Source organism: Haliotis rubra, unplaced genomic scaffold (genome assembly GCF_003918875.1).
Source record: "Haliotis rubra isolate DU_JTF1 unplaced genomic scaffold, ASM391887v1 Scf48, whole genome shotgun sequence".
Taxonomy (NCBI): domain Eukaryota; kingdom Metazoa; phylum Mollusca; class Gastropoda; order Lepetellida; family Haliotidae; genus Haliotis; species Haliotis rubra.
Window position 1 is genome coordinate 3,073,610 of NW_025767168.1, and position 114,146 is coordinate 3,187,755.

Consider the following 114,146-nt stretch of genomic DNA (forward strand, 5'->3'; position numbering starts at 1 on the left):
AAACAGTTTCGATAATTATTGAAAGCTTACTACCTGACAGCATTTATGTTGCTCATGCGTTTTCTTTTTTGCTTTTGCTTTTTGCTGTCTAATTTGTTATACATTATATTATTGTGTTAATCATTTTGGTATCTTAATATCATGGAATATAATGTGTACTTATTAATCTATCAAAGTACCGATACTTATTATCTGTATGCTTTACTGTTATTGGGTGAAACTGTTAAATGTTCCTTCGTACAGAATTTCCAGGAAATAGAAACTGAAAATTACTAGATAAATGGAAAACTGAATTGGATAAAGATTGCAAACAATCATTATTTATGTTCCTCTTTTAAATTATCAGTGTGCATCAAATTATTAAGTACTAACATAAAAACTGAAGGATATATGGTGACAAAACTGGGTTCAATCTTGAATGTATAATAAATGTAACAATGTATATTCTTTAACAGTATCAAGGAATGATGGGGTACGCTCGTGGTTAAAGCGTTCGCCTGTCAGGTCAAAAACCGGTGTTTGATTCCCGACATAGGCACATTACGACTGAAAAAATATATTTTGATAAACGGCAAAGATCTTAATTTCAATTGAAAAATAGAGACGAAGTAATTTGGAAGATTCACAGACTAACAACATCTATATTGGGGCTACAGGTGCAGGATGCATCTTCAATTATAAAATCACATTCCACAAACATCAGATAAAGGTTTAAATGACAAGCATATTTATTGGTATCTTGCCAAGATCTGTCCTCTCTCAATGCAGTATAACCAGAGTGCCGTGGTCACTACCTCAGGTGGCCAAATTCAGCCATCCCATTACTCTACAGTATTTTCTTACAGACATATATATGGAAAATTCACTTTTACGGGTATGGAAAGAGTGGGGGGGGAAACACGTGCAAAGTATTAGTCAGCTGAGATTATCCTTCAAAAACATCATATGTACAACAATCACTTATCATTATGTGCAACCAAAGCATTACAAATAGGCCATATTTCCAGACATCATAACATCACCTTTGGCCGGAGTTCCAAATAATTTGACACCGAAAGCCTGTCAGTTAACGCAAAGGAAATAACCCTTGTGTTTAAAATGATGCCTTAATCATAGTCACAATGAAGTGTAGGTTGCCATGCATTTTCTAGTCTGTCTCACAGTCCCTGAACCACATTATTTTCCTTACTGCTTAGTCTGTCTCACAGTCACTGAACCACATTATTTTCCTTACTGCTTAGTCTGTCTCACAGTCCCTGAACCACATTATTTTCCCTACTGCTAAGCCCTCTCTGCAATGCTAAAGCCTTAAATGAAGTCTAGATCTCCTCAGGTCCAGGGTCTGTTAACATCTGTAAAACCCTAACTCACTTTGGGGGTCGGGTTACAAAGTAAACAACTGCCATGGCGTGCCGGACTGAATCTCGTGTCTCTCTGGGGCTCTTTTTCATTTTAAATGGGTTTGTTTGTTACTGTCAAAATTATATATATTCAGACACTGAGCGTTAGTCTATGTATTTTCCAATATGACGGAAATACTAATATTCAGCCTAAATACTAAAACAGCCTTTCTTCAAGCAGTGACTTAACGCCATACATAGCTAGACTTACTTAGATGATAGACTTCATATAAGGCATCAGAGATATTTCACAAACATGGTATAGGACCCTTAGCCTCATTAGCTTATTGCCTCACCACTTGCGATTTAAGCGTTGGCAGATGTAAATTTTACTGGAGATGTTGGTCCCGCAAGCTGTGATTGTTTGGTATGGCACTCTTTAACCCAAAACCCTGCAGTGAGTTTTGCCAGAGACAGAAGGGGGAAAAATATCGTTCTGTGACTTTGATACAGACTGAGACAAGATATGGAAAACCAAAAATTTGGACAACAAACCATTGTTTAGGTCTTTTAATTGTAAATATGATTCAAATAGCTTAACCTAGATTTCGATATCCTCCATATGTACATTTGGTGGAAAATATACATTTATCCCGAGACAAGGACGAATGTTTATATATAATTTAAAAAATATAACAGCACTAGTATCCATTTTGTCTTTTGTCTTCTACCCGTCAGAACTAGATTAACATATTACTCTGATATGAACATATTTTACAGAAAAAATGTTCATAGTAAAAAAATATATATAATATAATGAAAAGGAGCCCTGAGACTTTCTCCTGAAGCTGTGGAAATCTAGACTTGCCACATTTTGTAGACTTGCGTGGGCTTGGATATATTTGCTTCAGGGTCTGTATGACAGACGACGTCCCAACATACGCTCAGTCACATGTGTCTCCAGGTCACGGAGAATCAGTGGTTAGAGGCCCGTATTGCAATTCTCGTGCGTTTCCCAGCTAGGCGAGTAGCAAGCCAATTTCTTCCTGTAAGCCCAATGGGATGCAAAGCCTTATATTTAGGTGGTATTGAGGGCTTGCCCAACTTTCATTTTTTTATGAGACCTGAAGAGTTATCGTTTGACGTTTGATGATTTCAATAGCTTCAAAATATTGTGGAAAGACTTTCGCCTGTATCCCCCCTTAAATTTCATTCTAGTCAAATCATATCACCTGAATATATATTCCTCATCAGATAAGAATGAGTTTTAACGTGTTTTGTTAATTGTATCTGAACATACCGAAAGACAGATTCTACTTCTAAAAATGCCACTCAAAGAAAGTTTTCCTCATCGTTAAAATTTAGGGGGGATACGGACGGAAGTCTTACCACCATGGAAATTGAAATGTGATTTCCTCATATACAAATATGTTTGGACATAGTTTACACATGTCTGCTGCATTGATGCAATACTATACATCGAGAATTTGGTGTTCTTTTCTAAAATAAATGATAAACAAATGAAAAATAAACAACTGCATTTCAGTGATGATTCACATATAATCATGACTGTAACAAAACATCCTCATACATGTCGATGGAAAAACAATCATCACTGAAAGTTATGATATGAAGAATAACCTGTTTACTGTACATGGTAATGCTTTAATCAAAGAATACTGTAGTCCATATGATTCATAGAGGGATTTCCACTTTTAAAATGGAACGTGTTTGTAGGTATTTTTGGCAAGAATTAGAAGAAAAATTATTTTCTAGCAAAGATCATGTGTAATCTCGAGCTGTTTTTTATAATGGTAGCTACGCCCCTGTTTGCATGTGTTGTTGACGCGGCATGGACGCCTTGTAACATCACTATTTGATTATGATTCACAAACACTTGCCCATGATATGGTCGGAATCGTGCCACGGATTAGCAGATATTTATTATGAGAACAGATTTTGATGTAGGTGGCTTGAAACTTGCTTTTACAAAGGCCTATAGGTTGGATCACAATACATTTCATTTTACAGCTTCTCTTTTCTTAAAATGCTCACGTCAAAACTGATTTAAATTCTAATCGCAGATTAAAGAATAACACAATAAATAGTATGCCAAGTTATCGTTACCATGACAACCCTGTGATATTTCACCTTATGTAAGAGAGTAATGCAGATGATACTGTCGGCCGTAAATTTTGATAAGTTGCTTCATCGCTATCAATAAACACTGGGTATCTATACTATTATATGTGTGATCAAAGGCCATATGATAGATTATATGGTCTCTGGTGTGATGGAGGAGAACTTGCCTCGCTAGTTTTCTCGATAATCTGAACACATGTATGTAGCGTGAAACCGGCAGATAAACTCTGTCAAAAAAGAAACGCAACCCCTGTATTTTAGAGATTTTAATCTTAAGTTTTAAGACGACACAGCATTTTTATTATTTAAGACAGAAGTCTGAAATTTGGCAGAATAATAACCAAGATGGTCATGTTTAATATTGTCATTTCAAAAGTCATCTCACAGACACCAGTTTGTCACCAGGGGGCGTCTTTCTCAGTATCTCGTATGAGCACCACGAGCTGCAATCACTGCACGGCATCTCCTTGGACAAGAACGGATAAGACGCCGGATTCTCTCCTGGGGAATGGCTCTCCACTCCTCCTGCAGTGCACCGGCGAGCTGTTGCAGCGTCTGTGGCGGCGGCTGACGTTGACGTACGCGTCGATCCAGAGTATCCCACAGGTGTTCAATAGGGTTGAGGTCTGGTGATTTAGAGGGCCATGGCAAGACATTGACGTTGGAATTCTGCAGAAAGTTCATTGTTGCACGTGCAGTATGAGGCCGGGCGTTGTCCTGTTGAAACATCTGTGTCTGTTGGTCAATAATCGGGAGAAGGTGAGGCTGTAACACGTGGTTGATGTAACGTTGGGCTGTCAGGTTCCCTGGAACCATCACCAAGTCTGATTTCTGGTTGTATGAGATGGCTCCCCAAACCATAACGCTTCCTCCGCAAAATCTGTCCACCTGTCGGACGCAGATGGGCGCAAAACGTTCATGACGTCTCCTATACACACGCTGTCTTCCGTCGTGACGTTGCAAGAGAAAACGTGATTCATCAGAAAACCAGATGCGCCTCCAGTTTTGTAAAGTCCATATCCTTACGTTGTTGCACCACCTGAGTCGTCGGCGTCGATGTAGGGGGCGTAGTACAGGTCCAACAACTGGTCTATAGGCACGTAAACCCGCTTCTTTCAGACGGTTCCTAATCGTTTGAGCTGACACTCTCCTCAAACCTGGTATTTGTGTGGCAGTCACGGTTGGTAGGGCATGCCGATTACGCAGGTGATGGACCCGGATGTACCGATCTTGAAGGGGTCGTGATTCTTGGCCTTCCACTTCTCGGGCGATCGTTGGTCGAATTGGAGTTGTTCTAGCGGCTCCAAAGTCGGGATATCGTTGTTTTGTGAACATTTAGGTGCCGTGCAACAGTTCCAAAACTTTCTCCCGCTTGAACACGACCAATGGCGATATTTCGGTCGGCAGCACTCAATCGTGGCATTTTTAACACTGCTTTTCGGCGACAAATGAATCAATAAAATACGAAAGCACATTGGCTTTTATACACCCCTACATTAACTGACATTTTCATGATTTGCACGTGCATTTGTTTTTTTGTGCGAAGTCACCAGTGTCATTTCATGCGTTGTGACGGAATAAGCAATAAAATACACTTATGCGTGAAAATGCAGTTGTTTTGATGGTAATCTCATTAAATACGTGTATAATTTCAATACATTTGAATAAAATTTCGTTTGGAAGCAATAACTTTATTCAAACGAAATTTTAATATCTGAGGACAGGGGTTGCGTTTCTTTTTTGACAGAGTTTACTTTTAGAAGAAAGTGTTTGCCCTACCTGTAGCAACGATGTCCCGTGTCTATAAAAGGGATATAATGTGGGGATGAATGACATGTACTTTTATCTTGGCCAGTTTAGGATGATACATACTGCGATCTTTCACAATAATCCCTCTGGCTACCAGATTGAGGGTACGTTTTAAACATAACCGGTATTTCTATTATTGTATTTATAAAGTTCTTCGAACGTTCTCCATTTACGTCCGTCAGATACATCGCGCACTACCCTTTTCTCTTTGGATCTTCTCAAACGACTGTTACAAGTTCGAAGAATCCTGGTCAAAGTAGAAAAGTCTTAAGACTATTCCCTACAATTCTGTAACTTACACATTGTACCCTAAATGGGTAGAGCTTCCGTTCGGGGGAATATCAGAAGGACAACGATACAGTTATTTCCAATGTTGTAGAAAGCATTCCACTTACTTAGGAAAACACTGAGATATTGTATTCATGTCGGAATGATATTTTCAGCCCCTGTCAGAGCTAAACTTGAACATGCGAGGTCTGCGTCTGTGTCAGACTAAAGGCCTACAAGATGTTTAGCAACACTGGGGCGTAATAGCCATAGACCTTCTCCAAACAAGGGAATATATATCTTGTGAGAATGACTTCTCCGACATCACAATTACGTACGTGATATTTACTCGCAATCTGAGTTATGGATCGTCAATTTAAACAGGACAATATAGACGAATTTAAAAAAGCCATGGAGATCCAACATGCATATGATATACTCAGAGAACGCACCCGCCTGTGCTATCCGGTCATAATCGCTACACGATAAAAACAATTTTTCATTTCATGTCTCACAAAATATATAATTTGATATGGCATGGTTTGTTATCGTATACTTTTGCGTTAGTGAAACAAATGTGTACAACTTTAAAGTTTATGTATGGCGTTATTACAGCAAAGGCTGAGCGAATGCAGAAATAACATTTTTCAGGCACTGTGAGACTATTAAGGAAGGTCACATGCAGTGCAATAATATTCCAATTATGTACTGTCAAAAGAACGTTACAGTAGTGATGCGCGAGCTGAACAGACTTAAGAAATTACGAGTTGGTACGTGTGGTGTATTTGGCTGTGATCCAAGAGAGACAAATTGCTATTCTATTGGGACAGCTAGGGACACTTGCGAGGACAAAGGGGCATCGCCCTTTGTTCACCACTGAACCTTTTAATCCCTCGCACCTCACAAGATTTGCAAACACCACAGACAAGGCGTAACTTATACTGGTAGCAAGAGCAAGTGCAACTTAATAAGGCGTGTTAGCTTGCGTAATACTGCTTTCTTTGTCAGGCCCTTTTGGTGATAAGAATATTGAGGTCATGTGAGCGTTGATTTCAAACGTACTAAAATGTGGGAAAATGAAATAACATGAACCAAGTAATTCACATGATGGAAACATATGATCATCTTGCTTGAGCATAGGTAACATGAAGGTGTATGAACCGTTCATATACATACCCATGAAATCCGGTATGATACATAAATATCTAAGGTGTGTAAATATTTGCAAATTTGAAAGTGTTTGTTTCCCCACCTAAGTAAATTCACATGTTTCCAACCCGAGTAAACTTCGGCACCCATTGAAATTCAAAGGAATGCATTGGAAATACTGTATGATCATGTTTTTACCGGGGTATCTGTTTTGCAATTCATGTTTGGAAATCCCTGACAATCCGGTCAGGGCATACATGAACGACGTGCTTGTGCATACGAAAATGTACGCTGAGCATATTTTTCAAAGGTATAGATTCATATGAAATATATGCCCGAAGTTAGGAAATATCTGAAAACATACGTAAATCCGGTCATGGCATGTATTTTCTACTGTATTTACGTTTATGTCAATGGTTTACTATCCGACTTTTGGTCCTGTTGAGGTAGATGTATGTTAAAATAATGCGTATAGTGAATGTAATCACCCGGATGTTGAGGTCGATGCATGTTAAAATACTGTCTGTAGTGAATGTAATCAGTCGGATGTTGAGGTAGATGCATGTTAAAATAATGGGTATAGGGAATATTATCACTCGGATGTTGAGGTCGATGCATGTTAAAATAATGCGTATAGTGATTGTGATCACCCGGATGTTGAGGTCGATGTATGTTAAAATAATGCGCATTGGGAATATAATCACTCGGATGTTGAGGTCGATGCATGTTAAAATAATGCGTATAGGGAATATAATCCGTCGGATGTTGAGGTTGATGCATGTTAAAAAAATGCGTATAGTGAATGTAATCACCCGGATATTGAGGTAGATGGATGTTAAAATAATGTGTGTAGTGAATATAATCAGTCGGATATTGAGTTAGATGGATGTTAAAATAATTCGTATAGTGAATGTAATCATCCGGATGTTGGGGTCGATGTATGTTAAAATAATGCATTTAGAGATTGTAATCACCCGGATCTTGAGTTAGATGTATGTTAAAATAATGTGTATAGTCAATGCAATCACCCGGATGTTGAGGTAGATGTATGTTAAAATAATGAGTATAGTTAATGTAATCACCTGTATGTTGAGATCGGTGTATTTTAAAATAAAGCGTTTAATGAATGTAATCAGTCGAATGTTGAGGTCGATGCATGTTAAAATAATGTGTATGGTGAATGTAATCCCCCGGATGTTGAGGTAGATCTATGTTAAAATAATGCATATAGTGAATGCAATCACCCGGGTGTTGAGGTCGATGCATGTTACAATAATGCCTATCGGGAATATAATCACTAGGATGTTGAGGTCGATGCATGTTAAAGTAAAGTCTGTAGTGAATATAATCACTCGGACGTTGAGGTAGATGCATGTTAAAGTAATGTCTGTAGTGAATGTAATCACTCGGACGTTGAGGTAGATGCATGTTAAAGTAATGTCTGTAGTGAATATAATCACTCGGACGTTGAGGTCGATGCATGTTAAAATAATGCGTATAGGGAATATAATCACTTGGACGTTGAGGTAGATGCATGTTAAAGTAATGTCTGTAGTGAATATAATCACTCGGACGTTGAGGTAGATGCATGTTAAAGTAATGTCTGTAGTGAATATAATCACTCGGACGTTGAGGTAGATGCATGTTGAAGTAATGTCTGTAGTGAATATAATCACTCGGACGTTGAGGTCGATGCATGTTAAAATAATGCGTATAGGGAATATAATCACTTGGATGTTGAGGTCGATGCATGTTGAAATAATGCGTGTTGAGAATGTAATCACCCGGATGTTGAGGTAGATGTATGTTAAAATAATGTCTGTAGTGAATATAATCACTCGGGTTTTTAGGTCGACGCATGTTAAATTAATGCGTGTAGTGAATATAACCAGTCGGATGTTGAGGCCGATGAATGTTAAAATATTGTCTGTAGTGAATATAATCACTCGGACGTTGAGGTCATTGCTTTTTAAAATACTGTGTGTAGTGAAATACGCTGGGAAAAAGTGAAATGTCATGATTTCATAACAAAGTACAACACGCAGGTGAAATGTTGTCCTTCGAATTGTGTAAAACGATCTCCTGAAATATTGTCGTATCTCGGTGATTTGTTAGTCTTCAAATCTCCTATTGTGCTGGTTATTTCAGCGTTAAATGAGACGGAATAGTACAATATATTTCCCATTTCAACAGTCCGGTATGTCACCTGTTTCTGACTATGTAAATAACATGCCTTACCATCAGGTGAACTTTGTATGTGTTTATGAAAGGTATTTATTTATTTACTTATTTTTAGGTACAAAATCATGACATCAAATGACAACCAAATATATACCATGCGTTTGCATGCAGAGTTTGGCGGTATCTCACACTGACAAGCATATTATAACAAATGACATTGTAGGAAAATGGGCAAGTTAATAGCAATCAAACAATTGATGGCAATCAGACCAGAATCCAACAAATTTAGTACAATTACAAGAAGAGATTGCATGTGTTTTCTCGATATTGTAAACTTTACTTATTTCCTTTCTGAACATATCGAAACCTGGTGTACGGAGTCAAAGGCTTTTTCGAAATCGATCAGTAGTAACATTGCAGGAATTTCCATAGTTTCTGTATAATCCATTATGTGGTATATCAGTCTTGTGCATTCTCCAATATATCTATTAGCAAGGAATCATTTTTGATCTTCGTTAATAACTGAAGCCAATACCCTTTTAATTCTATTTGCTACTGTTGCCGAACTGATCTTTGATGACACATTCAGTGAGTGAATAAGTGAGTGAGTTAATATTGAACGTCACATCGGCAATATCTCAGCCATATCGTGACGAAAACAATTTATACAATAAAAGTGAAATGAGAACATTTGACATTGAAATGGAATATATGTACGTTATAAAAACCTGTCAACGAAGGACAGTAAAAACAACTAGAATATCACAATTACAACTAAAACTAGTGTGGAGAGTTAAAACTGATAGCACTATTTGGACAATACAATATAAAAACAGGCTATAGATCGCCAACACCAGAAGGTAGATCACCATACCAGGGACCATGGGGACTCACAGTACCTTTGCTACCTGCATGGACCCTAGTTGGATTTACACCATCCCTTCAGCTGCTGGCGATTGTAAGAAATGTTAGCCAAAATTAAAACGACAAGAATGCTACGTTTAAAAATCCTGGCACAGTTTAAATTGACTTTGAAAATTTTGGGACTTACGTACCCTCTCAGGTTACAATACTTTAACACCCCCTTGAGGATACAGCCACTAACAATCTAAGGTATTAATTTAAACTTCCAATAATAAAATATTTATCTATTTACAAATTAGTTAACAAATCTAATTCTTTTAAAAATGCAATAATTAAATGAGAACTGACATGAGTAAAAAGATCCTTCATAGTTCGTGCTTTGAAATAGTTATCCCTTGTGATGGAATGTTCAATGCAGTCAAGCAGGACATGCTTGACCGTGATTCTTTCATCACAAGGGATACAAAACGGAGGATCCTCACCTTTAAGCAAGTATTCATGTGTATATCTTGTGTGGCCAATACGACATTGTTGTATGATGACCTCTTCAAATCTGGACTGACAACCCAAGTAGGTGTAACCAATGTAAGGTTTTATTTCATGTAATTTATTAATACCCACTTGGGTGTCCCACTTCTTCTGCATCAGATCACGGACATAAGTTCTAATGCTAGCTTTGTAATCAGAGTATGGAATAAGAAGCGGTGTCACAGATTTGTTGAGTGCCGCCCTGGCAGCAAGATCGGCCATTGTATTCCCAGAAATGCCAACGCGGCAGGGCAAGACACATTCAGTAACGATATCAGTCTCCAAATAATATTTATATGTTTTCTGTTGGGCAATTCTATTAAGCAGACGCAGGTAACAGCATGTAGTTAATCTGTGCACTGGACCATAACATGTGTTGTTTTAAGCTGTAGTTCTTATGGGATGTAGTTCTTATGTGAGGACACCTTATGACTGGTGGCGTCAATGGAATGAAATATTACTAAATGGTTTTATCATGTTTACCATAATGCTAATAGAAATTGTTTTACTGCGTTCATTTATTTACATGTAATCAAGTGGAAATCTTTTCATGTTATCAACTGAGATCAGTGACTAAACGTATCATCTTTGCGAGTATGGGCCCAGGGGGGTAGCCTAGTGGTTAAAGCGTTCGCTCGTCACGCCGAAGGCTCGGGTTCGATTCTCCATATGGGCACAATATGTGAAGCCCATTCTTGGTGTCCCCCGCCGTGATATTGCTGGAATATTGTTAAATCCAACACACTCATTTATTCTATGTAATCAGTAATCAACTGTAAACTAACAAATATACTCATACCAATAATCGTTGTCACCCCAACCCCACACACGACTCACACCCACACCCCACACCAATTAAAAAATTTAAGGGGTGACAACCATTATTGGCATGAGTATATAATGCTCTATACATGTTTTGTTTGTATGTTGAATAACGCCGTACTCGGTAAGGGCTTCCTGTCCAATCATGTCTGGTATTCAGAGAACAATTTATAATTACTAGTATATCATAGATCAATATGGCGAGTAGGTGTCGAAATGGCAGCCATGTTAAATTCAAGCACTGCTGCTGTTATGGCTTCTATCGCACTGCTGGTGGGGATGTTGATGTTTAATACATCTCTGATACTGGTGTTTATCGCTGTGTTACTAATACTATGGCTGTCAACACGGCGTCCTGCAGGATTACCACCCGGACCCCCACTTCTACCACTGGTGGGCAACATTTTTCAAATGGACACAGACCCCCGAGTCGCTTTCAACAATCTGCGACGTCAGTACGGCGACATCTTCAGCGTGTACATCTTCCACAGGCCGGTCATCGTCCTCAACGGCTACCATGTTATCAAGGAGGCCCTGGTCAAGAACGCCGACGTTTTTTCATACAGGCCTCATTCCTTTTTCACGGATATTTTGAGTGAGGGCAAAGGTAGGTAACTGTTTATTTTGCATTAAGAAGTTCTAGGGGACAGTTGTTACATACCACCTTTACCACTGTTTTAGACATCACACGTTTTTGGATGCTGGCGTTTACCCGCGCTTAAACGAGGGGAGTTGCGTCAACCAGACCTTACAAATAGTTGGATGACTGCTTTTGTTTCATATAAGGTTGTCTTTTGAAATTTTGTGAAACGATTTACAGTTCTATATCAGCGGGGTGAGGTGAGGTGAAATTGGGTTTAACGTCGTGCTTGAGAGTATTTCGCTCATGTGACGACGTGCATGCGTTTGTATGTGTATGTGCTGCTGCTTGTACTAGCTCAGACTGAAGCTGGTTTTATAGTGCTAGCCCACTGAGATACCATGCCGCAGTGAAGCATGAATACCCCACTCAGACACATTATACTGACTCCGAGCCGACCAGTCCTTGTTGTACCCATTAATGCCGAGCGCCAGACAGGGACCAACAAGTACCATATTTTAACGTCTTTTGGTATGACGCGGTCGGGGATCGACCCGGCGACCTTCCGCTCTCCGGGCGGACGCTCTAACCACTACACCACGGAGTCGGTTCTATATCAGCGAGAAAACTGCAAATACTTTATTAGTCGTCCGAATACCCGAAATGCGATGACATGTTTTACGCCAAACGGCACTTCGACAAAAGAAAGGTCAAGGGAGAGAAAACAGCGATTATGAGCTGAAAGCCTTGACTAATAGTGAAGCTGAAGTTGACTCAAGTATCTGAAAATGTTTGAAAGGTCAAGTGATACACAAAGTATGTCTCCACTATTGCCCAGAACAATGCATATGACACCTGTTAACAGAATGGTGATTAGTGAGACTTAAATATCTATTCATTTTCGGAGCATATTTGGTATGCAACCAAACTGATTGATATGCTAAAATATGTATGACATCATTGGTAACAGAAACTGCGTTCGAACTTTGAAACACATTCATTGATTTCAGCAATATTAATCAGCTATGTAAACTGTGATAAGTGGACATATATCAACCAAGCCAGTGAACCTGACCACATGATCCCTTCAGTTTTCTCTTACGACAAAAGGATAGATTGCTGACGATTCACTCTTACCCGCATCTTGATGGGTGTTGGGATATCAATCACCTTGACCCCACTAGTCGGTAAATGTTCTGTATGTAATTTCTGTTTTTCCCATTTATATAACATATCTCCAACACAAAAGAAACATACAAGTTCTTAATTTCACGACGATATCAAGAAATAACATATATAAATTTCTTTATGTTTTAGGAATAGTTAGCACAAACGGCGAAACATGGAAAGACCAAAGAAAGTTCGCTGTCGCCGCTCTCAGAGAATTAGGGATGGCAAGTTCAATCGCTGAAGAGAAAATACACCAAGAGTTGAATGTCCTTTTGAAAGTTTTCGAGGATGAAGGTTCAAAAGAGATTGATTGTAAACAACTGATCTTCACTGCTATGTCCAACATAATTTGTGGACTTTGTTTCGGAAAGCGTCATTATGAATACAACGACCCACGATTCATAAAGCTGACAGACGCAGTAGAAATGATTGCAAGTGACATGGGAAATTCAAACATGGTCGATCTGTTTCCAGCCGTGAGATTTATACCGTGAGATTTCTTTAATTATAACCGTCTTGTGAGAAACGTAGCGGTTTTGAAGAAAGAGGTAGCTCGTCACGCTGAGGACCGCGTCAACAACTTTGACGCAGACAACGTTGAAGATTTCGCCACAGCTTTCCTCAAAGAGGTACGACGCAGTAAGCAGGAGGACAAGGCGTTTGATGGTAAAGTGAATTATATGTAATGAGCGGGTGTCTGTATGAATTAACTGATGTATACTCGGTGTCATCAACCTGTTTGTAACACTATTTCTTAAAAGTTGTAAAATCTTCGTTTTTGTTTGAGATATATACAACTGAATGTCTTACAAACTTTCTTAACAGTATGGAAAACACACCAGGCCTTTGAAATGTCATTATTACGTTCGTTAAAGCTTAGATGCAACCAACAAAATAAACATAATTAAAACACAATTATCCTTTATTCATGAGATATAATATACATTGCTCATTATGACAACAAACTAACAAATAAACAAAATTATAAGCGTACAATTGCAAATCAATTTTTTTTGTTTTGGTGGGCGTGCACGAGTGTAACGAGTACTTTCATTGCCGATAAGCTCAGGGCTCTCTCTCGCTGTGTGTGTGTGTGTGTGTGTGTGTGTGTGTGTGTGTGTGTGTGTGTGTGTGTGTGTGTGTGTGTGTGTGTGTGTGTGTGTGTGTGTGTGTGTGTGTGTGTGTGTGTGTGTGTGTGTGTGTGTGTGTGTGTGTGTAGAGAGAGAGAGAGATGTTGGGTTTTGTAAATACATGCTCATTTATTGTGCATAACATTTTGCAATCAACATCATAACATGTCATGTGTACAAGTATCACACCTGCCTGTCTGTGTAATTGCATAATGTGACAGAGACAGAACTCAGGTGCACGAGCCATAAATCAATGTGTTTTGTTTATGGTGTATAGCCTGATAGGTGTTAGTTCAAATTGCGCGTGGTCAATGATTGAAGTTGTGTATTGCATATTGTCATTAGCAGGCAGGCAGGCAGGCAGACACAGAGGTGTCAATAAAACAGACATTTAGTTTTGTCTGTGACAGAGGCATATCTATCTATACCACAGTTAGGAATTCTGACAATGCTAGATAATGACGTTGTTGTTAAGTATCGAACTGAGAAAGTGACTCGGTAAGAAGAACGTGTGGCGAAATAGTCAAATGAAATTATATAACAGTTAAATCGCGCCTGTGAAATATCAACAAAACATTAGAAAAATAGCTCACATCAAAGCCTTCTCCGAGTACTCACCGCCAACGAAGGTTTTCCGTCTTGAAATGTCGAACACTTTGCTGAGTAGATCTAGAACCTTAACAAGGTTTTTTTTATGTAACGAGTAGATCATTTACTATTTGTTGTTTGTGTACACAACCAAGATTAGACTACTCCTGCTCACGACCTTATAATCCGGGCATCCCGGTTCGAGCCGCGCGAACCTATTCACTGCGCATGCGCTTTCTGCGCAGCGCAGCAAAGCTCTGAAACCACTTTTCACCCCTGCTGGGCTTTTTTTAGTGAATCGTTTGTATTTTTTTATAGCGTAATTTTATATTTTTTTAAAACTTTTTAAGTTGAATTTGCATTTTTGATACCTTAAGTCCAAAGCGTAAGGTATCAGAATCTGCAAAGTTGTGTTTTACGTTCGATATATTCTGTTATGAATGGCACATTCTTTTTCAAATTTTCAGTATGGAAATGGTCAATATGCCACTTTAATGGCAATGATTTGCACGTGCAAGTCGCTCTATCCATGGAAAGTGGAGGATAATACACATGCATTGATATTTGTTCACTGTCGTTCACTGTCCAGGTACCTGTTTGAAATCGCAGCTTAAAATGATACGTTTTTTGACACTTGCTGAAAGGGGTCAGGCTATAGGCCTTTTGGAATCTGGTCAAACTCAGCGGCAGGTTGCTGTCCGCCTTAATGTGAGTCAGAGTGCTATTGGTAGACTGTGGCAGAGAATTCAAGCCAATGGGTCCGTGGAATATGCTCGTCAACCAGGTCGCCCTAGAGTCACAATTGTCCGAGCTAATAGGCACATGATTAACACTGCCTTGCGTAACAGATTCTTTAACGTAGCAGATCTTCAGACAGAACACTTCAATGTTAACAATGTAAGGATATCCAGGAGCACCGTTTGTCGGCGTTTAAGGGCAGGCGGACTCCGATGTAGGCGACCTGAAGTTCGTCCACCACTAACACCACGTCACAGCCAGGTGCGTTTGAGATGGAGTAGACATCATGGCCGCTGGAATCAACGTCCAATAAACCACAAAACAATCAACTGGAACTCTCAGAAATACATGAACGTTGTAAAGGGAACAAGAACAAGAATAGCTAAACCATCTATGAAATTGTGTGAAACAGCCAGGAACAGATCTGCTGGCATGAGTTACTGTATGCATCTCTACTTGAAGAGAATTGCCATTTTGCGGGTTTTCCCTTCTGCAAAATCATCCACCACCTTATCAAAGTTGACATCAAAATCCCTGTGAATATGAAGTAGTGCAAGTGCATAAAGCCATTCCGTTACCATTGTTGACCTGAGATACGTTTTAACACGTCTCATTGCGCTGAAGGAACGCTCAGCAGTTGCCGAAGACACTGGCATTGTCACAAGTGTGTTGAGGGCAACATGGATATTTGGATAAAGATCTTCTTTTGCGCAGTCCACTGTTGCCAACAAAAACGATGGTTTCTCCTCTGCTGGAATATCTTGCCAACGTACTTGCCATCGCCTGATTTCTACCGTTTGTTGGTTATGTGAGTTCTCTTTCAGCTCAGTGAACTGTGCGAATATTCGTCTATCCATTTCCTCGGACATATCATGAACAGAAGTAGGTACAAAATTCTGAGCTTCGAATCGGCCATTGGGACTAGATAATCCTGTCCTCTAATTGCTGAGCCATATGATCTAGCAAAGGGTAAAAAAGATTCCTCTTCCAGTAGACTCCAGGTGTGGATGCAGGGGCATTGTCGCGCATCGTTTGACGGCTCAGACATCTTGGCTTGGTGGGAATAATGTCGTATTTGCTTGCAATATCAGATGCCTCACTGAAAAGTTCCTCCCATACAGACTCGTCATCAGGAATCTGTCTCTAACTCCTGATGACAACAGAGGCCTCGTGGTTTGATGCACGAATGAGGTCAATGGTCGGAGACTGCAACATGAGAGATAACTAAACTGTGTACTGGACTATGTGTTGAGTAACAACAAGGCCAATGTTGAAGTCAAAAAATTGAATGGAATATCTAAGGGACCTTGCTCTAGAGTCGCCATCTTGCTCAAGGGCACTCAAACTTTCAACTATAACATCGAATGATGCTTTGAAAGTGGATGACGAACGTTAACCCGCACGACTTGCCCAACGTGTTTACACAGAGTCAAGTAATCTTTCGCTTTCGTCCCACTGCTTCCTGAGCATTCTCATTGGATTCCAGTTCCTTAGTGTATGCCAAGAGACGTTTTGCCGAATACGAAAAGGCAATGCTTTGTACTGTTAAAATATTATTCTTGACTGATGTTATGGAACGGCTATGGACCAAGGCCAGATTCAAACAATGAGACTTACAGTGAACAAAGAATGCTTCAGGATATTAATGTCTTATGATGGCTTGTACACCATTCAAATACCCACTCATGCTTGAGGCACCATCATAACCTTGATCCCTTATATAGCGTTTCGTAACCCCATACTTGTCTAGTTCTGACAAAAACGACTCGGCTAAGACAGCTGCCTTTGTACTGTCAGCCTCAGTGACACCTAAAAATGATTCTTTGAGTATAGTTTGACCCTGGTCGTCCAATGACATGTGTCGAACAGAGATAGAAATTTGTTTTCTGGTTGAGGAATCTGTTGCCTCGTCAGCAATGGGAGAAAAACATTTCTTTGAATTGCAGTCATTAACCAACTGGTTTCTAAATTGTGATGAGTAAAATCAAGAAGCTCATTTTGAATGGCTGGTGATAAATATTTGTTTCGTATTGTGCTGTTTTGCGGATGTTCAATAACTCATCGTGCTTTGCACGATAATGCAAGAGGGCTACAAAATGTTTTTCTCAGCATAATGGCCACTAATAGCTATTATGTCTCCCGCACAAAACGAGTGTCTCAACTAGCGTTTTGAGACAAATAGTTTTTCTTGTAAAAGCGGTACTCGTCAAGGCTGTGTTTTGAGCCCTCAGATTTTTATTATTTGCATAAATAAATTATGCAGTCTTATGGAGTTGGAAGGAGGTCAAGGTATTACAGTTTCTTCTTCTATTAGCAATATCTGCTCTCTTATGTTTGCTGATGATGTGTCAGCAATACCTGACACCTGTGCACAGTTGCAAAAAAAGATTAATGTACTTGATAAATTTTGTGAGCAAACTGGTATGAGCGTGAATTAAAAGAAAACCAAGATTATTGTGTTTAGAAATGGTGGTCCCTTGCGCTCATATGAAAATTGGGTTTATAATGGTAATGTCATTGACACTGTATCATTTTACAAGTACCTTGGAATTATTTTCACTCCTAAATTATCCTGGAGTAAAGCTACATCTTGTCTTGCATCACAAGCTAATAAGGCAATATTCTCTGTTAAAACATTCCAAAGGAAACTTGGCAGCATTAATTGTACAGATTTATTTAAGATTTTTGATTGTATGATATCACCCATTCTATGTTGTGGGTCTGAAATCTGCGGCACATCCTACTATTGAATCTGTCCATATTAAAGTTTGTAAATATGTTTTGAAACTTGGAAAATCCACCTGTAACAATATGGCCTTGGGTGAATGTGGAAAAGTGCCTTTACAGTTTACTTATACAACCAATGCAGTGAAATACTGGTGCAGACTTCTAAACATGCCTGACTATAGATTACCAAAACAATGTTATTTTATGCTATTATCTCTAGACAGGGTAGGACGAAATTCATAGGCAACTAGAATTAAAAATATACTTTTTCAATTTGGTATTGGATTTGTTTGGATAAGCCAGGAAATTGGTGATCACAAAATATTTATTGAACCATTTAAACAGAGACTACATGATAATTTATTCCAATCTTGGCAGTCATCTTTGGACAGTAGCTGTAAATGTTTGTACTATAAGCAATTCAAATCTTTGTTAAATGTAGAGAGCTACTTGATAAATAATGATATCCCTCAATATTTAAAAATTATATATGCCCGATTTCGATGTTGTAATTTTATACTAGCAGTTGAAACTGGTAGATACATTAATGTTGTACATAATGAAAGGCATTGCCTGTTTTGTAAATTAAATGGTATCTTCGTTGTTGAAGATGAATGGCATGTGTTTTATATCTGTGATGCATATTCTCATATCAGAAATAAGTACATATCAAAATATTTTAGTAAATGTCCATCAATTATTAATTATATATCTATATTACAGAGTAAATATGTTAATATCATCAAGGATGTATGTCTATTTTTATACTTTGTTGACAAGAAACACAAATCTAAATGACATACATATGTGCTCAAATTATCCATCAATTTATGCATATGTATTTTGGGCCGGAGGCCTGTTACTGAAATAAAATTCTGTTCTGTTCTGTTCTGTTTTGAGATTTGAACTATTTCTTTCAACAGTTACTTAGAAAGTTGGCAACAAATATCATCCTGTTTATAGCTTCTAATTGTTCTATAATTCAAAGATTTCCCGGCACAAAAGTGATGGGAATCAAGTTTGGTACGTCTCTTTATAAGTGTCCCGATATTTGCCCAATCATGAACGTACGATGTAACAAATGCGCCTTTTTTATTGTCATTTTCAAAAAGAGCACATGGTAAGCAAATGACACCATCTTTTGAAAGAGAATATCTCAGCCAATCATTGTTATCAATATGTGTTGGATTAAATCTCCGTTTTACACCTCTAATTTCCGTTAAAGGATATTTTAGTGTTTTGTCAGCCCTTACATCTGTTGAATGTAACTGTTTCAGAAGAGTAGAACTAATTTGTTCTGATTTTAGTTCACTTTTTGTGTACCAGCCAATATCAGTACCAAAGAAACTGTAAGATAGTTTCGGTGAATCTGATGCCAGTGAAGGCTTACAAGTCGCGCCTTCTTCCTCACACGAAGAACAGTTATTGGAATTCGTGTTGGTTGAACTAACAGATGGAACCTCTGTTTTTGACTGCAATTGTACAAAAAAAGAATCAATTGTTTGACAGTTCTCACTGTTAAACATTTGACTCATGATTTCCGAAGGAGACCAAATGACTGTTAATTAAATCTCATTTGTTATCTTTATCAAGTGTAGTTTCCTAAACGTTAATTTGTTAAAATACTTGTATTTTGATGCCAATAGATTTGAACAACTTGCCAATACAGCGTAAGTGTTTGGTCTGACACACGCAAAGAGCTCATGCCACACAACTAGATATAAACATTTTTGTTTTTAAATAAATATTGGGTATACTAGTCAACGTGTGATTGGAAAAATAGTTTTCCGCGAAGAACAGTGCGTTCTGACGACTGTCACCAATAAAATAAAGAAACATTTTACAAGAACCTCAATATATCTCTTATAAATGCTTTTATTGAATTTCAAAGTGTAAGCACATGCTTTTTGTGCTACGTGGTAGCTACGCCTCTGGTCATCATTTTAAACGACTGATAAAAGTTGTTTTTCATGAAGTTTGCATCAATTCTGTTAACACCACATAGCTTTTTTAGTAATATTGATATTAACAGTAAATTATGATATTTCGATGTCTTAAGAAAAACTGCAACATATCTTTCCCCTCAATTTTGTACTGACTCCTCAAAGTATGATAACGCAGACTGCGATAAATCAAGTAACACCCTCATCACAACAACATGTTCCGGTAACATTTTAATTGCTAATCGAGTAATTATAATGACTTTAGTATATGGTAATTTTTATTTAATCCGTCTATTGGAGGACGATTTTACGTTAAATGAATTAGTTTGTAAGATAACGCAGATTACAGTTTGGTAACGTAGATTACAAAATATCAATTTCTTAATTCTGACAGAATGGGCAAGACTCGTGCAAAGATCCAGCGGGATTACAGGCAAGGAAAAAAAGAGAAAGAAGGAATGAATGTTATTCACGTGAACAAGTGTTTTGATGCAAATCTGTATTCTACGTTACAAAGGCATTCATTGACAACCTTATCAACACTATTACCCTTTTAAAATACTGTTGTATAGTCAGTGAAGTTCATTATATTACCTCTCAGGTGTTGATTCTTTTTGTCTGCTTCTTTTGCGTAAGGAACTGCGTTTAATAGTATGACATAAAGTTATATTTTCAAGAGCTTTCACTTGATCAAGTTTATTGTTATAATGCTAACAAACTCATCTGATTGGAGAGAAAGTTACATGTAATGTTGTTCCCAACTTTGGCATTAACGACTGAATTTTGTGAGTGATATCTCCCTTCAATGTGTTATGCAGTCATCACAAAGAAAAGTCACGTAGATTACAACGATCGTGTTGGGTGCTGTCGCATGAGATATGATGGATTTGTTACAAGCTCTCTCTCCTCGAGTGCTTCGATTTCTATTTTTCGTTCAGTCTCTTCAATAAAACAGCAACAGCAAGTGACCGAAATATTGTCTATATTGTTTTAGAATTTATGTGTTTCAAATTGGGAATTCTCTAGGTTCATTTTGTTTACTGTATGTAATTATGAATAAACGAACAAGCGACAATGTTGAAGTTTATAAAAAAGTTATATTCAAACCGAGCCTTGTAATTTCACTTTATTCTTACCACAACACAAGATCAGTGGAGCGTGATATCAAATATGCGTGACTTTCTGCCCATTCGGGTCATTAACTTGCTCATATGAAACTGCAATATTGGTACCAATAATGCATATTGCACATCAAAGAAACTAGGTACGTGAGCATATTTGGTTTTACAATTATCGTGGAAATATAGTTACAGTTTGATATCCTGTCATCACAATATATTTAATCGAATTTGAATTGATAGTAAATCGTAAAAAGTTTGTGACAAACGCGCACCTGGCCACACAAATATATATCATTTTTTGTCTAAAAAATGACACAAACAAATTTAATGAACACGACAATCCCATTTAGCATGTGTGCATGTACATTTGATAACATATATAGGTTAAACGAAATCGCTGTTGATTAACTTGTTCATATGAAACTGCAATATTGCCCCAGTATTGAATATTGCACATCAAAGGAACTAAGGTCGTGTTTTACAGTCAAGGACATGATGCCTACGTTTCATCTTCAAACACTTATCTTGTATAAAGGTTTAAAATATGCTCTAATATACTAAATGTGTCAATTTCTTATGAAAATATTATTCAAACAAACAAAAATTGCATGACCTATGTCTACTTATGATAAATTGAGCAATGCCAAATGTAGATAATGAAACTAGTTTCATGAAAAATATATCTGAACGATACACAAAATATACATTATAATACTGTAAGCGTAATCAGCAGGATATGGTGATTGTGTTTACCTTTATTCAACCGACCTTCACCTCAAAGAAATTACCAAATATACATCACTACCGATGACCGGTTTCTAACAAAAAGGCTGCCTCGCTGACATGGGTAAGCAGGATTATGCGCAGGCCCTTCCCTTGATTCAGGAATCGTTTTTACAAAAATATGAAAGTAATCAGAAACATTCTGACTATCTGATTATGGTTATCTGTTTTTATTGTTTGAAGGGCAACCTCCTCGTGGTTGGTGCTTGGTAACGCTAATAGCTCTTCTTGAGAGCAAAGGAGTCAGGAACCGTGTTCCTTTTGCCCAACACACCACTTTGGCCCTTACTTCACGTAGACGGGAGGTGGAATGGGCCCGATTCCATCAATCGGCTGGGCATGTCATGCCCTGTGCTAAAAACATATTCTGTTTAGCACTTTTGCAGTGTGATATTCTATTTGGGCTTTGAAACAAAAATGTATGTCATTGTAATTGCCTAGAGTCTTATGCCAGAAGGCGTTTTGGCTCAAGGGCCAATATGGTGATGTTGACCTCTGACTAGTGTGTGTGTCCAATTTTTTTACAAGGGCCGAACCATTCTGGCATTAAATTGGTAGATAGATACAGCTATTCATGTCATATTTTCTTGAGTATAACACTCCTGTATCCCTGGTGTCGGCATATCGGAGATCCGGTGCTAATTGACACCGTCATTGTTTACATTCTGTGGTGGATGTGGAGCAGGGGTGTTGAATCATTGTTTCCACCATGGACCCAAAACAACCTGGTTCAAATCGTAATGAACAGAAAAGGCGAATAGACGACAATGATCAATCTACCAGACATCTATCCACAAATGCTGATTCAAGAGATAAACTCCCTTTAAAATTAAATCCATTCGCTATTTCTAAAGCAATTGTTGGAATTTGTGGGGAAGTGACGAGTTTAACTTGTCTTCGTAGTGGCTCGCTTTTGATCGAGTGGACACGGAAGCAGCAATCTCTGAATCTTTTGTCAATTCAATCATTTGCAAATATCGAGGTTGCTGTGTCTGTGCACAGAACTTTAAGTTCCTGTCGTGGCATCGTCTGCGACAGAGCTCGATGTCTTTCTGAAATGACTGAAGAGGAAATTGCAACAAAGTTGAAAGAACAGGCTGTTACATCAGTAAACGTTGGGTTAAAGGGAGTTAAAGTACTGTAAAGATATTGTCCTCCTAAGAGGGTACGTAAGTCCACAAACATTCAAAGTAAATTAAAGCTCTCCACTATTTTTATTCGTAGAATATGTGTCTTTTTAAATGTATGGCTAGGCTGAGGGTATGGTGTAAATCCAGCTAGGGTCCATGCAGGAAGCAAATGTACTGTAAGTCCCCATGGCCCCTAGTATGGTGATCTACCTTCAGTTGTTGGCAATCTATAACCTGTTTTTACATTGTCTCGTCATTTCTTGTTAAAATGTTTTAGATTTAATTACTAGTTTTACATGGATATCTGTGATACACCAGTACTTTTACTGTTCTTCAACAGGATTTTATTTTCTAATTTTATTGATCTATAATATAACTATTAATTGCTCTCGTCACGATATGGCTGAAATACTGCCGATGTGACGATAAATATCAACTCACTCACTCACTTATTCTGTTGCAGTTACACGCTCTGTAGCAACTTCTTCTACAGCATGTCAGACTGACTTGACATAGGTCTAATCTGAAAAACCCGTTGCTTCAGACAATCTACCTACGTCCCCGGTTACTCAGGCTACGTCCAGAGGCACCCAATATTCGTCTTGATGCCAAACAGAGTCTGCCAGATAAACCACTGTTTTCGCAACCTTCAAATGTACGACAAAAACAAGAAAAGAAAAGAAATTAAACAGAAAACAACCCCTTACCATCCCTTCAACGTCGGATTTTCCTCTAAAAAAACTCTTTTGTACCTCTCGATATATAGGTCACTCTGTCCTCACAGGACAGGCGGAGGAGCTTATACTCCTCGCATTCACGAGAGAGATCACCAATTGGCTACTTTAATGCAATGAAATTGCAGAGGACTAAAAATAACTTCGATGAGATACAATTGCTGATACAAGATTTTCAGCCGTCAGCAATATGCCCGCAAGAGACATATCTAAAACCTACAGATAACTTTACTTTAAGACAGTACAGCGATTAACATTCTTTTTACCCTCCAGGAGATAAAGCAACTGGAAGTGCTTCTATTTGGGTACGGTAGGGTATAATACATAGTCCTGTCACTCTTCATACCAATCTTCAGGCTATAGCTGTTCGTCTGACTGCACATTGCGTTGACACTGTGCAGTTTGTATATCCCTCTTCCGATATCCGACAGTCAGATCTTCAAAATCTGTATGATCAACATCCGAAGCCATGTGTCCTCATGGGCGACCTCAATGGACACAAGCCGCTTTGGGGAAGTGCCCACACAAATGATAAAAGTAAAAGCCTTGAGGAATTCATTTCCGATAATAATTTGTGTATTTTCAATGATGATTCAGCCACTTATTTGCATCCAGCTACGGGAAGATATTTTCCCTGGATCTGTCACTCGCCGACTCATCTTGTATACTGAATTTGAATGGATGGTCCGTGATGACCTATGTGGGAGTGATCACTTCCCCACCATTCTCAAAACATACAACCTGGTGATTATCCACCTTTATCAAAAAGGAACTTCGCTAGGGCTTGTTGGTCATTATATGAGACTCTGTGTGTTGAACACTTAAAACATGACCTTTTCAGGAACAGTGAAGATCCTATACAGTCGTTTTCTGATATACTCAATGACATTGGTGACTTAACTATACCCAAGTCCTCTGCAATTGCACATATTCGTAAACCATGGTTTACTAGTGAATGTAAACAGGCCATGAAGTATAGGAAGAATGCTGAGATGTAGTTTCGCCGACATCCTACAGTCCATGATTTAAATAAAGTAAACAATTTAAATGCCAAGGCTCGACGCACTTTTAAACAGAATAAGCGTCAGTCTTGGAGGAAATATGTTTCGAAAATAAATTCCCGTACACCGATTTAAAAGGTGTGGAACATGAGACAAAGAATTAAGGACAAAGGTTCCAAATCAACTGTTCGCAATCTGAAGGATATGGTTACAGGTATTTAAGTCTGACATTGCCAATAAGCTTGGTGAAACTCTCACCAAACATTGTTCTTCGTCAAATTGCGTCCCAGAATTTCTAAAATATCAGAAACAACACTACAATAAATTTTAACTCACACAAAAGCAAAGACTATAATAAAATATTTTCATTGCATGAGGCCCACACTGGCCTTGAGCAAGCTCATGGTACAGCAACAGAAGTTTATAATAATATCAGTTCTTGAAGCATTTACCTGAATCATGTTTGGAAACACATCTAAATATTTTTGATACAATATGGACATCAAGTAATTTCCCAACTTCGTGGCGCAATGCCATTGTTTTTCTTGTACCAAAGCCTGGCCGGGATTATACTGATCCATCTAATTACAAACCAATCTCTTTAACGAGTTGTTTCTGTATGACCATGAAACGAATGGTAAACAATAGATTAATTTGGTATCTTGAAACCAATAACCTTATGACAAATATTCAATGTGGATTCAGGAAAAATCGTAGGTCCATTGATCATTTGGTATGTTGACAATGTTATAGTGAATAAACAACATGCAGTATCGGTATTTCTCGAGAAAGCATACGATACCACCTGGAAGCATAGCATTTTAAAGGATTTACATGATTTTGGTTTAAGGGGTCGTTTACCTCTTTTCATATCCCAGGTTTTAACAGACTGGCAATTTCAAATCCGAATGGGTTCAACCCTGTCTGACCATTATAATCAGGATCAGGGTGTCCTACAACTCAGAATACAATTGTATTCACTTTTGTAGAAAATATAAGGCGCATGAGGACCCAGAACTATTTTTAAATGGCACTCACATCAAAGTTGTCAAAGAGGCCATGTTCTTGGGTCTATTTTTTAACTCCCATTTAACGTTTCTGCAACATATTAAATCCCTTAAAGTTGAATGCCTGAAGGCACTTAATCTGTTAAAAGTTGTTTCCAATTCTAAGTGGGGAGGAGCTTATGCTGCGCTCCTACACCTATATCAATTTTTGGTCCGTTACAAACTTGATTATGGCTCCATCGTATATAGTGGAGCTTGCAATAGCAATATAAAACTATTAGATTCAGTCCACCATCAAGGACTCAGACTTTGTCTTGGATCTTTTAGAACTTCTCCTGTTGATAGTCTCTATGTCGAGGCAGATGAGCCACTTCTTAACCAATGCCGTATAAAACTATCCTTGCAGTATATAACAAAGCTATATTATAACAAGTCAAATTCTGCATTTAACTGTGTTTTAAATCCTCTTTATTAGGATCTGTACAACAAAAAATCTTCGCTTGTTCCGCCTCTCAGACTAAGAGTCAAACCTTTCATTTATGCTGTTGGCATTGCGCTAGAAAATATATTTCCTTCCCGTTTGCTTTCTTCTCCTTCTTTGCAATTGGTGAGGCCACAAGTTGACCTAACACTGACAACATTTAAAAACTCGGAAACTAATGAATTACAATATATTAAGAATATAGTCAATTAATAGGTAAATACAATACATACAAATCCTTATTTACAGATGGATCCAAGATTGCCACTGTCATTAGATCCAGAACAATATCCTCCAGATTAAGAGATGGCAGCTCAATATTCACAGCAGAAGCAAACGCAAAACTAACAGCTCTTAAATATATTATTAGACACCTAAATATAAAGAATATATCATATTTTCAGACTCTTCTTCTTGCCTTCAGGCTATAAAAAATGTTTCTTGTAAACATACCCTTTTAATCGAAATAATTGAATTATATAATGATCTTGCTACTGGCCAATACGACATCGTCCTCTGTTGGATACCCAGCCACGTTGGCATTTCTGGGAACACAATGACTGATCTTGCTGCCAAGGCAGCACTCAACAAATCTGTACCACCACTTCTTCTTCCATACTCTGATTAAAAAGCTGTCATCAGATCTTATATCCGTGATCTGATGGAGAAGAAGTGGGACACCCAAGTAGGTATAAATAAATTGCATGAAATAAAACCCTATATTGGTTACACCTACTTGGGATGTCAGTCCAGATTTGAAGAGGTCATTATACGATGATGTCGTATTGAATACCTGTTAAAAGAGAGAGGATCTTTCCGTTTAGTATCCCTTTGTGATGAAAGAATCATTAAATATATATCATGAATACCTGTTAAAGGAGAGGATCTTCCGTTTGAATTTTTAAAGAAATATACTAGTTGATCAATTTTGATCAATTGATGATAAGAATCAATGGTAGTCAAGCCTTTGAGTGGCTGCCCTCACTGGGGGTTGCCGATGTGACTATAAATCTTAACATTCACTCTCTCACAGATTAAATGTCTAAATTTCAATCATTGAAGGGGACAGCGTTCAGGTAGCAAAAACTTATGGTCCCTAGCATGGTGGAGGTGATGAGCCCGTTTTGTATATTTATTTTACCATTTGTCTAATTTAGAAGCATGTAATTCTATAACTGTGTAGAATGACTTTCCCTGTCGACAGGTTGTATAAAATGTATTGTGTACACTTTAAATAAGTGATTGCCCCCTGCACTCTGTCAAGTAAGAAAACCAATGATTTTCTTGAGAAGCCCTGACCCCACCACCCCTTCTCATGATTTCTAGAAACCAATGCACCCTCCCCTTCTATGATTTTAAACATAATTTTAAATATTTTGTTATGTACAAAATTGCTGACACCCTCCCCATAGTACGTGTGTACAAAACTGATGACCCCCTAGCTCCCCAGAACAAATTGGGTGACCCCACCCCACCCCAAGACCTCACGCCACCCAAAAAAAACCCAACCCAACAAAACAAAAAACAACACCAACAAATAAAAACAACCACAAAAGAAACAAACCATAAAGTATATGATAGAGAAGAGCCAGAAATGCTGATAATTACCGTTGTTGTTCTGCATGTATTGCATCAGTCATGGCGTCACGTTGCACAGGGACTTTGACAATTTCGAATGAATATCTCAATTTACTGTATTGTATTTATTTCTAATTTCCTATTTCTTACTACGATACTGCTTTCATTCATATTCTTAAAGTATTGAGCCAATGCATGCAACACATTGATGAATGGATGTTTGAAAAAATGGTACGCAATGTAAGAACTGAATTTCTATTTGTTTTACATTTGAAACAAGCGCAGTCTTACAAGCACAGCGTTCGTTTTTGCACCCAATATGTTTCGTTTGATTTCAGCTGGACACTTGGTTTTGGCGTTCCTATGATTATATGTTATATAATGCTTTCTCTCTAGACAAGTTTTGAAACATTCTACTTCTGCGGCCGTGTACATGATACGCATGTGCGATTCAACAAAATCTTCAATTTTGTGGAAGCCGTGTGGAAGCATTGATATCTCACGTAATGCATTTACTCAAGACAATCTCAGGATAGTCTACTTCTGTGGCATGTACGCTAGACTCAGTGAAGTACAACACCGTGTACATAGGTTGTATGTGAGATTCAGAAATTTCATTATTTTCCACTCACAGCACTTTGGAGGATATATGTGGATATGTTTATATGTGGATATGTTTGTATGTGCGTGCGTGCGTGATTGCGTGCGTGCGTGTGTGTGCATGGGGTGCTCTGTAGGAACAGCCAGCCAAAAGTCCTTTTCAGGATAGCTTGGACTACTTTGGTTCCCACCTGACACTCAACTCCTTGAAGCTGTAGCATGAGAATGGCTACACCCCGGTAACCGCATTGGCTGGCGGGCTGAACCAGGTGGAGGGTAGCCGGTGGGGTCTCAACCCCTCCCAAAGCATGTGAAGACTGGCTCCGGCAGACTGCACGGACGAAACCACTCGACTGGTTCAACGGGCAGAATTCGGTGCCAGGACGGCGCCGTAGAGCGCAACTAGGGCACGGTGAAGACAGGAGCATGAATGCTGGCAATCCACTGCATTCCGGCCCCTCTCCAGCCGTCTCGACAACATCAGGCCACCGGACCCAGATGGACAGGGACGAGAGAGTGACGCCGACGACCATGCGCAACTCTCCCTCACTTTAATCCAAGTCAAGCGCAAGTCACGACTCCATCCCCATCACTTCACCTCTCATCCTCAGCCACTCTTCCCAAGTCCTGCAGCGATGGACGAGTGGACTTCGGCAGCCCCCTTGAGGACAGCACTGCTTACCGCCTAGCATAGGGACGGGACTAGAAAAGGTGTCCTAAACATTGCCTACCTCATTGCTCCCTGGCCAGCACGGGTCCCACCACAGCCGTAAGAAAAGAAACACCAAACCTATTTCATCTAAGATGACCTCACTCTCCTGGACCTACCGGGACTGACCAACCTGAGAGGGGGATCGCCCTCATTGCCAGCGAACTAGCTCGCTACAACATCCAGATTGCCGCCCTCAGTGAGACCCGTTTGTGGAGGAAGGACAACTGACAGAGCAGTCTGCCGGGTACATGTTCTTCTGGATCGGGCACGGGCAAGACAAGCGACGCAAGGCAGGTGTTGGTTTTGCCATCAATTCCAACCTGGTCAAGAAGCTGACAGCTCCACCCAAGGGGATCAATGATCGCCTGATGACCGCTCGCCTCCGGCTTCCCAAGAAGACATTTGCCACACAGGGCCTAGATTTTCGAAGCTCTCTTAGCGCTAAGACAGTCGTAAGTGCCATACATTAACATTAACTTACGACTATCTTAGCACAAAGAGAGCTTCGAAAATCTAGGCCCTGATCTGCTTCTACGCCCCCACCATGACTAACCCTGACGACTTGATGTACCGAGATGACAAAAGCTCATCGCTCTCGGTGACTTCAATGCCCGGGTCGGCAGAGACCAGTCATCATTGGAGGGAGTGCTAGGTAAACATGGCGTGGGCAACTGTAACAGCAACGGCCTCCTTCATCTGGAAACCTGCGCTGCACACAACCTTCTCATCACCAACACCGACTTCTGTCTTCACAACTGCAACAAGACATCGTGGATGCACCCGCGCTCTAAACATTGGCATCTACTGGACTACGTCATTGTCAGGCAAAGGGACAGACAGGAAGTGAGAGTCACAAAGACCGTGTGTGGAACAGAGTGCTGATATCCAAGATGAACCTATGCATCACACCACCCAGGAGGCCCCAAGGCTTCAAAGTCCCCGAGCGACCATGCTCAAGAGTGACCTTGTCAAATAAAAGCTGGTAGAGGAGCTTGACAGCAAGCTGCAACCTCCCAACACTGACATCGACGCCGATGTGGAGACAGTGGGCACGTCTCCGAGATGCTGTCTATGCTGCCCCCTCAGACGTTGTGGGATCCACTACCCTGAAACACCAGGACTGGTTTGACGACAACAACAGCCGTATCCCGACTCTACTGGAGGTAAAAAACCGACTCCACAGAGCACTTCTCAATGACCCCTCCTCCATCTCCAAGAAAGAAGCTTTCAACGCAGCCAAAAGAACAGCACAGACTGAGCTGCGCCACATGCAAGATGAATGGCTCAGTGAGAAGGCTGATGCCATCCAGGCATACGCTGACAGGAAGCACATGAAGAACTTCTACAGTGCCCTCAAGGCCGTCTACGGTCCCACCTCGTCCGGATCCTCTCCTCTCCTCTCGTTAGCGCCGATGGGAACACACTGATCTCGGACAAGGAAAAAATCCTTGAGTGCTGGGCGGAGCACTTCAACAGCATCCTCAACCGTCCATCGACCATCAACAATGAAGCCATCGACAGGCTGCCACAAGTCCCATTTGATGACACATTGGCAGAACCCCCCCTCTGAAGCAAAAGCCATCAAGCGCCTATCAACCGGCAATGGGCCTGGTACCGATTCCATCCCTGCTGAAATCTACACTTTCGGTGGCACAAAACTGATTGAGAATCTCACAAGCCTGTTCAATTCCAAGTGGTCCCAAGAAAAGTTGCCACAGGAACTCAAAGACGCTTCCATCATCGACCTCTACAAGCGCAAAGGGAACAGAAACACATGCAACAACCACCGTAGCATCTCTCTGCTGTCCATCGCTGGGAAGACCTTGACTCGAGTTCTGCTCAACTGCCTCAACACTCACCTGGAATTCGACCTGCTCCTTGTGAGAAAGTATGGATTTCGCCCAGGATGCAGCTCGCCAACTACAGATGTGTCGGGAGCAGAACGTCAGACTATACACCACCTTTGTGGATCTGACTGGGTGGGTAGGTGGGTAGGTAGGCATGCAATCCCAAAATTCCAAGTGTGAACTTTCTTTTCGTTCATCTTCAATAGGATGACTTGAGACATACATCGTCTACAGATGTTGGAACACAGTTACCTTACTCCGGTCCTCAGAGCATACTGGACACGTGGAGCACATTTCAAACATTTCAGCATCAGGGACACAACTAATGTAGAATATCCTCATTGAACTTATATCACATGTTCTTGTGTTTGTTCAGGCGAAGAGTTCGTTTGCCTTTGTGATGACAGTTTGTATATAATACAGTCTCAAACACTGGCATCGATCTACCCATTGGATTGGGGTTGTTGCTTTTGTTTAAAACCAAACTCAGAAATATTCCATCTCTATGACAGCAGTCTGTAAACTGTGATGTCCACCCAGTCTTACGACAACAATAGATTGCTGAAGACCAATTCTATCTGTATCTGCACAGGTCTTGACATATGAAGTAGCCTGTCCGTCTGATCCCGCTGGTCGGTACATAGTTGTTTGAAGATCGGGATCGTCACAGTATATGTATAGTCAAGTGTGCACTTTCTGTCATTTCCATATATACAATAACTTTCTAATTCAGAAGAAACATACAGGTTCTTCATTCCATGACTATGTCAACAATTACCATATATAATGTGATTTATGTTGTAGGAATATTGAACACTGGCGGCGCAGCATGGAAAGACATAAGAAAGTTCACTGTCACCACTCTCAGAGAATTGGGGATGGCAAGTTTAAACACTGAAGAGAAAATACAGCAAGAGTTGAATCTACTTTTGAAAGCTTTCGAAGACGAGGGTTCAAAGGAGTTTGATTGTAAACAACTGATTTACACTGCTACGTCCAATGTTATTTGTGGACTTTGTTTCGGAAAGCGCCATTATGAATACAATGACCCACGGTTCACTAGGCTGTCAAACACATTTGATGAAATATTTGGGGGCGCAGGAAATGTAACTATTGTCGATCTGCTTCCAGCTGTGAGATTGCTACCAGGAGATTTCTTTAACTATAAACGGCTTATGAGAAGCATAGAGGTAATGAAGAAAGAACTAGCTCGACTCGTTGAGGACCGCATCAACAACTATGACGAAGACAACATTCAAGATTTTGCCACAGCTTTCATCAAAGAGGTGCGACGCAGCAAGCAGGAAGACAAGGCGTTTGATGGTAAAGTCAATTACATATAATGGGAGGGTGTTTGATTTGTTTGATAACTGATGGATTTGTATGCAAATGGGAAACATACTTGTAAAGAAGGCGTTTAGAAACACCTTTCGTAGATGCGTATTATATAGCCATACTTCCAGCTAGGGTCCATGCAGGTAGCAAACGTACTGTAAGTCCCCATGGTCCCTAGTATGGTGATCTACCTTCAGTTGTTGGCGATCAAGAGCCTATTTTTACATTCTATTGCCCAAAACTAGTTTTCTACTTTAAAAGATATATGCTAGCTAGTTTTAACTCATTTTGTGAAAATCTAGAAGTTTTACTGTCCTTCGTTGACAGGGTTGTATATATTATATGTATGTATTATGAATTTAGAACTAGTTTTAGTCACGATATGGCTGAAATATTGCAGATGAGACTATAAATCTTAACTCACTCACTCACTCACTATAGTCATACTTGTACAACGAACTCTTAGCCTGCCGCTTTAAATTATTAATTTTAGACAGTCTCCTGTTTGTACCTTCATACTTAGAGTTAAATGAAATAATGAAAGTCACTCACGAAATCTACTGTCTTGCAATTTCCAACTGTTGCACTGTCTAAAGGAAAGGTAATATCATTTGTGTTTAGAAAGTCACCTGAAGATGACTCTGACAGATATCTTTATGGCGGGAACAACTGATGCTGGCAACAACCTCGTTTGGTCAATTCTATATCTACTCCACTACCCGGAAGTGCAGGAGAAGTGTTTCCAGCAAATCAAAGAACACATCGGGCTGGAGAGACGACCCACGATGCTGGACAAACCCAACCTTCCTTACGTTGAGGCTGTGTATTCAGAAATATTGAGACACGTGGATATGGTACCCACAGGAATGCCATATACAGTCCCCTGCGGTGTCAAGTTCATGGGCTACACGTTTCCTGAGGGTTTCACTATCATTCCCATGTTAAACTCAGTACTTCACGATCAGACGGCATGGGGGGATCCTCAAAATTTCAGACCGGAGCGTTTTCTGAATGATGAAGGAAAATTCCAAAAGAGGGAGGAATTCATGCCCTTTTCGATTGGTAAGAATGTTTGATTGATGATGTAAACTTTTGTCCTTTCTATCGTTCATGCTGCTACTACTCATAATGATAATAGGGATAAGGTCCTGTTTTGACAGGCAATTGGCAAGAATCAGGAAAAGTATGATAAATATATGTGGACCTTGCTTTTGAAATGTCTCGCTTTCATCGCAGGTTCACTGTTGCCAAGCTCTCAATTGTTCTCGGTGACCTTGGTTTTGTACCTCCTGATCTCTTGACGAAGATCAGGAGAGTGTTCGGGTTCTCTGGAGCACAGCCCTTCTGACACTCTTGGGGAGTCAACATATTCTCCAGAAAGTTCTTGGCCTGTTCGACTGGGCAGTGCTTTTTTTCGAGGACAAGGCTATTTGGGCGTATTATGATTGGACAAAGTACTGTGACTATGTGTCCCAGTCCACCCAGCGGTGGGTACCTCGTAAGGATGGGAAAGCCACATCAACTTAAAAGCATGCTGACTATGGGGACCTTGCCTTTGAAATATCTCGCCTGCATCCCAAGTACACTGTCGTCAGGCTCCTTATTGTTCTCTGCGGCCTTGGTTTGGTACCTCCTGATGTCTTGAACGTTCTTGATGTGTTGACTAAGCAGCACTTCCTGGGAGAAGGCCCATTCACTGACTGGGCTGTGTTTACAGGCAAACCAGGATAAGTTGGACTGGCGCAGAGAACGTGTTTATGAGAAGTAGGCGGTGCACGGCAATGAGCAAACCAATTTGGTTTGTGAAAGGTAGAGCAAATATAGGCTAGTGCACGTGCATTATATGACGATGAAATATATTCCGCGCGTAGCTGCACACGCCTTGTGCCTTGCTCCACCCATCGCACTACACTTGATCGCGGACAACCTGGGGCCCCTTCGCTAACAATGGCAAGTGCGCCAGTGGGCGGCACTCATACATGCTAATATGGGTCAATTGTAAGGTCGGTGCTCAACTTATCCTTGTTCGCCAGTAGGAGTGTAGAGGGAACAAGGGTACCTGTGCTAATGATGAGTGTTACAGGTTGTGCCAGGACAACCTCACTCTCTGCTGTACTTTATTTTACTGTGAAAAACATAACAATAACAAAAAGGGCCTGGTGATAAACGCTTCTCCGTGGTGGCCCTAGATAGGGACGGGTTATTCCCCTAAACCTCGCCAGGAGGTATCCCCCGATGTTAGTTCAATATTAGCTTATAGATCGTTATGTGAAGCATGAAAGGCTTTTCACAGTAAATATGCCAAGGATGCTGGACACAATCTTAATGTCAACGTTGGTTCTGTACTTGGGGACGGTAGACAAATTGGTGTCCACCAAGCAGCATCAGGGTTTCAGGGTAAGGCTGCACTTAATTTATGTGAAGTATGAAGAAAAAGATCAGTTCTGCCGAGTCATTTGATGGATGACGTCGGTTGGCCTGATAAGTAAAACAGAAGGATGGATAAAAAAGAAACACTGTGTTGTTAAAACCCATAACTATGATAAACAAAAGGTTATGTCATTTGTCTAGATCATGCAATAATAATTCTTGCATTTAATCTGTTTGACAGGACGCCGTGCTTGTGTTGGACAATCATTGTTCCGTATGGAACAATTCCTGATTCTGACCACCTTGATTCAGAGGTTCAAGTTCTTCCCTCCAAGTGGAACGCTGCCATTCCTGATTGGAATAGTGAGCATTGTCGACACTGCTCCTCCTTTCAAGTGCAAAGTCATACCAAGGAACATTTGAGAGGACCACCGTTTTAGAATCTTTATATGTCCTTGTACATTATGTTTTTGTGTGAAATGGTTTCCCATTTCTGTTATTGAGAATATTGAAATCTTGAACATTCGAAACTCCAATTTACACCAGTTGTAATCAGAAACGACTGACTGGGTCATCATACCCATGTACTCACATACCCCGTATGCTACGTCGATGTGTACGGTGTGAATATACGCATACTGCACTTTACATATTCAGGATAGCCTTCTTTATGCTTTCACCGCGGTTTTGTCAGTAGTTCAAATCAACCCACTCTTCCAACAATCAGGGCATAGTTTTCATTCTTTTCACTGTGCAAATCTTTTACTTCAAAACGTTATATCGAAAATGAAATAGGTTTGACGAGATACAGGACTATGTCAACGTTATACCCACCAGAATGTGGTCCATCAGATTACAAAGGCATAGAAGAGACAACATGTGTGTTTATCTAGCATAAACTGATGCATAAACGTATACTTGCATGCTCACCAACAGCAATGCTTCCTTAACATCGTAATCAGTTTTTGATTGTTTGATATTTGCCTTCCATGCAAAACTACATTCGGAAAATTAGAGACGTATATACTCATGCTGTTACTCACTGGATTGTCTGGTCCAGACTCGATTATTTACAGACCGCCGCCATATAGCTGGAATATTGCCGAGTGCGGCGTGAAACTAAACTCACTCCCTCACTTTGATTGTTTGATGTTTCACTTGCAAAACTACATTCGCAAAATTAGAGACTTTTACTTAAGTTCCTTTTCATTAATTACATAATCGGTGTGTGTTAAACTCCTACTCATTATATAGTGTATAGTAAGCATATAGTCTATAATTCACTCAGCTTGTATGAGTTTTTTGGAATGGGTTTTCTTACATATATTCAGGTAGAAAGTGGTATGTAAAATATCTTTTGCACTTGCATGCACTTTGACATGTGTATTGTCAGACGTGGACGTTTATGCCTGTATGAATACTTTGCCTTGTAATTATAAAGTCTTATGTTTCACTGTGTTCTTACCATCAATAACCATGAAATAGTCAATTCCTTTCCAGGCACTCGTGAAGAGCCACCTCCTCGTGGTGGGTGCTGGGTAACGCCAAGAGCTCTTCAACCCCCTTAAAAAAACAAAACGTCCACTTGACACTGATCCAGATGGTAACGACCAACGACTGTCCACATTCATTGATTACTGGCCACGTTTTCTCGTGATTGAGACTCAAGAAAACACACGATTAAAGTTGAACCCTTTTGCAATACAGAAAGGCATTGCTGGTGACGTTAAAAATATCAAACGTTTACGTTTAGGTGCATTGCTCGAAGAGTGCAGCAAAAGACAACAGGCAACTAACATGATGACTACTGAAACATTCGTCAGCATTCCAGTATCAGTATCTCCTCATAGAACACTTAACACCAGCAAAGGAATGATCAGAGATAGAGATCGACTGTTTGCCGACATGTCTGAACTTGATATTGTTTCAGAAATGAAAGATCAAGGGGTGACATACGTTAAGCGTTTTACAACACGTAAAACCAGGAAAGCGTTCAGACTAATACGTACCTGTTTTCGTTTTCCTCTCCAAATGCTCCCAGATCAGTAAAGGCGGGATATTGTCACATTAATGTTGACACCTACATACCAAATCCTTTAAGGTGTTTTAAATGCCAGAAGTTTGGTCATGGTGTTAGTACTTGCACATTGTCTGTTGTGTGTGCTCACTGTGGTGAGAAGACACATACAACAGAGGATTGTGACAGTGACTTTAAGAAATGTACCAACCGTGCAGGCAATCACTCATCAAAGATTGTCCGATCTGAAAACAGCAGATGGAGATCAATAAGATAAAGTACACCCAAAACATTAGTTTTACTGATGCCTAAAAGCTTGTCTTAAGATCTGAAATTAAGGAAACCTATGCATCCATAGCCAAAACATCGTCTGATTCAACTCCTCCAATAGCCAAATCATCTGTAAGCTGTCAGACGAATTTAACTTGGCTCAAAACCCACCCTCTTAAGATTTTGTCACCTGCTATGTCTACACAAACTGCGGAACCACTTCCTGTCACGGCCCAAATCCAAGCAGAACCATCTTATGATCGTGACACATTTTCCCAGTCAACTCGGAGGTCTCAATCTAACACAAACGTCAAAAGCAAAAGCACACCGAAGCCGGATTCTTCAAAAAACAAAGTGGCACAGCCCCAAAAGGGTCAGATGATAAAATTAAGTTATTTAACAAATACGGATCACCTGAGGACATGGACGTGTCCGAAAACGTCTATTCTAGGGCACACAGCTTGTCGCCCTCGAAAAAGGTGCGGGGTAGATCCCCAACTAATCCACCTAAAAGATAGGTCTTTCTAAAAATATCGTGCAGTGGAATTGTAGAGGACTACGGACCAATTTTAATTAAATACATCCAATCATCCAGGATTTAACACCATCAACCTTCTGTCTGCAAGAAACGTATCTCAAACTGACAGATAATTTTAGTTTACGTCAGTTTGAGGCCTATCATTATTTTTCCCCTCTGGGTAATCGGGCCACTGCAGGTTCTACTATCCTTATACGACAGGATGTTATTCACAGTGCTGTTCACACTTAACACTAATCTCAAAGCTGTTACAGTGCGACTTACTCTGGGTGTAGCATTTACATTATGCTCTCTATATATTCCGCCTTCATCGGCACTCCAGCAGACCGATCTTCAATCACTCTATGATCAACTCCCGAAGCCCTGTGTTATTATGGGTGACCTAACCGGTCGCAACCCGCTCAGAGAATAAAAGGCAAAGGTTCAAAATCTGCTGTTCACCATCTTAAAGATGGCGATAATTTAATAACTGACAAATCTAAATTGCAAATAAAATTGGCGAAACTCTTGCCAAACATCCATCATCGGCAAATTATTTTCCTGAGTTTCAGAGATATCAGAAACAACAGGAAAAGACAAAACTTAATTTCGAATCAAATAACGGTGAAGATTATAATGAAGTGTTTTCATTACATGAGCTACATATCTCTTGAGCAAGCATCATGACACTGCAGTGGGTGATGACAATATACATTACCAGCTACTGAAACACTTACCTGAACCAAGTCTGATGACACTTTTAGATATACTAGCCACATAAAGAAACTGTGCACACAGAAAATGCCTTCAGAATTGGAATACAACACAGCAAAGACGAAATGATGTAGACACTTTATAAGCTGAAGTATCGGACCACAAGAAATTGTCAAAAGAACATGAACAATATCCGTAACGATGACGTCAGAAGTTCAAAATCGAGTAGGGGGTCACATGACGAAGTCGCAAAATCAATAACGGGTATGACCACACTGTACGTGAAGCACAGCAGTGCAACGACGACGCATAGAGGCTACCAAATGAGCATTGGAGGCCTGGGAAATGGTCTGGGGCGTGGTCACTGCTGTCTGGAACCTGTATCTGAGATGAGTCACCCGAATCCACCTGTCCTGTCTTGGCGTCGTTACGTCGGGAACGCCGAGAACGTGGGTGGTCGGCGACGTCATTACTGTTTCGATAACGCCTGACCCATGCAGATGTCATGTTACGATGGCATTGGAAATGTGCTGCCACCTGTTGTTGGCTCATTCCTGCTCGAACCAGTCCAATGGCTTCATGACGTTGAGCAGATGTTAATCTTGGCACGATGTGCATGTGACTTCTCATGTGGATTTGTGAACGCTTAAATGACCAAAGATCAAGCTTTCGACAGTGACAGCAATTTCACATGTTGTGTGCATCTGTACGGGCTGCACGTGCAGTAACATATTGCAAGGCCATACGCCACCGTCAATGACGTCACGTCGCCTGGCACGTGCATGAGCGTTTGATTGTCTCCAATACTTGCTTTGTTCACAAATGTATTTATGTATAAATACTCTGTGAGCCTTTATTTATATTTTCTGTGTGCACAGTTTCTTTATGTGGCCAGTATATATTTGACCAAATATGGGCGTCTGGAGAATTTCCTCCATGGCGTAATGCCATTGTAATCCCAATACCAAAACCTGGCCGAGACCATACAGATCCATCGAATTACAGCTGTGTCTGTAAACCATGGAGAGAATGGTGAATAATAGATTAACTTGGTATCTTGAAACCAATAACCTTATATCAAATATCCAATGTGGTTTCAGGAAAAATCGTAGTACCATTGATCATTTGATACGATTAGAAACCTTTGTTGAAAATGCAATACTAACTAAACAACATGCAGTATCAATTTTCTATGATCTCGTGAAAGCTTATGATACGACCTGGAAGCATGGCATTTTGAAGGATTTACATGTCTTTGGTTTGAGGGGTCGTTTACCTCTTTTTATATCACAGTTTTTAAGAAACAGGCAATTTCAAGTCCGAGTGGGTTCGACCCTGTCTGACCATTACAATCAAGATCATGGTGTCCAACAAGACAGTATTTTGTCTGTCACTTAATTAGTATCAAGATCAAAAGTTTATCCAACGTTTTAAACGATTCAATCGATGGATCACTTTTTGTGGATGATTTCAATATTTCTTGTCGTGGTAAATATATGCATACTATTGAACAGCAATTGCAGTTGTGTTTAGATAAAAGAAATAAATGGTGTCTTGAAAACGGCTTTAAATTTTCCAAGTCCAAAACTAATTGTCTACACTTTAGTAGAAAATATAAGCCACATAAAGACCCAAAACTGTCTTGAAATGGCACTCCCATCAAAGTTGTCAAGGAGGCCAAGTTTTGGGTCTAATTTTCGACACCCATTTAACTCTTTTGCCGCATATTAAACCCCTTAAAGCCAATTGCCTGAAGGCCTTGATTTGTTGAAAGTTGTTTCCAACTCAAAGTGGGGAGGGGATCAAGCTACACTGTTCCACCTATATCGATCATTGCTCCGCTCGAAACTTGATTATGGCTCCTTCGTATATGGTGGAGCCTGCAAAAGCACCCTAAAACTACTTGATTCTGTCTCCCACCAAGGCCTCAGACTTTGTCTTGGGTCCTTTAGAACCTCTCCTATTGATAGTCTCTATGTCGAGGCCGATGAGCCATCTCTTACACAACGCCGTATAAAACTATCTTTACAATATATTACAAAACTATATATTCCAACCAGTCTTAACAGTGCACATAACTGTATCTTCAATCCCGTCTATGAGGATTTATACAACAAAAAAATCTTCTCTTGTTCCGCTTCTTGGGTTAAGAATTAAACCAGTCCTGTCTGCTGCCGGCATTGAGCTGGAAAATATGGCTCCTTCCCGTCTCCTTTCTTCTCCTCCTTGGCAACTGGTGAGGCCACAACTTGACCTAACACTGACAACCTTTAAAAAAAGCAGAAACTAATGAATTACAATATAAACAAGAACTTAATCAATTAAAAACTAAATATAATACATACAAATCCTTATTTACAGATGGGTCCAAGGGTGGTGGCGCAGTGGCTTGTGCCACTGTCATTGGATCCAGAACAACATCTTCAAGATTGCCCGGCGATAGTTCTATTTTCACAGCCGAAGCAAATGCCATATTAACAGCGCTTAAATATATTCCAAAACATCCTAAGTATAAACAATGTATAATCTTTTCTGACTCTCTTTCTTGCCTTCAGGCCATTAAAAATCTATCTTGTGAAAATTCACTTTTAATAGAAATTATTGAATTATATAATGATCTTGCTACTGGCCAATACGACATCGTCCTCTGTTGGTTACCCAGCCATGTTGGTATTTCTGGGAACACGATGGCTGATTCTGCTGCTGAGGCAGCACTCAACAAATCTGTAATGCCACTTCTTATTCCATACTCTGATTACAAAGCTAGCATTAGAACTTACATCCGCGATCTGATGCAGTAGAAGTGGGACACCCAAGAAGGTATCAATAAATTATATGCAATAAAACCCTATATTGGTTACACTTACTTGGGTTTTCAGTCCAGATTTGAGGAGGTCATCATGCGACATCACAAGGGATAAGTATTTCAATGTAAAAACTGTTAAGGATCTTTTTAGAACTGTTAATTTTCATTTATTTATTGAATTTTTAAAAGAAATAGAATTATTAGATAAATTTTGTAAATAGATAAATATTTTATTATTGACAGTTTAGATTAGTAACTGAGATTGTTCGTGGCTGTACCCTTAAAGGGGGTTGAAGTATTGTAAAATTATTGTCCTCCTGAGAGTGTACATAAGTCCCAAAACTTTCAAAGCTAATTTGAATTTGCCAGATTTTTAAAACGTAGTACTTTTGTTCTTTTAAAGTTGGCTAAATATTTCTTACAATCGCCATAGTCTGAAGAGATGGTGTAAATCCAGCTAGGGTCCATGCAAGTAGCAAAGGTACTGTAAGTCCCCATGGTCCCTAGTATGGTGACCTTCAGTTGTTGGCATCTATAGGCTATTTTTATATTGTGTTGTCCCCTATAGTTAAAATGTTTTAGATTTAAATACTAGTTTTACATGTGTATATGTGATATTATGGTTGTATTACTGTCCTTCGTTGACAGGATTGAATAATCTATATTTAATTGTTGTTAATCTATATGTTGTTTTAGTCACGATATGGCTGAAATATTACCAAAGTAACTTTACATTTTAACTCACTCACTCAATTCCTTTCCACTGATTTTCCCATCTATGTATAAAGATTCCGAGAGACAAACAACTCTCCACAAGGCTGTATGAGAAATGGGAGGATTTCAACTTTCCTTTCATGTCGGGCTATATTCCAACAGCTCCAGCCTTTTGTGTTTCCATTTTACAATTTTCGACGCCCTATAGAGCATCCCCTTTTTACCAAGATTTCTAAGAGCGTCATGCCACTCTTGCTCAAACGTTGTTTGATCACGCTAAGAACATTCTTTTCTAGAGTAAAGTTTTATGGTAGACATTTGGACATTTCAGAATCAGTGCATCAGTGACAAAATGACGTCCGATGCAATTCCCTATTTTAACTTACACCGTACGTTCCCGAATTATTTCAGGTGAACAAATGACGAGACTTTGCATATATTTCTGACGTGTCCCACCGGTACAAAAGGATACGCTCACCTTTGCGCGAACACCTAGTATCATCACTATTTCATAGTGATTCATAAACACGTGGTCTCACATCGTATACCTTGGTGCAAATCACTGGATTGTATAGTCCAGACTCGAGTGTTTACAAACAACATCATACAGCTGTAATACTGCTGTAATACTGCTGATACAGATACATGCTCATACTCAGAGTAATAGATGTGGAAAGAGTTTTGTCGCTTCTGCGCTCTTCAAAAATGAAACGCATAGGTGAATTTGAGAATATGTAGCTGCGGCAAAACGTCATATTTATGTGATTGTAAACAGCCTCAGCGCCAAAATGCGGTGATTGTAACTTTTCCCCTTGTTTTCGAAGAAACATTCGCGAAAACCAAGAAAACATGCAAAGCAAAATGCACGTACAAGTAAGCGGAAAAGCATGCGGTATCGATTACAAGAAAAACATTGTTTTGGGGGTTTTTTTGTTATTCGTTTTTTGCGTGGAAAAACTGAGTACTGCCAATTGAAACATTGGCCGCCTTGAAACTGGGGAGTCGCAGTCTGCAGTTGCCCAACATTTTAACGTTCATCAGAGCACCACATAGGTACAATGTGTGAAACCCATTTCTGGTGTCCACCCGCCGTGATATTGCTGGAATATTACTAAAGGCGGCGTAAAACCCAACCCACTCACTCACTCATGAGAGCACCATATCTTGCCGTTGGGACCGCTTCCTGCAGACCAATTCCGCCCAAGATCGCCCGAGAAGCGGCCGTCCAAGAGTTTTGCTCACTTGCGTCATCGTCTTGCCGCAGCTGTGGAGAGTGCACTACGCATCCCTGGATTAAGAAGAATTTCCGACCAAACTGTCAGGAATCGATTGCCTGGAGTGGGGAGTCGACCAAGAAGTCAAGTTGTCGCCCCTGTTTTGAGAGACTTGCATCGGCGCAATCGCTTGATCAAGTCCGGAATCTTAGAAACTGGAGGCGAGTCTGGTTCTTCACCGGCGAGATGGAAGACCGATTGTCTACCGTCGGAGAAATGAACGTTTTGCCCCTAATTGTATTCGACAGGTCGACAGATTCGGTGGAGGCAGGTGTCATGGTGTGGTCTGATTTAGTGGTGGTTCAGGGCAATTTGACAGCAAATCGTTACATCAACGAAGTCCTTGCACGTCACATGCTTCCGATTACGGACCGACAGAGGGATTTGTTCCAGCGTGACAAAGCTACGTCACATACAGCACTCGTCACGGTCCGCTACCCTCCCAAATCTAACGTCCATGTCTTGCCATGGCCTTCCCGATCATCATCTAAACCCGATAGAACATCTATGGGATGAACTCGATCAACGTCTACGTCAAAACACGCCTCGGACACTTCCACAACTAGCCATCGCATTGCAGGAAGAATGGGGAAGAATTCCTCAAGAGCAACTTCGTCGACTTATCCAGTCTGTACCGAGACGGTGCGAGCAGTAATTACTGCCAATGGTGGCCATACAAAGAACTGACTTTGACGCTATCTTGCCGACTCAAGTAAACAGAAACACAACAATAAAGGCTGTTGTTGTATTGGCAAACTCGTTGTCTATAGACGTGTGAATGTTCACTGTTTTACCACTGACTTTACACGAAATAATTGCTGTTAACCTAACGCAATAAATTCTACTAAACTGACATATGCGTTTCTTTTTTTTTTAAGAGTGTATTTTCATGAAATATCCAACAATATGGAATGACATTGTCAGTATATACTAAGTGTGTTGGGTTTTTCTTTTGAATTAAGAGGCGGTGATTTACCCAGTGACATCAGAGGCACGGGTTCTATTCCCTACATGGGTATAACTTGTAGAGCCCGTTTCTGAATTCCCCATCGTTTTATTACCCGGGAAGGATAATGGCCAAAACGGCGAAAAAACATATTCACTCACTCTACAGGTTAACAGGTACCTTGTAGTACACATACTACTCATGGGACATTCTTCTTCTCAGACGTCATGAATTCCAGTATTTACAGGGTATATTTTACTGTTATGATGAAAGAAATGTGTGGAATAAATACATTCCCAAACGTAGATTTTGTTTGTTGGTTGTTGATTTTGGTTTGTTGTTTAACGCAGCACTCAGCAATATTTCAGCTATCCGGCGGTGATCGCAAATGTGGAGGTTGATGTGTATTAAAATAGTGCGTGTAGTGAAATTCTTCAGGGAAAAAGATAAACAGTGACGATTTCATAAATAGAGATTATTACACAAGCAAGTGTGTCATACGGCTTTCACGAAACGAGTGTGAAATTGTGCACGAGTTTCGTATAAGTCATGTGGCACACTTGCGAGTGTGATAATGTCTTTATTACCACTTTATTCATATACATTTGTGCAGTAAAACACGGTAAGCAAGTGTGACACCCCTGTTCATTGACGTCACGTTCAATTGTTTAATGACGTCACAGACGATAATATACAGAAACAGTGCAGGTGGTTGCTGGGCAAAAGTGATATGTGCACATGTGTACATATGATATATATGACACTGGTTATGTTTCACCATATAGATAATGAAATAGAGTAAAATAGTTATGATAAAAATTTATTGTGTACTTTTGCACATATTTATTTATCGGATGATCCTCTGGTCATGCATGTGAAGACTCATGATGAAAGCAAGGAATTCCACTGCTATTTTAAGCGTGCCAAGGTTGTTGGACAGAATCTGAAATTTGAGTTTGACTTTGCTGATGGCGATGTACTGCTGGACGGTACAGCGATGGGAGTAAACCAGGTGAAGTCCTTCACCAAGTCTGCCCAGAGTTGGTCATTTGTGGAGAAGCTTTCTGAGAAGCCATTGCATCGTGTGTACATGCAGTGTGTGGAACAGAATAGCAACCCAACCGACTCCTTCGCCTGGATGAAGTCGGCTGGTCTTAAATGTGAAACTGAGGGCTTCCTTTTTGCTACTCAGGACCGGTCACTTCCCACTCGTCATCGCCAAAATGTGATTCTTAAAGAAAATATTAACATGAAATGTCGACTGTGTAATGAAATTACAGAGGCTGTCCAACACCTTGTCAGTGGAAGCCCTTCCTTGGCACAAACAGCATATCTTAAACGACGTGATGGCGTGGCTCGCTGCTCCTACTACCGACTCCGCCATGCCTGTGGCTTGGACTCTGAGGTCCATCCATGGTACGAACTTCTTTGGAATAGGCCTAAATACAGCCTCAGAAGAATTCCAGCCAACAAACCTGATCTTGTCCTTTTTGATAAAGCCAATGAATTTATTTATATCATTGAACTTTCTGTCCCTTTAGACAGCAACGTGATTGGCAAGATTCAGGAAAAGCATGATAAATATGCGGACCTCGCCTTTGAAATGTCTCGCTTGCATCCCAAGTACACGCGGACACCATTCGCTATTATCCTTTTCTTGATTATCAAAAGGTATGTTGTTTCAAACTTCTTCCAACAATGAACCGGGTGGGAATAGTACTTTATGATATCTACTCGATAGTTATGTGGTTCACTACAGCAAATAAAAATGTTTCTGACGTAAAATCGGCGGTGCATTCTCCGTGTTGTCGAAGTATCGAGGCGAATCATACAGTTTTATGCAATATAAAAGCAATCTCCAAACGTAAACCTGATTATTTGCGCGCAACAGACACTAACTTTAACGCCATTTTGTCACAGACTACAATGATCGGAGCACCTTTAGAATACAAGTTAGATCGTGAGGACGATCTCTGCCGTAGGTCACGTGTCATTAAGACAAGCAACCAGTTTGTGAGAACCCGTCGGACGCGAACCCGCAACCTTCGGATTGTTAGCTCGACAGCTAAGTGACTGAGCTACGTCCACACTGCTGCACAATGTGCAACTTTATCGAGTCATTCCTGTGACGTCACGGAAATGAACGGAAAGAGTCGAATAGGTCACGGACAATTACGAAGGTTACGGGTAGACTTGGTGTCTCTCGGCAAACTCGTCCCTTTCCGTAATCTACAAGATAACGTGTGGCGTGGAATGAGCCGATATGCCTCAAACTGAAAAGGGTTGTTGACGTCAGGCGTCAGACGCAGACTTCACGGTGCGTGCATGAATGACGCGCTTTTATATAAATCGGTGATTTTGTGACAGAAAAGTGATGAAGAGAACACTGTTAGGATAATGTGGACCGCACTAAAGAATGAGGGAGACATGAGCATGTGTAGTGACGGCACGAGGGTGAGTTAGCCTTCGAATCATTACTGAATAAATGTTGCGTGTGAAAGAGGCTTGAGTGCAAATTCCATGCCAATTTCCATTAGCCCAAAATTTCTACATTAACCCATTTCATAGTGTACTTGTTACGTTTTTGGTTTCCCGTTTTTGTGTGAATAAAAGTATTAAAATGCAAAAGGAAAAACAACAAATGGTACTCACGTATTACACCGTAATGTGCCTACTATATTGGATTATGTCCCTAACCCTAACCCTAAACCCTAAACCCTCAGCCCTCAGCCCTCAGCCTAACCCCCTTGAAATAATCCTACTAAATAGAATGCATTGACCGAACTGGCAGTATTAAAATGCAAAAGGAAAAACAACAAATGGTACTCACGTATTACACCGGACATGTACCTACTATATTGGATTAGGTGCCTAACCCTCACCCCTAATTAAATCCTAATAAATAGAATGCACTGACCCAACCGGCACAAACATGACTGACGTGTCAGGTGTAATGCATTATTACGGCTTCGAAAAATCAAATACTAATAAAATACTTTTCTATGTAATGGTGCAAATTACTGAATGAAAAAAATATATATGTATGTCAGTTCACATTGGTAAATCATTTAGACTTAATAGCTACTTAGAAACCGAAATATAAAATATATTTACATAATTTAAATAATTACATTGACCAACATTGCGAATAATCGAACAATATGTAATATAAACCGGTGTAACGTATTCTCGCTAAATTTAAAAAATACAATAATACACAAAGCATAACACCTCAGCACCCCGTAATACAAATAAATATGAGCGTATTAGTGAAAAAAGGAAAATATTTCAAACTGATGCTTGCAAAATATTGCCCATCCGTCGGTCTACAACTACTGGAAACTCTCAACATCGTTGGGCTTATGCAATGACATAGCTAGTAGAGATGAAACACCATTGAGCGGAGCTTATGAGCGCTATCTGAGCTAGACAACCGTGTTGCCATGCAGGCGTCATAGGGCATTGTTTCGAGAATGTGCTTTCGAACAAAATCACATTACATTACGTAAAAGGGTATTATGACGCATTTTTAAAGTTTGTGGTGCTGTATTGTAAAGGTAGGCAAATCGCTTTGTGCAAGTGGATGGCGATTGTGGACGAAGCCTAAGATCGCGATCTTAAGGATTTACAATAATTGTAGCGCTAAGATTGTTCTGTGCAAGTGGGCCCTGCAGGTCCCTTCATCAGGTGAACTGAAGTCACACCAACTGAGCGAAGTATCGTACAATGGTCAATTGTATACCGGATGTTGGTGAATCCAACATCCGGACATGCGTCTTCGTGTCAAGTGCAATCCACTCACAGGGTCCCCAAAAGTTTTACGATGACAGATTTTGAAAATAATCAAGCAAAATTCAGTGAAATCAGTGAAACATTATCAGCTATCAGGATTAACCAAGAAGTAATTGATAGTAGATTGCTGACAGTCGAAGAAAATTCTCAGGTACTTCCTGTTATACAAGAAAACTCTACCCAGGTTCCTCAGGCTGATAACCGCCAAAATGGCGGGATAGCTAGCCAGAACGGCCATGTCGACCCGGGGACACATTCTGTCGCTGCTGCCGACATCCAGAGAGAGTTCGAGTGTGTTAGAGACAGTTTAACGAAAGTACTGATTCCAAATGAACTGAGTGTGTTTGACACGGAACACGGCAGCAAACAGGAAAATCAGGCGGTGCTAGCATTACTCAGCAATAGCGCTAGATATTCTGAGACTGCAATATAACAGTTGTATGTGATTGTTGATAAAGGACTAGACAAGATTATTGATGGAGACATCCATAAACTTTTCATTGTTTTAAACACTGAAATAAATCATCTACAAGGGGCGTATTCGACCCTTATGGTGAATAGTCAGTTTGATGGTGAAACTGCAAAACCTTTCAGATGCTTAGAAAAAAACACTACAGCTTTTTCAGCACAATCTCTCAACAACCTGCGGCATGCTGCAGAGATGTCAGCGGCCAGATCCCAGTTTTCCACCTCATCTAGACGTGGTTTTGGGAGTCGTTATATCCAATCTACAAACTATTCTCGTGGATACCGTGGTAGACAGTTTCGTGGATACTTAAGGGGAGACCCCTTTCAACAGTTCAATGGACAGTTACCATACAACAGATTTCCTGGTCAGACAGGGAATAATGCTATTCAGGACTCGTGATCATTTTAGAAGTATTAACTGTTATGTCATCTCAGGTTTTTAAAGCAAGAAATATATGTAATTCTCTTAGAAACTGGAAAACAATTGGTGCATGTGATACAGTGTTAAAGTGGATTGAGATAGGAGTTGATATTCCTTTTGTTTCAGAACCTGAGACTTTTAAGCTTCCAAATCGCACACTTTCCTCAAAAGAATGCATTTTATTGACAATGAGATAAGTAATCTTGTCCGCTGTTCAGCACTTGCTGTATGTCACAATAGACTTCATTGTGTATCTCCTTTAAGTCGTGTCCCAAAGAAGGGTAATGATTCATACAGGCTTATTACTGATCTTAGACAGCTTAATCAAAATGTAGTTTGTCCTAAGTTTAAACAAGAGGGCATATCAACTGTGTTAGATTTTGTACAACCTAACCATAAGTTGGTTTCTGTTGATATTAAGAATGGCTTTTATCATGTTCCAGTCAGCAAAGTGTCTCAACAATATTTAGGCTTACAGTGGCGAGGAGTGTATTATACCTGATAATGTTTGCCTTTTGGTCTATCAGTTAGTCCTTATTTTTTCAATAAGATATTAAGGACAGTGATTTGTCATCTGAGACAAAAAGCCTTAAACATTTCAGTGTATGTGGATGACATTATTGGTGCAAATTTCTCCGATTGTATTGAAAAGGATAAGGATATTCTTTTGACAACCCTTGAGGGTCTTGGACTTCAGGTGAATTTTGAGAAATCAGTGTTAGATCCTACATCTACATTAAGGTATGTAGGTTACATTCTATCTACAGATAATACAGATGGACATGTCTGGATAAAGATTCCTAAGGATCATATCACAAAACTGAAACATGACATTAGAAGAGTTATTTCAAAAGCTGTTTGTACATCGAGAACTCTAGCTAGGATAGCAGGACAATGTATTTCTATGGCTAAAGCAATTGTACCAGCAGAACTTCTGTTGAGAAACATTAATGCATGTTTACGCACCAAATCCACATGGCAGGATACACTTTACTTGGATCAAGCAGCTGTGAAGGATCTGAAATGGTGGTTTTCAGCAGTAAGCTCTTGGAATGGTGTCGCGGTACAGCCCCACACAATAGACGTACAGGTGATAACCGATGCATCTTCGGCCGCCTGGGGCGGTACATGTCAGGGACTGGAAGCTCACGGTTTGTGGAATACTCGAATGTGTCACCAGCATTCAAATGTGGGAGAATTAACTGCTATTCTAATGTGTCTACACGCGTTCTCCAAACAGATTCAGGGGAAATCAGTTCAAGTTCTCAGCGACAATATCACAGCAATGGCCTATATAAACTTCCAGGGAGGACCAAGCAGGGAATATAATATGGACATTTACTTTAAGTATGCACATAAGACTTATAGCCAGACATCTAGCTGGCAAAGAAAACGTGCATGCAGATGCCCTCTCCAGACCACTGGTCCCCATGGTTCCTAGTATGGTGATCTACCTTCAGCTGTTGGCGATCTATAGCCCGTTTTTATATTACATTGTCTTCGTAAATAAAATAGTTTTACATGTTCATGCTAGTTTTAGACTCCATCTGTGATACTCTAGTTATTTTACAGTCCTTCGATGACTGATTATTTAGAAATTTTAATTTATTGTTTATGTAAAACATTTCTCGTCACTATATGGCTGCAATATTACCGAGGTGACGTTAAATTCTAACTCACTCACTCACTCCAGACCACTGACACGGTTCGAATGGAAACTAAACCCGACAGTATAGTCATAAATAGATCGGATATGGGGAACTCATACCATCGATCGCTTCTGTTCCCTGCTGACAACACAACTGCCTCGTTACAACAGTCTCTACTTCGATCCTCTACGGAAGGAGTGGACGCGTTTGCCCAGACCAACTGGACATCAGACAACAACTATGTCAACGCCCCCTAGAGACCATACTACAGCAAAATGCAGTCTCAACAGTCATAATGCTATGGTGTCAACGGCTGATATCAATGTCAGTATCGCCGCCGATTCTGTTACCGAACCACAAGCGACATTTCTACCCATAGGGCCAGAACCAGAACCCCTTCGAAATCGAGGATGCCAGATATATGCCTGGCGAGTGTCTGGCATGAGAAATTAACTAATCTTGGATGGTCACGGAGAGCGTCACAGCAATTCCAATTTACTTGGGCCAAATCAACATTATCTCTATACAACAGACAATTACAAAAATTGAAATCATATTGTGAGAGTGTGGGCGTGTGCTTCCCTCCACATTATCAGGACACAGGGACCATTGCTAGTTTTCTATGTTCTTTATCGGACTCCAGTGATCGGCCAGCATCACAATTAAAGTCTACATGTGCTGCAATATCATGTCTCTATGAGGCTCTTGGCAAGACGTCACCTATGATTCTAGGAGACCTCAGCAAAATGTCAACAGCTCTGATAAAATCAGGTACATCTAAACCATGTCGCAGAACCCCTGTAATGTCATGTGAACAGTTCAGGTGTTTATTTGGATCTTGGCCTAATATTGACAACCTGTCAACTAAGGACTTGAGACTAAGGGCCATAACTCTACTTGCTCTGTGTTTGATGACCAGACCCTCTGATCTAGCACCGAAAGCTGTGCACTATGAATCAGTCTCAGTCTAGCATACCTGTTGTTTTCACTACAGATCAATTGGAATTTAACAGAGATTGATCATTCACTGTGATACTATTTGGTATAAAGAATGATTCTGATCGTTCAGGCTTTGAGGTTTGAATACCCAGAGGATCTTCGATAAAGTCTGACCCAGTGGAGTCACTCAGGGCGTACATTGACAGAACGGCGAGCTACCGGTCAAAGGGGAATAACCCCGTGTTCCTTACTTTGACTGCACCTTACAAAGCACTTACAAGCCAAAGCATAGCTTCTATTCTGACAGATTCTATCAGGCGAGCAGGCCTGAGCGGACAAGGGTTTTGCAGCTAGGTCCTTCAGACCTACAGGCGCCACTGCAGCAGTACAGATTGGTACCAAACCTGAAACTGCTATGACTATTGGTAGATGGAAGACTGAAAAAGTATTTTGTGATCGGTATGTCTATCCTCAAACACAGAGCTCATACTCTGATGACCTTCTCAGATATGAAAAGACTTATTAGTGTTTACCTTCACTCTTCCAGTTTAACAGGTCTGCAGTTAATGGCATGTTTACCAGTGAGTAGGTTTAAAATGAATAAGGTGTTGTCTTTTTGTTTACCATAGTTACTGTATGAAGTTGAATATTTCTTTGGAAGCCACGGTTTCATGTTAACATTGTTAAAGTTAGTGTTTGTGTTTTCTGCAAATATTTACGGTTCGAGATGGGTTTTTTATGGTTGTCTTAAATCTGAGGTTTATGGGGCGGGCAAACGTTTATTTACTATATTAGGTGTTTTAGTATATTTATTAATACTAAGGATTTAATTATTTTACTCTAAAAGCAGGCAATAAACTTATTTGAGCTCAGTTGTGTTGTGACGTTGGTTAAAAGAAAAGGACTGTTTAGACTATGACGTCGTCACGATGACGTCATAACGCATGTGACATCACAATACACAAGGAAGAGTACAGTATAATTAAAGTACGGTATAACTTGAAGTGTTAATTACATAATGATGATAAATTCATGCTAGATAATAGAGTTGAAACTTGAATTGTCAATACACAACGATTGCTAATTATACAAAAGTTACTTGATAGCAGGCTTACCAAAATGAATAGTAGGCTTTTCAAAATGAATAGATAATAGGCTTCACATTTATCAAAAGTTCATCAAAAGTTAATCAAGAGGACCCACGCACTTGGCAGGTAAACACCTTGATCACGATTCATTGCCGGTTTATGGCTTCTTATATCCACAGCCTCCTGTAGTGTCCTCCGACGCCAGTCGTTGTTGTTGCTCGAAAGCACCCTGATGTCATTCCACATGATTACATGACTTGGGTTAGTTGCCTTGTGCTCCGATATAGCTGACTAATCATTTTGTTAATGCATGAAATTATCACAGCAAATGCTGAGGGGAAGGGGACATAAGATGGTTCATGCACTGTGAAACTATCAAAAAGGGTTACGTGTTGTGCAATAATATTCTAGTTATGTATGCTATATGTATGCTATATATCTCTATACAGCAGTGTTGCCCAAACTGAATAGACAGAAATCGAGATTTGGTTTGTCTCGGGCATTTGGCTGTACTCTAAGAGAAGACTATTCTTTCGGGATATATAGGGACACTTGCGAGGACAAAGGGGGTAGCGTATCGCCCCACCATCGCCTGGCAACAAGCACTGGACAATATTTGCACACATGGCGCAAACGATACTGGTCGCAAGAGCGAATGCAACTTTATACGACGTGTTAACCTGCGTAATTCTGCTTTCTTTGCCAGACTCTTTAGGTGATAAGATGAACGAGGTCACAGGAACGTTGATTTCAAACGTACTAAAATGTGAGAAAAATTAAGTTGCATGAACCAATACTTTCACATGATGGAAACGTATAATCATGTTGTTTGAGAACCTGTAATATGCACGTATATAACTCGTTCATATGCATACCCTTGATATCCGCCATGAATCATACATATCGAAGATGTGAAGATATTTGAAACTTTGCAAATTGAAATATGTTTCCCCATCGAAGGAAATTTCCGTGTTTCCAACCCCAGTAGACTGAGAACGAAATCAGAAATTAACACCCTTTGAAATACAGAAAATGCAATGGAAATACCCCATTACTTGTTTTTTTATCCCACCGGCATGTAATGCGGTGGGATATAGTCGTCGCCTCGTCCGTCTGTCCGTCCGTCCGTAATCATTTTGTTTCCGGAGCATAACTCAAAGACCGTTCGATATTTTTCATCCCAAATTGGTAGATATGTCAAACATAACCTAAAGTGGTGCCTTTTGCTATTTACAGATTATTGTCATTTTTATTTTTCTCGGTTTCCATGGAAACGTTTTGGACTTAGTCTTAAAGAAGGATGGGCTTCGTTTCCGGAGCATAACTCAAGAACCGTTCAGTAATTTTCAACAATACTTGGTAGATATATCAAACAGATCCTTTTGCTATTTACAGATTTTGGCATTTTATTTTTCCCGGTTTCCATGGAAACGATTCGGACTTAGTCCAAAAAGTGAGGGGTGGGCTTCGTTTCCGGAGCATAACTCAAGAACCATTCAATATTTTTCAACAAAACTTGGTAGATATATCAAACAGATCCTAAAGTTGTGCCTTTTGCTATTTGCAGATTTTTGGCATTTTTATTTTTCCCGGTTTCCATGGAAACAGTCTCAAAAAGTAAGGATTGCTTTCGTTTCCGGAGCATAACTCAAGAACCGTTCAATATTTTTCAACAAAACTTGGTAGATATATCAAACAGATCCTAACGTTGTGCCTTTTGCTTTTTGCAGATTTTTGGCAGTTTTATTTTTCCCGGTTTCCATGGAAACGATTCGGACTTAGTCCCAAAAGTAAGGGGTGGGCTTCGTTTCCGGAGCACAACTCAGCAAAACTTGGCAGATATGTGAGGCAGATCTTGAAGTGGTGCCTTTTGCTATTTGCAGATATTTGTGATTTATTATTTTCTCTGTTTCCATGGAAATGATTCAGACTTAGTCTCAAAAGGAAGGGGTGGGTTTCGTTTCCGGAGCATAACTCAAGAACCGTTCAATATTTTTCAAGAAGACTTGGTAGATGTATGAAACAGAACCTTAAGTGGTGCCTTTTGCTATTTGCAGATTTTTGGCATTTTTATTTTTCTTGGTTTCCATGGAAACATTTTGGACTTAGTCTCAAAAAGGAAGGGATGGGTTTCGTTTCCGGAGCACAACTGGAAAACTTCTTAATATCTTTCAGCAAAACTTGGCAGATATGTGAGGCAGATCCCAAAGTGGTGCCTTTTGCTATTTGCAGATTTTTGTCATTTATTTTTTTCATGATTTCCATGGAAACGATTTGCACTTAGTCTAAAATCAAGCTGGACTTTAAGTAACTGTCAGATGATTTGTTCTTTCAAAGATGTGGGGGCCGGGGGGATATGTCATCTTCTGATGACTCTTGTTTAAGTTAGTTTTAGAAATACCTGAAAATCCGGTCGTGGCATTCAGGAAAGAGTTTCTTGTGCATATACGATGAGCGTATGTTTCAAAAGCGTAGCATTGTATGAAATATATGCCCGAAGTAAGGAAATATCCGGAAACATATGCAAATCCGGTTATAGCATGTATTTTTTTACAGTTTTTATTTAAATGCAGCATGGTCCCCATGGTCTGAGCAAGACTTTTTGATGATACAAAAGTATTGAAAGGTACAATTACAGCGTCCAAATGAAATTTGGAAGAAACCTTTTTATAATTATATTACAAATGTCGATAATTTTGAGTGTCCAACTTCCACTATGGCGGAGACTCAGCGTGTTTACACACGATGGCAGTTCAGCCAGGTAATATTGATGAACTGATCCTTGCTTCAGAAAGAAGACTTGCAGAACTAATCATCTCTACAAAAACTGAATTGCAAAATTCGATGGACTATTTGAAAGGCGAATTTCATGATATGGAAAATAAGCTGGGGACAATAGAAGTTGATGTCGCTAATCACGACTCCAAGATCATGAAACTGCGGAGTGAGCTATCCGACGAGAGAGAGAAATGTAGCCAACTGGAGAGACAGTACATCCCGAAGGACATTCATGACAGAAAGCAAAACCTCCTATTTTACGGTATTTCCGAATCTCCCCAGGAAAATACAGAGAGGAGGCTCCGTGATTTTTTTGTCAACAACTTCAACCTTTCTGAACAGCAAGCCTATGAAACGTTCTTCGACCAGAGTTACAGTGTCAGAGTACCAAAAGAAGAACAACCCGAACGCAGTGAGGAGCATCATAGCCTGTTTCTCTTACATGCCTGACCGAGACGCTGTTTACGACGCCAGAAAATTGCTCAGAAAGTCAGGTATTAGCATACAGACAGATCTGCCACCCCTTTTGAAGAAGAGACAAGCGATCCTAAGTGAGGTGAGGTGAAATTGGGTTTTACGTCGTGCTTGAGAATATTTCGCTCATATGAACACGTGCATGCGTGTGTATGGGTATGTGCGGCTGCTTGTACTAGCCCAGACTTAAGCTGGTTTTATAGTGCTAGCCCACTGAGATACCATGCCGCAGTGAAGCATGAATACCCCACTCAGACACATTATACTGACTCCGAGCCGACCAGTCCTTGTTGTACCCATTAATGCCGAGCGCCAGGCAGGGACCAACAAGTACCATATTTTAACGTCTTTTGGTATGACGCGGTCGGGGATCGAACCCGCGACCTCCCGCTCTCCGAGCGGACGCTCTAACCACTACACCACGGAGGCGGTCGCGATCCTAAGTCGCCAGGCTGCCACACTGCGCCAGAACACCGGTGTCTGGACACGGGTCAGGGTGGTGTCCACTGAAGTGGTCCCCGGAGACAAGCGACCCCCAGAAACCTGGATCTTCCTGGGTCAGATACGACAACCAGTATCATCAAAACATGTTATTGTTGACATTCTTGTTGATGCTATTTTCCTGCACATTTGACAGTTCAATAACTATAAACTAACTGAACTTAAATCATATCTCTTTGAAAATATATTTGAATATATATTATCATCAAGATTGCTTGATATATCCATGAAACAAAGTTTTCTGTTTTTCTCTGGACACATTAATTTTGACATATTTTACAAGTATATACAAAATAGTCCAAAGATGTGGTACTCTAAGCTCTATGTGCCATTTTCTAACAATGTGTGTTAGATAGAGCATAACAGGTTATTGAGTGCACTAGGTTAATGCGTGCACGTCAAAGTGGGCTGCTAGGAAGCACGTGTGTGATTCAGATAATTTGGATATTATTTGTCTTTAAATGGATTCACAAAACGTAGGTAACCTATTTGTTCTTTTATGTACGAATCACGTTTTTGATCTCTTGTACTTATCAGAAAGCACGACCTACACGTATGTTGTGACATAACGTGAATAATGCTCAATGTGTGTAATGCGGAGAAGAAAGCACGACCTATTTGTTGTGACATTAGATTTACTCTCCTGGACAGAAGTACCCAATTTAGTATTGAGTTGATTCTTAATTTGTCATTAAGGAGATTTGACATATCGTCTTTGTATGTTATATTCATGATTTCCCTATTTTCTCTTTTTCCATAGGGGAAGACGGAGCTTTTACCCTTCTGTAGACATAGTCCATGGTAACAGCGGATATTTCTTTGTTTTTATCTTTTCTATCCCATGTTGTACTTAAACATAAACCTTCACTTGGATACAACAACATTCATCTTCAGTCAAATGCATGTTTACAGTTAGAATAATTAATCATGAGTAAATACCACAAACTTAGTATAGTATCAGCGAATTGTAGAGGCTTAGCCGATAAAAGAAAACGTAAAGAGGTTATGCATTTATATAGAAAAAATGAAGTCTGTATTATATGTTTACAAAATGTACATATATCTGTTGAACTAGAGAATACTATGAAAAACGAATGGGGTCTATATTGTACCATTGCTCCTTTTAAGTCAAACTCAAGAGGGGTAGCTGTCCTTCTAAACAATAATTTTCAATATGAAAAACATAAGATATCTAAAGATGAAAATTGAAATTATATAGTTTTAGATATAGCTGTTGACGGCATTAGATTCACTCTTACGAACCTATAAGGACCAAAGAGAGATAATCCTTTGTTTTATATTGATCTGTTTAAAACGATTGTAAAAATGGGTAACGATTCATTTGCAATATGCGGAGATTGGAACCTTGTTATGGACCCGTCGATAGATCTTGAAAACTATAAGAATGTTAACAACCCTCAGGCTCGCGAAATCGTTTGGAACAATTAGAAAGCCTGAACCTAACAGACGCATGGAGAGAAATAAACCCGGATACAAGAAACTTTACGTGGTGGAAGAAGAACCCTCGCCAACAAGCTAGGTTAGATTTCATGTTAGTAACTGAAGATCTTTCTAATATGAGCACTGATATTTTCATTATACCTGGCTACAAAAGTGACCATTCCGCTATACCTCTATCGACAGAGAAAAATAAAGAAAAGGGACGCAGTTATTGAAAGTTTAATACGTCACTATTAAGACGTGAGGAATATAGAGCATTAGTTACCGACGTACTAAATGATACTAAACGTAAATACGCAGACCCTATATATACAGACGATGAAGTGAATAAGACTAATGATGAAGACTTACTTTTAATTATCAATGACACGTTATTCCTAGAAACATTTTTAATGAAAGTTAGAGGCAAATCCATTTCTTATTCTTCATATCTAAAAAAAATAAGAACGATAAATATAAAGAATTAGAACAAAACATATGTTTTTGGAAATTGAATTAGGAAATGATTTTCAAAATGTCAACACTTCTTGCAAATCTTTCTGAAAATATTATCGAAAAATGAAAGAAGAAGAAATTAAATGAATACAAATTCGTAATAGAATACAATATTATGAAGAAGGAGAGAAACCAACAAACTATGTTTGCCATTTAGAGAATAGAAACTACACAAATAAACTTATCAACTCTGTCATTATTGATAATGGTCAAGAAATAACGGATGGAAAAACAATCATAAATGAACAAATACGATTTTACGAAAACCTCTTAAATCAAAAAATGATATTGATAACGAGAGTAGAGCCATATTTACAGAGATAGTGACACCTTCTTTGAATAAAGACCAATCAGATGAACTGGAACGTGAAATCAACCTTGGCAAATTGCACATGCTATTAAATCAATGAAAAACAACAAAAGCCCTGGATTGGATGGATTTCCATCGAATTCTTTAATTTTTCCGGAAGGATCTTAAAATATGTGTTCCGAGATATGTTAGGGATACTTTCCACCGGAATTCTATGACAATGACGATGACTAGAGGAGTGATTACTTGTATCCCTAAACCAGGCAAAGATAGAAGATTTCTCAAGAATTGGCGTCCTATCTCACTCCTAAATGCAGTATACAAAATGATAAGTACATGTATAACAAACAGAATTCAAAAGACACTAAATCTCCTTATAAAGATAAGCTAACTGGGTTCCTCCCTAGAAGGTGCATTTCAGAAAATATCAGACTTCTTTACGATATAATATTTGAAACCAAAAACAAAACAAAAAGTCTTTTGATCTTGATAGATTTTGAAAAGCTTCGTTACAGTCTCTAAGAAATTTATTATGATGGTCTTGGATAAATTCGGTTTTGGTTGCAACATACAGAAATGGGTTAATATATTGATTTCAAATGCTTCATCATGTATCATACAGAATGGTCATTTGTCTTCGTTTTTCAATAATGAAAATGATCCAATCTCACGCTATCTATTTTTGTAGCCGAAATACTAGGTATAATGATAAGAGACAACAAGAAAATTAAGGGTATATTGTTAAATAAAATTGAACATATCATTGGCCAATATGCTGACGATACTGAACTATTCTTAGTCAGTTCAGGAAGCCCTCTTAATGAAGCAATGAAAACACTTATCACTTTCTACAATATGTCTGGTCTGAAGATAAACATTGACAAAACAAAATCGGTTTGGATTGGTGCAATGGCTGGTTGTAAAATAACTTTATCCTATGATTTCGAGCTGGACTGGCATTGTGACAATTTTGATGTTTTGTGAATAAAGCTTAATGCTCATTTAGAAAACTTGTGGGTGATTAATACAAAGAAGAGACTTGAACATATCAAAAATTCTTTTGAACTGGAAAAAGAAACTTAACCCTGATTGGAAAAATAACCGTTATTAAATGTTTAGTTTTATCAACTATAGTTCATGTTCTTACATCTCTTCCCAATCCTCCGAAAGGTAACAAAATTGAATAATTTATTTTTTAATTCACATGGAATGACAAGATAAAGCGAATTAATTTAATGCGAAAATATGAAGATGATGGTCTGAGAATGGTTGACATCAAAACTTTTATTGATTCACTAAAAATTGCATGTTTAAAGAGATACGTGTCAAATTCCAAGTGCTATAGTTTAGCTGGTTTCCTTCAAAAAGACATTCTTCTATTAAGCTCAAATATTAGTAAACAATACAAAATCGAAAACCCCTTTTGGAAAGATGCACTTGAATAGATATGTGGAATAGATATATTAAGGGCTGTGAATCGAACAAAGATATAAATGAAATTCTTCTGTAACCTGTGTAACCACCCTAATTTGATTATATTGAACTGGTTCCAAAAAGGAATTGTACACATTAAGGATATTTGTAATGACCATGATTTCCTTACATTTCCAGAACTTAATGCAAAATTTTATATTATGGGTACGATATTTGATCGAAATCGTGTTCTTCTCAGTATTTCCCAAAAATGGAAAGAGGTTATACGAACGACAAAACATTCAAATAAATCAAAATTGTCAATATGTTCCCCTTGGAATGATTTGAGCAACCCCAATAAATGCTCAAGATTATTTCATGATAATTTCATATCTGAAAATAATTTCCCCAAAGTCTGTCAGAAATGGGCAGCGAATTGAGTGATCATTTAAATTGCAAGACTATATTTTTACAATATAGACAATCTAACAAAGACACAAAATTCCTAGAGTTTCAATATAAATTTATATATAAAGCCACAGCTGGAGTTGCTTTGTGGAGGCGCCGGGTCAACTGCTCCACTTCCATCCTGAGGGCCTGTACCTCCAGGGCCTGACGGTCATAAGCGAGCTCCCTGGCTGGCAACAAGTGATTGCTTTATCTCAGGCTGGGCCTGGCTGGCAACAAGTGATTGATTCATCTCAGGCTGGGCCTGGTGGTTACTCTCTGCTAGGGCAAGACGAGTGTTCCGTGACCGCTGCCGCTCCTTCTTTGGCTTGAACACCAGGTTTCCAGGGTCGATAAAAGACCGGTTCTCGGCCACCTTGGTCCTCGCCCTTTGGCAGATGACCATTGGGTTGCTGGGATTCCCCTTTCTTCCAGCGTGGGTAGCCGTGTAGTGCCTGGTGAGATCTCCAAATCTGTTATAGGTCGCTTGGCACTGATCAACAGGACAAAATAATGTCGTCAGCTTCTTCAGGTGACGCATGGTCCAATGCCGATCAAATGCATGCAGGTTGGTGAACATTTGCTTGTCCGGACATGCTGGACACTCCATCCCCGGCACAAACGTCACGACCTTGATGGATGGGCTAGCTGACACTTCTGGTGGTGGATTCTCCTCCTCTCCGAGGGACATGTTCTCATCAAACAACTCCAGGACAGATGGGGAAGACCTTATAATAAGAGTAACAATTAGAATTAGCAAATTGTCAACCAGAGTGAAGAAATGTATTTCTGATGTGCAAAGAATTTACAATTATTTTATTTTATTTTATTATTTTTTAAATTTTGTAGTGCAGGTATAAGAGAGAGAGTTCCAATTTCAATGTTATTCCCACAATAACATATCCTACTAATCCTACTGGTAATTAAATTGATCCGACATCTACTCTCAGTAGGATTTATAACTCAGTCATTCTAAATGTTTAGGCCCTTAGAAATACTGATGGAAAGCGTCCAACAAGCCTAAATTTTAAATCCGTACAGATTTGTAAGTCCTAAGCACTAGACTTTAGTCTACTTCATCAGTCCGTTCTCTGCATCCCTAAGTACCTCTACTGATAATTTTGATATTTTTGTTTTAATGAGATGATTTTAACTCTCATCTCTGATTGTTTCAGGAATACATGGATGATGTCTCAAGCCTATTGCTTGGAAGTCCACCATTTAGGTGGATCACTCCCCAATATGGTAACAACCGGTCAATATGCACAACCTTTGGTGTTTTATTAGGTCCATTCTGGATACGGTAGGTTATGTCATCAATTTGTTTGGTGACAACCCAACCCTTTGACCATTTGGGGATAAGTTTGTAACTGAGGTTAGTGGCTCTGTGGGGGTTAAACAACCACACTGGTTGCCCTACTTTGAGTCTGGACTCTTTGCTCCCCAAGTCGTAACGTCTTTTCCGCACTTCCGAAGAACGTTTGAGACTTCTTCTGGCAGTCTCAAAAGCTTTTGTGAACTGTTGTTTGATCTCGTCCACATATTCTTCTCTAGTAATCGGATTCTCGTTAGGATCACCAGTTACTAGGTGAAATGGCATTCGCACCTCTGAACCAAATACTAATTTATTTGGCGTGCAGCCCGTTGATTCATGCTTGGAACTTCTATAAGCTGCCGTCACAAAGGGGAGATGTGTGTCCCAAGACCTTGGTCTCCCTTCTATATACATACTTAGCATTGCTGCTAGCGTGCGGTTAAAACACTCGACCTGACCGTTAGCCTGAGGTCGGAGAGAGGTTGTTCTGGTTTTTACCACTCCCAGCAATTTACATAGCTCTTGGAAAAGTGTAGCTTCATATTGTCTACCCTGATCACTATGTAACATTTTTGGGGTACCAAAACGGCATATCCACTCTTCCACCACTTTCTTAGCCACTGTTTTAGCCTCGATATTTGGTATTGCATTGGCCTCTGTCCATTTAGTGAAAGAATCTGTGACCACCAGAACATATTTATTTCCAGCAGTGGTTCTTTCCAGGGGACCCATGATATCCGTTGTCAATCTCTCCATGGGTGAGCCTGTTATATACTCCTTCATGGGTGCTTTCTGCTTTTTAGGTGTTTTCCTGGCTACACATTTGTCACAGTGTAGACAGTGGTCTCTGACATCTGCCTTCATTCCAACCCAGTAGAATGACTGTTCGAGCTTTGCGAATGTCTTGGAAACACCAAGGTGACCTCCCAAAGGTGAATCATGACAGCCTTCGAGGATGAATCTTCTCTTAACAGCTGGTACAACAATCTGCCAGCGCCATTCCTTGCCATCATTACTTTCCCATCTACGATAAGGAATTCCTTGTCGCATAGACAAGCGATCAAACTGACCCCATAATGCCTTGCAAGCATTAGAGTATCCTGAAACCGTTTCCCATTTCGGACGTTTATTCTGCTCTCTAGCCTTAAACATAAGACTGATATCGGGATCTTGCATTTGCATGTCTTTTAACTCTTCCTTTCTGAAGGTTATATCATTTTGTTTTGCAGATTGGGATCTGGTGATGGCAGAACAAACAGCACTTGTCTCAGCAACACTGCATGGTCCTTCCTCTCTATGACACTGCGGACAAGGGGTACAAGGTCGACGACTTAGAGCGTCAGCATTCCAGTGAACTCGGCCGGGTCTATGAACTTCTGTCAAGTCATAGTTACCGAACTCCTGCAACCATCGAGCCGTTTGATTGACTGGCCTCTTGATGCGCTTAGCCCAAGCGACTGCAGAATTGTCAGTTCTGATGGTGACAGGCCTACCAAAGACATATGGATGCCAATGACGACAAGCTGCAACTACTGCCAACAGCTCACGGCGAGTGACACAGTAATTCTTTTCAGCTGGAGTGAAACATTTACTGTAGTAACCCAGTACCACCTCTCTGCCATTTTGATTCTGTGACAGGACAGCTCCAAGACCATCACCAGATGCATCACTGTCGATGGTGATTTCACCCTCTCGTGTGGGAAAACCAAGGACAGGGGCTGAGGTGAGAGCGTCTTTCAACTGTATGAAAGCTCTGTCAGTTTCCTCAGTCCATTGGAACTCAACCGACGGACTGGAAAGTTTTGTCAGTGGTCTCGCGATTTTCGAAAAATCTTTGATGAATTTTCTATAATAGTTGGCTAGTCCCAGAAATTGTTGGATCTGTTTTCTAGATTTGGGAGTTGGCCCGGATCTGACGGTTTCAATTTTCTCTGGCTGGGTGTGTGTACACCGTCAGCCGAAATGACATGACCCAGAAAGTCCACTCTCTCCTTGAAGAGATGGCACTTCTTCTCGGCTTTAATTTAAGGCCTGCTAAAGATAGGCGATCCAAGACTGTTTTCAGGCGGATCATTACTTGATCAAAAATCGCCCAAACACTATTATGTCATCCAGGAATCAGAGACATTCGTTCCACTGGAGACCTCTGAGAATCATCTCCATGAGCCTTTCGAACGTGGAAGGAGCGTTGCAGAGACCAAATGGCATAACATTCCATTCGAACAAGCCGAAACGTGTTGTAAAAGCTGTTTTCTGTTTTCACGTGGATCCATCTCGACTTGCCAGTAGCCGGCTTGTAAATCCATGGTACTGTACATCCTTGCACCCCCTAGGCTATCGATACAGTCATCGATACGAGGCAAAGGATATGAGCCCTTTCTAGTGCGCTCGTTTAAAACACGAAAATCGCAACAGTATCTCCAACGACCATCCTTGCGCTGAACAAGAACTGTTGGGGAAGCCCAGGGACTACTCGATGCTTGTATGAAACCTTGCTCCAACATTCGATTGACTTCTTTCTCCTCCGCCTCTTGCTTAGCAAGGGTCTGACGGCGAGGGGCTTGCTTGACTGGTCTCACATCACCCGTGTCAATGCGGTGTTTAACTAAGTTGGTACATCCAAGATCATCATCGTTCTTAGCAAAACTATCTCTATAATTGTATAGGAAATCTCGAAGCTTTTTCTTGTTGGCTTGCGTCCAAATTAACCTTGCTTCGGTCAAACAAATCTGCTAAATGATCAGGTACCTTAGCATTGTTAACTCTGACACGTGAGACTCTCTTAGCCAGTTTATTTGAAACTAAGTTTACATTCTCACACTGTCCCAGGATTCTACCTTTAGCTAGGATATATTCTTTGTCTAGAACATTGATCACTTTGACTGTAGCCACTTTACTTTAATTAGTAACTACTGAATTGCCCATAACTAACCCATGTGCACATAACATGTCTTTGCAGGGTTCTATGAGGATAGAGGACTGATCTCTCTGACTCTCAGGCAAGCTAACTTGGACATAGGATACAGACTGGCGTGGCAGTGGGACATCATCAGCAACCATGACAGTGGTCTCTGTGCCAACCATTGGCAACCATCTGCCGCGCAACTGGATCCTCGACCCAGCGATGTCGATCACACCCTCAAGTCTTTCTAACACATCTATTCCAATAATGCCATCGCACTCATGAGAGTTATCTACCTCTGCAATGATGAACTCTTCCTTACTAGGGCTTAAATCATCTCCCAGAAAGACAGATGCTTGGAAAATTCCAAAAGCCTGGAACAAACTTCCATTCACAGCCTCAAGCATCATGTCAATAGGATTAATAGCTATAGAGGAGGACAAGCGCTTGCTTGCAGCATGAGACAACAGAGACACTTGGCTACCAGTGTCAACAAGTAAGGTGAAATAAGTATGACCTATCCTTAAATTAACAAATTGGCCCTTATCACCTATTTTAAAGCAAGCTTGGAAATCTGCTTTAACAGCAACTGGGTCAGGTGGATTGTGTAGAGGATTATCGGGAATTGCCTCCCCTTTACTGGAAACCACACTAATCCAAATTTCCACCTGACCACTGGATTTAGCTGATTTAGGCTTTGAGGTCTCCTTAACTGGTACATTCTCCACTGGCATCCGACCTAATTCCGGGCCAGTGGGTAACCGTTTCCCTGACAACCATTCATCTGGGAATTCAGAGGACACTCAGAAGCCCAGTGACCTGTCTGTTTACACTGGAAACAGGCATCTTTATCTCTCCTGCTCGTACTTGGCGAGCGAGATTCACTCCGCCGACCGGAATTGTCTTTCTTCCATGGGGACTGAGACTGATTTTGTCTGTCCTTATTGCGATTGTAGTTTTGTCTTCCTCCTTCAGGTCGCTTACGGGGAACGAGAAGAGTGAAACTGTACGGCAGCAAGTTTTTCCACAGTCTTCTGGAGGCTTGATAACTGGTCAGTAAGAGAATCGATTTTTTTTATCCACAGAAGAACCTTCCGACTCAAACTGAACTCTCTTCCCTCGAGAAGGATGAGGACTGACAGATCTCACAGATTTCTTTGAACCTGGTTTTCCAACAACAGATTCGTAAAGTTCTGCAACCTCGATAGCATCTTGAAGAGTACAGACACATCTATCAAGGAATCTAAGTCTTAAGTCTTTATCGACTGCTCTTTTAAGTGCATCTAAGGCAAACCTTTCTTGCATCTCAAAAGGTAGATCTGGATAGGCTCCCAAAGCCAAATGCCAGATATCATCACATAACTCAGCAATAGTCTCACTAGGTTTACGGGTTCTCATCATGAGCTCCTCCCGTTTGACATCAGGGATACAAGTACCATACCGTCTTCTTAACTGATCAGACAGCCAATGACAGTCTAAACGCTCTCTTACAGGTAAACCTGCATAGAAACGTTGTGCTGCTCCCTCCAGAGCACATCCCAACATCTGAGCAGCCTGGGCATTGTTCCAACGGGACTGATTAGCAATATTGCTAAACTGGGCTTCGAAAACCCGATAATCACCAGTTCCATTGAACTTGGGCAACTGCAGAGAAATTCTACCAATGGAAGTATCTCCCCTTGAGGTACCTCTATCCATTGAATCTATTCTCTGAGACAAACTGAGAACACAGCTGGACAACTGTGACACCAGACCCACAAGATTTGGATCTGAACTCACCACTGGGCGTGGCGGATTGTACGAAGGTGTAGCATGCATAGAATTGTCTTGAGAATTGAGCTCAGGATGCAAACCATTATTCACTGGGGAATGAATGAATGTGTTTGAACTAAGTACATCAACTGGTGAAAGCTGAGGCGGTATAGTACCAGCAACATTCTCAGACTCAGCCCTATAGGCATTATCTGGAGAAGTATTTGTCACAGAGTGTAACTCTGGAAAGCTGTGCATTTGGCGAGAACGCAAATTACCTGCCGAACCCTCCACAGAGTTTACTCTCCTTAGATCAGGGTTATTCTGACTGTGAAACTCCATTTTTATGTAATGGGAAAATTTTACTTAAAGTTATAATATAAAGTTACCAACTAACTTATGTTTTATTCAAGTTATTTACTAAATATTTCTTTGATCCACAAGAAAGGATCCCACCGCTGCCACCATAAAACTGTAACGGTTCAATGGGGGTAAAACGAGAAAAATATATTTTATTTAAGTAGCATGTCTGTTCTGTGGTCCACTCTCACTTTTACCCTGTTAATTACAGTTTCTACCAATAAAAAGAAATAACTTGACAACATGAAGTTGAAACAATGAACAAGGATTTATTACACATAAATTTATCACAGTCAATAATGTCAAATATTATTTAAATCAGAACAAACTTCTGATTAAGTAAGTACTGTCTCAAGCAAAGCTTGGATATATTATACTTACATAATATTGTGGTGTTCTCGGTAGATACCGGTGAAAATATATATGGAAAATCTGCGACTCGCATCCACCACAATCAGTCTAGAACTGTCAACTGTCAACTGTCAACTGACAACTGACCAGAACTACGTCACAATCCTCATGACGTAATTTGTTTACAATCAACAAGCAAAACATATTAATTTATTATTGGTGCATAAATAATAAATGTAGAGCGTCACAGGACTCATTATAATTGTGGAAATGTCTTTGACGCTTAAAATACAGAATTTGCAAAAGTAATTTTGTCAACGAACTGTGTACACATAAACTCATGACGTCATCATCAAATATGGCCGCCTCCATGGATAACATTGCCGAAGCAATAGCTCTGACGAAACGACAGTTAAATATAAGTTCTATCAGGTAAAAGGATATGGATTACAATGTACACAACATCGAGTAGTTTTTAATGTTATTCAAACGGTATTACGTCTCACAATCCAAAGACTGAGGATAAATGCAATGAAACTCACTGCCTATATACCGACGGGGAAAACTCGTCGAATGGAAAACACCGGAATTAACCCGAGGCCAAATGCGAGAAAAGATAATTAGGGCTGTATATTACAACTGTATTATGTAAAGTCAAGTATGCCCTTGATATATACAATAAATTTCTAACACAGAAATACACGTTTTTTATTCCATGACGATGTCAACAATTACCATATATAATGTGATTTATGTTTAAGGAATATTGAACACTGGTGGCGCAACATGGAAAGACATAAGAAAGTTCACTGTCACCACTCTCAGAGAATTGGGGATGGCAAGTTTAAACACGAGAAAATACAGCAAGAGTTGTATCTACTTTTGAAAGCTTTCGAAGACGAGGGTTCAAAGGAGTTTGATTGTAAACAACATGGGCTACATGTAAGCGTCATTATGAATACAATGACCCACGGTTCAATAAGTTGACAGACGCAGTAGAAAAGACTTTTAGTGACATAGGAAATTCAAACATGGTCGATCTGTTTCCATTTGTGAGATTGCTACCATGAGATTTCTTTAATTATAAACATCTTGTTAGAAACATAGAGGTTATGAGGAAAGAGCTAGCCCGAAACGTTAAGGAACGTGTCAACAACTATGATGCAGACAACGTTGAAGATTTTACCACAGCTTTCCTCAAAGAGGTGCGACGCAGCAAGCAGGAGGACAAGGCGTTTGATGGTAAAGGCAATTACACATAATGAGAGGGTGTTTGATTTGTTTGATAACTGACTGATTTGTATGCAAATAGCAAACACACTTCGTTTTAGTGTAGAGAAGGCTTTTAACCTAAAATCATTATTAATTTTAAACAGTCTCCTATTTGTACCTTCATACTAAGAGTTAAGTGAAGTAATGAAGGTCACAAAATCGTTTGTCGTGCAATTTACAAATGTTGCACTGTCTAAAGGATCCCCCGGAAACATTGTCATTTCTGTTTAGAAAGTCACCTACAGATGACTATGACCGATATCTTTATGGCGGGAGCAATTGATATCGGCAACAACCTCAAGTGGTCACTTCTATATCTACTCCACTACCCGGAAGTCCAGGAGAAGTGTTTCCAGGAGATCAAAGAACACATCGGACTGGAGAGAAGACCAACGATGATGGACAAGCCCAACCTTCCTTACGTTGAGGCTATGTATTCAGAAGTATTGAGACACACAGATGCGGTCCAGACAGGAATGCCATATACAGTCCCCTGCGACGTCCAGTTCATGGGCTACACGTTCCCTGAGGGTGTCACTATCATTCCCGTGTTAAACTCAGTGCTTCACGATCAGACTGCGTTTTGATAGCAACATGATTGACAAAACTCAGGAAAAGTATGATAAATATATGTGGACCTTGCTTTTGAAATGTGTCGCTAACATCGCTAGTACACTGTTGGCAAGCTCCCCATTGTTCTCGATGCCCTTGGTTTTGCACCTCCTGATCTCTTGACGAAAATCAGGACAGTGCCCGGGTTCTCCAGAGCATAGCCCTTCTGACACTCTTGGGGTGTCTTAGGGAGTCCACATATTCTCCAGAATGTTCTTTCGTTGGGTAGAGGGACAGGGCTATTTGGAGTTATGGTGAGCTATATTTTGGTATAGGTAAGACCGTTTGACTGATGAGTGATGACGTCACCTTTCTGTTTTTATCGTTGTTGAAACTACTACTGATACTGATTGTCCATTTTGATAGCAACATGTTTGGCATGATTCAGGAAAAGCATGATGGATATGCGGACTTTGCCTTTTGAAATATCTCACTTGCATCCGAAGTACACTGTTGTCAGGTTCCTCATTGTTCTCTGTGGCCTTGGATTGGGACCTCCTGATCTCTCGAACCTTCTTGTGTGTGACTGTGTGCAGGTGTATAGAGGGGACAAGGGTACCTGTGCTAATGATGAGTCTTACCAGGTTGAGTGCTTCATTGATAATGATGAGCCTTAGCATGTTGACTGTGCCGGGACAACAACCTCACTCTCTGCTGCACCTAATTTTGATATGTAAAACATAACAATAACAGTTTGGTGATATACGCTTCTCCGTGGTGGGCCCAGATAGGGATGGGTTGTTCCTCTAAACCTTGCATGGAGCTATCCCCGATGTTAGTTCAATAGTTGGTTATAGACCAACAAGAAGTCGGCTGGCCTGAGAGGTAAAACAGAAGGATGGATAAAAGAGATAAGAAACATTGTGTTGTCCAAACCCATAACTATGATAAACAAAAGGATATGTAATTTGTGTAGATCATGCAATAATGTTTGTTATGTTTAATCTATTTGGCAGGACGCCGTGCTTGTGTTGGACAATCACTGGTCCGTATGGAACAGTTCCTGATTCTGACCACTTTGATTCAGAGGTTCAAGTTCGTTCCTCCAAGTGGAACGCTGCCATCCCGGACTGGAATAATGGGCATTGTCCATATTGTTTCCCCTTTTTAAGTGCAAAGCCATACGAAGGAACATTTGAAGGGATGGCCATTGTTTGAGAAATAATATTTATTACACTCAGCGAGTTGCATAATGAAAGTATATTAACCAAATGATACAGTACAAACCCGAAGAGTAACAGTTTCAAATGATGAATCGGCACTTGTATCAAGATAAACATTGACATTGGGAATAACAGCTGATCAGCTAACACACCTGATCTAAGCATATGCAGATAGCAATATAAAAGATACAGATTAAATCATAGATTAAATTTGTGTTTGGACTGGAAAGGCATAGTCATTCACAATCAGCTGGAATTAAGTATGTCACCGTGAAGGATACAATAATATGCATGCTTTGTGAAGATAAGGGGAGTAGAGAATGTATGTACTTGTAAATATAAGTCCTCATATTTCACTGAGCACTTTAACAAATCTAATAGTTTTCATTAATTGACCTTTCTCGAGTTTCTACAGAATAGCAACTTTCTGGCACGTACAAACTTGAAACCTACAAATCAAATCGTAAGCTGTTCCTCACTATAAGAATATCATGTGTGTTGTTTAAATGTGTTCCTTCAGCTGGATCAAAGTTACTGGAATGCATTTGTCCTTCCCTAATTCACCTTCAAACTCACCTGGGATCCTATATTCAAACTTGTTATACGAATACATTGAGTCCAGCTGATTAAGTCTAACTTTAATGTTTTCCTACATGTTTTATGTTCATTTGCATAGAGACTGACGTTCGTTTATATTCTAACTTCACTTATCACAGAACATGTTTTTCTCTCTTATTCTTAATTGAACATGCATAGCGTATGTTGGAATAACGATGATTCTGTTCAATGTCTTCGATATGCCCACATAAGGTATTGCTTTACTGAAAAAGCATTTATTGGGGACTAAAAGGACACGACTGTTTTGTGCATTTCAAACCCACACTCTCAGATTGAGAACGCTAATCCCCAACACACAAAGTCAGAGATCTAATCCAAACAGCGGCTTGTCACATGGAAGTCTGATAACTATAGCTAGTTCTCAAGAAAAGAGTAACAATTCAGTGAAGGTAAAAACCCATTGTGAATGATAACATGGGAGTAAACGCTCAAAGATTTAGAATCTCATTTTCTGTTTTACATTATTCTGAAGAATTTACAACCGGTTGAAGGGAACTGATTAAGCTTCTGACCTAATAGAAACGTCTCAACTTGCATAACACTGTTTCTCTCAGCCAGAGCCTTAGCGGTATACATTGAATGAAGTCATATAAGCCTTGGTAGCAAAGGTAACAGAACATGTAACATTTAACAATGTGAAAAATAAACTTTCACATGGTAGAAACGTTTTAGTACCAGTAACACAAATACATAAACTATTCAAATACACGCCCTACACATTCGGACTGATGAGACCAACTCATGAGAACATTTGATATTTTACAAATTGTCCATATTTCAAACCCTGTTAAACTTAGAAAGGATTCGTAAATTTCAGCACCTATAACAATTAGAAGGAATGTATTGGAAAGACATTGTACTCTATATGATCAAGTATTTACTGAGGTTTCAACTTTTGAATTCATGCTAGGAAGTTTCTGCAAATCTGATCATGGTATACACGATGAAGGTGTTTGTGTGTACGGCAATACACCATTAGTATATGCTCCAAGTGTAGTTTTATATAAAAGAACGCCGAGAGTTAATATCGAGAAACATAGTTTATTGTGCAAATCCAGTCATAACATGCATTCCTCACTGAATTTGTCTTGTTTCATTGCTGCAAAATCCGGTTTTGGTCCCGTGTGTGCATCTCGTGTCACAAATGTATACTGACAGCGGTCGGCATTTGTAAATAACGCAAACTCACCATGATACGGTGGTATAAATATCAGAGGTGAAGAAAAGAGAGTATAACGAGGCTCGATTACCTGCTTGACGTGAAAGGCAAAATGGAGGGTGCAAAATACGAATGAACAATGGAAACATTGACATTTCTCGTGACTCAGCGTTGCTATCTTTTTCTTGTTATCGAAATGTGCTGTGAGTGACCTTTTCTCTCGGGAACATTTTGACCTAATTCAGTCAGCCAGCTCTCCCAGACTGGCTGCTCTCAATCACTCTTGTCAAATGTCATTTAGAGTTTCTTTGCATACACACACTGAGAGAGGTAGAGAGAAATGAAGGCGGAAGGGAAGGGAGGGAGAGAGAGAGATACAGACACACACACACACACACACACACACACACACACATAAACACAAATAGTAATACAAGCTAACAAACACACAGTGTAAGTATAACACTATACTTGGCGGTCTAGGTAACAACCAAGTCCACCTGGCGGCTCGCAACTGTTTATTTAGACATAACTGGAGGGTATCAGTCGCAGACCGGGTCTAAACTGCAGAGGTCTATTGTCTGATATATTAACGATCTAAACTAAGGATATAACTGGTCAATTCATCTAGGCTGTGCTGTGGGTATGAGAGAAGTAATCTGTGTAATTAGTGTGGCAATCTGGAATCTCCTTACCCCAAAGTCTTACAATTCTAACACCCAGTTTGTCTCTCTGTACAGAATTGGCTCTGTTGTTCACGGGACTAAAACATCATGGGCACATGTAAAGGATATCATGTAATTAGGAACCGTTACCAGTACATAACAGTGGACCATCGGAGGTGGAATCATTGCTTAGAAAACAGTATATAGGCAAGTCAGTGAGAGATTCACATACACGCAATGGACATGATCATCTGACCCTGATAAGTCGCTAATGATCGCCACAACTATATATATCAGGGGCGGATACAGGTTGTTGAGAAAGGGGAGGGTGTGTGTGTGTGCACATTTCATTTTCACCCGTTACGAAAACGGTAAGAAAGATCATCGTTACTATGTGTAAAATGAAGGGATCATTTTTGTACACGATTCGATATTACTGAGTAAGATGTTTCTCATGTACACACTGTTCACACAGAGGTTCTTGTTAACATAATTACTCAGTGCAAAATTAATTTGAGATACATCAATGTGATCCCTTTTAGACAGCAGTGGGTCATACATTATTCGCAAATAATGCGGATGAAAATGAGATCCGACTGAGTTAAGTCTTACGCCGCTTTTAGCAATATTCCAGCAATATCACGGCGGGGGACACATGAAATGGGCTTCACACATTGTGCCCATGTGGGAAATCGAACCCGGGCCTTCGGCGTGATGAACGAACGCTTTAACCACTAGGCTACCCCGCCGCCCCAGTAAGATATAAGAACTGTGATAACATAATGTTCAGTGATGGCCTGATGTTCCCTCTCTACTTAATAGATGTCTGAAGTCGTATTGATTGTTGTTTAACGCCGCTCCCAACAAATAACCAGCTTTCTGATTGATCCCCACAATAGACAAAAGGTCACACACAGAACATTTCCAAAACAAGTAAGAAGATAGATACCACTCACTCTGTAGCTATGCCGAGCCACGAGGGATGTGAGTGTTCATTCACTAACTCAGCATGTGGGAATTGAACCGGAAACTTTCACATGGCCAAACATGGCAAAAAGTAAGATATAAGTCATTCATGACGTGATTTCGTGACGCTTTTGTCCCTCACAAAATATTTGGAAACGTCAACTGACGTGTTGTTGGAATCAAGTGCATGCAGATATGCTATGTTCATGACATATCATGGCATAAGCTTTGGTAACATGGACATACAGTCCAAGCAGTATCGCCGGATCCAGCCTAAACAACCTGTCTACGTGGCCAGTGGTTCAGTTGTTCATTCGTATTATTTGAACCGCGTGTGTTTGTATCGGAGTACGGACGGAACGAGTACATTCACTCGCATATCCTCTGTAACTTGAACCGGAAACTTTCACATGGCCAAACATACAGTCCCTGCAGTATCGCCGGATCCAACCAAGAAGCCTGTCTACGAATCAGACGTGGCCATGTCCTTTCATTATAACACAACGTATACTTTTACCACTGGAATTCAAAACGTCTAATAAGAAGCATTTGATACAGTTGATGAGTAATCTTCAAGTGTACTAAAAGTACCTGTTAAACCTAAAGAGTGAGTGAGTGAGTATGATTTGTCGCTGCAATATCCCTGTAATAGCACGATGGAAAATCAAGAAAAAGGGCTTTGCAAATAATAACCACGTTGGGAATAGAACCCGGGTATCTGTGTGACGAGCCAATGCTTTAACTACTAGGTAAACCAACGCCCCTTCAATAATAAGACAATGACACACACTTATTATAGACTGACAATACATTTGTAGTTCGGTTGTATTTGGAACACACTAACACACATTTTCCGACAATTAAAGCCACCTGCCATAACTACGGTGGCAAATCGAGTGCCACTTTTCTGGATGGTCATTGTGTAGGTTTTAAATGTTCTTGATGATGAACAAAACACAAATATAATGTATATATCACTAAAAGAAGTTTTATTCAAGTATTGCACTTGTTTCATTGGAAACAGAAAGTAAACAGAATGTTAGTATGTTGTAACTTGATGAAGATTACTTTCGTTTATATTATTGACATTACCACCACCATTATATCTCATGGTGCCATCGTAATTGTTCCGACTAATATTTTGTACCGCCACTGTTTTGCTTACTGCTAATGTAAACTTTACATTCATTTTGCAACCTACATGATTTTAGAATATATTGATTGTTATGTGTTGGTTTCTCACTGAATTCATTCAGGTATATACTTCTGGGTGAACAGATTGTTTCATCTTTACAATACCCTATGCATCAAAACGTGAACGTAAAATATGGGTTGACATGAATTTCTGTCTGAATATAGGTTGACATGAATTTCTGTCTAAATATGGGTTGACAGGAACTTCAGTCTATGGGAGCAGGAACTTTCCTTCCGGTAGTGGGTACAGTCCTTCCTTGGTAGAATGTGTATTATTGGAAGCTGACTATAACATATTAACTATTGAGGAGAAACAGATTTGTGTACACCATTAGAATCAGTGCATGCTGGCTAATATACCTAAAGGGTGACCCTCATGGTTATCACTATTTTCATCATTTTTACAGCTGAAAATCCCAATCATTCTATCAAAGAATTACAGTCCATATATACAAGACCGCCTCCGTGGTGTAGTGGTGAGAGCGTCCGCCCGGAGTGCGGAAGTTCGCGGTTCGATCCCCGGCTGCGTCATACCAAAAGACGTTAAAATGTGGTACTTGTTGGTCCCTGCCTGGTGCTCGGCATTTATGGGTACAACAAGGACTAGTCGGCTCGGAGTCAGTATAATGTGTCCGAGTGGGGTATTCATGCTTCACTGCGGCATGGTATCTCAGTGGGCTAGCACTATAAAACCAGCTTAAGTCTGGGCTAGTACAGGTAGACGCACATCCACATACACAAGCATGCACGTCGTCATATGAGCGAAATATTCTAAAGCACAACGCTAAACCCAATTTCACCTCACCTCATATATACGGGTCATGAATTGTGACCCTCTTCAGACATGGGGTGTGATCAATAACAAGGAAGCCTTTCTAGCTCTAACGAAATGTAGTTTAAGCCTAAATACAGCATGTTTCTTCTGGAAATCTTTGAAACATCTTTAACTGCCATTGAACAAATTCATCAACATATCCTTTGTACAGCCCGAATCGAAAAGGCGGGAGGGCAATAGGTAAGACCCAATTTTCCTTTCAAGGGAGTCAACGGTCCCTTGTCTGGGAGGAACTGGAACCTCTGTATCATAGCAACCAAGAACAGGAACAATTCCATCCGGGCCAAAGATTCTCCGAGACACAATCTGCGACCTAAAACAGATATATATATATATATATATATATATATATATATATATATATATATATATATATATATATATATATAGAGAGAGTGAGAGAGAGAGAGAGAGAGAGGAGGGAGGGAGGGTATATTTTCTTATATTCCATTAAAACGTTTGGTGACCAGGGCCTCAATTTTAGCGCTAAGATGGTCGTAAGTGCCATACATTAACATTAACTTACGACTATCTTAGCGCTAAGAGAGCTTCGAAAATCTAGGCCCAGGACAATTGATGCATTGACACTTTAAGTAACATTCAGAGACAAAACAAACTGCCTCCCAAAATGTCCCAAGAGTTCCCAAAGTATTCCAGATTTTAGAGACTACCAACAAGTACCTTTACCTTTATGAACTACAATGTCATCAAGGTTGTGCAATTGCAGGAACGTGTTTTAGAACGTAAATTTTGCAGCTCATGATGTGAATTGCGCTACTTAGTGGTTGCAAGGAGTCATACAACAACGAACAACCAGTACCTCAGGTCGTCACAGGTGACATGTCTATCATTCATTGACAATAACAATCTTCGTCAGTTATTGGCCCCAAATACCGTGACCAGAATCCTAGTACCAATAACCACTATCACTGGTATCATCACTATCTGGTACAACATGTACCCATGATATAGTCAGAAATGTATAGTAGACCTACTTTTAGCAGGAAATAAAGAAATAAAACAACTGCAATATTTACCCATAGAGAAGGGGATAAATTCCTCTTTCTTCAGATATTTCCCTTCATCATCTAGGAATCGTTCAGGTCTGAAGTTTTGGGGATCACCCCACACGGCTGGATCTTGTAGAACCGAGTCCAAATTTGGCAGGACAGTCACGCCCTTGGGAAACGTGTAGCCCTGAAACTGGATGTCGTGGGGTACAGTGTGGGGAGCTGCAAGTGGAACTATGTCTGTGCATCTCATTATCTCACTGATGGTGGCTTCGACGTAGGGAAGACTAATCTTGTCCTTCATGGTGGGAAGTCTGCTTTGCCCGATGTTGTCCTGTATCTCCCTGAAACACTTGTCCTGAACATCGGGGTTGTGGAGGAAGTAAAGGAGAGTCCAGCGGATGGTGGTGGCAGTGGTATCGGTTCCGCCTATGAATAAATCTCTGATAGTTTTCTGCAGGTGAAGTCCTGAAAGAACAATGAAACATAATAAGGGACGAGCAATACAAGCATACAGCAGGTACCCAGTTGATAGTGTTTGAACAGGCATAACATTGAGTCATCATTGGTCTACTGCGGGGTTATATAATTGGTTGCTGTGTAAAATGTGCGGTCGGGCTAGACACCTGTTTGCCCCACTCATTGATAATGCAGTTCTATAACAAATGTGTTGCTGGGTTTTTTTACCACGCCTGAAACGACACGTTTTCAGACCATATAACTGGTGTGTCATTATGGGTGGTAGCTCCGAATGCAAAACATTAACCTGTGTGGAAGAAGAAGCCAAACAATATATTTGCCAATTTTACTTTAAGCTCAACCTGCTATCAAACCTGTTGTTGCTTCCACGAAGTCGCATTTCTTTGATGACTTGATTCTGCTTTGAGATCCCTTTTGATTTCCATGAGTGACACATAAATCTCATCTCTAAGAAATTTATATTCAACCCTAATTGTTAATGTACTGTCATAAAATCATGGATTATTCTGTTATAGAAATGGTAACTTGTCAACTTACTATCAAATGTGTCGTCGCTTCCACGAAGTTTCATTTCCTTGATGTAAGCTGTGATGAAATCGTCCACATTGTCTTCATCGTAACTCTTCAAGTGTTCCTCAATATCCTTTTCAATTTCACCTTTCTCAGTTGTTTCCATACTCTGCATCATTTTTTTAAAATTGAAAAAATCCCCTGGGATAAACCTTACAATTGGATATAAATTCAGTGTATTTGCTCCCCCGAGTAGGTCCAAAATATTCTCTGTAGCTTTTAAGAATTTGACAAACCGTGGATCATCATACTCAAACTGCTTCCCCAACAAAACAGCACAAATGATGTTAGACACGGCGTTGTGCACGAGTCGTTTGCAGTCGAAAACATGTCCACCCTTTTCCTCGAGTGCTTTAAGGAAGACCGACAACTCATTGTGTATTTTGGTCTCCAGAAGGGACTTCCCCATCCCAAAATCTCTTAGTGTTGTTAATGCAAATTTTCTTTGTACTTTCCAGTGGGCGCCTGAGGTCCCTGCTATACCTGAAATGGTGAAAGGCGGAGAGAATAGTTTCCTTTAAAAAATCATAAAACTTCTTGAATCACGAGTGCAGTTTTGGTGTGTGTAATCTCTCTCTTTTGTTAAGGTGAATAAATTGCCGTGACAAAAGGTTTAAGAGTCCCCTTTGAACCAGCAGAATATAACACAGACAAGTCTAAAATATTCAATAATATATTGAGCAAACAATGAGCAAGCTACAATGAATCACAATACAGATTTCTAGTACAATGCAATTGAGTCACAAATTTAAAGTATTGGGTCACAAATATAAGATATCAACTCACCACGAGCCTTGACATTTACAGTGAGAGCAGATATTCTAATTTAAGGTTGTTTACAATGAGAGTTGAATAAGGCAGGCAGTGTCTGTCTGGAACGTAGCACAGACCATGTTGACGAACGCAGGCAACGACGGTAGGCAGATGACAGCAGACAGATGTACACAACTTCAGTGATATGATAAGTCTATGTGTAAGTCCGTGTGTCATTCCGTCGCACAACACAGCAACCAGCCTTTATATAGCTCTTACACAGTTTTCGAGCATTCTAGTAAAGATAGGCTGCATCTTTAACCACTCAGAATGTTATCGAAATTCGTCGAACAAACGACCGGGAGTCAAAACAAATAGTTATACAAAAGATTGCCCAAAGGGAGGCAACTCTGAAGCGCTATCAAAAAGGCGTACCACTAAGAATACTATTGCCATTGAACATACATGACGCAAGGTGCGAGCCGCAACCCACACTCAAAACTTTAAACATGGTGACCCAAAAATAACTATCACTTGAGCAATAATTTTACAAATTACAAAAAAACACACTCTCGTATGTAGTACAAACCCACTGTGTTACCATGATACAGTCCTTGTCTTATCCCCTCGCAAGGGCAAGAAGATCCCCATTTAAAACGATCAGGAATGTTAACATATCACATGTTGAACGTAAAATAGAAGTGTTTCCGTGGTATATGATTTGGAGTAAGGGCAATAGTTCTGTGTTTATGTTTTCTTAGAGGCGATGTGCACGCTTTCTTGATTCTGCATTGCAAAATCCCATGTGAACACTTTAACAGAGGGTGTAGAGTGTTTATTACGGTATGCCTTACAATTCCAACATATTGCCCTACTGATCCAATCTTAAATATTTCAGGTCGCGATTACGTCGAGGGTAAAAACATCCTCATGCTGAAATGTCGTACTAGGGGTTGTAGCCTTTAGTGCAAAAACATACTGCCTATAGTTTCAGCCCTATATCACGAGGACGTTAGATGCCCTGAAGGATATGGTTCAGTTTAATACTTATTAACTGACAATGATTTCACTCCAACCTTCCTTATGTCTTACAATTGGTCTTCACCATTCAGTGCTTGTCTTACGAAGACACCAATGGTCAAGCTCCATGACATGGTTGATACATGTAATTGTATCCAAATTCCAAATCGATGCCCACGTTGGCAGGCACGTGGTTAATGGGTTCATACTCGATTATTTAAAATAAATACTGCTGAGAGCAGCGCTACACAACAAACGAACGAAGAAACAAAATACCTCGGGAGACACATAAACTGTAGCATAAATATACCCTAATTTATCATACCTTTGCCTTGAGCAAAATAATCAGTTCACTATTCAATAGTGTTGAGAGTGGCAACACAACAAAGAAACAGAAGGGCTCGGCAGACAAATAAACAGTAGCATAAATGAAAAAACATAACGCAATTATGGCAATTTCACATACCTTTGCCTTGAGCGAAAAAATCTGTTAGAAACGATTTTGGTCTTCCAGAGAAAACGTCACCATTCTTGACGAGGGCCTCCTTAATTGCACTGTATCCACTGAGGACAATGACTGGCTGATTGAAGATGTACACGCTGAAGATGTTTCCATACTGACGCCGCAGTTTGCTGAATGTTACCCTGATGTCGGTATCAATGGACAAGGCGTTGCCCACGAACGGAAGAAGAGGGGGACCAGGGGGAAGACCAGGAGGACGCCGCGTTGACAGCCATAGAATAAGTGCTACATTGATGAACACCAGTATCAGAGATGTATTAAACATCAACAGTCCCGTCAGTGATGCTATGGCAGCAAATATTGCAGCAGAGCTGGAGCTAACCATACTGGCTGTCGTTTGTGATCTCCACCCACTGAAAACTGACTTCTCTTGTCGCTCACGCAACCTTATAGAAAACGCTCATGTGACGTCAGTAGAATGGAAACGGAGAGGTGACATTTTTGCGTTGTTGCATTGTCGCATTGTCGCCCTTGTGTAGAATTAAAAAAGTTATTCAGGGGGGACAATATGGCCAAAGTATCACAGTGTCACATTTTCGTGCTTTGGGTAATTTGAGACGTTTTACTTGTTTTTGTAAGAGCAACAATGCATCAACGGACAATGTCCCTTCTTGGATTCCATACACATGCTACTCGTGACGCAACAATACCACAAAGGGCGACAGTTGTTTGAGTGCAGTTTAAGTGGAGCGACGATAAGAAAACGTATTTTGACCTTGAGACATGTTGCTTCGTCACCGTTTGTTAGTATTCAGTGTTGCCCTGAGCAAGCCTAAGCCCATCGATGTATAGTAAATATATCAGTTAAAGGCACAACGTCACACCACATCTCCATAAAAATACATAATGCGTTTCTCTCAATAATACTATCAGCTTCCAGGGAAGCTACTACATAATATAACACACACACACACACACACACACACACACACACACACACACACACACACACACACACACACACACACACACACACACACACACACACACACACACACACACACACACACACACACGAAATACGAATTAAGATTACAATTTAAATTATAAAGTTCGAATAATTGCAACATTGCTTACAATCGACTCTTGCGCTCTCTACCGACCGAACATTATTTCAAGCGAACCCCATAGAGTTATATCCCTTTGAATGCTCTTTACTGGCTAGCGAACAGTTATCGCCGCGTGACAGTTATCGCCAGCATATCAGTATCACACGTGCGCAGTTCCTGTCAATTACAATCCCGGGGTTTTTTCCCCATGGTATATGACAACAATAAAGAACAGCAAAAGAACATTCTTCGCGGTGAGTAACATAAGAGAAAAAATTAAAGATAAGTTATGAACCCTATAAAATGTTTTAACTTAGTCAGGGGGGTGGGGGTGGGGAGTGGGGAAATGTCCCGCAACCTATATAATAGCAAGTTCAAGTCCACAAGTCATTAATTGTTTCAGTCCCTATCAATCTACTGTAAAAGAAACACTTCAATAGTCAAATATTATGTATTACTTCACGAATGGCATGAGAAGTTCGGAATGCGATAACTGTTACAGTTTGTTGTGAGAAAACATCTATTATACTGCCATGATTCCCTTCCGCCGCGTTATATAAAAACATTATCGGCGGCAGTGAACGGGCTGGACACATCGGTGAATATCTAATTAAGCATCATAATTAATTTTGTTTCATTAATTTAACGTACGACGGAGCAATTTTGTAAATACCGCTAAAACATGGCGATAACTGTTCGGTAGCCAGTACGAATATCCTATAACCGAACCTGTGATTGAAACCAGTTCGGCAAACACCGACAACACCGCTTGCGACAGTTTTTGATGTACAATCGTTTACATTCCATATATGGCAGGTATTATCTGTTTGGAAGCTGTTCGCCTCGAAGTTTCAGTTATCGATTTCAGGCAAGTCGAAGGAAATAAGTCAGAGTAGTCTGACTCTTTGTTTGCATCAATTGGACGCTAAAGTGAGTGCATATGCCCCCAATATATTATTTGTATCTATATAATCTAGAAATTATGATTTAAGCTAATAACTACTCTTTGATAATCTACTTTTTGATAAAAAAAACCAAAAACAAATCTATTTTCAAAAATGACACAGCAAAACAATTTTGGCATTCGTAGCTTGTATTTGTGAAGATGGCAATGTAATGTAAGAAGCTTGCCTCGTCTGGGGTTCATATGCTGCTCTCAGCTACAGGCCTGCAGAGCTGGCCCATATAGGGAAGGCTCTTGCCACTGAGCGGCACATGCACAGCTCAAAAGAGTCAGTGTGACCTTACACACATCGCAGTGTTGTGGCGAGACTGTCCTTTATCGGATACAACCTGTGATCGAGAGACCTAGATTTACACGGGCTCTTTACAAAGTGTAGAAATCATTCTTTAACCTTAATCTTATGTCAGTTCACATGTATCCATATCCTATACGTCGGTGAATACACAATACCATTTAGAAAGTGATCAAATATAACCCAAGTTATATTTGAGATTAAACTTTTTCAATAAAGTACAGATTCCAGTAGTTTTGTTAGGTTTGTCCCATCCGGGATTCGAACCCACCACACCCTCAGAGTCAAGCACCTAATCAGTGGCTGTGTTAATGCAGGAAAAAATGTTCACTTCAATTAGTTTATAATTGCATGCACTAAAGATATTTGTTGTCAAAAGGTTATAGTTTTTATGTTGCAAAGTACAAAGCGCTAAAATAGTGTAATTTTCGTTGTAAAATTTAGTTCAGATGAGGTTCAGAAAGTCTCAGTCTAAGTAAACTTGTATTTGTCTCCCGAGGTATTTTGTTACACTGCTATACTGAGTCTAACAAAACCTTGTGGAAGTCGCGTCAGGTAACCTTTGAGCGACCTATGACCGTCCAATCAAACGCGAGACGGCCAAACGGATTTAACCAGTCAGACAACAGCTACAATTTAGGGTAAGGCGGGAGTTACATAATGTATTTTCTCTTCCCAGGTCGCAAACACTGATCTCAAAACAAATGAAAACCCGCATAAAACATATATATGACCTGCAGAATATGCGCTTTTGGGTTTCTGTTGACATGGTTATCATAAGCTAATATTTCCGCAAGCTGACATCCTTGAATACTGACAAAACGCTATTTTCAGCGACTGTTTACTCACTATTGTGGCGTGCTCCATGTGCATCACTCGGAAGCGATCGTACGGAAAAAAAGCGTTCGGAATCGTTCGGGTACAAAACGTTTTCGAGGTAAAAGCTCAAAAGGTATGTCCGAATGTCAACTTTCGCGATTTGGTAAGCTGTGTTCTGATTGGTCAATTGAAAAGGTTACCTGACGCGACCTTCCACAAGGTTCTTTTAGACACAGTATAGCAGTGTAACGAATAATACTGAGCCTAAGTTTACTTAGACTGAGAAAGTCGAGCTAGGATGTTATTAGTTTTCCAAAAAGTATTATCATGATTGTCATAACAGATTACTTCCCCTTATTGTTAGTGTTGCTCCTCATTAGAGCACATGGCTTGTCACTGTCTGTATGTTGGAGACATCAGCTGTTGTAGTTGGCATGAACACAAATTTTTCTGAACCTCACCAAGCCAAAGAAAGAAGTGAAAGTGAAATTGAACGTATACCAGAATAAATTTTGGGTGCGAATTTTTGTGTCTTGCATCCACATTAGTTCAGAATTTTTTCTACCATTGCCATATGATGTTGGAGCTGAAGAACGTTGACCATGAGAACTTCAAGGCCAAATAACGTCAGTTGTGTTACCCTAATTGGACTTAGTGAATATTTGTGGGCATTTGTTTCTTGCATAATTGACCATCATAGTATAGCGTGATGTGTAACATGTAACGTGCTATGACGGCAACGGCAGGAGATAATGTGTTTTATCTGCAGGGTGAACAATCTTATTTGACATTGAATGAACAATCTGATAATGTGGAACGCAGTGAGCAGACTGTAGAGACTTCTGGTGAAGGTATAACTCCAGTTGACCAGGTCCAGACTGACCACACTAAAGTTAAGCCAGTTAGAGAGTCAGGAAGAGTTAAAACTTTGACTGAGAAAGGGAAAGTTGAAAGGTTACGATGGTTGAAGAATCAACAAATTGCAGCGCTTTCAGCCATAACGAAGAAGAGAAATGAACTTTCCAGATTAATGTTGAATAGTGGTAGTGACAATTTACATTCAGTGAAGTTTTGTTGAGTTTGTTTTGTTGAGTTTGTGTGAACAGTATCACACTTACTTTGCTTCCTATTATGAGCAGCTTGATTCTGAGGCAGATAGAGATTGTAAGAGAAAACGTTATGAAGAAAGGGAGATTTCTATTCGTAGCTCTAGAAAGGTAGTTGAGAGTTGGATTTCAAATAAGAGATTCTTGTTTGATAAGAGTGATGATCTGTCAAATAGGGGTTCCCAAGCTTCAGGCTGAACTTCTTGCATGGACATGTTAGAGGAAACACGTAAAATGAAGGAGATTCAGTTGAACATAGAAATTGCTAAGACTAGGGCAAGAGAGATTGTTTATGCAGATATAGACTCCGAACTACAGGGTGAATCTAACCTCAATGTCACTAGTCAGGGTGTAGGTGGTGTTAACACGAAGTTTGACGTGAAAAACCTCAGACAGAATACACGTCCCAAGGTTTGAACCCAAATGCAAGTTATTTCACTCCTTCAACACAAGTTCACCCACCTTTGATTATGAATACTATGGATTCATCTGTTCAGCAAACACTGCAGCCTACCCAGAATGATGTGCTACTGCAAACCCACAGACAGATGACAACTGCCATGTTGTTTCCACAACCTGAAGTACCCAAGTTTAGGGGTGACCCAACAGCATACAGCTCATTCATAATGTCATTTGATGCTAGGATAGTTGCTCACACCACAAACAGTATAGACAGGCTGTACTACCTGGACCAGCAGCTGGAGGGAGAACCAAACGAGGTGATAGCTGGATGTTTGTACATGGCACCAATGGAGGGACACATGAAGGTTCGGGAGTTGCTGGCTGGAGAATACGGGGATCCATACAAGGTTCCTACAGCGTACGTCAATAAGGTACTTTCATGGCCAGATATTAGGCAAGAAGATAGTCAGAAGTTGAAACAGTTCTCATTCTTTCTCACCAATTGTTCACATGCTATGAATAATATATCCCACATGACCGTCCTGAACCATGCACCCAATTTGCAGGCTATAGTACAGAAGTTGCCTCAATACCTCCAGAACAAGTGGCGAGATCACATTACCAAGTGTAGGATCCAAAGCAACAGGATAATCGGATTAAAAGATGTCGTGGAGTTCATAGACTTTGCAGCCAAATCAGCGAATGAGCCCATTTTCAGTAAAGAAGCGATGAGCAAAACTGAAAGTAATCGTGGACATGCTCCAAGCAGAGGATTTAGGAAGGACAAGCTGATTGCTAGCAAACCAAGGTCTAGCACTTTCGCAACAAATGTCAGACAGAATTTTTGTGTCTTGCATCCACAGGCTCAGTCAGTTAGGCTGCTGACTTTGTGTGCTGCGATTTGATGCCTGACTAGGAGGGTGTGGGTTCGAATCTCGGATGAAACTCAACCCAACAAAAGTACAAGAATATTTGCTTTACTGAGAAAGTGTAATCCCAAATATAACTTGTGTTACTAGACGTGGGTGTTTGTAAAAAGGAAACGTGTTCGATGGCATGTGTCTGTTACAATATCAGATGTTTCACATAGGTGTCACGTGTGGTTGGTCAGCGGAGATACCACAGTTGACAGCTATTTTATAATGTCCACAGTTCTTTTATCCTTTCCAGTCCAAACACAAATTTAGCCTTAAAAGCTATGTGTCCACCCGACGTGGAAAGAAATAAACTCCACACGTGTACTTTAATATTAATTCGGGAGGTTTCGGATGTCAAGGCTAGGAATATTTGTTTCTGATGCAAATATACTTATATCAATCGTTTTCTTAAAATTATCATATTTGTTATAAACATCAAATGGCATACACCGTGGACTCATTCATTTAAAGTTACCAGAAAAGACGTTGCTATTAAAAATGCTAGAATTAGTCTTTTCACCTAAAATGGAATGTACTACAAAACATGTTTTAACTATTTTGCCCCTGAATTAGCACTCACCTCTATGATTTAATCTGTATCTTTTATATTGCTATCTGCATATGCTTAGATCAGGTGTGTTAGCTGGTCAGCTGTTATTCCCAATGACAATGTTTATCTTGATACAAGTGCCGATTCATCATTTGAAACTGTTACTCTTCTGGTTTGTACTGTATCATTTGGTTAATATACTTTCATTATGCAACTCGCTGAGTGTAATAAAAATTATTTCTCAAACAATGGCCATCCCTTCAAATGTTCCTTCGTATGGCTTTGCACTTGAAAGGGGAAACAATATGGACAATGCCCATTATTCCAGTCCGGGATGGCAGAGTTCCACTTGGAGGGACGAACTTGAACCTCTGAATCAAAGTGGTCAGAATCAAGAACTGTTCAGTGACTGTCCTATACAAGCTCGGAGTGAGGTTGTTGTCCTGGCACAGTCAACATGGTAAGGCTCATCATTAGCAATGAAGCACTCAACCTGGTAAGTCTCATCGTTAGCACAGGTACCCTTGTCCCCTCTATACACCTGCATACAGTCACACACAAGAAGGTTCGAGAGATCAGGAGGTCCCAATCCAAGGCCACAGAGAACAATGAGGAACCTGACAACAGTGTACTTCGGATGCAAGTGAGATATTTCAAAAGGCAAAGTCCCCATATCCATCATGCTTTTCCTGAATCATGCCAAACACGTTGCTATCAAAATGGACAATCAGTATCAGTAGTAGTATCAGCAACGATAAAAACAGAAAAGGTGACGTCATCACTCATCAGTCAAACGGTCTTACCTATACCAAAATATAGCTCACCATAACTCCAAATAGCCCTGCCCCTCCACCCAACGAAAGAACATTCTGGAAAATATGTTGACGCCCCAAGACACCCCAAGAGTGTCAGAAGGGCTATGCTCCGGAGAACCCGGGCACTGTCCTGATTTGCATCAAGAGATCAGGAGGTGCAAAACCAAGGGCATCGAGAACAATGGGGTACTTGCGATGTTAGCGACACATTTCAAAAAAGCAAGGTCCACATATATTTATCATACTTTTCTCGAATCTTGCCAATCACGTTGCTATCAAAACAGGACTTTATTCGTATTATCATTATGAGTAGTAGTAGCACAAACGATAGAAAGGACAAATGTTTGCATCATCAATCAAGCATTCTTACCAATGGAAAAGGGCATGAATTCATCCCTCTTTTGGAATTTCCCTTTATCGTCCAGAAAACGCTCCGGTCTGAAATTTTGAGGATCCCCCCACGCCGTCTGATCGTGAAGCACTGAGTTTAACATGGGAATGATAGTGACACCCTCAGGGAACGTGTAGTCCATGAACTGGACTACACAGGGGACTGTATAGGGCACTCCTGTCGGGACCGAATCTGCGTGTCTCAGTACTTCTGAATACATAGCCTCAACGTAAGGAAGGTTGGGTTTGTCCATCATCGTTGGTCCTCTCTCCAGTCCGATGTGTTCTTTGATCTCCTGGAAACACTTACTCCGGGTAGTGGAGTAGATATAGAAGTGACCACTTGAGGTTGTTGCCGATATCAATTGCTCCCGCCATAAAGATATCGGTCAGAGTCATCTGTAGGTGACTTTCTAAACAGAAATGATAATGTTTCCGGGGGATCCTTTAGACAGTGCAACTCAATTCTCTGAGAGTGGTGACAGTGATCTTTCTTATGTCTTTGCATGTTGCGCCGTTTGTGCTCACTATTCCTTAAACATAAATCACATTATATATGGTAATTGTTGACATCGTCATGGAATAATAAACGTGTATATCTGTGTTAGAAATGTATTGTATATATCAAGTGCATGCTTGACTTTACATAATACAGTGTTGCCGATGCGATGTAAAATTTTAACTCACTCACTCACCTAATACAGTGACGACTCCGATCTTCAAACAGCTATGTAACGCCTAGCAGAATCAGACGGACAGGCTAAAGTACTAACGGAAATTGAAATATAATGGCTTTTGGCGGTTATTTGTTTATAACTTCATTAAAATAGGTAACTTTATCCCAAACACAAGCACAGTCATCCGAGTATTTAGAGGGTCTGCTTGATGAAACACACTTCGCTTGCCTTGATATTAATAAAACAATGCTAAAAGTGGCGTAAAACCACACACTAGCTACTTCTTATGCAAACTAAACATACCTACCTTTGCCCTCACAGTAACCATCCGTGAAAAAGGAATGAGGCCTGTATGAAAAAACGTTGGCGTTCTTGACCAGGGCCTCCTTGATAACATCGTAGCCGTTGAGGACGATGACCGGCTTGTGGAAGAAGTACACGCTGAAGATGTCGCCGTACTGACGTCGCAGATTCCTGAATGCGACTCGGGGGTCTTTGTTCATTTAAAAAATGTTGCCCACTTGTGGTAGAAGTGGGGGTCCGGGTGGGAATCCAGCAGGACGCCGTGTTCACAGCCATAGTATTAGTAATACAGTAACAAACACCAGTATCAGAGGTGTGTGTGTGAGAGAGAGAGAGTTTATTCGCACAATGGCCTCATGGCCCAGAGTACAAAAAATACTTAATTTTTGTTTGTGCGCATTCAATACATATACATAAATATAGTACATCAATATATAGCAGTCAAACAGGTAGATTTCTCTTCAGATAGATTGTTAGACTTTTAATGACATTCACATTTTTGGTGCATAACAAATGCTTAAACGTAAAGACAGATGGATGTGTATGATAATATCCAGGAATAAACTGCATCCGACTTGTATGGTAATAAGGACATACCAATAAAAAGTGATATTCGTCTTCTACGACATCTAAATGACACTTGATACATATTGCTATAGTATTATCGACATTGTCTTTATTGAAACGCAGCTGTTGGACACCCAATTTGTGCGATAAGCAACGAAATTTACATAAAATACGCCTCAAGTTACTATTAGTGTACAACTCAGTTATATACACTTCTGTTTCCAAAACTGACTTTAACGATGAATAAAATTTAAGAAAAGAACTACTACCAATATCACTGCTCCAAGTTTGGAAACAGATATCCTTGCAGCGTTGCTTAAACGTTGTCATAAATACATCTACGTCGCCAAAGTCTTGTGTAATCCACACAAAAGAACATACAACGACTAAAATAATTAACAGCCATTTGATATCTGCCCAACTCCCCTAACACAGCTTTTGTAGACACAAATTTTCCTAAACCTAATTTTTTCTTGAAGAACGAGCCCTTTTGCTTTCAATATCTGCTCTATATATCTATCCCCAAATTTCAGCGCCATAAAGCAAAATAGGTGCTATTTTCGTGTCAAATATGTTCTTAGCCATTTCATGAGGTGCGTCATACTTTATCAACATTTGTTTGACAGGAAAGCTCGCTTTCATTGCTGTTAACGACGGAGTTTCTCAAGCTTTAGACCATACTAGCCTTGAGGAAAATATGACACCCAAATACCTATAATAGCTAACAACTTTCATTTCCTGACCATCATAAAACCATTTCTCTGTACTTCTAAGATTTCCACCATTTCTAAAGACAATAATTTGAGACTTATCTAAATTCACCTCCAGACCCCATTTCAAACAAAATTTATGTAGGAAATCTACTTTTCGCTGCAGCCCGACGACAGAATCATCTACCAAGGTGACAACATCGGCAAAGAGCAGCAGTAAAATGTCGTCCAGTTCCGATTTGACAAATATACCCCTTATACCACTATTTTGCATTTCCTCTACTAACTCATTTATAAAAAGTATAAACAATACCCGACTCAACATACACCCTTGTCTGACGCCATGTGAATATATCCGACCTATTACTACCAACTCGGAGGCACGCTTTGACCTTATAATACATGCCTCTTAAGAGCCTAAAGATCTTACGATGAACACCTTTTCTTAACAGTTCATACAATAACCTATCCCTATATACTAAGTCAAAGGCCTTGCGAAAATCAATAAATGAAGCATAAAACCTATGACCAGGTTTCCTTAGGTACTTTTGGACAAGCGACTGTAGAATGAAAATATTATCAAATGTTGAGAAGCCATTTCTAAAACCTGCCCGTGACTCGTGTAAAGTTTTGTTGAAGCCATAACAGCAGCAGTGCTTAAATTCAACATGGCTTCCATTTCGACACTCAGTCGCCAAATGTAGGTTATATAGCTTGTACCTTACATATCTCAGGGTGCAGTAGTGCACGCTTGGAAACACACAAAGCTCACTCGGAAAAGTTTTACCCACTTTGGGTCACACCAACACAGGGATATATATTTAAATATCAGAGTTATGTATGCTTCTTCAGACTTAAGTATATTTTCAGCACTTACGCAAAGAGTAACGGCATCTGGATCTGACCATAGCGAGTAAAAGTGACATTTGTTCGCTATATCTGTTTGTATTTAACCATAACGTGTTTCGACCAGCGATAGAATTTCCTGTGTACATTACATCTCCTTACAATAGACTAAATGGTGTTTCGGTTTACGTATGACACGTGTTTTAACGTCATTTTAATGGATTCAGATGGGTCCAAGCTAAGTTGAGTCTGCATCCACTGCGAATAAAAGTCTTTCTTGAATTAATTAACATTTACTTCACTACAAATTCAACGTGATAGACGTGTTATATGCTGCAATACATTCAAAGGTAAAGTAATGACGTTCGTCTGGTAGTCGTTTAATAAACATGATATCACAATTAATGCTTGACATATTTTACATGCTGCATTGAGTGAGTGGGTGAGGTAAAGTCACATCGGCAGTATTTTAGCCATATCGTGAGTAAGAAAGTTGTAGATTTATAAATGAATAAAAACAAAGTTTTTTATATAAAAAAACTGTATTCACGTCAGTTGGATACAAACGTCAATTTTGCGATCTTAAAGTGAGAGACAACATGCATAGAAAGGCACACTAACATATTGATTTACATTATGTGCTGGGAATAGTAGACTATATGCAACACCGTGGAATGACAATGACATGCAAGTACTGCATCATCGTAAGAGGAAGTCATAACAGTGACAATGCTGGTGATATAACATCCCATTTTCTATTAAATGAATCCATGTTGATATTTTCGAACAAATATATTTTTCAATTTGATACACATCATTTAATACTGCTTTATCGATATTAAAACTGGGTTTCAAACCCTTTATTTTCATTACATATATATGGCGTCTGGCCAATAAAATCATGTGGTTGAGCAGGTGGTTGCTATTGCAGCAAAATAAAATATGTACAGTAGAAAGTTCATATGTTATGTTCAATAGTCTATTAACAAGATTGATGAATTCTTTCCAAAACAGTCTAATAAACTCTGTCAAAAAAAGAAACGCAACCCCTGTCCTCAGATATGAAAAATTCGTTTGAATGAAGTTATTGCTTCCAAACTAAATTTTATTCGAATGTATTGAAATGATACACGTAATTAATGAAGATTACCATCCAAACAACTGCATTTGTACGCATAAGTGTATTTTATTGCTTATTCCGTCACAACGCATGAAATGACCCTCATGGTGACTTCGCACAAAAAAAACACATGCAAATCATGAAAATGGCAGTTAATGTAGGGGTGTATAAAAGCCCATGTGCTTCCGTATTATATTCATTCATTTGTCGCCGAAAAGCTGTGTTAAAAATGCCACGATTGAGTGCTGCCGACCGAAATATCGCCATTGGTCGTGTTCAAGCCGGAGAAAGTTTTGGAACTGTTGCACGGCACCTAAATGTTCACAAAACAACGATATCCCGACTTTGGAGCCGCTACAACAACTTCAATTTGACCAACGATCGCCCGAGAAGTGGAAGGCCAAGAATCACGACCCCCCGTCAAGATCGGTACATCCGGGTCCATCACCTGCGTAATCGGCATGCCCTACCAACCGTGACTGCCACACAAATACCAGGTTTGAGGAGAGTGTCAGCTCAAACGATTAGGAACCGTCTGAAAGAAGCGGGTTTACGTGCCTGTAGACCAGTTGTTGGACCTGTACTACGCCCCTACATCGACGCCGACGACTCAGGTGGTGCAACAACGTAAGGATACGGACTTTACAAAACTGGAGGCGAATCTGGTTTTCTGATGAATCACGTTTTCTTTTGCAACGTCACGACGGAAGACAGCGTCTGTATAGGAGACGTCATAAAACGTTTTGCGCGACAGGTGGACAGATTTTGGCAGCGTCATGGTTTGGGGAACCATCTCATACAACCTGAAATCTTGGTGATCGTTGTTACATCAACCACGTGTTAGAGTCGATTATTGACCAACAGACACAGATTTTCAACGGGACAACGCCCGGCCTCATACTGCAGCAACAATGAACTTTCTGCAGAATTCCAACGATGACCCCTCTAAATCACCAGACCCCTCAACCCTATTGAACACCTGTGGGATACTCTGGATTTCAACGTCAGCGCCGCCACAGAGAAAGCAGGAGGAGTGGAGAGCCATTCATCCGTCGGTTTGAGATGGAACCATCTCATACGAGATATTGAGAAAACCTTGGTGAAATCTGTGAGATGACTTTTGGTGATCGCCAAACCAGACTTCTGTTCAAATAATAAAATGCCGTGGGAACCTGACAGAGTTTAGTTGCAATATATACATGATAGAACTTACTGAACCTTAATTGATGAACATAAATCATTATCAAAGAGTTTCATTTTAAGCAACTCCCTTTGGTATATGTGGCTTTATATATAAATTTATATTGAAACGTTTGTTAGATTGTTCATATTGTAAAAAAATATAGTCTTGCAATTTAAATGATCACCTCGCTGCCCATTTCTGACAGACGATTCAGATTGAAATTATCATGAAATAACTTGAGCAACAGACAATTTTGACAGATGTTTTGTCGTTCAACATTTTGGGGGACTGAGAAGAAACGTCAAGTATCGTACCCATATATCAAATTTTGCTTTAAGTTCTGAAAATGTAAGGATATCATGGTCGTTACAAATATCCTTAATGTGTACTATTCCTTTTTGGAACCAGTTCAATATAATCAAATTAGGGTGGTTACACAGGTTATTTAACCAAATGGGTTGCATAAGAATTTCATTTATATCTTTGTTCCATTCACAGCCCTCAATATATATATTCCATGCTTCAAGTGCGTCTTTCCAAAAGGGATTTTCGAGTTTGTATTGTTTACTAATATTTGAGCCTAATAGAAGAATGTCTTTTGAAGGGAAACCAGCTAAACTATAGCACTTAGAAATTGACACGTATCTCTTTAAACATGCATTTTTTAGTGAATCAATAAAAGTTTTGATGTCAACCATTCTCAGACCATCATCTTCATATTTTCGCATTAAATTCATTCGCTTTATCTTGTCTTTCTTATCATTCCGTGTAAATTAAAAAGTATATTATTCAATTTTGTTATCGTTCGGAGGATTGGGAAGAGATGTAAGAACATGAACTATAGTTGATACAGCTAAACTTTTATTAACGGTTATTTTTCTAATCAGGGTTAAGTTTCGTTTTTTCCAGTTCAAAAGAATTTTTTTGATATGTTCAAGTCTCTTTTTTCTATTGATCACTCACAAGTTTTCTAAATGAGCATTAAGCTTAATTCACAAAACATCAAAACTGTCACAATGCCAGTCCAGCTTGAATTCATGGGATAAAGTTTTTTACCAACCAGCCATTGCACCAATCCAAACCGCTTTCGTTTTGTCACTGTTTATCTTCAGACCAGACATATTGTAGAAAGTGATAAGTGTTTTCATTGCTTCATTAAGAGAGGCTTCCGAACCGTGAACGCGTGTTCCTGGACCATGAGACTCCGTCACTGCCGTATGTGCAGCGTCTAACACCGAAATTTTCAATTCCGTATAAGGGGAGTAGAGAAAACTTGAAACCCACAAATCAAATCGTCAAAGCTGTTCCTCACCATAAGAATATCATGTGTGTTGTTTAACTGTGTTCCTTCAGCTGGATCAAAGTTACTGGAATGCATTTGTCCTTCCCCAGTTCACCTTCAAACTCACCTGGGATCCTATATTCAAACTTGTTATACGAATACATTGAGTCCAGCTGATTAAGTCTAACTTTAATGTTTTCCTACATTTTTATGTTCATTTGCATAGAGACTGACGTTCGTTTATATTCTAACTTCACTTATCACAGAACATGTTTTCTCTCTTATTCTTAATTGAACATGCATAGCGTATGTTGGAATAACGATGATTCTGTTCAATGTCTTCGATATGCCCACAGAAGGTATTGCTTTACTGAAAAGCATTTATTGGGGACCAAAGGACACGACTGTTTTGTGCATTTCAAACCCACACTCTCAGATTGAGAACGCTAATCCCCAACACAAAAGTCAGAGATCTAATCCAAACAGCGGCTTGTCACATGGAAGTCTGATAACTATAGCTAGTTCTCAAGAAAAGAGTAACAATTCAGTGAAGGTAAAAACCCATTGTGAATGATAACATGGGAGTAAACGCTCAAAGATTTAGAATCTCATTTTCTGTTTTACATTATTCTGAAGAATTTACAACCGGTTGAAGGGAACTGATTAAGCTTCTGACCTAATAGAAACGTCTCAACTTGCATAACACTGTTTCTCTCAGCCAGAGCCTTAGCGGTATACATTGAATGAAGTCATATAAGCCTTGGTAGCAAAGGTAACAGAACATGTAACATTTAACAATGTGAAAAATAAACTTTCACATGGTAGAAACGTTTTAGTACCAGTAACACAAATACATAAACTATTCAAATACACGCCCTACACATCCGGACTGATTCATAACTTTCCAACTTATGAGAACATTTGATATTTTACAAATTGTCCATATTTCAAACCCTGTTAAACTTAGAAAGGATTCGTAAATTTCAGCACCTATAACAATTAGAAGGAATGTATTGGAAAGACATTGTACTCTATATGATCAAGTATTTACTGAGGTTTCAACTTTTGAATTCATGCTAGGAAGTTTCTGCAAATCTGATCATGGTATACACGATGAAGGTGCTTGTGTGTACGGCAATACACCATTATTATATGCTCCAAGTGTAGTTTTATATAAAAGAACGCCGAGAGTTAATATCGAGAAACATAGTTTATTGTGCAAATCCAGTCATAACATGCATTCCTCACTGAATTTGTCTTGTTTCATTGCTGCAAAATCCGGCTTTGGTCCCGTGTGTGCATCTCGTGTCACAAATGTATACTGACAGCGGTCGGCAATTGTAAATAACGCAAACTCACCATGATACGGTGGTATGAATATCAGAGGTGAAGAAAAGAGAATAACGAGGCTCGATTACCTACTTGACGTGAAAGGCAAAATGGAGGGTGCAAAAAAAACGAATGAACAATGGAAACATTGACATTTCTCGTGACTCAGCGTTGCTATCTTTTTTCTTGTTTTCGAAATGTGCTGTGAGTGACCTTTTCTCTCGGGAACATTTTGACCTAATTCAGTCAGCCAGCTCTCCCAGACTGGCTGCTCTCAATTCACTCTTGTCAAATGTCATTTAGAGTTTCATTGCATACACACACTGAGAGAGTTAGAGAGAAATGAAGGCGGAAGGGAGGGAGATACACACACACACACACACACACACACACACACACACACACACACACACACACACACACACACACAAACACACACACACAAAAACACACACACAACAAACACAAATAGTAATACAAACTAACAAACACACAGTGTAAGTATAACACTATACTTGGCGGTCTAGGTTTCTTTCTTCGCATAACAACCAAGTCCACCTGGCGGCTCGCAACTGTTTATTTAGACATAACTGGAGGGTATCTCTCGCAGACCAGATCTAAACTGCAGAGGTCTATTGTCTGATATATTAACAATCTAAACTAAGGATATCACTGGTCAATTCATCTAGGCTGTGCTGTGGGTATGAGGGAAGTAATCTGTGTAATTAGTGTGGCAATCTGGCATCTCCTTACCCCAAAGTCGTACAATTCTAACACCCAGTTTGTCTCTCTGTACAGAATTGGCTCTGTTGTTCACGGGACTAAAACATCATGGGCACATGGATAAAGGATATCATGTAATTAGGAACTGTTACCAGTACATAACGGTGCACCATCAGAGGTGGAATCATTGTTTAGAAACAGTATATAGGCAAGTCGGCGAGAGATTCACATACACGCAATGGACATGATCATCTGACCCTGATAAGTCGCTAATGATCACCACAACTATATATATCAGGGGCGGATACAGGTTGTTGAGAAAGGGGAGGGTGTGTGTGTGTGCATATTTCATTTTCACCTGTTACGAAAACGGTAAGAAAGATCATCGTTACAATGTGTAAAATGAAGGGATCATTTTTGTACACGATTCGATATTACTGAGTAAGATGTTTCTCATGTACACATTGTTCACACAGAGGTTCTTGTTAACATAATTACTCAGTGCAAAATTAATTTGAGATACATCAATGTGATCCCTTTTAGACAGCAGTGGGTCATACATTATTCGCAAATAATGCGGATGAAAATGAGATCCGACTGAGTTAAGTCTTACGCCGCTTTTAGCAATATTCCAGCAATATCACTTCGGGGGACACATGAAATGGGCTTCACACATTGTGCCCATGTGGGAAATCGAACCCGGGCCTTCGGCGTGATGAACGAACGCTTTAACCACTAGGCTACCCCACCGCCCCAGTAAGACATAAGAACTGAGATAACGCTAGTCAGCCGTCACATAATGTTCAGTGATGGCCTGATGTTCCCTCTCGACTTAATAGATGTCTGAAGTCGTATTGATTGTTGTTTAACGCCGCTCCCAACAAATAACCAGCTTTCTGATTGATCCCCACAATAGACAAAAGGTCACACACAGAACATTTCCAAAACAAGTAAGAAGATAGATACCACTCACTCTGTAGCTATGCCGAGCCACGAGGGATGTGAGTGTTCATTCACTAACTCAGCATGTGGGAATTGAACCGGAAACTTTCACATGGCCAAACATGGCAAAAAGTAATATATAAGTCATTCATGACGTGATTTCGTGACACTTTTGTCCCTCACAAAATATTTGGAAACGTCAACTGACGTGTTGTTGGAATCAAGTGCATGCAGATATGCTATGTTCATGACATATCATGGCATAAGCTTTGGTAACATGGACATACAGTCCAAGCAGTATCGCCGGATCCAGCCTAAACAACCTGTCTACGTGGCCAGTGTTTCAGTTGTTCATTCGTATTATTTGAACCGCGTGTGTTTGTATCGGAGTACGGACGGAACGAGTACAGCATATCGTCTGTAACTTGAACCGGAAACTTTCACATGGCCAAACATACAGTCCCTGCAGTATCGCCGGATCCAGCCAAGAAGCCTGTCTACGAATCAGACGTGGCCATGTCCTTTCATTATAACACAACGTATACTTTTACCACTGGAATTCAAAACGTCTAATAAGAAGCATTTGATACAGTTGATGAGTAATCTTCAAGTGTACTAAAAGTACCCATTAAACCTAAAGAGTGAGTGAGTGAGTATGATTTGTCGCTGCAATATCCCTGTAATAGCACGATGGAAAATCAAGAAAAAGGGCTTTGCAAATAATAACCACGTTGGGAATAGAACCCGGGTATCTGTGTGACGAGCCAATGCTTTAACTACTAGGTAAACCAACGCCCCTTCAATAATAAGACAATGACACACACTTATTATAGACTGACAATACATTTGTAGTTCGGTTGTATTTGGAACACACTAACACACATTTTCCGATAATTAGAGCCACCTGCCATAACGACCGTCTAACGACGGTGGCAAATCGAGTGCCACTTTTCTGGATGGTCATTGTGTAGGTTTTAAATGTTCTTGATGATGAACAAAACACAAATATAATGTATATATCACTAAAAGAAGTTTTAGAAGTATTGCACTTGTTTCATTGGAAACAGAAAGTAAACAGAATGTTAGTATGTTGTTACTTGATGAAGATTACTTTCGTTTATATTATTGACATTACCACCACCATTATATCTCATGGTGCCATCGTAATTGTTCCGACTAATATTTTGTACCGCCACTGTTTTGCTTACTGCTAATGTAAACTTTACATTCATTTTGCAACCTACATAATTTTAGAATATATTTGATTGTTATTTGTTGGTTTCTCACTGAATTCATTCAGGTATATATTTCTGGGTGAACAGATTGTTTCATTTTCACATTACCCTATGCATCAAAACGTGAACGTAAAATATGGGTTGACATGAATTTCTGTCTAAATATAGGTTGACATGAATTTCTGTCTAAATATGGGTTGACTGGAATTTCAGTCTAAATATGGGTTGACAGGAACTTCAGTCTATGGGAGCAGGAACTTTGCTTGCGGTAGTGGGTACAGTCCTTCCTTGGTAGAATGTGTATTATTGGAAGCTGACTATAACATATTAATTATTGAGGAGAAACAGATTTGTTGTACACCGTTAGAATCAGTGCATGCTGGCTAATATACCTCAATGGTGACCGTCATGGTTATCACTATTTTCATCATTTTCACAGCTGAAAATCCCAATCATTCTATCAAAGAATTACAGTCCATATATACAAGACCGCCTCCGTGGTGTAGTGGTGAGAGCGTCCGCCCGGAGTGCGGAATGTCGCGGGTTCGATCCCCGGTCGCGTCATACCAAAAGACGTTAAAATGTGGTACTTGTTGGTCCCTGTCTGGCGCTCCGCATTTATGGGTACAACAAGGGCTGGTCGGCTCGGAGTCAGTATAATGTGTCTGAGTGGGATATTCATGCTTCACTGCGGCATGGTATCTCAGTGGGCTAGCACTATAAAACCAGCTTAAGTCTGAGCTAGTACAGGCAGCCGCACATCCACATACACAAGCATGCACGTCGTCATATGAGCGAAATATTCTCAAGCACGACGTTAAACCCAATTTCACCTCACCTCATATATACGGGTCATGAATTGTGACCCTCTTCAGACATGAGGTGTGATCAATAACATCTCAAGGAAGCCTTTCTAGCTCTAACGAAATGTAGTTTAAGCCTAAATACAGCATGTTTTTTCTGGAAATCTTTGAAACATCTTTAACTGACATTGAACAAATTCATTCACATATCCTTTGTACAGCCCGAATCGAAAAGGCGGGAGGGCAATAGGTAAAACCCAATTTTCCTTTCAAGGGAGTCAAAGGTCCCTTGTCTGGGAGGAACTGGAACCTCTGTATCATAGCAACCAAGAACAGGAACAATTCCATCCGGGCCAAAGATTCTCCGAGACACAATCTGCGACCTAAAACAGATATATATAGAGAGAGTGAGAGAGAGAGAGGGGGAGGGAGGGTATATTTTCTTATATTCCATTAAAACGTTTGGTGACCAGGACAATTGATGCATTGACACTTTAAGTAACATTCAGAGACAAAACAAACTGCCTCCCAAAATGTCCCAAGAGTTCCCAAAGTATTCCAGATTTTAGAAACTACCAGTACCTTTATGAACTACAATGTCATCAAGGTTGTGCAGTTGCAGGAACGTGTTTTAGAACGTAAACTTTGCAGCTCATGATGTGAATTGCGCTACTTAGTGGTTGCAAGGAATCATACAACAACGAACAACCAGTACCTCAGGTCGTCACAGGTGACATGTCTATCATTCATTGACAATAACAATCTTCATCAGTTATCGGTCCCAAATACCGTGACCAGAATCCTAGTACCAATAACCATTATCACTGGTACAACATTTACCCATGCTCATGATATAGTCAGAAATGTATAGTAGACCTACTTTTAGCATGAAATAAAGAAATAAAACAACTGCAATATTTACCCATAGAGAAGGGGATGAATTCTTCTTTCTTCAGATACTTCCCTTCATCATCTAGGAATCGTTCGGGTCTGAAGTTTTGGGGATCACCCCACACGGCTGGATCTTGTAGAACCGAGTCCAAATTTGGCAGGACAGTCACGCCCTTTGGAAACGTGTAGCCCTGAAACTGGATGTCGTGAGGTACAGTGTGGGGAGCTGCAAGTGGAGCTATGTCTGAACATCTCATTATCTCACTGATGGTGGCTTCGACGTAGGGAAGACTAGTCTTGTCCTTCATGGTGGGAAGTCTGCTTTGCCCGATGTTGTCCTGTATCTCCCTGAAACACTTCTCCTGAACGTCGGGGTTGTGGAGGAAGTAAAGGAGAGTCCAGCGGATGGTGGTGGCAGTGGTCTCAGTTCCGCCTATGAATAAATCTCTGACAGTTTTCTCCAGGTGAAGTTCTGCAAGAACAATGAAACATAATAAGGGACGAGCAATACAAAATACAGCAGATACCCAGTTGATAGTGTTTGAACAGGCATAACATTGAGTCATCATTGGTCTACTGCGGGGTTATATAATTGGTTGCTGTGTAAAGTGTACGTTCGCGCTAGAAACCCCTTTGCTCCACTCATTGATAATGCAGCTCTATAACAAATGTTATTAGTAAACCGTGTGTTGGGAGTTTCAACACGCCTGAAACGACACGTTTTTAGACCATATAACTGGTGTGTTATTATGGGTAGTAGCTCCGAATGCAAAACATTAACCTGTGTGGAAGAAGAAGCCAAACAATATATTTGTTAATTGTACTTTAAGCTAAACCTGCTACCAAACCTGTAGTTGCTTCCACGAAGTCGCATTTCTTTGATGACTTGATTCTGCTTTCTGATCCCTTTTGATTTCCATGAGTGACATCATAAATCTCATCTCTAAGAAAATTATATTCAATCTTAATTGTTTATGTAATGTCATACAATCATGGACTATTCTGTTATAGAAATGGTAACTTGTCAACTTACTATCAAACGTGTCGTCGCTTCCACGAAGTTTCATTTCCTTGATGTAAGCTGTGATGAAATCGTCCACATTGTCTTCATCGTAACTCTTCAAGTGTTCCTCAATATCCTTTTCAATTTCACCCTTTTCTATTGTTTCCATACTCTGCATAAGTTTTTTGAAACTGAAAAAATCTCCTGGGATAAACCTTACAATTGGAAATAAATTCAGTGTACTTGCTCCCCCGAGTAGTTCCAAAATATTCTCTGTAGCTTTTAAGAATTTGACAAACCGTGGATCATCATACTCAAACTGCTTCCCCAAACAAACAGCACAAATGATATTAGACACGGCGTTGTGCACGAGTCGTTTGCAGTCGAACACATGTCCACCCTTTTTCTCGAGTGCTTTAAGGAAGACCGACAACTCATTGTGTATTTTGGTCTCCAGAAGGGACTTCCCCATCCCAAAATCTCTGAGTGTTGTTAATGCAAATTTTCTTTGTACTTTCCAGTGGGCGCCTGAGGTCCCTCCTATACCTGAAATGTCAAAGGCGGAGAGAATAGTTTCCTTTAAAAAATCATAAAACTTCTTGAATCACGAGTGCAGTTTTGGTGTGTAATGTCTCTCTTTTGTTACGGTGAATAAATTGCCGTGACAAAAGGTTTAAGAGTCCCCTTTGAACCAGCAAAATATAACACAGACAAGTCTAAAATATTCAATAATATATTGAGCAAACAATGAGCAAGCTACAATGCATCACAATACAGATTTCTAGTACAATGCAATTGAATCACAAATCTAAAGTATTGGGTCAAAAATATAAGATATCAACTCACCACGAGCCTTGACATTTACAGTGAGAGCAGATATTCTAATTTAAGGTTGTTAAAAAAAGGGTTGAATAAGGCAGGCAGTGTCAGACGATGTTGACGAAGGCAGACAACGACGGTAGGCAGATGACGGCAGACAGATGTACACAGCTCCAGTGATATGATAAGTCCATGTGTTAGTCCGTGTGTGATTCCGTCGCACAACACAACAACCAACCTTTATATAGCTCTTACACAGTTTTCGAGCATTCTAGTAAAGATAGGCTGCATCTTTAACCACTCAGAATGTTATCGAAATTCGTCGAACATGCGACCGGGAGTCAAAACAAATATACTGAACAGCAAAAAGAAACGCAAGTTTCGAAAAACTGAAATCTCATGAAGGTAAGCGTTCATGTGTATGGAACGTTCATGGTAAAGTGACGTAATGATCCCAGATGAGATGATGTCGTGCAATTTGACGTCCATACGAACCATTCACACAAACACACCAACAGTGCAGCCAAACCATAATTTTAGCACGTGCATCGACGGTTATGGATGAAAAGCATGCATTTCACTCTGAGGTATCCTTTATAAAGGTTTGTGTAAAAAAAACAGTTCAGTATTGACGCTAGGAGGTGTACACGCCACACAAACGATGCCTAGACTAACGACTAAGCAGAGGGGAATGGCCATTGGAAAGTTGCACGGAGGTAGCTCTGCAACCGCTGTAGCTAGACAATTGGGTTGTCATCTTACCACCATTACACGACTTGCTCAACGTCATCAGCAAAGCGGGTTGCTACTGATCGTCGCCGTACCGGACGGTAACGAGTGACAACTCATGCGCAAGATCGGTTCATCCGGGTCACTCATCTAAGGAACCGAACTCAAGCAGTAACAGTAACAACAGCCTTAGTTCTTGGGTCAAGGGGAGCAGTGCCAAGCGATACGATTAGGCGTCGTCTTTGGGCTGCTGGAATCCACTGCCGAAGGCCATATGTTGGGCCAATTTTGGCACGTCAACAACGCCAGCGACGTTTGCAGCTCTCACACAGCAAGGGTGTCGATGGATTATCTGGCTCAGAACAACATTAACGTCTCTTTCCCCGGATATGGCTCCCATTGAACATTCTGGGACGAAATTGGACGGAGGATTGCTGCAGGTAGACGAACACTCACACTTGCACAATTGGAATAGAGGTTGGTGTTTGAGCGGAACCAGTTGCCTAAGGCATTCTTTCAGACTCTAGTGAACTCAATGAGGCCACGTTGCACGGCCCGTGAGCAAGCTCAAGGTGGCTATACGCGCTACTAAAGAGACTGTCACTTTTTGCGTTCAGGGGTATCTCCATTTGACGGACTGTGATCAATTTGAACTTATTGCAATTCAATGTCAACAGCAACTTTTAGCTATTAAAATGACAGTGTTTTCTATAGAATAAATGATTATACATAATTTTTGTTGTCTTCTATTAAAAAACTTGACAAAAAGCCAGACTTGCGTTTCTTTTGCTGTTCAGTATAGTTATACAAAAGATTGAACACTGAAGCGCTATCGAAAAAGGCGTACCACTAAAAATACTATTGCCATTGAACATACATGACGCAAGGCGTGAGCCGCAACCCACACTCAAAACTTTAAATATTGTGACCCAATAATAACTATCACCTGAGCAATAATTTTACAAATTAAAAAAAACACACACTCTCGTAACACTTTTGTACTAGTCAAGACTTATGCCGACGTATGTAGTACAAACCCACTGTGTTACCATGCTACAGTCCTTGTCTTATCCCCTCGCAAGGGCAAGAAGATCCCCATTTAAAACGATCAGGAATGTTAACATATCACATGTTGAACGTAAAATAGAAGTGTTTCCGTGATATATGATTTGGAGTGAGAGCAATAGTTCTGTGTTTATATTTTCTTAGAGGCGATGTGCACGCTTTCTTGATTCTGCATTGCAAAATCCCATGTGAACACTTTAACAGAGGGTGCAGAGCGGTATGCCTTACAATTCCAACATATTGCCCTACCGATCCAATCTTTAATATTTCAGGTCGCGATTACGTCGAGGGTAAAAACATCCTCATGCTGAAATGTCGTACTAGGGGTTTTGTAGCCTTTATTGCAAAAACATACTGCCTATAGTTTCAGCTCTATATCACGAGGACGTTAGATGCCCTGAAGGATATGGTTTCAGTTTAATACTTATTAACTGACAATGATTTCACTCCAACCTTCCTTATGTCTTACAATTGGTCTTCACCATTCAGTGCTTGTCTTAAGAAGACACCAACGGTCAAGCTCCATGACATGGTTGATACATGTTATTGTATCCAAATTCCAAATCGATGCCCACGTTGGCAGGCACGTGGTTAATGGGTTCATACTCGAATATTTATCATAAATACTGCTGAGAGCAGCGCTACACAACAAACGAACGAAGAAACAAAATACCTCGGGAGACAAATAAACTGTAGCATAAATGTACCATAATTTATCATACCTTTGCCTAGAGCAAAATAATCAGTTCACTATTCAATAGTGTTGAGAGTGGCAACACAACAAAGAAACAGAAGAACTCGGCAGACAAATCAACAGTAGCATAAATGAAAACACATAACGCAATAATGGCAATTTCACATACCTTTGCCTTGAGCGAAAAAATCTGTTAGAAACGATTTTGGTCTTCCGGAGAAAACGTCACCATTCTTCACGAGGGCCTCCTTAATGGCACTGTATCCACTGAGGACAATGACTGGCTGATTGAAGATGTACACGCTGAAGATGTTTCCATACTGACGCCGCAGTTTGCTGAATGTTACCCTGATGTCGGCATCAATGGACAAGACGTTGCCCACGAACGGAAGAAGAGGGGGACCAGGGGGAAGACCAGGAGGACGCCGCGTTGACAGCCATAGAATAAGTGCTACATTGATGAACACCAGTATCAGAGATGTATTAAACATCAACAGTCCCGTCAGTGATGCTATGGCAGCAAATATTGCAGCAGAGCTGGAGCTAACCATACTGGCTGTCGTTTGTGATCTCCACCCACTGAAAACTGACTTCTCTTGTCGCTCACGCAACCTTATAGAAAACGCTCATGTGACGTCAGCAGAATGGAAACGAAGAGGTGACATTTTGGCGTTGTTGCATTGTCGCATTGTCGCCCTTTTGTAGAATTAAAAATGTTATTCAAAGGGGGCAACATGGCCAAAGTATCGCAGTGTCACATTTTCGTGCTTTGGGTAATTTGAGACTTTTTACTTGTTTTTGTAAGAGCGGCAATGCATCAACGGGCAATGTCCCTTCTTGGATTCCATACACATGCTACTCATGACGCAACAATAACACAAAGGGCGACAGTTGTGTGAGTGGAGCGACGATAAGAAAACGTATGTTGACCTTGAGACATGTTGCCGTTTGTTAGCCTTGCTCGGGGCAACACTGAATATTAAGCCCATCGATGTATAGTAAATATATCAGTTAAAGGCACAACGTCACACCACATCTCCATAAAAATACATAATGCGTTTCTCTCAATAATACTATCAGCTTTCAGGGAGGCTACCACATAATATAACACACACACACACACACACGAAATATGAATTAAGATTACATTATTAATTTTATAAAGTTCGAATAATTGCAGCATTGCTTACAATCGACTCTCGCGCCCTCTACCGACCGAACATTATTTCAAGCGAACCCCATAGAGTTATATCCCTTTGAATGCTCCTTACTGGCTAGCGAACAGTTATCGCCGCGTGACAGTTATCGCCAGCATATCAGTATCACACGTGCACAGTTCCTGTCAATTACAATCCCGGGTTTTTTTCCCCATGGTATATGACAACAATAAAGAACAGCAAAAGAACATTCTTCACGGTGAGTAACATAAGAGAAAAATGAAAGATAAGTTATGAACCCTATAAATTGTTTTAACTTAGTCGGGGGTGGGGGTGGGGGTGTGTTTGTGTGTCCCGCAACCTATATAATAGCAAGTTCAAGTCCACAAGTCATTAATTGTTTCAGTCCCTATCAATCTACTGTAAAAGAAACACTCAAATAGTCAAATATTATGTATTATTTCACGAATGGCATGAGAAGTTCGGAATGGCGATAACTCTTAATTACAGTTTGTTGTGAGAAAACATCTATTATACTGCCATGATTCCCTTCCGCCGCGTTATATAAAAACATGATCGGCGGCAGTGAACGGGCTGGACACATCGGTGTATATAATATCTAATTAAGCATCATAATTAATTCTGTTTCATTAATTTAACGTACGGCGGAGTAATTTTGTAAATACCGCTAAAATATGGCGATAACTGTTCGGTAGCCAGTACAAATATGCTGTAACCGAACCTGTGATTGAAACCAGTTCGGCAAACACCGACAACACCGCGTGCGACAGTTTTTGATGTACAATCGTTTACATTCCATATTCCATATTCTCCTCGAAGTTTCAGTTATCGATTTCAGGCAAGTCGACTGACTGAGTTTGGTTTTACGCCGCTTTTATCAATATTCCAGCAATATCACGGCGGGGGACACCAGAAATGGGCTTAACACATTGTGCCCATGTGGGGAATCGAACCCGGGTCTTCGGCGTGACGAGCCAACGCTTTAACCACTAGGCTACCCCACCGCCCCTCAGGCAAGTTGAAGGGGATAAGTCTTTTATTGCATCAATTGGACGCTAAAGTGAGTGCATATGCCCCCAATATATAAAATTTAGGCCAATTTATTGTGGAAAATGTGTGACATTGTGATTTAAAGAGGTAGGTCGAGATAAGGAGACAAAAAGGAAGCCAATCATTTATTGGGATAACGTGTTATTTTTATCTATATCATCTAGAAATTATGATTTAAGCTAATAACTACTCTTTGATGAAAAAAAAACAAACAAACTATTTATCAAAATGAAACAGCAAAACAATTTTGTCATTCATAGCTTGTATTTGTGATGATGGCAATGTAATGCGAGAAGCTTGCCTCGTCTGGGGTTCATATGCTGCTCTCAGCTACAGGCCTACAGAGCTGGCCCATATAGGGAAGGCTCTTGCCACTGAGCGGCACATGCACAGCTCAAAAGAGTCAGTGTGACCTGACACACATCGCAGTGTTGTGGCAAGACTGTCCTTTATCGGATACAACCTGTGATCGAGAAACCTAGATTTACACGGGCTCTTTACAAAGTGTAGAAATCATTCTTTAACCTTAATCATATGTCAGTTCACATGTATCCATATCCTATACGTCGGTGAATACACAATACCATTTAGAAAGTGATCAAATATAACCCAAGTTATATTTGAGATTAAACTTTTTCAAAACAGTACAGATTGCAGTAGTATTGTTAGGTTTGTCCCATCCGGGATTCGAGCCCACCACACCCTCAGAGTCAAGCACCTAATCAGTGGCTGTGTTGATGCAGAAAATAATGTTCACTTCAATTAGTTTATAATTTCATGCACTAAAGATACTTGTTGTCAAAAGGTTATAGTTTTATGTTGCAAAGTACAAAGTGCTAAAATAGTGTAGTAATTTTCATTGTAAAATTTAGTTCAGATGAGGTTCAGAAAGTCTAGCTAGGCTAAAACTGTTATTAGTTTTCCAAAAAGTATTATCATGATTGTCTTAACAGATTACTTCCCCTTATTGTTAGTGTTGCTCCTCATCAGAGCACATGGCTTGTCACTGCCTCCATGTTGGAGACATCAGCTGTTGTAGTTGGCATGAACACAAATTTTTCTGAACCTCACCAAGCCAAAGAAAGAAGTGAAAGTGAAATTGAACGTATACCAGAATAAATTTTTGGTGCGAGTAAAGAATTTTTGTGTTTTGCATCCACATCAGTTCAGAAATTTTTTCTACCATTGCCATATGATGTTGGAACTGAAGAACGTTGACCATCAGAACTTCAAGGCCAAATAACGTCAGTTGTGTTACCCTAATTGGACTTAGTGAATATTTGTGGACATTTGTTTCTTGCATAATTGACCATCATAGTATAGTGTGATGTGTAATATGTAACGTGCTATGACGGCAACGGCAGGGGATGATGTGTTTTATCTGCAGGATGAACAATCTGATTTGACATTGAATGAACAATCTGATAATGTGAAACGCAGTGAGCAGACTGTAGAAACTTCTGGTGAAGGTATCCAGTATCCAGTTGACCAGGTCGAGACTGACCACACTAAAGTTAAGCCAGTTAGAGAGTCAGGAAGAGTTAAAACTTTGACTGAGAAAGGGAAAGTTGAAAGGTTACGATGGTTGAAGAATCAACAAACTGCAGCGCTTTCAGCCATAACAAAGAAGAGAAATGAACTTTCCAGATTAATGTTGAATAGTGGTAGTGACAATTTACATTCAGTGAAGTTTTGTTTTGTTGAGTTGATTGATTTGTGTAAACAGTATCACACTTACTTTGCTTCCTATTATGAGCAGCTTGATTCTGAGGCAGATAGAGATTGTGAGAGAAAACGTTATGAAGAAAAGAGTTTTCTATTCTTAGCTCTAGAAAGGTAGTTGAGAGTTGGATTTCAAATGAGAGACTTTTGTTTGATAAGAGTGATGATCTGTCAAATAGGGGTTCCCAAGCTTCAGGTAAAACTACAAGTTCAACAAGATCGGCTCTAGCTAAGGAAAAGGCAAAATTGGCTGAACTTCTTGCATGGACATGTTAGAGGAAACAGGTAAAATGAAGGAGCTTCTGTTGAACATAGAAATTGCTAAGACTAGGGCAAGAGAGATTGTTTATGCAGATATAGACTCCGAGCTACAGGGTGATTCAAACCTCAGACAGAATACACGTCCCAAGGTTTGAACCCAAATGCAAGTTATTTCACACCTTCAACACAAGTTCACCCACCTTTGACTATGAATACTATGGATTCATCTGTTCAGCAAACACTGCAGTCTACCCAGAATGATGTGCTACTCAAACCCACAGACAGATGACAACTGCCATGTTTCTTCCACAACCTGAAGTACCCAAGTTTAGGGGCGACCCAACAGCATACAGCTCATTCATGATGTCATTTGATGCTAGGATAGTTGCTCACACCACAAACAGTATAGACAGGCTGTACTATCTGGACCAGCAGCTGGAGGGAAAACCAAAGGAGTTAATAGCTGGATGTTTGTACATGGCACCAGTGGAGGGATACATGAAGGCTCGGGAGTTGCTGGCTGGAGAATACGAGGATCCATACAAGGTTTCTACAGCGTACGTCAATAAGGTACTTTCATGGCCAGATATTAGGCAAGAAGATAGTCAGAAGTTGAAACAGTTCTCATTCTTTCTCACCAATTGTTCACATGCTATGAATAATATATGAATCCCAAAATGACCGTCCTGAACCATACACCCAATTTGCAGGCTATAGTACAGAAGTTGCCTCAATACCTCCAGAACAAGTGGCGAGATCACATTACCAAGTGTAGGATCCAAAGCAACAGGATAATCGGATTTAAAGATGTCGTGGAGTTCATAGACTTCGCAGCCAAATCAGCGAACGAGCCCATTTTCAGTAAAGAAGCGATGAGTAAAACTGAAAGTAATCGTGGACCTGCTCCAAGCAGAGCATTTAGGAAGCACAAGCTGATTGCTAGCAAACCAAGGTCTAGCACTTTCGCAACAAATGTCGGACAGAACTGGTGCGAGTAAAGACTTTTTTCATCCACAGGCTCAGTCAGTTAGGCTGCTGACTTTGTGTGCTGCGATTTGCTGCCTGACTACGAGGGTGTGGGTTCGAATCTCGGATGAAACTCAACCCAACAAAAGTACAAGAATATCTGCTTTACTGAGAAAGTGTAATCCCAAATATAACTTGTGTTACTAGACGTCGGTGTTTGTAAAAACAACAGCGTGTCTTTGTTACAATATCAGATGTTTCACATAGGTGTCAGCGGAGATACCACAGTTGACAGCTATTTTATAATGTCCAAAGTTCTTTTATAAAACTATTGATATAGATAAAAATGAAAATCGGTCAGCGTATTTTCTATTTATCCTTTAAAAGTATGCCCCTTTCACATAAGAATTTCACGCTCAGACAGTGGGGTAATCAATCTGCTTTAGTGAACCTAAGGACAAACTTTATGGATAAACAACTTCTTTATTCACGTGATGCGACGTTTCGATACGATTCTTGTGTCTTTGTCAAGCAGGTATGAACAAAAGCAGCAAGAAGATAATTGAGAAGTGTAGTGACAATGTGATGACAAGGAATTACATCTCGAAGCCAGTGGGATGTACATACAGAGCAGGATGAGATATATCACGATGCCATCGCCTGGATTAAGTTTGATGAATCCATAACTGTTTCTAAAATGAATGTTTACTGCGCATTAAGTTATATACCACCTCACAAATCAACATATTACAAGTACTATGATTGTGACGTATTTGCAGGGCTTGAAAATCAAATCGCCAACTATTCTGTTATAGGGGAAGTATTCATACTAGGAGATCTAAATGGCAGAACACAACAAAGAGAACATGTCCCTTGCCTCAACCTGAAGTAATAGTGTTGTCAATTTCTTGACCCTGACCTTGGTTTTCACCCGTAATGTTTACATTGTCAGTTTTGCCTTTTGATGACCACTCCGCATGCAGAGGAGCATGATCAGAGAAGAGGTTGAAGTTTGCAGCTATAAATTTTGGAATATTTCGATCATGTGTCACTAGTACACAATAGATAATCAATAACACTAAGTCCATTTGAACCATTAAATGTGTAGTCGTTCGACATAGACGAACTGTGTCTTCCATTCAATATTCTGAGGCCAGTAGACTTGCATAATGGGATAGGTTTCTTCCCCTCTTTCACGACCAGATGCCACGTTCAATCATCGACGTCAACATCTGCGTGTTTACATTGACTACTCAAATTTTTTAAACATACACTGACCCCAACATGTTTATGTTCACATTTACTACTCGTATTTTGTAACACTCATTGACCACAACATCCGCATGTTTACATTGACCACTTGCATTATTTGTTAAACACACCTCGACCTTTGAGGTTCTTGAGCGGCATATAGAAGTTGGTATTCAAGTATAAGACAAAATATTATGGATGTCAACTTCTTCTTTATTGTTTAGACAACTTATACCTCGACTTATATTTGCTTGTTTACATTCACCACTCGCATTATCTAAGCACACATCGACCTTTTATTTGCGTGTTTACATTCACCACTCGCATTATCTAAGCACACATCGACCTTTTATTTGCTTGTTTACATTCACCACTCGCATTATCTAAGCACACATCGACCTTTTATTTGCTTGTTTACCTTCACTACACGCATTATCTAAGCACACATCGACCTTTTATTTGTTTGTTTACATTCACCACTCGCATTATCTAAGCACACATCGACCTTTTATTTGCTTGTTTACCTTCACTACACGCATCATGTTATCGTACATATACCTTCGCGTTTGCGTATTTATTTACTTTACACATTAAACTCCCATCAACCCTCGCATGTTTTAGTAATGATGTTCCCTGTTGCTGGACGTTCAAATGAGCACGAACCCCTCTTTCTAAGTTTTTGTGCTCATATACATGCGTGTGTTTGTCTCGGAATATCGGACGGTGATAGGTCAGGCAAGCAAAATACATTCACTCACTCTGTCCCTAAACTGAACCGGAAACCTGCACATTGTTAAACATGACAAATGTAAGACAGTCAGTGATGACGTGATTTCTAGTCTGTATTGCCTCTTGTAAAGTATACGGAAAGATCGCCTCACATGTTGTTGCAATCAAGTGGATGAACATATGCTGTGCTCAAGATATATCTTGGCTTCAGCTTTTATTACATGGCTATGTAATCCCAGCAGTATCGCTGGATTCAACCAAACAAGGAATGTCGGGAATAGAACCCAGGATTCTGCCGTGACGAGTCAACGCTTTAACCACTATGTAACCTGCTGCACCTTGATTCAAAATACAACAATCCACCCTAAGACAATGCATGTAGGTCTGTTGTATTTGGAACACTCTAGCACACGTGTTCAGGTAATTAGAGTGAGTGAGTTTTAGTTTTACGCCGCTTTTAGCAATATTCCAGCAATATCACCCTGGGTGACACCAGAAATCGGCGTCACACATTGTACCCATGTGGGTAATAGAATGCGAGCCTTCGGTGTGACGAGCGAACGCTTGAACCATTAGGCTCTCAGGTAATTAGTGACACCCCGTACACACGACAGTCAGTTCGTCATACGACCGTCATATGACAGAGGCATATTGGTGTCCATGTACAATCAGTCCGGATGGAAATTCTTTCGTCCTGACCGAAAACGGCACTTTACGGATGGCCACTGTGTAAGTTTTCCATGTTCTTGATGATAAGTACAATTTAACATAACATGCATGTACATCACTAAAGGAAGCTTTATTCATGCCCTTACAATTGTTTTATGACAGTGTAAATGTGTTAAACTGTTGTAGTTGTATTGCATTGTTTCTCTTACGATTAAGAAGCCTGGGATAATCCAGTAAATACATTTAGAATGGAGTAAAGAGAAATATGCAATAAGCTGGAATATTTGAGCCTAGTATTGCTACTTGGTGAACACTGTTTTCTTTGAAATTGCCATTATAACTGCCACGCAATCGTAATTGTTCTGCCTAAAAGTTTGTACAGACACCTTTTTTGTTAACTGCCATTTTAATCTTTTAGACTACAACTGATTCTTGTTTGCTGGTTTCTCATTGAATTCGTTTAGGCATAGATTTTTAGATGAACAGTTTCAACTACACGTAACACACTTTACGTCAAACATGAACTTGGAAAATGGGTTTGTGAATGAGTTAAATGTGTAGTCGTTCGACATAGACGAACTGTGTCTTCCATTCAATATTCTGAGGCCAGTAGACTTGCATAATGGGATAGGTTTCTTCCCTCTTTCACGACCAGATGCCGCGTTCAATCATCGACGTCAACATCTGCGTGTTTACATTGACTACTCAAATTTTTAAACATACACTGACCCCAACATGTTTATGTTCACATTTACTACTCGTATTTTGTAACACTCATTGACCACAACATCCGCATGTTTACATTGACCACTTGCATTATTTGTTAAACACACCTCGACCTTTGAGGTTCTTGAGCGGCATATAGAAGTTGGTATTCAAGTATAAGACAAAATATTATGGATGTCAACTTCTTCTTTATTGTTTAGACAACTTATACCTCGACTTATATTTGCTTGTTTACATTCACCACTCGCATTATCTAAGCACACATCGACCTTTTATTTGCTTGTTTACATTCACCACTCGCATTATCTAAGCACACATCGACCTTTTATTTGCTTGTTTACATTCACCACTCGCATTATCTAAGCACACATCGACCTTTTATTTGCTTGTTTACCTTCACTACACGCATTATCTAAGCACACATCGACCTTTTATTTGTTTGTTTACATTCACCACTCGCATTATCTAAGCACACATCGACCTTTTATTTGCTTGTTTACCTTCACTACACGCATCATGTTATCGTACATATACCTTCGCGTTTGCGTATTTATTTACTTTACACATTAAACTCCCATCAACCCTCGCATGTTTTAGTAATGATGTTCCCTGTTGCTGGACGTTCAAATGAGCACGAACCCCTCTTTCTAAGTTTTTGTGCTCATATACATGCGTGTGTTTGTCTCGGAATATCGGACGGTGATAGGTCAGGCAAGCAAAAATACATTCACTCACTCTGTCCCTAAACTGAACCGGAAACCTGCACATTGTTAAACATGACAAATGTAAGACAGTCAGTGATGACGTGACTTCTAGTGTATTGCCTCTTGTAAAGTATTCGGAAAGATCGTCTCACATGTTGTTGCAATCAAGTGGATGAACATATGCTGTGCTCAAGATATATCTTGGCTTCAGCTTTTATTACATGGCTATGTAATCCCAGCAGTATCGCTGGATTCAACCAAACAAGGAATGTCGGGAATAGAACCCAGGATTCTGCCGTGACGAGTCAACGCTTTAACCACTATGTAACCTGCTGCACCTTGATTCAAAATACAACAATCCACCCTAAGACAATGCATGTAGGTCTGTTGTATTTGGAACACTCTAGCACACGTGTTCAGGTAATTAGAGTGAGTGAGTTTTAGTTTTACGCCGCTTTTAGCAATATTCCAGCAATATCACCCTGGGTGACACCAGAAATCGGCGTCACACATTGTACCCATGTGGGTAATAGAATGCGAGCCTTCGGTGTGACGAGCGAACGCTTGAACCATTAGGCTCTCAGGTAATTAGTGACACCCCGTACACACGACAGTCAGTTCGTCATACGACCGTCATATGACAGAGGCATATTGGTGTCCATGTACAATCAGTCCGGATGGAAATTCTTTCGTCCTGACCGAAAACGGCACTTTACGGATGGCCACTGTGTAAGTTTTCCATGTTCTTGATGATAAGTACAATTTAACATAACATGCATGTACATCACTAAAAGAAGCTTTATTCATAATTACAATTGTTTTATGACAGTGTAAATGTGTTAAACTGTTGTAGTTGTATTGCATTGTTTCTCTTACGATTAAGAAGCCTGGGATAATCCAGTAAATACATTTAGAATGGAGTAAAGAGAAATATGCAATAAGCTGGAATATTTGAGCCTAGTATTGCTACTTGG

General features: G+C 40.0%; 4 protein-coding genes across 4 annotated transcripts; 2 read left to right on the forward strand and 2 right to left on the reverse strand.

Moving 5' to 3' along the window:
* Positions 1 to 11,391: 11,391 nt before the first annotated feature.
* Positions 11,392 to 35,365, forward strand: LOC124291035 (vitamin D(3) 25-hydroxylase-like). Its single transcript, XM_046727935.1, has 4 exons — positions 11,392 to 11,709; positions 31,777 to 32,295; positions 32,929 to 33,369; positions 34,919 to 35,365. The coding sequence occupies exons 1-4, from the start codon at positions 11,514 to 11,516 to the stop codon at positions 35,098 to 35,100; spliced, it is 1,338 nt and encodes a 445-aa protein (XP_046583891.1). The 5' UTR covers positions 11,392 to 11,513; the 3' UTR covers positions 35,101 to 35,365.
* A 32,598-nt stretch (positions 35,366 to 67,963) lies between these two features.
* Positions 67,964 to 68,710, forward strand: LOC124290994 (cytochrome P450 2C19-like). Its single transcript, XM_046727855.1, has 2 exons — positions 67,964 to 68,093; positions 68,355 to 68,710. Exons 1-2 carry the CDS (start codon positions 67,964 to 67,966, stop codon positions 68,708 to 68,710), a joined length of 486 nt encoding a protein of 161 aa, XP_046583811.1.
* A 6,715-nt stretch (positions 68,711 to 75,425) lies between these two features.
* On the reverse strand, positions 75,426 to 80,095 carry LOC124291033 (cytochrome P450 2U1-like). The gene is made up of 4 exons (XM_046727933.1): positions 79,635 to 80,095; positions 77,363 to 77,878; positions 76,373 to 76,813; positions 75,426 to 75,648 (listed from the first exon to the last, which is right to left on the reverse strand). Exons 1-4 carry the CDS (start codon positions 80,014 to 80,016, stop codon positions 75,467 to 75,469), a joined length of 1,521 nt encoding a protein of 506 aa, XP_046583889.1. The 5' UTR covers positions 80,017 to 80,095; the 3' UTR covers positions 75,426 to 75,466.
* An 18,803-nt stretch (positions 80,096 to 98,898) lies between these two features.
* On the reverse strand, positions 98,899 to 104,553 carry LOC124291032 (cytochrome P450 2B5-like). Its single transcript, XM_046727932.1, has 4 exons — positions 104,086 to 104,553; positions 100,640 to 101,155; positions 99,638 to 100,078; positions 98,899 to 99,098 (listed from the first exon to the last, which is right to left on the reverse strand). The coding sequence occupies exons 1-4, from the start codon at positions 104,465 to 104,467 to the stop codon at positions 98,914 to 98,916; spliced, it is 1,524 nt and encodes a 507-aa protein (XP_046583888.1). The 5' UTR covers positions 104,468 to 104,553; the 3' UTR covers positions 98,899 to 98,913.
* Between the last annotated feature and the right edge of the window lie 9,593 nt (positions 104,554 to 114,146).

What these genes read in the sequence shown, in the direction of transcription:
- LOC124291032 (XM_046727932.1), bottom strand. Translation starts at nt 104,467, where the DNA reads ATGGTTAGCTCCAGCTCTGCTGCAATATTTGCTGCCATAGCATCACTG. An exon ending in TTTTTTCGCTCAAGGCAAAG is followed by an intron (nt 101,156 to 104,085) that starts GTATGTGAAATT and finishes TTGACATTTCAG; the next exon opens with GTATAGGAGGGACCTCAGGC. An exon ending in AAGCGACGACACGTTTGATA is followed by an intron (nt 100,079 to 100,639) that starts GTAAGTTGACAA and finishes TTGTTCTTGCAG; the next exon opens with AACTTCACCTGGAGAAAACT.
- LOC124291035 (XM_046727935.1), top strand. Translation starts at nt 11,514, where the DNA reads ATGGACACAGACCCCCGAGTCGCTTTCAACAATCTGCGACGTCAGTAC. An exon ending in GGAAGACAAGGCGTTTGATG is followed by an intron (nt 32,296 to 32,928) that starts GTAAAGTCAATT and finishes ATTTGTGTTTAG; the next exon opens with AAAGTCACCTGAAGATGACT. An exon ending in ATTCATGCCCTTTTCGATTG is followed by an intron (nt 33,370 to 34,918) that starts GTAAGAATGTTT and finishes TCTGTTTGACAG; the next exon opens with GACGCCGTGCTTGTGTTGGA.
- LOC124290994 (XM_046727855.1), top strand. Translation starts at nt 67,964, where the DNA reads ATGAGGAAAGAGCTAGCCCGAAACGTTAAGGAACGTGTCAACAACTAT. An exon ending in GGAGGACAAGGCGTTTGATG is followed by an intron (nt 68,094 to 68,354) that starts GTAAAGGCAATT and finishes ATTTCTGTTTAG; the next exon opens with AAAGTCACCTACAGATGACT.
- LOC124291033 (XM_046727933.1), bottom strand. Translation starts at nt 80,016, where the DNA reads ATGGTTAGCTCCAGCTCTGCTGCAATATTTGCTGCCATAGCATCACTG. An exon ending in AAGCGACGACACATTTGATA is followed by an intron (nt 76,814 to 77,362) that starts GTAAGTTGACAA and finishes TTGTTCTTTCAG; the next exon opens with GACTTCACCTGCAGAAAACT. An exon ending in ATTTATCCCCTTCTCTATGG is followed by an intron (nt 75,649 to 76,372) that starts GTAAATATTGCA and finishes TATCTGTTTTAG; the next exon opens with GTCGCAGATTGTGTCTCGGA.